Source organism: Lissotriton vulgaris, chromosome 10, assembly GCF_964263255.1.
Source record: "Lissotriton vulgaris chromosome 10, aLisVul1.2, whole genome shotgun sequence".
In the NCBI taxonomy this organism is placed as follows: Eukaryota; Metazoa; Chordata; class Amphibia; order Caudata; family Salamandridae; genus Lissotriton; species Lissotriton vulgaris.
The window spans coordinates 506,268,834-506,413,012 of NC_141698.1; the positions used below are offsets into that span (position 1 = coordinate 506,268,834).

The following is a 144,179-nucleotide window of genomic DNA, read 5'->3' on the forward strand; positions in this document are numbered from 1 at the left end:
TACTTACCTTAAAAACGATATTTTTGATGACTATATTCTGTCCATTCGATATTTTGTCCATCCTATATTTTGAAGTCGATATTTTGTCCATTCGATATTTTGTAGTCGATATTTTGTCTGTTTACCGGGCCTCGTACTGACATGATCCGGGAAAACAGCGATGGATGGAGCCTCCAATCGCTGGAGTCCCGGAGAAATCGGGAATGCCAATCCGCTACTTGATTGAGTTTCCCGGGAAGGTATTCCGCCACCACGGAGATCTTGCGATCCAGGCAGAAGTGCCAGAATTCCTTCGCAATGTGCACCAGCATCCGGGACTTCGTCCCGCCTAATCGATTGATGTATCGCACCGCGGAGACATTGTCCATCCGAAGGAGGATACAACAATTGCTCTTCAGCGGCGAGATAGATCTGATGGCAAAGGACCCTGCCAGAAGCTCTAGACAATTGATGTGAAGTGATAGTTCGTCTGCAGACCAACGTCCTCCTGTGGCAAACTCGCCGCAGCGAGCGCCCCAGCCCCACTGGCTGGCATCGGATTCCACCACCACATCCGGGGCTGTGCCGAAAATAGCTCGGCCGTTCCAAGCCGACATGTGGTCCAACCACCACTGAAGCTCCTCCCTGGACTCGGAGGAGAGAGGGATCAAATGATCGTAGTGAAAGTTTCTCTGTAGGTAGAAGATCTTGAGCCTCTGCAGGGCTCTGTAATGCAAAGGTCCGGGAAAAATGGCCTGAATCGACGAGGCCAGAAGGCCCACAATCCGTGCCAAAACCCTCAAAGAAATCTTCTCTTTGGCCAGGGTAGCTGTGATCTCTCTCTTGATCGACCTGATCTTCGGCAGAGGAAGGAGAAGCTGGGCCGAGACTGAGTTTATCAGGAAGCCTAGGAATTCCATCTGCCGATCCGGTATCAGCACCGATTTCTTGGTGTTGATCACGAATCCCAGATTCTGCAATAAAGACGTCGTCCACTCCAAATGCGTGAGAAGGAGGGACCGGTCCTGAGCTAGGATCAGCATATCGTCTAGATAGACAATCAACCGAACTCCAATCTCCCGGAGGCGGGAGACCACTGGCTTGAGTAGTTTGGTGAACACCCAAGGGGCCGAGGACAGTCCGAAAGGAAGCACCTCCTAACGAAACCAACGCCCTTTCCAGGGGAACTGCAAAAACTTTTGATGTGATGGGCAGACTGGGACCGTCAAGTAGGCATCTTTAAGGTCCAGTCTGACCATCCAGTCGTTCTCCAAGAGAAGGTCTCGCAAAAGATGGATGCCCTCCATCTTGAAATGTCGATACGTGACAAAGGGGTTGAAATCGATCAAATTTAACACGAGGCGCTGACCGCCTCCTTTCTTTTGAACAAGAAAGACGTTGCTGCAGAAGCCTCCCGGAAGGAAGGGTCCTACAGCAATGGCCTGTTTTGTCAAAAGCTCGTCTAGTTCTGAGTCTATAAAACTCTGTTCGAGATGGGAAAAAAGGAGAGGACGGGGGGAGGGCTGAATGGGGCAAGACACCATCTCTATCTCGTAACCCTGGACGGTCCGAAGGACCCACACATCTGAAGTAAGAGCTGCCCAATTCTTGACAAAATGGCGTAATCTTCCCCCTAACGGAAGTAAAGGAAGAGAGAGACTTACCAGAAGATTGGTTATCGAAGTTCTTGTAGCCTCGATTGATTCCTTTGTTATAGCGGCCCCTGAAGCCGCGTGAACGGGACGGGTAAAATCCGGCTTGATCCGGTTCTTGCATGTACCCTCTTCCCCGTCTAGGGGCGTAGCCTCTTTGAGGACTGGGATTTGAGTAGCGGCCGGACGAGCGTCCTCTGCCACGCCCGGCCCTACCAGAGACCTGCAGAACACGTTTCAGCGATGCCTGAGACTTGTCCAAAGAAGCAAAAGTGTTCACAAATTTTGCAATATCTTTAACGAAATTGTCCCCAAACAACTGTCCTTCCGCCAAAGGACCCGGCTCCGAGGAAGCGAATTCCACCAGTTGGGGGTCGATCCGGAGAAGGACGGACTTCCGCCGTTCCGAGGCAAGGGCGCAATTCGCGTTGCCCAGCATACAAATGGCCCTCTGAGCCCAACCCGCCAGAACCTCGGGGTGTATGGCGGCACCAGTCTCTTGCGCCTGCAGGGCCAATTCCAGGATCTTGGCCAACGGGCCCGAAAGGTCGAGGACCTTATCTTGGCACGCTCTGAGCGCGCGATCAATCCCTTTCTTCGGATCCTTTTTATACTTTTTAAGAAAAGTGGTCATGGAAGGATCTATGTCGGGTGGGAGAGCCACTTTGTGGGGCAAATCAGGGCGCGGGCATTCAGATTTCAGGCGGGCACGAACCTCTTTGTCGAATCCCTTGCGGAGATGAGTCTCCAGATAGTCGCCACCGCAGGAGGGGGAACCCAGTCGGAAGATCTGGGGTGGACAATGTCCGTTGGATCAAATAAAAAGGGAGTGGGAATGACCGGTGAAGTGTGCTTACGCTTTTTAGTGCGTTTGCGCGGGGCAGCATCCGAAGAATCGGTATCGGTGCCAGTATCCGTCGTGGTGATAACCAGGGGGGAATTGGGGGGAGGGGTAACAGGCTTGTCTTGGGATCGAGACTCCTGGGACTTATAAAGTTTGTCGTAAGACTGGGCATACGGCCAGGAAAGGTCAAGAGCCGCCTTGTTCGGGGGAGGGGGGTGAAGGGGATCTTTTCCCAGAGCGGGTATCGGCTTACCCGGGACCAGAAGGTCCAACTTCTTGGCCAAAGGGGAGAGGGCCGAGGAGAGGTCTTTATCCAATTTGGCATCGAGTTTTTTGTCTATGATCTCCTCCATGGAGTCCCCTTCATAGAATTCTTGCTGTCCCTGATAACCATACGCAGCATCCTCCTCTTCGCAGTACTCAGCGTCTGCCATCGCAATCAGGAATCCAAAATTCCAACTCTAATCCCCAGCGGGAAGCAGAGACCAGCCCAAGCAAGGGCGTCGAGGGTGGGGGGTGCCAGGCGCAGGAGCCGGAAATACCAAGGAAAAGACAAGAGCAAGGTCTAGTCCCACTCTAGGACTAACGGAGGAAAAGGGTATGTCGCCTGGACCAATATAAGCTGCCCAAAAGCACGGAATGCGCCCACGGCTCCTGGCCCAAGCTGCGTCGATCCCCACTTCAGCCGGGGGCAGAGCGTCGATCTGGCACCTTCGAGAACTGCGCGTGACAACACGGCGTGCGCGGGCTCCACGAGACGTGCGTAAGGCCTCAACGGCTCCTACGTACGCTCGTCCCCGAGGGGGGGCTAACCCCTCACTAGTGCAGCTAGCCGAAGCGTGGGCCGCGGGCAGCGACGACAGGGAGTCGGAGGAATGATAGGACGGGCCTAGGTGCGCAACACGCGCCACCACGGGGAAGCGGGGAATGGAGCGAAGCTCCGGCCCCAATCTAAGAGCAAAGCGGACAATGTATGAATAAACAGTGCCAAGAGAGCGTGAAGCGATCAATCAAGCCATGCAATATACATGAATAATAAGAAACAATAGTCAATGGCATCAACCAATATAAAAGGCATAAAGCACAAGAAATAGAGCAAACATGAAAGGAAAGAGCACTTATCTGGGCTGCGGAGCAGCAAAGAAAGAGGAGGCCGGAGTAGTGTCTCCAGGATTTATAGACATGATACCTTTGTGATTGGTTGTTGTAAGAGAGGCGTGGTTCAAAGCCTCATGAGAAATTTTATTTTTTACATGTGTACTTTCATTTTCATTGGCTGCTGTTGTTGCAGTAAATAAATGAGAAAGCATAATCAGAAGCCTCCGGTCCTGCCATAGAATTAATTTTACTGCATTCTATAGTAGTTGATGGCAGGCTGCTACCCCAAACACTGCACTACTTTACTGGCTCTTGTAGATCAGTTAACCCATGCATCAAATTAGTAACCATGTGTTGATCACTCCTCTATTCTGAGCGGTGTGATAAACACCGGTTAGAGTACATCTGTTTACAGTGCCTCTAAATCGTAGAAGTGTGGTATGAAGCGCTATAAAAAAAAAGCCATTATTATCAATGGGTGTTTTGCCAGTTCATTAAAAAAAACTCTCGTGACTCTAGCCACAGCTGTACTTTCATTGCTTTTTCGTGAAAAATGGGCGTTTGATTAATCTATTTTGAATTAAATCCCGTTGCAAGACATATATCCATAAACATCTTCCCCACGCCTTCCCTGCCCCCCTATTGCACTTGTTTTCTAAAGTGTATATGGATGTTCACAGTAGACTTTTGATGAACATGTGATTAATGCAGCGTGTAGCGTATTGCGGAGAATATTTATATGTGATTCTTACGTGTTTTTTTAAATAGGAAGGAAGAAAATATAACCTCCAACCTAGCCCAGGAGGGTAAGTCTTGCAGAACGGCTCCTTTGTGGTACCCTAACTTTGGTCTCGCATTCTACGTCATCGTAGGCAACTCCTTCCCGTCATCCTTGGTCACTTCTGAGGACTCAACCTCACCCCCCAGGATGCGCAATAGACTGGGGGGGGAGGGGGGGAGCCACCTGTACCAGTAAGGCTTAGGTTTTAAAGAGTTTACAAAGCACTCATCAAAAGTGAACCCCAAGGACCCACATCCGAAACCCCCTCCCCCGTTAATCTCTTTAATGAATGGTGTCGAGGAGGGCCCCTTCTGCCCCCAACACCCCGTCTCTCAGGTTGTATGTAATTTTAAAAACACAAAGAGCTGGAGAGGCGCAATTACAGATCGCGCAACACCCATCCATCCCCGCAGCCAGCCGAGCGAGCGTGCGCGCCCGGAGCGCAAGGGAAAGGGACGCGTCCGTCTCGGGGAAGGTGTGACCTTTTATTGTCGCTTTCGCTGTGCGCAGACGACGAGTGTGTGACAGAAGTTGGCTGTCAAACGACTTATCGAAGATAAAGTCAGAAAAGTGGGGGGAAGAATGCTAATTTTTGCTATTTTCAGAGAGCAGCGATGAAAGCCACGGAACGGGTCTTGTTTGTTTTCTCCTGGCAGGGGTGGAGCTCTTCCGCCCCCTCTGTCCCTGAAATGGTTCGCTGTCGTCCGACACGTTCACCTCCTCCCCCGCCAGGGATGGAGAGCTCCTGAGTGCATTTTTTAAAATTTTAAAACCGAGGAGGAGGAGGTGTGGGAGGGAAAGGGCGAACCTCGTGTGTGTTTTTAAGTTCCAGGGAGCGCTCTTTATTTTCTTTCCACACCCTCCGCCTGTGACCTCACCCTGCAGCAGGAGAGGGCGGGGGAGGGACGGGAGTGGTGCGAGAGAGAGGACTCGGTCTGAAAACAACACTCAGCTCCAGCAGCGCGAAGAGGACGCCCGCTCCAAGCCCCGGCCCGTCACGGCAGCCCCGGGACCCCCCCAGCACAGACTGGACACCAGGGACCCCCGGTAGGTTTGTCAGCTGCAGGCGCGCCTGGCACCGGGACAAGCGATGCCAACTGTTGCTGACCCCCTCCCTCATAGCAGGGAAGGATGGCACGGCCTCCAGTGATTGTCTGCCACCAGCCCCGCGCGGCTCCGGGATATTGTGCAATGTTTACAACCCTGCTCCCGTCTAGACGGAGTGTGAGGGCTTAAAAGGTGGCAAGGCGGTTTCCTCGTGGAGTGAAAAAAAGCTGTTATTTTTACTCTCACCTGGTGGAAGAAAGCAGTGTTTTTTAACTCGCACCTGGCAATTATTCATGTTTAAAAGGAACCCACTGCCACATCCTAGTGTATAAATTGTGAATGGACAGAGTCATCACTTTCCGTCCAGGGGTATTCGGAACTGGCTGGCACGCGAGTTTAAACCCGATTCGTAGGAAGGAACCTCCTTTTAGGAATTTTATTTGAAGGCGTTGTGCTAGTTTTTACAATTTCTGCTTTGGGCCAGGACCTTTTTTTTTGCATTAGGCAACTTTGATCCCTGTTTTCAAAATCTTATTATCGTAGATAACCGTGCGCCAGCCTTTAAACTTTGTGGTTTTTGGGCAGGAGCCAGCGGCCAGAGTTTATTTAAGAGGACCTTGTGCCTTTTTATGCCGAGTTGATTTGGAGCGGGCCTTTGCAAAATGAAACACGGGCTTTTTGTGCGGAATACTCAATATTTTGAGGTTGCTAGAGGGAGTATTTGTTGCTTTGTTCGCGTTTTTCACAGTTTTTAGGATTTCCCCACCATTTCTCTGCTTACAAAAACATCATCTTCCTCTCATTCGCGTCACGGAGCGCAGAATATCTTCCAGATGTTCCCTCCATTTCTGCAGATGGCAGTGCTCATCTTAGAAAGAATGCTCACGGAAAGTCTTCCGTGGAAAGGACACTACGCCGTTTCTGGTGTTGTTTAGTGAGTTGGGCGAAATATAGATTGCCAGGTAGCGATTCAAAGGTATTGTGCAGGTAAGTGTGCTAGCTTTACACGGGTTGCAAGCCTTTGTTTTCAATCGTTGTGTATGTTTATTGCGCGTTTTTCATTCGTGCGTCACGTTGGACGGAAAAACAGGCGTTATGTGGTTTTTTTTTTAAACATCGCGTGAGTGGAAATTCCATACTTTGGGGAAGGGGCGAGTAGAGTAAAATAGCTACATTCTGAGAAAATAAAATCCCGTCGCCGAAAATGCAAGGCAGCTGTCGGTGTTTCCACTTGAAAAAAAATTCTTGGCGAGATGTACCTCACCTACTAAGAAATAATAAAATAAAAAACAAAAACGCGCATCCAGATGTTCGTGTTTTATTTTTACGTCTGCAGAAAGCATTTACTTTGAAAACTTCAGCCTCGCTTTAATACAGTCAACGTTCTTCCGCAGCTGTATGGACGAAGCAGTTTTGTTTGACATGTGAATATTTGTGGGGCGTGTGTGGTTCGAGTTTCTTTGCGCGATTTTAGTTAACTCAGAGGCGTCTGGTGGAGCTGCTGCAGTCTGCGTTTCCTTGGCCAGTTTGCCCCCTAGTGGAGAGAAGTATTTTTGCATGCGCTTCTCACCTGTCACATCTGGTGCTTGCTTTCATCTCATTCTTAATTTACTGTGCACTGAATTAAGGGGGTCTGTCACGCGAATGCACGCGCCTTAATCTTGGTTCTAGATTAGAGAAATGACGGAATTCACAAGTGTATTTTGTGGGAAACATCTATTATCAAACATTCCAAATGTGATGTGCGCCGCATATAATATTTGCAACAAATGCGTAAATGTTTAAGGTCAGTGCATGGTGTGATATTTTTGAGGAAGGCATGCAGTTATTTGAAAAATTCGAAGAATGTGTTCATTTTACGTTTCCCATCAATTTTAGGAATTTAGAAGCCCGGCTGAGTTACCACGACCAACTTCTTTCTGAGCGTCTGGTTATACTCCGGAAACACACTTTCTAATGAAAGTTCGCGGGGTCGCACAGCGGTTTATTTTTGTAAATGTATTTATTTAGAAGGCTTCTGTAGCCTTGGAGCCCTCTGGGTATTTCGGAGCGCTGAAGATGGTTACAAAATATACGTAGGTTGCAAACTCAGTCCGACATTGTGGCATGTTTTGCTACAGTAACTGTTTTTGGGGATCTTTCTTATTGATCAAAACTGTTTTTTTTAAAAAAAAATGTGTAAAGTTTGGAAAACGAGGGTGAGGCTTTTGCAATTGTCTTTTTTTCCAGACTTAAAACTTCAAAAGCAAAGGTGGATCCCAAATAAAGAAAGGGGTTCAATGAATTTCATGCCACATTTATCGTTTTGCATTAAACAATACACGTTTAAGGGCATTTTGCACCTTAGATTATTACTCTCACCAGTCAAGACATAGATGTGCTTTCCCCATTCCACAATAAATGAACACCATTTCGTGTCGACAGATCTTTAAAATGCTATCTCGTATTTGTTGACAGTGCACAAGATATTCTTGTGCCAAGAGATTGATAAGCCGGGTGACTCCTGCCCTGGGAAAGCCGCTGGCAGCTTCCGACTGATTAAAATGGGCAGGACCGCCATTCTGACACTGGGGTTTTGCGGGCGAGCTGCAGACTCGAGAGGGCTGCTTTCATAGCCCAGTGTGGGTGGCCAGGACCTAGGCATGGAAGTCCCCACCCCCCATCCTAGTCTAGGCCTGATGCTTTGAGGCTGCTGTAGCAGTTCTGCCAGCCCTGCACAGTCAGCTTACAACATCAGAGTCAGTGGTGAATGTTATGCTATACAAATACCTAGTAACAGAACACAACAGTCTCTGCACATTCAACAAGTGGTTTCCCTATTTAAAAAGTCCTAAAGCTAATCAGAATGGGTCCTTTAGTATGAGCGGCTCACATGCATCCCTCATTTAGCAGGGTTTCGGGCTTTTCCAAGCTCTAGAGAATGTGATTTTCAACCATGCATATTCAGAGGCCATGATCTGGTTGGATGTACACTTAAATACATTATTCAAGCCAGGGGGAGTTTGTACTAAGCACACAGAGCCCGTTTCCTGACATGATGTTGGCTGTACCGCAAGGGGTGGTACACGTTGCACACTCAGTCTAAAATAATCAATGACTAGTAAATTGCACATGTTTGCTAACCACATGAATTTACATTTTCTGGAGTGTATACACATGGAAAACCTCTTCTCCAATGCACGTGGGCATAACAAAGCATTATTTCAATTTATATTGGTTCCAGAAGTTAAATGCAGAGAACTCCTGCTACCTGTGGAGTGAGCAGGATTTTCCCTGATTCTTGTCTTGGAAGCGCTTGGTGGCGGCAAAGGGAGTGCTGACTAGCTTTTACGTTCTATGCGGTTTTGGATCAAAGTGCCGTCAAGGTTTTATGGGGTCATAGTCACTTCCACTCAACAAAGGCCAACATACTAGGCAAATTTGTACACAAAATGTACCTCCTTATTGTGGCGTAACCAAAAGTTCAGAGAATACTTGAAAACCACAAGCAACAGATCCCCTCCTCCTCAATAGGTGATTAAGGCAATCATGTCAAGGGGGCTGCGGCTCTCTTTAATAGCCAGCACTGACAATTGTAGTCCAGCGGGGGTATCTTTCGGATCACCTACAATTAATATTCTGGTGTCTTTCAAAATCAAATATATGATAATTTCCCACAATGTGAAACATCTGTAATGGGTTCCATATGGTACTTTGAAAAGCTGTTCATTCAGGAATTCACAGATCCTAAAGTTCTGGATCACATAAAATTGAAGTGATAGCCCCCATGACCATGGCCCTGTGCAAGAATGTGACATCAGCACAAATACAACTCATATTTATCAGCGGGCCAAAAAAATACATGTCTTAGGAGACTTTGATGTTATACAGAGTAGTCCTCTTCTGGTGCCAGGTTCTCTTTGGTGATATTTTGCCTCTATGCTTAATGTAGAGACATCCGTCATGTCGTGTGTCACAATATTGTCGTCGAAATATCAACCTGTAAAAATATTGTACCCGTTATATCAACAGCTAAAAATAAGGAAATATAGACTTACTGTTCTTAACTGCAGATCTACTTACCTTGACAATATGTTGGTAGTCAATGTCATGCATATATTAAACTTGCTAGCCTATATTTCACCCGCGATATAGTGATATAATACCAGCCAAATCTAGTGAAATGCATGTTTATATCAAGATAAAATGTCAAAAGATCAACTTGAGACATAGTGCAAGGATCAATTGAAGAAAAATAATCTTGAACCACGTTTTTCGGCAAGCAGATCTCCTTCTCAAGAAATATGTCAAGAACACATCTTGTTTTCCCACATACACAGTATATCCATCTGAAACTTTCCTCGCTATCCATATCAGAAGAGGAACAGAGGGAGGTTGCGTCCTTGTTTGAGAGGAATCTGATATCCGGGAGGTGGAATGAAGGTTTAGGGGCAGATTTACTAGCAAGCCATGGATCATAACAAAGCAAGACAGCTTGTTGTGCTGCGTTCAATGACGGAGAGGGTAGGAATGTGCCATAGCTACTAAGATATGGATTGTTCTTGCCCACTCTGGTCACTGGTGCACTGAGTGCAGCAAAGCACCAATGCCAGCACCACGGTGCAAGGGTGCCTGGGTTACAGCCAGGATTGTTTTAGTGCAGGAAGGTCCACTTTCCCAAGTAAATAAACAAAGCTTTTTTACAGAGTCAAGTAAAAATGTAAAATCCAGGGAAACTGCAGTCAAGAGATGTCTGACAGTTTGGCAGGTATAGTGGAACTGTGCATGGCTCTAAAACCACCGGTTTATGCCTGTATTACTCTGCCCTTGTGTTTGATTTGGGATGATTAGTAGAAATGGTGCTGGCACTGCTTCACCTCTCCAGTGATGCAGGAAGGCAACTCAAGCCTGCCTCAAGCTGTGGGTGGTGCACAAGAGCATACATGTCAATATGTGGACAACCATTTCTAGACCAGGGTGAAGCAGGACACATGCCCTCGTTTACAACTAGTCCTGCCAGCGGTGCCCCGACTGTTCTTTACTAACAGGACAGGAATGGTGTGGTTGATTGTAGAAGGAGTAAGAAAAGCCTACTGGTTAGAACCATCAAGCCCAGAGCATGGCTGAAGCAGTATTTCTTGAAGAGCTGTGTGCCACGGGCACAGGTCTGGTCCAAGTGGTCTCCTACAGCGTTTCATGCTTGGTGGTAAGTAATGTCTGGAACAAGTGTAGTATAGTGCAGGGGAGTAACAGAGGTCCTTGCAGCCCTTGCGGTATGGGGGGCTCCAACACCATTCACCTCAAAGGGGGACCATTTGGGCTGGCCAGCTGCAAACAAATAAAACACCCAGAACCAGCAGGGCAGTTAGGGAATGGGTAATGGGGGCCCCCTCCTGAGGTTTTGTTATGCCACTGGTATAGGGAACCTGTGGCATCTGCAGAGTAACACTGTTTAAGGATTGGTCTCAACATCTCTGTGCTGGTGCAACCGAGAGCTTTGATTTTGGAGGTAAATAAGTGTTAATAATCTCCACAGAGCTCTGTTGTGGGATAGGTGATGTTACAATGCAGGCTATTACAACGCCTGCTGTTACAACGCGGTTTTTACATCGCATACCACTACAACGCATAGTGCTTTTAAGCGCTGGATAGTGATTTATTTAATTTACTATTCCAACTCCAGTCCCCGTGGATAGTAGGGAAGGTGTTGGATAGTAAATTAAATATATTCCCTATCCTAGAGCGCCCCCCAGCGCAATGCGTTGTAATGGTTGCGTTGTAATGGTAGTGCGTTGTAATAAATGCATTGTAAGTGATGTTTCCCCTGTTGTGGGATGCAGTTGTCTTTGCACCCTTGGCACAGAGAGGAACTCTCACCAACCAGAACATGTGTGACACAGAGTGTGGGGTAGCGGTACTCTAGGGCCTTAGCCAGCACACAAATATCACATCTGCTTTGTGTCAGGGCTTTATCAAGCACCCTCGTAATAGATAGTTTATCTGCATCATGGTTTCTACATATCCTAAACTTTCATTTTTAATGCAATAACACAAATGTAGTGTTTTATAAACATAAATTTGATTTTGATTCATGAGGTTTAGAGATTCACTGAAGTGTTGACTTTATCAAAGATCCTAATTTCCTAAAGGAAAGAAGCAAAAAACCTCAAGGCATACAGCTGGTATGTGCATTTGAGTTTTACCAGGTCTATTTTCACAGCTTGTTAAAGTTCTTTTCTCTGTTTGGATTAGTTTAGCAGCAGTAAATCGCTTAGAGTTGTTGCTACTGCGAATATTTAAAGCACTTTATTGTCTCAAATAGATGTCAGTATTTCTCACAGAGGTCTACTGCAGTATTAGGGGATTCTTCTGCTAATGTCCCATGCTCTCTAGGAGTAGAGGTTTGCATCTGCTTCTCTCACAGCCCTGAGAGGCGTCCATCCCACATATGTTCAACAATCAGAGTCAAAACGCTTTCTTTTCATTTTAAGTACTATCTACAACTTCATAGAACTACTTGACAGTGAGCATCTCTATTTAGCAAAGTATTTGGTGTGGCATGATGGGTGCATGTTGTGACTTTTCTTGGGCAGTTTTTTCAATGTCTCCTCACGAGGTGGCCAGTTATTTCTTTGTACATAATTTACACTCTTAGAGGTTAGGGGGTATCATTGTGAAAAAAAGAAAAAATCACCTCCTTGCAACTGTGTCCCATGTTGTTTATCCTCCGCCGAATAGGAAGCCTCCAGACTCCCCAAAACCAATCACATTGCTGCAATGTAGCGCTGTGATTGGTTTGAGGGCCGCGGTTCGGTGCTCAGACAGGACTGGGGGCCTGGGCATGTTGTCCATGCAGGCGGCAAGCCTGCATGGAAAACATGAGAAAGTGCGCATGACTGTTTGGCCGGCACGAGAGGGCAGAATACAACTATGGGAGTATGCCCAAATGACCCCCCTATACCTGGGCATAAAACATCAAAGATGAGCACGAGAGGGCAGGTCAAAGCATCATGCGCACTTTAGTGTGCCGACCATTCCACCCCTGCTCGGTCAGCAGAGTAGCCCCGCCCTCATGCTGACGCAGCAGGGAATAATAAAATGATAATAACATCATATTATTATCATTTCATTTTTTCTTTCTTTTACTGCTGCACAGCAGCAGTCGGGCGACACTCCTCGCTTTAGCAGAGGAGCCGCCCCTGACCTCATGGGGTTCATCCAGTGCTTCACTTGTGTTGGTGGTCGCAGGTGTGGGGTGTCGCACTCATATTTGGGGATCAGGACTTATTTTCCATTATCAAATTTGAACCCTGAGTAAAAAAGAGAAAAGCACAACGGAAAGATTGAAGAAGACGAGGGAAAGAAAGGAAAATAGAGAAAAAAGGCAAAAGCAGGGACTAAAAAAATACGCATGAGTTAGCTGAAGAAACAGGCTGTCGTATGGTGGTGGAAGAAAGGGACAAGAGGTGGAATCGAAGTTAAACAGTCTTGGTATGCAGAAACCATGCCATTCAGCAAACCGGGAGTAGGGCTTCCCCCCAAAAAAGAAAATCAATTAGACCATTGTTTTAATCTTAACATTAAACAGTGTGTTGATCATACGGACTCTACTCCAGGGGCATGTGGTCCAGTGGCGGGCAGTTGGTTGTGAATCCCAGGCGCCAAAGGTCTGATTGAAGATTCCCCACTTGGCTAAGTTGTGTCACATTGAGCAGACCCCTTCATCTCCGCATGACCCTGATCCTGTAATAGTGGGTTATTTTAGAAACAGACTATATTTATGTATTAAGTCATGTATACAAAGCTAGACATTAACAATTTTGATAACCTGAACCGTGTATCGATTCTACCCGTTAGGTGGAGCTTCTACAAGCTTCTGAGTAGGTAACTGCCCCTACATGTTTACATATAGTGTGCAATCAGCCTGTTTTTTCGTAATGAAGGTTTTTAATGGTGCAGTCTCCTGGTCACAAGGCGATCTAACCAGAACAGGCATTCAAAACCCAATAAATCTGCCCTTAGTAAGCGTACATTATTTTGCGCAAACATGCATTGTGAAAAATAAATGATCAAAAATATGAACAACTATAAAAATGAAAGAGAAGCCTACCAGCCCAGATACACCAGCACTGGCACTGAAGTGCACTAATTTTCAGGCCAATGTGGACATGTGATCATACAAAATGCCATCATTCACAGTGCAAGACAGCCAACGGATGCAGTGCTTCTTGTATGCTGTTGTGAGTGTGAGCAAAATGTGCATGACACTTGGACAAACTAATATATGAAGGTGGGTGACCAAAATCACCTATATATATATGTTTGTATGTTTAGGCAACCTGCTTTTTCAGGTTGAGCCTGGGCAGCACATGCGCTGCACTGCGGAGCATGCTGTGTTCAGGTAGGGACTTGTAGATCCGCCCATCTCCCACCCATCTTTTTAGTTGGCTCCTGTTACTGTCCTTTCTAAATCGTTGCTTTTCATTCATAAATAGGCTTAGTAGTCCCTCCTTCCTACCGCCTTATCTGCATTTGTAACCTCCCATGAGGACTTGTGTTGTTACACGGTCTACTTTATCTAGTCTGTGAGAACTATTATCTTCAGTGATTTGCCCCTATCCCGCTCACTACGTGCTTTCTTACAAGCAGCACGCCACCCGATTTTATTTTAATTAGTAATGGCGTTACTCTTTAACTAAAGCGGCCGCGCTACTTTATTTATTTAATTTGGCAGTGTGATCCACTTTAGCGTCAGCACTGCAAAACTTTTTTTAAACTGAAAACCCCCATACCATGCTTGTACTTAAATAGTGACTGTGCTCCTTTCTTTAGACTCTGCTCGCCTTATTCCGGTTACAGGGAGCCGCGTCAAAAGAAAGGGACATAGACACCATTAAAGTGAAAGCTTAGCATGGGGTGCTTTTACCCCCCAAAAAACATTTGTTTATGAACACTTTTTTTGGTGGTAAAAGTGCCCTATAATGTGCTTTCACTTTAATGGTGACCATGGCCCTTTCTTTAGAAGCGGTTCGTTGTAACCTGAATACGGTGAGCAGCGTCTAAAGAAAGGGGCGTGGCCACTATGAAAGTTGTCTCGCATTTGCGAGAGTTTGAGCTATCTACATTAAAACTGATAATGCCTTTTATATATGTGTTCATCTTGAAAACACATAAATAAAAGGCATTGTTATTAACATTGCAAATGCTTGTCTATGTGGTGACCCTGGATTTTTTCGCCTCTTTCTGGTCCCTCTATTTTTGCTGGCTTTAGAACTCTGTGTACTTTACCCCTGCTAACCAGTGGCACCGTCCTGTGCTTCCCTTTAAATATGGTTGAATTGGCATACTCCTAATTGATTTATTTTTAGCATATGGTACATGGTGTACCCAGGGCCTGGAAGTTAATTGCCACCTGTGGACTGCAGCGCCCATTGTACAATGCTAGTGCAAACATTAGCTATATGCCTACCCTGTGTAGCTTGACTGTGCAGTTTAAAAACTTCAATACAAACTGTCAGCATGCAACTTTTTGACAGGTCAAACTTGCTCTTTTAAATATTAATTAGTCACCCATACAAAGGCCTTGGAGCTCACGAGATAAGTTGTGTGGTATTTAAAAGTGGGGCATGTAGAAATTTAATGCTAACATCCTCCAAGTGGCTGGCACCAAAAGCTATTTTCACTGTTGCTGTCCTAGCTGTCCCATGTAGAAAACCAGAGTGCAAATTCAAATACTAATACTGTTTCTCAGTAATAGGACTAACTGGAAAAATAATTAAACAACCATTCTTATTAGTTATTACAAATACAGTTCAGTGATGAAGTCTTATTTTTAATAAATATTAAGAAAAAGTAGCATTTTGAAAGAAACCTTTTCCCTGCCTGAAGTTCCTAGAGGCTAATTTGAATTTGCTCTCCAACTTCTCTCAGCAAGGGAATAGCTTCTGAATAGGTGTGAAAATAGGTGTGAAGTATTTCCGAGGAACTACACAATAGTTCGCTGTTAGTAACAAGGCGACCTGAATGGGCGGGAATGACGCCTTCTAGCTCAGCAAAGGGTGCGCGCTGCAAGCATCCTTTTTGAGATTACAGTGTCAAATCCAGCATGAGTTTCAAATCCTGCTTGACTGCTCTGTTAGGTTTACACATGACACTTTGCAGCACACTTTAAACAAAGGAAACAGGATGCCAATACAATTCTTTTGAACCCACTGTCTGGTTACTGAAAAATCCTGCTTTTGTCCTACCTGACTACTGTTTCTTGGTTTATTGGGGGTAAATTGGTCACTTCAAACTAAATGTTGGTTTTAGATGCATTAGGACATTAGGATTACCATAGTACACTCCCCACAAACACCAACAGCCCTCAAAGCACAGTCTTAGTGGGACCAGAGACTTTTGCCATCTTGAAAATGTCTGAAGTGGGGCACACGGCAGGCCTCCTTTTCAATCTACATTGATAAAGCAAGCTATAAGAGACCTTTCTTGCGACTGCCCAGCTGACCAGTGGCAACTGAACCACCACTGGGCCATGATGTTAGTCTTTGCTTGACACTCTTTGCATTTCTAAGTGCCTTTCCTGAGGACCTGTGGGATTTAGAAGTGCACTCCTGTAGTGGATTGTGACTTTAAGGGCTAAAGTTATTGGCATTTGCAAAGCGCACAGTTTTCTATTGGTATGGCATGGGAGTAGTTTGGGGTTACAATTGTAGACTGAATTCTGATTCTGCTTGTGCTAGTAATTTTCAAGTATTACATTCTGGGCCTTTTCTCAGTTTGTTGGCTATGTCGTGTCATTGACCTGTGGAGTATTGATTTTCAACACTATGTGTGACCAAAGAAGGTATTTTTATTAGTTTATTTAAATACTTATAAGCATATTTTTAAATTATTTACACTGCACCAATCAACTAACATACATGATTTGAGTAGAGCAACCCTCACTGACATACATTATTTGACTAGAACAACCTTCACTTCTGTTTACTTCTCATAGTGTATACAAATATTTTCCTAGTGGACAATATAAGGTCAAGAAAGTTGTCAGTTGGAAACAGAAATCTTTGTTACTGATCATACAGTGTAATCTTGTATTAATCTATTTACATTAAAACTGTGGATTTTACACTTTTACTATCATTTTTTGCTAATTTCTATCTTCTCGTTTTCTAGTTTATGCCCTGACTGAACTCCTCTCTCCAGATGATTTGGGGCAAATCAGACAGTTACAGTTTCTAAAGCAAACCTTTTCTGTGGGAAGCAAAGATGTTAACAACGTTATGCTATCCCTGTTTTCTGTGAGTCCTGTCGAGTTCATGGGGAAAACTCACTCCCACCTATGATGAGATCATTTGTTTTTAAATCAGCCTCTTGCATGAAAGTGAGTCGACTCCGCAAATTACTATTGCAGAATTTGCCGATGGTCACCAGTGGGACTACTGCACAAACGCGTCTCTTTAGCTTGTGTTTTATAGTTTGTGTCTGTGATCAGTTACTGTTTGTTAAAATGTGGAATTCTTGAGTTGTTAAAGAAAACTGTTTAAAAGGAATACATATAGTTGCCCATAATAGAACATGTCAATGTGTAGTGACCAACTCTTAAAAATTGAGGATTTTTAGCCAAATGAGTTGAATGTGCAGTTTCAAATGTGTATGCAGTTTAGCAGACATGAAATACAATATGGCATACTGTACATGTAAATCTCAAAGCACTGCTCTGCTACTGAATTGTGCTGCACAACTTTCTAGGAGAGTAATTGTCATCTGTCCTCCCATGATCATGGCTATTACCCCTTAAATCAATTAGAACTGCACCAACCATGTTCAAAATTAGGAAAGAGCTGAGCCCACACCTCTTTAAAGAACACTGTATTACCACACAGTAACAGTCCATTTTATCTCTCAGAAGTCAAACACCTCTCCGATAACTCATTGATTGCATCATTGCCTTTGACAACACTGTGCTGTTTTTCTATTAGATATGTGCCATAACAATTTTACCAAACACACAAAAGGTTATGACAGGAAGGCTTGCGATAAATTTAAGCCCTGGCATTGTTCTTTTTGACATCATGCCACCTCAGTTTGGATCCAGCCCTAAGCAATTCAGTTTTGACCCTGCTCCAATAAGACTAGTACAGCTCGACCTGTGTCGGTCAGAAATGGCCTACGTCACCTTCACTGGCTCCCAATCAAACAACGGGCCCAATTCAAGGCTCTCAGCATGGTTTTCAAGTCCCTGATGGGGACTGGAACGGAAGACCTAAAAAAGCGCATTCAATGGTATGTCCCCGGGAGAACACTGCGCCCAATGGAAGCAAAGCGGGTGGCCGTTACTAGGGCGAGAGATGCCAACTGGGGTGAAAAGAGCTTTGTTCTTAGAGCCACCAATGTCTGGAATGACCTTCCGTTTTATCAAAGGTCTGCCACGGAATACCTTTCATTTAGGAAAGGTCTGAAGACATGGTTGTTTTCAGCTTAGTCGCAGCCTGGGCTCAGGTTGGAGGGTTGACAGTGCTCAGCGCCAGGACACCCTTGGGTAACAGTGCGCTTATAAACCTATATAACATAACATAACAAAACCTGCCGGGCCAGGTCTTCCTTGAAACGGAACACCAGCTGCCCAAGACCAGTTTGGGCCTTGACTGGGCCTCTCCAGTCCAGTGTAGCTTGATTTAAGATACAATTACCCCCTATATACATTGAACAGTATTTTCAATGCTTTTTGGCCTGTCTTTATATATAGGTGATTTGATTCTTCAAATGCATTTGGTAATTGAGCATACATATAATTGATTTAGTCTGAGACCCTGAGTACAAGAAGAAGGAGCTCATTCAATTAAAGCTCATATACTTATAGTGTTTCAGTTAAGTAGCTTACAGCAGGGGGAAAATAAAGCTTTCCTACCTGCATGCCACCCCAGGAGTGACATGCCATTGGCCGTTAGTCTTCTGTGTCCTCCACCATTTCCTACTACACATATGTTTCGGACTCAACTTGTTGGTGGTCAGAATGTAGTAATCTTTGTCTCCTCTTTAGTGACTTCCCAGTGTGGATTTATAATTCATTATGAACCGACCAAGTTATGTTTGACTAAACCATATGCTAACCACCTTTGATGCAGTCCTGTTGCAAAATGGTGACCACTATTCTTTGTCTCCTTGAACCTGGACTAAGGCACTGTGAAATGTTTGAAAACAGAATTTTAGCGTTCATGCTTGCATTGACCCCCTGCACATGGTGTCCGATGACGCCATTTTTCCACACTTGGTTTGGGTCATGGATTTGTAATACATCTACGATGACCAATCATAGATTCCTTTCATGTGTTAAATGAAAAAGTATCATTATCTGCAAGTTGATGTTTTTGGTTTGTAATTTCCATATGTGTTTCCATATGTGATCAAAACTAATTATAAGAGAAATAGCGGCAAGTGACCTTGACACGTACCGCTGTTGCTTTACAGTCATAGTGCCTTTCACTAAATGGTCAGTGTGAATCATGTGTACTGCTGCCAATTCAAAGTAATAGGATTTGGGTGCATGTAATCCAATGGTACGGTAATGTATTACAGAACCAATTTTCGATGATATGCTCCAGTGACTGACCAATGGGAGTCATTGTGTCTACGGTGAACCACAAGATCTGAGCGTGGCATCTTGGAACACTGAAGCTTGTCATTCCTCACATGTTTCAAATAGTTTGAATATTATCCTGACCTTTCTTCTCGTGGATTTTTGATTGCACATTAAGAAGACAAGGCCAGTCTGTTCATCAGATGTTTGTGTATAACAAACACAAGACAGTACATTCTTTTATTGTGAACCCATCAAGGGTCATATGCTTTTCGCAACACATTTTCCTCTCATAGTTCTCCTGGGGTTCATGATATCATTGCATGAACATGTTTTCACATTTGATGATAGTGCAATAGTTTGTTTTCAGGATTGACGTGGAGTATTTGGTTTACCTTCTGTTGATAAGTTGGTGTGATTTTTGTTTTTTATATTCAGACTTAAGCCTGATACCTTTTAGTGAATGTTTCTGCCAGGTGCTTACTCTAATGAAGGGTGGTGCAAAGTTAGCATGGGCCATTGACCCTGTACACTGGACATGGTGTGAAATGGTTCACCTGCCCCCTTGCTTTCTTTGGAGCTCCCACTAAAAATGGACAAACTATTTGTACTTCTTTGTTTTGTTTTATTGTTATATCCTTTAGCTTTCAATATCATGTTGATGTCTAAATGTGTGCTTTGTCTTCACTGCAGTAAATTCACATATTTTTTGTCATTTTAATTATTTTAGTCTGGTGTTAGCCAAGACCTTTTGATTGAACTAAAATTATACGTATCATATACTTACTTGTAGGGGCTCTCGACCAGACCTCTCCATCCTCTGGTCTGTTATTGTGCCATTCACATTTTTCTTCTGCCCACCACAGCTTGCATTGGGTGGCCGCTGGCTACCTTCACTGTGAGTCATGGAATCCTGCTCTTCAACAAGAAGCGCACCACATACAAAACAGTACCCTTCAGTGCCAAGGACTACTATGGCAATGTGTGCTTTTCAAGACCCAACATAGTTTTGCTTTTAGCCAGTGTTTTTGTTTTGATTGAGGAGGACCCAGCAGCTTCCCTAACAACAAAGGTGTGCAAAAAGAGCAATAAAACAATCATTGACAAAGCCAAAAGTCTGACAGCGTTCGCCTGCCCTACTTTTCCATTGCTTTTTTTTTTCTTTGAGACTAAGGGGGCAATTCACAGAGCCATTTATGAGCATATGAAGTAGAGCTACAGGAGTGCAAGATCACATACTCCTAAATGATTTTGTGAATTGGGCCCACAGAGAAATCCACTAACTACTATGTTGTGGTCAACAACATGTTCGAAATGTATTTTCTTATATGTGTGACATACTGGAACAGCAATGTGAATTTATCGTAGTTGTATGGCTGTAGATGTTACATTAGGTGGTTTTCTGCTTGCCCTGCACAGTGCAACATTGTTGTTCCTTTGAATTAAGTTCATTGTTGTGGTTATCAGTGAATGAATGAATGGAATGCTGCTGGTAGAGCACACAACCGCTCCAAGGAGTGTCACTGTACGTATTGGCCTACTACAGTGTGCAGTCGGACCTGCTCCTGTTTAAAAAGCCCAGTTTTCAGCTTTTTCTTGAACAGTGAATTAGCATCCACTACGCCTAGCTCATGAGGGAGCTTGTTCCATGCAGTTGGACCAAGATATCAGTTGGAGTTTAATTGTATTCATGTATTTGATGATTGGTGCAATAAATAATACAATATTTGATTATTTGTACTAGTATATTATATATACAATTTATTTTAGTATCATATTTTTATTGGTAGCCAGAAATTAATATCAACTCAACACAACTCAATACAACATTTCTATCTCCAACATCTACACTAGAAATATGGCAGCGTAACATTAGCCTTCCCACGCTTACAGCACCTCACCTGGTCTAGACAGGTGCACGGTTTGAGGTGTAAATAAGAATCGAAAAGTGATTGCAAGTGTTTGTGAATCTCTGTATAGTTACAACACCATGGGCGTTCGCTTCATTTACATTGACACTCCCCTCACACTCTTTTGGGAACACTCATTACTCTTCCATTAGGTATCACTTCCAATTGCTGCCAAATATGCAAACACTGCAGAAGTTCTGCCCTCGCAAATCAGGTCAAATGTTTTTATGGAAAGTTTCAGACATAGTCAAATATATTCAAGGTGGAAAACTGTGCAAATCAGCCCCTGTGCATCTCATGCTCCTTCATCTGGGACCATAGCTGCACGTCATCCTATCTGGACCTTTCATGGCAGAAATATAAATATCACATTTCTATAACTCACGAAGAGAAATCTGAAAGAGGATCCTCCACCGGTGCGGTGTCCGCTGCTGATGGATCCACCTATTGCAACCATCATGAAAGAGACCAGTGTTGAAACCTACTTTTTTCTAAATATGCCACTGTATTAAAAGGGTAAGCTATCCAAGCATATGTTTATTTTTATCGCGGCTTGGCATATTGACCACCCTTTCAGTAAAATCCAGCCAGGTTTTCGGGATATGCACAATAGGTTGGAATCGACAGATTGCCATGCGTCTCCCAGTACTGCTACCTGCTTGTTCCTCCGGCAGCCCTGAAGTTTCGCCTTTTGCTTTGCTCCAAGAGACCTTTGTTCCTGTAAATTCACTTCCTTCTCCTCCAGAGGAGCTAGTGCTCCTAGGCTTCCATTCATGATCCTGACTTACTAGAGGAAGATGCCTGGAGTTAAAGGCATAGTTTATCTGAAAGAACAATTCATAGGCATGCTGGGGCAAAGAGGAAAGCTTGTGTTCATTCAATGATTGTCTAAGGATCAAAGATAGCCGAGAAAGTGGTATGAAGGTGGGACCGCCAATAGGGGTGGGGCTGTTGATATTTCTGTTCTTGTTTTTGTTAGCTGCAAATGGCCAATGCTTCAGGAGACTCTCCCTTATGAAACTGGAAATATTTGTATTGTATTGTAGTGTAATTGCATTTATATAGCTCTTACTACCCCTGATCAGGCGTCAAAGCACTTTTTGGGCGAGTAGTACACTACTCATAATATAACAATCCAAAAAGACTCACAGCATGGCAACATCATGGATTTCTCTGTAATCAAAATGAGTAACTTTTATCTGTCTTGGCAATGCTTTGATCCTGAAGAAGCAGTTCTTACTCTATCTCCATTAACCCCTTGCATGCTGATGACGGCCGGGAGCCGTCCTGGCACACAGTGCTCGTGTGATGATGGCTCCCGGCCGTCATGACCGCACCCGCGATCGGAATGTGCAGCACAGGCGCAGAATCGCAGCAGCATGCAAGGGGTTAAATGGCTGTAAACAAATTAGGTGTGCCCTCTTACCACTCTGCACCTTCACCAGAAACATACAGTCAAAGTCACTTTCCCATTCCTCTAATAAACTCAAAATGTAACTCATTACACTGTGATTCATGATGTTGTTCCAAAAAATTTTTGTTGAGTCATCTGAGTCTATTACATTAATTTGCGAAAATGCAAATACATGTTTTACATTTAGTATATGAGTCCAAATCATTATAATTTTAAAAAACGCGTATGGAAGGATTAGTCAAAGGATTAAATAGTGCCTTGTAATTCACGAACCACTTTCAGGCATCATTAGCTTACCTGTCCAACCAAACTTCTGTCAGGCATCTTTGTATTGCAGATTGGGTGAATGTCGCTGTCCAGGTCCCCAGCCAGGAAGGTTTTTCAGGTATCTTTAGATTATTTAAAAAAAAAAAAACCTGTGTCAAAGAAGTTCATTTATGCGGGGGATGGTGAAGTATTTAATTTTAGACAGAGCCACTGGAATTGTGCAGCAGGGGAGAGCCAAATTATGCGTCAGAGTTGAGTACATTATGTGGCAAGAAAAGACAAATTATGCATCGTAATGCTGTACAAGTTGTGGTAGTATTACTTTATTTTTTTGTAATTTTTACACTTGTTAATACTGTCTGGTAAATACTTGTACGTCAATAGTATCAGTTTGACTGCCAAATATAGCAATAAGCACCAGAAAGACGACCAGTCAACTTTTCCAAAGAGCCTTCCATTGTGCGGTAATACGTGTCTCAGCGTTTTAGTTACATCTGATCTGTTTGAGCTAGAAACACCATTTTTTTGTTATAATGTGCAGATTAGTCAGCAGATGACAGATATGTCGTGAATGCGGCAAATTTATGCAAAGAAAAGCTGGAGCTTCACAATTGTATAATTCCAGTGGCCCTGATTTATGCAATCCATAGTCCAAAATTAAAGGTTTTGGGGAGTTTTGACTTCCTTTCAAATCACACAATAGTCAATAATATTACAGAACTATTTCAAAGAGTCTGTCCATATGTGCATATCAGGCTGCCCAAGACATATCCGTGTATTAGGAGTGGCTCATTGACCCAATGAACTGTGAAATCAGGTTAGATTGCCAGAATGACTGAAAATAAGCAGATCAGCTAAAATTGACCTCAATTGTAAGAAAATTGTGGGTATTCTTCTTCATTGTGGATATCTTGGGAATGTGAGTGAACTTTACTATTCGGTGAGTCTGTGAGCCTGGCACCAGTATATGTATTGTCATGCTATGTGTGTGCAAATACACCTTACTAATCCATATACCATGCCTTCCTTGAATGGCAGAGTTTGGTAGTAGAGGATTGAAGCAACCAATCAAGTGACAGAATGGATTTTCTTGGAATTGGTGACTCCAAATTAGGTGTCCTGTTCCATGCCTCCAATCATGGGAACAAAGTTGATTGCTGAGCTGCAGTATGATAGGAAAAACCTCGTGCTTCAGTATCTTTGTACATTCCCATCTTGGGATTTGATTTACAGCCCTGTGGCTCTTGTGGCTTTCGACCGTGTCCTTCAGATTGCTGTCCCAGCACCACAAACATGATTTATGATGGACTAAAACAACAGCAGGAATGTCAACTGCAAAGGGGGCAATGCCTGGATTACCCAGTGTTCTCAGTTAAAGAAAATTGAGGTATATTTAATTGCTATTTTTTGTATGTAGGGGAGGTTGGTGTTTAAGTCGACATTAAAGATACTGTTCACCATACAAATAAAAGACAAATTTAGGATGATGCTGCATGTAGAACTGTCCTTCTGTTTCTAGACAGTTTTGCTCAGTCCAATGCATTTCTCAGTTTTATTTTCATCATGGAAATGCGTGTTTTTTCTGGTTTCCCAAGTTGTGTGTCTTGGGACTTCATTTAGGACTCAAGTGAGTCCAGATTGGACCACTTGGTTCAGTTATTTTTTTCTTCCTGCGTATTTGGTGAAATTTGAGATCACATTGCTATAAAATGTATGTACCACATTCCTTTGCAGACAGTGCATTTATCGGTCTGAGAGGCAAAGGCCCTATTTATTGATTTGCATTTGTGAATGTGGTGGGGGACATGGGTGGTTAGGGGTGAGGACTTCTGAAATTTCTTTCATTTGATGGGACGAGATGTGTGAAAGATATTTGGGCACTCCCTCTTTTAGGATCAGCAGTTTTTGATGTAATGTTATGCACTCATGCAATCTCACAGCATAGTTGAAAGTAAAAAAAAAAAAAAAAACACGCAATGACACGGGCAACGGTTTCTGCGTCATAGTGTTTTACATCTTTTTTTGCTTCCAGCCATGCTGCACAGCAGCTGTCTTTCTGTACATCCTGGCCCAAAACATTGACAAAGCCAAATAGCTTTACCTATGTGGCTTGATCAATGTCTTATTTTAAGGCATGTTGTACAGCATAGCAGCATGGTTGAAAGTAAAAGAAAAAAGCAATATGACACGGCCAGCGTTGACACCTCATAACACTTTTTTTTACTTTCAGCCTTGCTGTATAGTAGTCGCACTGCTGTACAACATGGCTAGAAAAACATTGACGAAACCAAAAAAATCTATTGGCTTTGTTTATGTTTGTTGCGTTGGCAAACATACAAGTGCAGTATACAAGTGCAGTTAAGGTCAAGTAAGTATCTTCTGAGCGATTGCAAAAATTCTTTCCCCACACCACCTGAAAAGGTTTACTCCTGCTATTGTCAGGGGATACGTTTCCAACCTTTCCCAGTGTTGGAAGAGATTGTAGAGGAGTTGGTGAATTCTTTTAAACGGTTGTATAACAGAGGCATGCATGGTTGAACCATGCTTGCCTCTACCATGGATCCCCAACAACAAATGTGTCTAAACAAAGCATTCCTTTACCACACATGCGTTTACCACACAATTTTATGGTAAAGTAATGTTTGGTAAAAAGATGTGTGGTAAAATTCATGCACCTTTCCATCCGCCCTTAGTCCTAAAATCCTGGCCCCTGCCCTAAAACCCGACCTCCCTAGCCCAAAAAACGACCCCAACTCTAACACCTTAAATATCCTGACTCCCTCTGCCCTGGAAACAGCCCCCCTACCTTGCAAACTGCCCCTTCCCTCTGCCCTAAGCCCTAAAACACTGCCCACCCACTTAAAACCTACCAGAAACCCCCCTGCCCTGAGCCCTTGAAACTGCCTCCCTGCCCTGGAAACTATTCCTTCCGCCCCCTGTCCTGAGCCCTAAAACTCTTCCCCCTACACTTAAAACCTACCCACTAAGCCCATGGGCGTCCGCAGGGGAGGGCAAGGGGGGGTACTAGCCCCCCCCCCCCCCTGAATCACTGATCCGTCACTATTGACAGCCCCCACAGTGGTGTTTGTCTGCAGGGCCGAGTTAAAGGCAGAGTGGAGCTGCAGGGGCCCTATGAAGGGGTCAAAACAACCATCAAAGCTTCATTAGCAAAAGGTCTTTAAAAGACCTGTGAAGTACTCGGGTGCGGCTGTGTGTGCACCCGGGAAGATGTCTCATCCCGGGCTGCCACACACAATGGAAGCTCTGTTATAGAGGGTTTGTACTATTAGAAGTTTCCCCCACTTCTCCACAATCCTCGCTCACTTCTCCACAATCTTCTCCCACAGCTCCACACTCGTTGCCCCATCTACTCTTTATTGAATTAGGAGCACGGTTTGAACTTTAAAATTAGAAATAGTGCAGCAAAAGGGATTGATAATGTTTTAGAATACTGTTCATGTCATTAGCAATGCTGTTCCCTATGAGCATCCATCCCCCATTCCATACTAACAAAGGCAGAAGACCCGCACCGAATTACACAATTCGCTCAGAGATGCAATGGGTGTGTCTGCCTGTTTTTTGCACCATAAGCACTAGTATTACAGAAGGGTCTGCAATGAGATAGATTAAAGAGTTTACGCCTTGAGCTCCAAAGGGGCAGTCCCTCATGTTCATTGCAGCATCACGTGTAGCACCAGGACCACTGTCTGTACTCACTGTCGCCTGACATGATTCCCTTTTTTTCTTTTCTGAATCATGTACCAACTGCAGCTCAGTGTTGGTATCAGATCAATGATTTGCGATTGCCATTGCATTTGAAAACCACTGATACATGTCATTGTAAATTGCAATTTGAAGACAGCACCCTTTTCACTGCCCCATCCAAATTCCAATATGGAGTAAGATGCAGAACCCCTTTTGTCAATCATGAAGGTTATATACAACTCTAAAAAGGGGGTTTGCAGTAGCAACCACTGTGATGCTGCAAATTGTAAGCTTTATGACCACAAAATCCTTTTGTATATGCGGGCCCTAGTTATTTAGATAAAGCAGGAAGTGCAGTGAAAGGAATGACGCTACAAATGAGTAGTGCCTTTAATGCTCTGGAAATGCTAGGATCTCCAATCTACCTCTCTACCTCACTCTACCTCTCTCTCTACCTCTACCTCTACCTCTCTATCTCTCTCTACCTCTCTCTCTCTACTTCTACCTCTCTACATCTACCTCTCTCTCTACCTCTCTACCTCTCTATCTCTATATCTCTTGCTCTACCTCTCTATCTCTTGCTCTACCTCTCTCTCTCTCTCTCTCTCTCTCTCTCTCTCTACCTCTCTCTCTCTACCGCTCTCTCTCTACTTCTCTCGCTCTACCTCGCTCTCTCTACCTCACTCTACCTCTCTCTCTCTCTACCTCTACATCTCTCTCTACCTCTCTCTCTCTCTCTACCTCTAGCTCTCTACATCTACCTCTCTCTCTACCTCTCTATCTCTAGCTCTCGCTCTACCTCTCTACCTCTCTTTCTACCTCTCTCTCTACCTCTCTCTCTCTACTTCTCTCTCTCTACTTCTCTCTCTCTACCTCTCTCTCTCTACCTCTCTCTCTCTCTCTACCTCCCTACCTCTCTACCCCTCTCCCTCTCTACCATCTCTGTCTACCTCTCTTTCTCTACCTCTCTTTCTCAATCTCTCTTCCTACCTCTCTACCTACCTCTCTACCTACCTCTCTACCTCTCTCTACCTCTCTCTACCTCTCTCTACCTCTACCTCTCTCTCTACCTCTACCTCTCTCTCTACCTCTCTCTCTACCTCTCTCTCTACCTCTACCTCTGCCTCGCTCTACCTACCTCTACCTCTCTCTACCTACCTCTACCTCTCTACCTCTCTCTCTCTACCTCTCTCTTTCTACCACTCTCCCTCTACCTCTCTCTCTCTCTACCTCTCTCTACCTCTCTACACCTCTCCACCTCTCAACCAGTTGAATTCCGGGAAGCCCAAACCATCAGTATTTCAAATCTGTGCATGAAACGTGGGTAGGATGAGCCATGCAGCTCAGAAAGGGATATTCTTTTTACATAATTTGTATTTAATAGAATTAGGAAGCAGGAGAACAGTCTCACATTTGAGATAAGTATTCATATACACTGGTGACAGCATTGAATGGGCTTTAAAACCATTCAAAGATGGCTTCAGCATCTAATAGGGATGTGGTGGACTAAGTGGCAGCAGCCGGTGCCCTATAGCGCTGCTTGTCCTTTAAAAAAAAAACCTGCATTGACATAGCCAATAGGTCTCCCCTTTGGGACCTTATAAGTGTTTAGTTGTCCAGTACAATAACATCAAGTGTTGCATGGCTAAATACTTATAAGGTTCCAAAGGCGACTCCTATTGGCTATGCGATTGCTCGTTTGTTTTTTCCTCTGTTTCATTGTAGTTACCAGGTCATTTGCTGTGGAGCCTCACACGATTTTTCTCCCCCCCCCCCCCCCCCCATGGGTTTCTTTGTATATTTAAGCACTCTGTCTTATTAGATTTTTTATTTATTTATTTAATACTTGTGCTCCATCATGTCGGAAGATGGTGATGAAGTAAAAATGTTGCCCCCCCAGGAAAAATTTCTGTGGACGCCCTTGACCAAGCCCCAAAACCAGCCCCTTGCCTTAGAAGCTAACGCCCCTGCCCTAACTTAACTCGTCGCATCCCCCTCCTTGCACAGGTCCTCCTAGACAGCTGGAACGCTGACTGCCTTAACCTTGCATAAGTTTGGCTCAGCCATATGCGAGGTTAAGGCAAGCGTTGTTCAGATGTGGAGTAATGGAACGCGTGGTTGCAGCCGCGTTGCAAAGTCTGTTTCCCCTTTTAAACTTGTAAGATTATGTGTCTGAACAATCTTGCAGGTTTGTTTAGCCCCGGAACAGCCGCTTCCCACCTACTTTCAGCAAAATGAGAGCCATATTAGAATCCAAACATGAATAATCAAGATGGCTATTATCAGAGCTGTGAGATTGTAATATCTCTGTCATAACTTGGCACTGCTTTGCAACAAAAGCGACAAGTGTTTTTTTTTAAACTGGAGAAGTATTTTTCTGAAGTCTACCTTGAAGAAATGTTATAAAATTCCACACCCCCAGATCGATTCCTAGAAGCATATCAAATTAAGCAGCACTGCAGGCACTTAACATTACTAAAGCAGAACATTTAACCCATCTCTACAAAAAACTCGCTCGTGCTAATTTTATACAGTTTACCAAAACAAATAATTTTATTGAACAGATGCAAGGCACTTCTTTTGATTGTGAATTTCTCTTGTCCGAAGAACCAGGTACAGTGTCTTTGTTGAGAGCCAGGTGAAATTATTGTAGCGCACATGCGTGTAGATGTCAAATTCCCACTTAGTGAACAATGTAGGATTGTGGGGCAACGTGCAACACAATCCTCACAACACCCACATATTTGCCAATACCTGTTTCTCTCATTGTGATATTTTATTTTTAAAACTGAGTGGGGCCTATGTTTTTTAACAGCTCTCTGAAATGTTCTTTCAAACTGGGCCGTAGGCAATTTTTCTATTCCTCTTTTTGTGGTTATCTTTATTCTTTGTGGCGAGATGGAGCAAGTTGAGGTCAGAAGAAATGTCAAAATTCCCGAATGAGTGATTACTATGGTTCTGAATATTTTCCTCATAGTAAGGCACGCTTGATTCAAAGGAGATTCGTTTCTGAATGACCCTACAGAGGAGGTCTTGGTTAAATATTATGCATTTATGAACATTTATATTAATTGAGCTTCCGGAATTAGAGAAAGACAGCCAGAATATTTAACTGGCCTTAGGGTACATTCGTTTTTTTGTGTGTAAAACTTATTAACTTGAGGTTGGTCAGCCAGCTCAAGCTTGAGTTAAATGAACTTGAACAGGTTTGTGCATGTGACCATGTTTCTGTGAATTAATGTAATGCCAGAGAGAGTATCAGAATGTGAAATGCTCGTCATGCCCCTTCCTGCTTGCTACATTGCTATGGTGTGTATCTTGAAACCAGCCGATTGGGTCCTAGATGACGATGTTCCGCCATATGGGTGGGCTGATAGGACTTCTTTACAGATGATGGTCCTTCACCGTTAGTTGTTACAGTGGTGTGTGATACCTCCTTGTGGCTATCCCCTTTCTTCTTTTCATTCTCTAGACCTTCAAGTTTTCTTGTTGTTACAGAAACCAGCCGAAGACCAAGTATATCTGCACTCTACTCTACTCTACATACATTAACCCTGTAATCAAAGCAGACCACCAAGGAAGGCATTGTCCATACCCCTACTCGTCTGCCTTGACAGTTGGCCTTTGCTCGCCAACGCAGTGGCAGCTGGCATAGATTGGGCGTGAGAGGGCGAAGGGCAGGGGGAGAGGGGTAAAGAAAAAAAACGTACCTCCTTGCTGCGTCTCGCCGCTCTTTCCACCATCGTCTCCGGAACAGGAACAGAGCACCCACGAAGCAACCAGTCTACACTGAGCCAATCACAACACTCCAATGCAGTGTAGTGATTGGTCTGAGCGCCGAACAGGGACTGGGGGCCTGGACATGTTCTCCACCCAGGCTGTAATGCGGCCTGCGTGGAGAACATGCAAAGTGCGCATGCCTGTTTCATTCACACTTAAAAAGTGCAAACCACTCTTCCCCTCCCCTGCTCTGTCAGCAGAGCAGCTCCGCCCTGCCCGCAAAGCTGCTGCAACAAGGAGAAAATAAAATGATAATAACTTTGAGTTGTCATTTTATTTTTCCTTTATTTATACTGCTTAAAAGCAGTGGGGCAACACTCCTCCGCCATAGCAGGGGTGCCGCCACTGTGCCAATGGCTGCCAAACTTAAACCTGCCAAATGGAATGTGCCATTGTATTCCTAGGCGGGATAGTGGATATGTATGGTGGTGGTCTTTAGCACTCCAATTTTATTGATGCTTTTCAAGTTTATAAATACAAGGCATAAAATACAAATAACTTGATTATTCCTTTTGGGGAAAAAGGTTCTCATACAGTGCAATGTTCTTGTTTTTAACTTAATTGTTAAATCACAGCCTGTTGTATTAATTACAGTTTTTTTATGCACATTTCTGCTTTTGAAATGCCCATTAATCCCAAAACTTTGTCTTGCTACATCAGGACTCCTTAGTTATTAATGTTAATTTTTCACTCAAGGCGGGCGCTGCTCATTTGGCAGAAGTTGCTGCTTTTTAGTGAGTAGCTGCCATAAGTCCATAACTTATCCAATTTGCCATCATATCTCATCATTTTCATATGAGTTTCCTCTGTCACACACCACTCATCCACATCTTTTGTACAGCTATCCACCCTGGAAGCCCATGGGCCCATCCAGGGAACACCAAATCATCTGTGGGCCAGTAGAAGCGAGAAATGAATAAACCTCTGCTCAATCTTATTTTTAGTCTTGCTAGCCCCGATTCCTAACAGCAGAGTGTGGTGTAGTTTGCGATTCTGGCTGGATCTCCTGGTGGTAAATTCTGCTACCCGTGTGTGTAGTAGATGTGTATAGACAGACATGTCTACTTCAGATGGAATTATATAGCGTCTATCTGCTGACAATTTGGGCAGTCTGTGGCTTTGTTGGATGTATCCTGTGTACCATGGTTGTGTGACATATGTCATGTGTATGAAGTTGAATTGTATTAAGAGGAATCTGGCATTATTAGTTGCCATTTGTATTAATATGATGGCTTATTCCTATTGTTTATCTTGTTAATCATCTCCATAGTCTGTTTCATTCTGGCCTTTAGTGGGGTTTTCTATAATCCTTCTCTGAGCACCAGATACAGCCTTATTTCCTTGGTCTGTGTGCAGATCCAGCGTATTTGAACTGCTTAGGGTTCAGTAATTGTCGCGCACAGTTTCACGGCTGTGTTTCATATTGCTAATAGTGTATAAACTGTCCCACCTTTAAGTGGACATTCTCAAAGGTGTGCTGCCATTTTATATAAGTCATCTGCCTCCATAGAGCCTTTCTCTCAAGTGCTCCAGTAGTTAAACAGATTCCAACAATTAGTGCCATGTGATTAATTTGAAATCCTCTGGATAATAATGCCCTTTTTACAGCACTGTGGACCAGAGCTCATCTGGAGTGGGTGATCTAGACTTGAAAGGAAACTGAACCCCACCACTAAATCTATATCACAAAGTTGTTTCCATCAGAAGACAAGCTTGGTTTGCAGTTTAACCATCAGACATGTGATCCCTTCAATTTCCACAATGATATGTCTACTGTAAGGAATTGCAAAAGCGGTTTTGGTGAGATTTCTGTATGTATGTATGTATTATATATTCAGTTTGATTAAAGAGGTTACATTGTATTTTAAAGACCTATTAGGTTCCTATATAAACCCATGACAATTTACTTTCAACTGAATATTGTTGTATTGTGTTTTTTTACAAGTGTCATTCATATGCTAAACGATATCAATGAAAATGTGTTAATAATCATACTCAATGTAATACCTATAAAATGCTATCCATCGCATTCAGACTTTTTCCTAAGCTAATGTTATTGCATTTGAAATGCAAGCCATGCTTGGAGGTAGTGTCTTTGGCTGTTTGTCCATGGCTCAAACTATTGTAATTTATAATTGGACTTTCCTCAGCTTGAAAGGTACAGGTGATATCAGTTAAAAACCTTGGTGCTGCACCCTACGATTAGGAAAGAGGCAACTGACTTTAAGAAATGGCTGGAAAAGAAGGTTTCTGACTCTAAATATGGCATCTGGCATTTATAAGTTGCTGATGCAGGATCCAGGGGAAAGCAGCAACGACATTCAGATGTTCTGGGGAAAAGAGCTTGGCAGGCAGCTGAGTTGAAAAGGCGGAAGAAGTTTTAGTGAGTGTCTCCGAAAGATAGCGGGTGCTCAAAATGTGATTTTGTTGGTATTAAGCCTCTATTGCGACACTTATGTAACATGCAAATGTGTTATTTGCTTGATGAATACCATGTGAAGAGAGGGGTACACGTCTTTGAGACAGTTCTAAAATTGTGGGCTTCTGAGAAGAACTATTGTTGGCATTTGAAGGACAACAGAATTCATCTTGATGGGACTTTTTGTAAAGGTTAGCATGCCTTGTTCAACCAGAGATAAAAATAGTCATCATCATCATTTGATCTTTATTTCGACATTTTTTCAGTCATAAAAGATTACAGTTAAAACATATAAAACCAGAGGACATAAAATTAACATGTCATAAAATCAGATTATCAATCAGGATATGCAATATAAAATTAATCACACAGCTGCTTTTGCCAGGAAAGCAGAATATTGCCATGTTTCGGGGCGAAGATTTGATGACCTACAAGGAACAATTGGCTACACAGTACTTGGTACTTATTGGCTGCAGATAAAACCGCAGCCTTATAGGAATATAAACGGATATGAGTAACTTTGAGTATCTACCTGAGATAGTTGCAGACTGTACGGATAATCTCCTCGGGAATTAGCCAATTCTGATGGATCCCGGTTGAGAAAAGTAGGGATATCATTGGCAGAGCAGATGATATTGACTTACCTGGAGGAGAGTGGTGTGCTGACAGTGTAAGGGAGAGTGCAGTGCTGTGAACAGCATCTTGATTCACTTATTGGTTTGGCAGAAATTTAAAGGGAGTTGAAATGTTTCTGTTGAGTGGAATTCGATGCAAAGTATTAAAGCCTGACAATTAGTTGCTGTTTTGCCGTATTAACCCTCTCTCAGCTTTGTGCCTAACTGAAGTTACAAATCTTCATGTTACCCTGAAGTCTCTGTCTGCTAGCCTAGCATTAAAGTCAAACACATTTCAGCAGATTCATACTGAATACTGGTTTTGAACTTCAGCAAATTTTAGTGAAAGTTGAAAATGTCTTCCATTTTAGGCATGTAAACAATGCCCCCTCGTGGGCAGTGTTTTGAGTTAGTTTCCTACAAGAAACAAGAAATACACAGCAAACTAATAGGATTAAATGCCTTCTGGATCAGTGATAGAATAGAATAGGAGGGCGAGCACAGGGAGGCTGGCTGAGGTTGAAGGTCTCAAGATTTAACCTTCCACAGGAGCACACTTCTTCGTGGGCTAACTCATCACCTAGTTTAATCAGGTTGTGCTATACAAAATATCAGTAATATAACAAGCCTTTTCTTTATTGCGAGCTCTGATATGGATGAATGGGTGTCCTTCCTAATGGGGCTGGCTGTTAGTTTCATTGCAATTAATGTACTTTTTTAAAATGATGTTCATGCCCTCGTAATGCATTAGCCTCTCTTTCCATCAATTTGATTTCTGTTTTTTTGCTTCACTACCTGGTCTTTACTCCTTACCCCTTTTTTTTGCGCAGTCAGCATTTTCCCCCTAGGCCTCTATGATGTGTGTGCCTGAGTCCTGAGTGTTCTTCTAAAATGTTTTGTTCTTGATGGGTAGGCAGTGGACTGAAAAGGGGATAATACTCGTGTTGCCTGGGTCGTGTTAAATTCAAAGTCGATCTTTTTTATTTTCAACCTTGTTGTTGCTGTTCTTTAGGTTTTTTTTATTTCGACTTGTTCTATCCTACATTGAAAACTAAAGTAAACAGTCCGTGAAATTGACATTTCTTTATCGATCTTGCTCCTTTGCAAAGGTTTTCGAAACACACCCTAAGGTCCTGGTGTCTTGTGTCTTACAAATAAAAACACACTGATTCCTCACTGAGAAACGTGTTGATCAATTTACAGAAGTTCTGCTTGAAGTCCAGGCTTAGTACTGTGGTTTCACACTGGATTATCGTTGATGCAGGAAGGACCTTATTCTGCTAGCACACAGTGATTTTTCAATGCCTGTTTTCTCTGACGTAAGGGGGCCTGGCCTCTCCAGAAGAGTTGGTTCCACTTTTTTTGCACCTGAGTTAGCATTCTGTGTGGTTTTGATGATTCATACCTCCAATTGTAAGCTTTCCAAATAACTCATTCCAGCCTAGATGACTAAACATGTTTCTATATTTATTCAGTAAACAGCTGTTCGGAGCACTGGTTTCTAAACTGATTTGATCTACATACATGTCCCTTTCTTCATATGTTTCTGCCATTCATCTGGCATTATATTTAAAGGCGATGGGCATTCGTGTTAAAACAGGGTAGTAACCTGGCCACAAGCCATATTGGATTTTACTCCCATCATGTGTCCTTAGAATATTCTAACAATAAATAATGCAATATAGAACATAGGAGAACTGTTCCCAAAACTCGATACTGTTAGGAGGGTTGGAAAGCTGGTGACTTATAACTGAAGATTCGTGGATGTCTCAGATTGAGTGTAACTTTGGATTTATGTGAACATCTGCAAAATGAGTGCCGGTCCTCGACCGATATTTGTGCTTGAGTCGAGGGTCCTGGTGCCAGGCTGCCATGTATTTCCCTGTACATATTAGCTAGCCCACAGGCTGATACAGCTGTTTCTTATTTCTTGGTATATTTTGATGCAGCAGAACAGGCCTCACTTTAGCAGGAACCTACCATTTGTGCCCATCCCTGCTGAGGTCCCAAGATACTGGGTGTAATCTTTCCGTTTTCTGGCTATCATATGTCTACTGTCCCTTGATTTATGTAGCATAACTCTATTTTCCTTAAACATCACATTACACGGTGGACAACACTATCTTTATAAAAGTCTGTGTCTAATTTTCTTATTACAATTGAGTTGTGACATCTTTAGATGCATGTAATAAAAAAAAAATTAAGTAGTTGCTTAATTTTACAATTGCGTTGTGATATTACAATGACTGTTGCCAGACGCAGCAGCAAGGTGAAAGACAGGTCAATGAGCTTCAATTCAAAGAATGAAAACGAGAACTGGCTTTTCTTTGATCTGATCTGTTTTTCTAAATGAATGGTGATCAGTAGCAAGGAGGTATTTGTGGCAGCATGTTTGTTTTCACACTACAGGGCCATTACAGGAAATACGTGATCTTGCTACATGTCCAGAGCTACAGCATGTTTTTAAACCTGACTTACATTAAACTGATTCTAACATCGTTTTGCAACTAATTACGATCTGCTTTTTGGTGTGTTTAATTTTGCACTATAGATTCAACTTTTATCATCTTGTTAGCAACTATCATATTTCTATAAAATGAAAAATCAAACCACCACGGATTTAAAAGGATAGTGGGAAGGGTGGTGTATTTATTACACGGAATAATGTACCCCCACCGTACATTACAGAGATATTGCAAGCCACCTCTGACTTATTTTACCTTATTACGGAGTGCTGCCTTTGACCTAGTTCAACTATATGGTCATGAAACTCCTTGGTGACTTGCACTATCCTTATGATGTAAGGCAGGACACACTTTATCCTATATATCTTCTCCATCAGTCATTTTGTGAAGGTTCACTTCCTTATGCTTCTCTGCTTCACATTCCAACTTCTTTAGTTCTCTGACTTGATGTCTCCTCTCCTCACTTTTGCCTGGGCACACAAGGGACTAGTTTATTTTGGAGAGCTTGGCGATGAGCCGACAGTTGAGTTGTTTCTCAGATATGTAATGCTCTGGATGCAAATCAGTTGACTTCTCCCCTCTCTGTCATGGTCCCTTTTCTCATTATGCAAGTGTGTAGCAGATGGCAGTCATGTGATTGCAGACGTGCTCATGTAGGGGTCGAATCCTGTACTTATGCAGTGCTGTAGTTCTGCCGTAGGGACCAGTGTACATGGAAAGAATCATGTACAGGGGACTCCCTGCAGGTTCAGGAGCCTCTACAAAGTTATTCTGCTTGAGAAAGGCCCTAACATGTTTAGAGCCCACCAAGCAAGAAAGTACAAAATATATTAAATTGGTAAAAGTTGAATGAACCTTGGTAAGAGTAGAGAAGGAGAGGCTGTTCAATACAGGTCACACTGTCTATACATCCTATATTTGCTAAGAAGCCAAGACAGCCAGAGTCAACCTGGACATTAATAGGATACAAAACATATTTTGATTAAAAAGATCCTCAAAAAGGGTACAGCAATTGCATGAAAGTATGTACACCTTAGACAATTTGCACTTGAAATTGTGAATCTTTATAACCCATGTTGTCTAAAGTGTGAATGATTATGTTTGTAATGTACATAATCTCCCAGCTATACTCCGGCAGGGTGTGGGCTAGAACCTGTCATTACAGGCTGGACTGATGGCACACACCCATTGGAAGCCAACCGTCTTCGCTCTGGCCCTTCTGTTTATAAGGTAGTCCATTCTAAAACAAACTTGACTGACAAGTTGTGCCTGTACCAGCAACACATATGACATGTGATGCAACCTTGTTTAATAGAAGCGGCTTCCACATTACAGCAATCCTTTGTTTAATACAGTATTGGTTTATCACAAGTCTATCTGCCTACGTTAAATGAAAACAGGGTGTGCGCGATGAAATGACGCCAATTGTGGCTGAGGAAGTATAGTTCTGTAATTAGTCATCTGGAATGGGAGCAGTTTCTTAAACATAACCACTCATTGCCAGAGTGTCACAAAAGCTATTCTAAAATAAGCATTAAGAACCATCAATCCGTCGCAGGTTTGTTGGGTATTAAACTCTGCTTGCTTTCCGTGCGGCGAGATGATGACTTGGGATGGGTGTCCAATGCACTGAAATTCAGTCCCTGATTGTCAGAGAACCTTCTTCTTCTTACTCGTATAATGTAGTTGGAAGTGGACTGCAATTGGTAACTTCACTACGCTTTTGTCTATCAATCAAGAGTAGTCCACTAGCGCATGGAGCAACTTCATCTGTGTGTTACCGTTTACTTACCAAAGTCTTGCCCTTTTGGGAACACCCCGATCCTTTATTTACGTGAATTAGGATCCAGTCTTTTCATCTGCCATTTTACTTATCTTTAATGAGAGTAACTATAGGTGAGATGGATTGACATGGTCAGAAGTAAGATATTAGTTGGTGCCAACCAGTTGGTTTCCATCATTTCACCCCTACTCTCAAGATAAACCTTCATGTAGCCTCAGTAGCTCTAAGTGTTAATGCTGCGTGCAATCATTTAAACTGGAATAAGAATGACAGGACTTATTACAAATGCTTTCAATTTGAAATAAATATAGAAATGTGGCAAAAACTAATGTGGGAGAAAAGTGTTTGGTGGCCAAAAGGGTTTTGCAAATCAGACACGAATTTGAATACATCCGCGTTAGGAGAATCCTGGGCCAATTGATTTTATCTTTTAGGGAACGTTTGTAATACACTTTTGGAAATCCAATGGGAGCTAAAGAGGGCTATTGCTTAAAGAAGATTTTGCACCAGAGGTTCAAGGATCAGTTTTAGATTTGGAGACAAAACTTGGAATCTTCGTAACCTGAACTGCAAGTTAATCCTCAGGGCACAAGTGTCTCTAATGGGAACAGGTCTTTCTACTTGTTTATCTTTTTTTTGATCAGTCTCTTCAATGGTGGTTGCCCATTAACTCACTAATTATCACACCTCTAGTCGCAGGTGTTCCTAAGCAGATCACTGGATTCCCTTTCATTATTTCGATCTACTGGTGTGAGGATGGTTTCCATGTTCCACAACATTATATGATTCATATGTCTATAATGTGGTGGGGGGGTTGTAGCTAGAGTTCTTGAACGCTTTGGTTGGTTTCAAATAAAACAGATGGGCCATTCTTAGAGCTAATTCAGGATTTACAATTGAGCCTGCCTGCCAAAATAGATCCCAGACATCTCCATATTGGGGAGCATCCAGAATAAGGTATAAACATGCCTCTTTGAGACTGCAGGAAAGCAAAATCGTAGAGCTGTGATGTCTTACATCAGTGGCATAGCAAGGGGCAATCCACCCCTGGCAGCATGAGTTTTGGGGGTGGCGCCCCCCCTTGCTCTTACCTGCAGCTGTGCAGGGCGGCCATCGTGGCACTTGCCAGCACAGCCCCCCCACTTTTCATGCAGCCGCCGGGCGGCAAACCCAGTGACCGCCCAGTGGCACAACAGCTACCTACACCACTGTCTTACATAATGCATGACCTCCTGTGGAGTTTGTCAAGATCCTTTTAAACAGCATGCTAATGTCGTCTACACAATCCCTTTGCCACAGATCTCAAATTATTATGTTTCCACTGGAGCATCACGAGTCCAATCTTCTGGGTGCATTCAGGGTTATGGCGTTTACAATTAGTGGCTATTGAAAAATATGCTCTTATTTTCTATTCTCATTTAAAAGAAAACAAATTAGTCAGAGGTTCACACTCCCTTATAATTCAAAGATAGACACACTTCATCTTCATGTTTATTTCCAGTTTGTCAAGACTTGCTTTATGCACCTACTGATTGTTAATCAAAGACCAGATTCAAATAATTAAAACAAATGTTTTGAAGAAGCACTACTAGCAACTCATATATGTATGTTTGATATATATATATATATACATTGAAAGTATTTACCAGTGTGACTTAGGGAGGGTCGATTATTAAGTTTTTAAACATTACCCAGCAATGTTTATGCAGTGCTTCGGCAGTGGCCATATGTAAAGCTTGTGTTTACTCTACATCGCGTATTGGGATTTCAATTCTCTTCATTGTCTTACATTTAATGATAAACTTGGTTTGGGGGCATGCAAACAAAACACAAACTAGCCAGCTTTTTGGACCATAAATTATTTTAGTAAGACAGCAAAATCATATTGTGATCTTTGGCATCTGTGATTTGTGTGTATTGTGATGTGTTTGAGGTTATCAAACGACTAGTTTGGGGATGCCATATTCCATTCCAGTTTGCTTTTCTACAAACCACTGAGATCTAAAACCTCTTCCAGTAGGTTCAGTAGAAATGAACTAAGTCTACAACTGTTAGAATGCAATGGGGCTTTAAAGGAATGCCCAGGACTAGAACAAAGTTTTCAAGGCAACACAGAATCATCTCAAAACCTCTGACAGGGAAATTGTAGGTGTTGCAAAATGGTACCAGCATGCATTGGGCGTAGGCACATATCATCCAAATGTAGTGTTACTCATGGGTACTCTTTAAGATTGTTGTATGAAAATTGACAGTGTATAATTAGTGTGAAGTTGGTTTTGGGCAAAGTAAGTTCTCTGGCTAGTATTTGAACTCATTTCTCATATTCATTTTAATTCATCATAGATCTTTGTCAATCCACACGCCACCTTTGGTACGTCTACTATGTACTGACATGAGAACTCAACATTTTGAGAGCCCTATAACAAAAGAGCCTTTCAAATACTATATGTGCAGTGACTGAAACGCAAAGTGGTGGAACGGGATCAGCCTTAGCCCATGGCATTTCAGCAAGCCATCCGTGTAGGTGTGTGAAATGAATTCTCTATTGTTCAAAGGAGCAATTTAATGCCATTGGGTGTTTCTGCTGTCAAACCCCACCTTGCTCCCAGACATCTGTAACACTCTGAGAATGTGACAGTCGCTTGAAGCTTTATGTATGTATTGCTTACATTTCTAGAGGCTTCACTCCAGTTGTGAAAAGGAGGGTGAGCGCTCCCTTATTTTGCTTTCTAATATTGCATATTGGAACTCAAATATCATGGGAAAATCCTAGGTGTTGGTATTATCAACCCTGTGTGTGGTAGAAGCCACAATGGAAAAATCTTACATGATCCCTACGTCTGCTCAAACTTTACGTTTACATCAGGCTGCACTTGTATTTGCATTGTTTATCCAAGATTTCCCACGTGCTGTAAGCAATCTGGCGCAGCATGTGCAGAAGGGCCGTAGTCTGAAGATATGAAAGGACAATAGAACACGGTCACTGTTCAAATAGAAATCACGAAACGTTGAACATATCTGACAGTGGAACAATCTTTCTCAGGTACTGTTTCCGGTCTATAGAACTTCCTCACACCCACACTTAGGACTCATCCAACCCTCCTAGCCTTTATACTACTGATATATACATATATATATATATATATATATATATATATATATATATATATATATATATATATATATATATATATATATATATATATATATATATATATATATATATATATATATATATACATATATATATATATATATATATATATATATATATATATATATATATATATATATATGGTAGAAAAGACATCTTACAGCAAATTTTCTGCTTGAAGAGACGAGGCGAACCCAGTAATGGTGCATAAGTATTTTTATTGTGCTCTACACCATCCCGCCATTACACGTTTTGGCCTGAGATTGAACAAGCCTTATGTTAAGGCGAAACGCGTTGGAACTCTGTGAATAAAACCGCCATCATTTCTGTCAACAAGAGAGTGCGTTTCCTTCTTTTTACCGCAAGGTAAAATATCAGTTTGCACATATATATATATATATATATATATATATATATATATATATATATACATATACATACACATTTGTTTCCAATATTACGTAAACCTGGCTTCTCCAATGAGTAACTTGTGAACTCCTGATTGCTCCCGAGCTACTTTTAAGTAGCTCTCCGATGTGCACCCCAGCCTAATAAATTAGAATTTTTGTATTGGCTCAGTTAATATATGTATACTTAAATTGAAAAGTGTGGTTTCAAGATGAAAATGTGTGTATTTTCAGTACGCTTTTTCAGAAGCTGATGTCTGAAGAAACATGGTGAATTTGCTAAATATATTTAAAACGATATGTGTGATAAAACATGTGGCGTCTGGGACACTTATTACTCATATTATTACCTTGGTGCCAAAGACATTGCAGCTGTGGCTCTTTTAAATTATAATAAATGATGTATTATATTATTTTATTTTTTACATTAGTGTTAGGAACCCTGCCTGATGGGGGTACTTGTGGGCCGTCCTGAAATGCAAGGATTTCCAGAAGAATTCATTCAGGCGATCTGTGCGATGTATCTCTCTCCGAGAGCTCAACTTCGTATTTCTGGACAGCAGACTAGCTTTTTTTCCATTACTAGGGGTACGCGACAGGGGTGTCCTTGTTCACCCCTGCTGTTTGCCCTGTATATAGACCCCTTTCTTTCTAAAATTGAGGCTAATCAGAGTATGGTACCGATAAGAGATGGCAATACGTTGTATAATCTGTTAGCGTATGCAGACGATATAGTAGTCTTAACATCTGACGTTCCATCTGCGTTTAGGGAACTCAAGGAACTAGCAAGGAACTTCGGGCAGTATCGGGCTAAAAGCTTAATGTCTCAAAGACTCTGGCATGTCAATTTCTGATGCCCCAATTGTTCCTGAAGCCACGTATTTAGGGGTGCGTATAACCCCCGCAGTGGACAGTATTCCGTATCTAAATATCCTACCGGTGATAAATGAAGTGAAGACTAAATTAGAGCGACTTGACAGCCTACATTTATCTTTATATGGACGCTGCAGCGTCATTAAAATACTAGTTCTTCTTAAATTTTTATACTTGTTTAGGACCATCCCTCTTTTGTTTTCCCAAAGTTGTTTGAATAAGGCAGATAGGGTTTCCTACAGGTTTTTGTGGGGTTATAGGCGCTCTTGCGGTCAGCTAAATGGATGTGTCTTTCTCGCGATCGAGGGGGCTGGTCAGTTCCCAGTCTCGTCATGTATTATTGGGCAGCAATGTTACAAGTAATGGGCGTGCTGCTATGTGGAGATAAAGCGAATGTACAAATATGTAATCGCCATACTATCTTTGAGATAGGGTTGGGGTCCTCGAACCCAGTTATTATAAGAGAACCCGCTTTAAAGTTTTGATTGCTGCATGTACTATTTGGCGGATGATTAGGAGGAAATTAGCTATTCCAAATATGAATCTGTATACGCCTTTTAAAGCCACTCAAATGTTTCCTAGTATTTTTCAGGATCATGTTATGCATAGTTGGCAAAGTCAGGGCATCTATGGGCTGGGCGATATGGTTGAGAACGGATTAGTTTTACCTTACAGTGATGTTAGGAATAAATTTAAGTTATCTCCACACAACTTTTTTAAGTATTTACAGATTCAAAGCTTTATCCATAAATATTTGAAGAAAACACCTGGTATGCTGGATAAAGTACCAATTATTGAATTGATTAAGAAAAGAAGCAGAATAGGAATGCTGTATCAATACATAGTTTCAACTCTTCCGGATGATCTGACAGTTCAAAGCGCTAAGTGGGAATTGAAACTTGGAAGGGCAGGTATTGATTTAGCTTCGGTGTTAGAACTTGCCAGCCAGGTTATTGTGTCTGGCTCACTTAAGACTCAAAGCTATATTGCAATGTTAGATTTATATTACACGCCCGCTACGATTGCAAAGTGGGGTGCCATAAAGGGCAATGCCTGCGCACGATGTGGGCTGTTGGCAGCCGATATAATACATATGTTTAATTCCTGCCCATCCCTTGGCGGGTTTCTAGAAGATATCGAGCTCTTTATTAATGCTACACTTAAGATTAGATGTGCACTGACCCCGGCACTTGTGATATTTTGAGTTGAGGTTGGTAACAGTCTAGCAGGCAGTAACTCCTTATATAAATCAGCCCTTATATTTATTGCTATGTCACAGGTCCGCCTGTGTATAACATCTCAGTGGCTTTCTCCGGAAGCTCCAACTTTCTTGCAGTGGCGAGCAAGATTGTTAACTATACACCGGCTAGAATTTTCTGTTTTTTCATGTAAAGGGCGGAGGGCCGACAACTGGCAACCAGGATTTGGGCACCGGTGGCGGAATGGGTTGGATAAAGGAATTGCAACTTTCTTGCCGTATTATCATTTTCTATTTCTCTTTTTCTGTTCTGCTTTCCTTATTTTCAGTTTCAATGAATTTTTTGGTGTACCGTTTGCCAATTTTGTTTAATAACTGTGTTTGTTATTCTGTATTAATAACCAATTTTGCTGTGTAAGAAGGAATCTGTATTGCTAAATGTCGGGTCTCAATAAATAAAAAAATAAAAAAATAAAAAAAAGGAACCCTGCCTGATGCACTGAGGTGATCTTTGTTGACAATCTTGCATGGGGTGGGCACAAATGTAAGCATGCCTAATATGGTCACTATTACAACATTAATAGTAGCTCCGGATGATTTTCATTGAACATAAGAAGCTCTTACTACAGAAGAGGTTGGATACCTTTGGTCTAAACTAATATGGATATATTTAACTTCTTGTTACCCCCCTTCAACTTTCCCTCCAATTTGTCTATGCTGTTGTATGGCATCCTCACATGTTCCAAACCTTTTGTTACACTGTGACTCATAATGGCAATCTCCCTCTGCCTCGACCCCTATCTGGTAGAGACGAGGCAGTAAATGTGAACAGATTGTAAACTACTACCAAGAGAACATTGCCTGCTTAATAACACTAGGATAAAGGTACTGGGTGAGAGACTACTCCTAGCTTACATGATTGTAAGCTACTAATCCATTCAGATCATTTTACGGTTGTAACCTACCAAACTGCACAGCTATCTGGTTTGCTGAAGATAGCTGGGCACATTCAGAAAGCTGACCTAGGAATGCATTCTGCCCATTGCTTACCATGGGCTTTGTGGTTTGTAACTCACCTTTTCTGGCTTTCTAGTTGCAGAATTTATTTGCTCCAGGCTGTCCAGCTTGAGTTGTCCCTCCCATTACCCAAACCTTGTTTAGTGTATGCTTCTTCTAACTCAGTTTCTGTAAACAGGCCTTTAAATCTTTTTCTTATCTTGTCACATATGCTGTGCATTCAAAGACAGAGGTCAAATGTCAAGCTTTCTCTTCTGAGGGAGTCTGGTGTTTACTTTACTTTCTCTGAGTTCAAAGTGAAAGAATTTGTGACAGTCCTGCTTAGTAGCCATGTAAGAGGAGAGGATATCAGATATTTTTTTTCTAGCACACAACAAAAAATAGGAACTGTGCTGATGTTTCAGAATATATCAGAATTAGTACAAAGAAAGCACATTTTTTTTTGTAATTCTGAAGTGTGGTGGAAACAAATATTTGAATACGATCAAATCACATCAATACACATCAATACACTAGGTCAGTATTCTCCAAAGTCCACCCTGCAAGGCCGGATCCATGGCAGATTTCTAAGATAACGACTCTGGCATAGAACCGTCCCTCCAGGACAGACTTTAATGGACCCTGCACTAGGTGATGACATTTACACACATTATCGTTTGCGTGCAGTAAACCCATATTTCGGTGTAAATATAATAGTCATTTCAATTGAAAATGTGTTATCTGTAATGGCAGTGTGCTACCACACCATGCATGCTCCACACTACGCTACTCTGCTCCACTCTATGCCCTTCCACTCTATGCCATGCCACTCCATTCTAAGACACTCCAGTCCATGACAAGCCTCTCCACTCTATGTCCCTCCACTCTGAGACACTATATGCCAAGCCGCGTGACTGCATGCCACTCCAATCTATGCACTCACTCCACAACACAACATGCCACTCCATGCACCTCCAATCCACACCACTTTCCCCACTCTACTCTACCCCATTCCATCCAAACTATCCCACTCCACACCACTCCAAAGTATCCCAATCTATCTCACCTCACTTCACTACAATTTACCACAATATATTCCACTCCAATCTACCCCACTCCACTCCACCTAATGTACCTCACTCCAATCTACCCACCCCACTTTACCTAACCCCACTCCAATCTACTCCACCCCACTTTGATTTAGCCCACTCCACTGTATTCCCACTGTAACCCAATCTACCCCACTCCACTGCAATCTATCCACTCCACTCCTATCTAACCCACTCCATTCAACCTAACCCAATCAACCCCACCCACTCCACACCAATCTACCAGACTCCACTCAAATCTACCCCACTCTGCTCCAATCTATCACACTCTACTCCAATGTACTCCAATCTACCCCAATACGTTCCAATCTACCCAACTCCACTCCAGTCTAACCCACTGAATTCTACTCCCCTCCACCCAGTCCAATTTACTCCACTGCATTCCAATTTACCCCACTCCACTGCATACTCCATTCCAATCTATCGAACTCCTCTCCCCTCTAATCTACCCCATCCCTCTCTAATCTACCCCACTCCACCACAATTTCTTCCACTCCAAGATACCACAATCTACCCCACTCCACTCCAATATACCACTCTCCAATCCACCCAATCTCCCCACTTCAATTGATTCTAATCAACCCCATTCACTCTACCCACTCCACTCCACTCTACCCAAATCCATCCAACTTCATTTAATTCCAATCCACGCTACACTCAAATCTACCCAGCTCCACTCTGATCCAACCCACTCCACCCAATCCACACCACTTCACCTCACTCCAATCCACTCCACCCCACTCCACCCCGATCTGCCCAACCACTCACAAAAATGTATTTACAATAATCACATGTAAGGCAGTACTGTGAAATGTTTTACATTTCCATGGGTGTATTTGTAGCTGTAAGTAACTACAATCAGTTGATGTATACTATACTATGAACCTATTGATCTGGCTGGGAACAACACATGTATATATATATATATATATATATATATATATATATATATATATATATAGATATATAGATATATATATATATATATATATATATATATATATATATATATATATATATATATATATATATATATATATATATATATATATATATATATATATATATAAAATCACATCCACCAATCAGTTCGTGGTAGGGCACTCTCTTGCATAGTGGGTGCCGGTGTCAAGGTTGGACTGAACCTCGTTTACTTATTCAAACATCACTTTGGTTTAGAAACACTAATAATGGTAACCAGATATGAAAAACTACATGTCCCAGAATGCCCCATTATGGGCACGACTGGGCCAGGAATATAAAAAGAGAAAGTAAAGATTGACTCACTATACCGCGAGCAAGACCTGTGGTGGGTTGAAACGTGTAGGTGGTAGTGGCAGATGTGGTGAAATTTGCACATATGCAAATAAAAGTCTGAATTGAGTATTTTCCTGGTGTGCGGTGAATCATTTTGGAAAATATATATTTGTGCAGACACATACATTTTGTATTTTTTGTATTGTCAAACCCATATTGATGCACACATGCACATGCATACAACAACTATAACATATCCAGATACACATATTCATTAGTATTGTAATCATGTAGGAAAAAGCCAGCTCTTCTGAAGCTGTAATGATTCTCAGTGTATGTTATATGTGGGGGTAATGAATTCTATAGTTTAGCCGCTTACACAGCGAAAAATGTTCCATCCATTCTGTTTTTCATGTATGTTGGGTTTTGAGACAGGTGGCAGTCTAGATTATGTGTTTCTTTGTTGAATGCATTTTGTGATTTTCTTCCTGATGGAAAGTGGTCCTTTGCCATGTACTGTCTTGTGAATGATGTAAGTGTTCTAAAAAGTGATGGGTGGAATGCTTGAATTAATTTAAGCCACTGGTAATTACTCTGGGCTATATCTGAGTCCATCCTTTTTGGGCCCACATATTAGACCCAGCTATACTCAAAGCAACTCTGATCTTCCTCCAATAGACCAACCTCAACTGCCAAGCCAGGTCCTCTCTGTATCTGAACACAAACATTCGAAGACCAATTACAGCCTAGTTGGGGCTCATCAGTCGGGTGCAGCCTGGTTCCAGCGGCAAAAGGATCATGGGACCCATGTCTGGGCATACCCGTTGCACTTAGGGCATGGCACTGAAGTATACAAAAAAAGGTTCTGTTTTTCATTGAAGCTAAAGGTGAACCATGATAAAAACCATTGACGCATTCTAATTTTGATAGGACAAGAATGCCTGTGGTTTGTACATTGTTGGGGAATCCTAGGTTCTAAAAGATGCGTCAGTGTTTTCATGGTAAGAAAACCTACATTGAATAGCTTATTCTCTTGGACATTCATGGACAGCTTGAAGTAGTTTCGGAATTCCAAGGTTTCTTATATCCAGAAAGTATTCTTTTTTGCGACTTGGTGTGAATCCATTCACTAGTCTTAGAGCTATTAGAGGTTAAAAAATATTAATATCTCAGGCACAGATGATCCGCTGGTCCACCCGCAGAGGATCCAGTGTGGAAATGTCCTGATTGTCTGGCTGAAGATTGAAAGAAAAGTTGCTGACACCATTTTGTTTCTTGCATTGGCCAGATGCATTGAAAATAAAGACATATGCTGACCCTGTAGAACACATAGAGGGGGGTCCCTGAGGATCCTTATGACCCAATTTTGTTTTGCATCGAAACTTAAAATCCACTGAACCTCCGGATTTCGGGCCGAGATTTTTTTTAAAACATAGAAATTTGTTGATAAAACCAAAGATATGTATAGACACTATCATACATATAAAATGGCTTTTAGACAATACTTTTTTCATTCAATGCTTTTCTGCATAACAAAGAACACAAAATGAGCATTGGCAAGTTCAAATTTTCATCAACCAACGCCATACTAATTGGCTTTTTCAATTCTTTTTTCTCATTCACACTCAATTTAAACCATGGTTTGCATTTGTATGAATCGCTAAAATGATGATTTAAACCTGTTTCAATGAGACAGGCTGCTATTCCTTTGGCTATTTGTAGAAGTGATGTACTACTTTGTAAAGAAATTATTTTACATAGAAAATGATTGTTTGCAACTGTTGTTCTCCAATAAAAATGGAATTCAGGAATTTAAATGTATTAGTACATGGTCACTCACTAGGACATCTTGACGTTGATTAATAGATGTGGATTTTCATCCCACCTAATGAAAATCATATAGACCTTAGAAAGATGAAAAGCTTAGTGAAAACATTAGTAATTGTGCCTGTGACTACACAGTCAAATTCAGATCCCGGAGCTGATGCATTAGTCCACTATGCGACCAGACCCAGCAGCCTTACTTAGTGAACAATCCAGGGACAGTAACTGTTCCACTTATATCCAACTCCGTTTCAACTGTGATATCAGGCACAATGACAAAACATGTATTTGTAAATCGCACGCTTACTGAGAAGGTTAACTTGAGACTGAATAACTGGTTTATTGTTCTCCTAGTGAATGGTATGCATGTTATCGACCCAGGTAGGATGAAAGGCTGATTGGACCTGCCACGATTTGAGCCTATGGTCATGAGTTCAAACAAATACTGCCAGTGGATGCATTAGCACACTGAGCCACCGGACCATGCTAATGTAAGAGCATGATGGAAACCTTAATATAGACACAATAGGATTATCCAAAATCAGAATTAGGGAATAAGATGTTAAACTGTAGGATAAGCTTCCACTTACTCTGCTGCCACTGTCACTGTGATTATAATCAGCAGGTTATGATTGTGCGAATATGGTAGCCCTAATACTTGCAATTTATTATTCCCACTCTCCATTCTGGTTTGAAAATATAATATACTGTCTTTTGGCACAGCTCTTGGCTGCTCAGCAGAAAGGATGACTTGGTTCAGTGACTGCTCCCATTGCTTCAGATTGTTGTTTATAGGTGATGATCTAATGCATGAGAACCCAGGGATCAACCTGGACTGAATGACTGATGCTCATAATGCAGCAGCACTAAGTCGTGCTGAGGTGATCTTCAAAGGGCGGATGGGTCTGCACAGCTTTACTCAACACCGCAGCAGCCACACCTTGTCATTAGCATCATTTCACTGCATCTCTACTGCTGAAAGTGACTATTAATGGCGTGAACATAATGATGTATACAGAATGCATGGTTTCTTAGTTCATCTTCCAGTGGTGTTACTAAACTTGATGGGTCCCTCTATAAAGTACATGGAGGCCCTCCCCCAGTGCTTAATTTGAGCCAGTGGTTTCCGGTGCTCAGCACCGGACTTAATTGTCAGCACTGGCGCTAGTGACAGCCTGCCACAAGGTGGTGCTGTTTGGCTAATTTAGAGATGACCACAACAACAGCTAATTATTGATGCAAAATACTTTAAAAATTACTATTACCTGCTGCCCAAGCCATTCTTATATCTTTGTGGGGCTGAAATAGACGTAATTGTCGCACTTTTAGGAGTATGATGTAAGTAGTTGTGTTGTTACTATCATTTCAGTATGGCAGGGGCAATGTGTGGTGCAAACTGCAGTGGCCTCCTTACAAGAACCCTTGCACTGCTCCCCCCAGACCCAGTCTGTGCGAAAAGGAAAAAAACATGTAAACAGAGACCTATCTAAACATGCTTACTTCATGATCTCATCTTTGCAGATATCATAAAATGGTCAGCCAGCTGGCACTATGAGATTTGGTTTCCCGTCTGAGACGGGAAACAAAGATAATATTTTCTGATTTTAGAAAAATATTTTTTTTAGTTTTTGTTTTGAATTGTTTGAACAATTCTGGATTGTTATTCGGCAATGATGGGATATGCCAGGGGACTTAAGTGTGATTTGCATCAAATTTTTTATGAATATTGTTGGTTTCTTCACATTCATTCTTATTTCAAGCTCTTTGAAAAACTGAAAAGCTGTAAACCTGTGAAATATAGGAGCATATGAATATATTATGGCCGGCCTTTGGCATGGGCAAGCTGGGCCATGGCTCAGGGTGCCAACATTTAGAGCGGCACACAAGATTGTCTGCATTAAAGTACTGCAAATAACAGTCTCCCTCCACTTCGGGCCAGCAATTCAGTTTAAACTTATTCTAAATATGTTTATGTCTGGCCTCGAGACAGCTTTAATGATTTTGCCAGCCTCCTGTTTTCTCCAAATATTAAGAATAAAAATATCTATATTCATAGAAGAGCATTGGTCTTTCCTTGGTCAGAGTTCATTCACATTTTCTTCCTCCTTCCACAACATACACCATGGGACGCCCACTTCATCGACTGTCTTGCTACACTGCGAGAGATGACACTTTGCTCTTACACATCTGCACATCTGCTTAGGAAATAGTTCACTTCAGTGTTGGGTCTAGTAGGCCAATCTCTGCATTCAGTTCTGCTTACTTTTCATGTTTCCGTTTAATTTAATTTTCCAATGGGTCATTGTTTACTTTTTTGCAAACATATGCATGTCACCTTTTATATGTGTAGTTTTTATTCCTTTTTTTACCATTTTTCTTTTAATGTACATTGCAGATGTCTGCAAAAAAGAAATTAATAAATAAAGAAAACCCACTCACAACATTAATGTTATAAATCACTCTAACCTCAAGCCAGTTCTCAAGTCACAGCCCGATCCCTCTGTCCTCACTCCACATCTGAAGTGCAAGCTCATCAATTGTAGATCAGCTGTGAAACATGCCACAGACATTGCTGATCTCATCCTGGCTCGGGATCTTGACATCCTTATACTTACTGAAACCTGACTAAAGGACTCCTCTGGTCTGATCCTTGATATACTAGTCCCCCCGAACCATAACATCATTATGCTGAACAGAGCTGACAGACCTGGTGGTGGGATTGCACATATATACCAGAATAGTGTCATTGTTAAACAATCCCGCTTTGATGCAGGCTCCATCTGCGAATACCTCTGCATTGACGTCACCAGCAACAGCAGGCCAGTTTGCAAATTGCACATGTTTTACCATCTGACAGGAGTCAACCTCCCCTTCATGGAAGATGTCATGGAAATCATTACCTCAAATGCGGGACATCCTCATCCCCAAATCTTCCTCGGAGACTTCAACCTTCACTGAAATTACTTGAAAGACCCGGCAGTGATCACTCTCAAAACCTTCCTTGTGGACCTCAGCCTATTTCAAATATGTGATAGTCCTACACACCCTAGGCCCGATCCTGGACCTTAATATATCTAAACCAAATGCTATTCAATTGGTTTCGATTGCCCTGTGTGACTGGTCTGATCATCACTAAATCTCCTTCCACATCATCGAACCCTGGTCCAGGAAAAGATCACAAGACAAGATTCCCGAGCTCTGGACATGATCTCTTTGAAACTCAAACATGGATGACCTGATCGACATCAGCAAGAACACCTTGCTGCCTACTACTGACATGTCTGAGGTACAGGACCTCACGGAACACCTTACTGCCTCCTACTGATATGTCCGAGGTACAGGACCTCACAGAACATTACAATAGCTCTATACTGAGTATCCTATACTCCGTTGTCTCCTACAACTGAAAAGACAGTCCTCCAAAGACTCCAAACCTTGGTTCAACGATTGCTTAAATTCAGAGAGACGCAATCTTAGACTTGCTGAACGATCCTAGAGAGGATCTCCATCCCCGAAACTCCTCATGCTCCTGAGAACTAGAAGAAGCTCTTACAACAAACATATCAAGAGGGCAAAATTTTACTTTTTCAGAAGCCAACTAGATAATGCTAGAAACAGACCGAAAAAACTTTTTGAACTGATCAAACTCGTATGCAACTATCTTCCCACTCTTCTGTAATCACAGGCGCCTATGCAGCCAACTTGTGAAGTGTTTGCCTCTTTCTTCCTTGAAAAAACTATTAAGATTGAAAATGATCTATGAGCTCTACAAAGCAAACAACCTATTTTCCTTCACCCAACTAACCCTACTTCCCCTCCTCCACCTCATCCTCTGCCCGCCATTGTTCCGTCATCCAAAACTATCTCCTGCTGGACCCAACCCACCCCACTCCAGCCTCTACCTGACATAGGAGTTCCTCCAAAAATAATGCCTTCTGGAGCCAATTCACTCCCTATGATGAATGCTCTATTCTCAACTTGCTTACTACTCTGAAACCCTCTATCCACTTCAGTGACCATTTTCCCTCAAGCTTCTTCAATGAGATGTAAGGGTCCTTAGTCCCCCTCTCGACCAAAATAGTAAATGCCTCCCTACATCAAGGTATGATTCCTGACTGAAGGCATGGCAGGTTTCGCCCAATCTCAAAAAACCCACAGCTGACCAAGAGGACTTTAATAACTTTCGTCCTATCACTAGCATCCCAACTCTAGCGCAGCTCCTTGAGAAATGGGTTCATATACAACTATGTAACCACATTGATCAATTCCAGCTCTTAGATCAATTCCAATTTGGTTTTTGCCAGGGCCATTGCACTGAAACGGCTATTACTCATTTAGTAGATGATGCCCTAAAAATGATCGATCGGAATGAAACTTGCCTTCTAATCCTCCTTGACACTTATCTTCAGCATTTGATACGGGCAAGCATGATAACCTCCTTGACTTACTAGAACGAAGGATGGGTCTCTCTGGCCAAGTTATAAACTGGTTTGCCTCCTTTCTCAACAATAGAACACAAATATTTAAAGTCAATCACTCCCTTTCCAACTCCCTGCCATACTCTCTTGGGGTTCCTCAGGGATCTTCTCTCTCTCCACCCTCTTCAATGTGTTCATGGAGCCTCTAACGGTTTTACTCAATTCTTCCAACATTCAGTATCGCATATATGCCGCCGATGACACCCAACTTTACCTGAAAATCTCTTTCCCAGACAACATCAATTCGCTGAACGCTACTCTTTTCAAAACTCAACACTGGCTGATTACCCAACATCTTATGCTCAACTCCTCCAAAATGGAATTCCTCCTGATAGCACCATCCAAAAAGACGGCCATCATCACTGTGTACTTGAAACACTTAACTGCTCTCAACTGTCCCCCTCACATTATTGTCTCTGCTAGGTCTTTTGGAATTATACTTGACAAGTCATTGACCATGCAGGACCACATTAGCTCAGCCACCAAAGAGGCCAACTTCCACATGAGTATTCTAAGAAAGATAAAACCCTTCCTCCCCACGGATGACTTCAGGTCTGCTGTTCAAGCTCTAGTAATCTTCAGGCTAGATTATGGTTGTGCAACTCTATATGGGCTACCCAGGTACCAGTTGGCTCCACTCACGGCTACCCTGAATTCAGCTGCAAGGCTCATCACTGGTTCCAGAAGAAATAGCCACATCACGTCGATACTGAAATCCTTAAACTGGCTACCTTTTGAGGCTAAGATTGACCTCAAGATTGCGTGCATGGCGCACAATGTCCTTCACTTTAACACCCCGATGTACCTAGCCCAAAAGCTGGAACTCTCTGGTGGGAGCCGATCTTCTAGGAGTTCCAGCACTCTGCTGCTGAAACCCAAAAACCTCCAAAAAAAGAAAAAAAACTTATAACCCTCTCAACCCCTGCTACAACTCACCAATAACCTCCCTTGTTACCTTCCATCAACAACTTGGGAACCAGCTTGAAGGGGCTGAGCTATGGGTAATTCAGGTAATCTGTGTTTGGAGGTCAGTCACTACTTTCAAGTAACCAACTAGGAACTGACTTGTTAACCCAAAAGGATTGCCCTGCTGTCTCATTTTATTCACTAGCATCAGCGGTGGGGGAAAGGGGGGGCGACATATTTCTTTCTGCAGAAGATGCTATGCGAACAAAGGCCAGCTCTGGACAGAAATATGATTTGAACAGAATTTGATATATGGAGCACATACTATATTGTGTGTATCCAATTATTGTACTAATAAGCGGCCTTGTTCATGTATATTCTTAGAGCACTAGCCACTGCTTTCTGTTTGAAAGTGTTTTATGTCTTTTTTGGGGATCTGTACGATGGGGACCCTCCGACGCTCTACCAGTTACTCTACGCGCCTTGATGAATCTTTGAAAGAGCTTCTGAAGGTTCTTTTTAAAATATTAGGCACTTTTTTTAACCAAATTTTGAGGAAATTTGGTCAGGGGACTTATTGGAAGCAACCTTGTTGATAATGTGAGTAATTTGTTTAGGTAATTCCAATGTATATATTGTTTCTGTCTTAGATTATGGGTAATTTAATGTTATTTGTGTAGATGTAAATTTCTAAATAGTGAGCTTGAGGAGGAAGGATAGTCCTGAACTGCATAGGTGAGAATAATGTTGTAAGCATGTCTCCATCTTACATTAGAATATCAGCATTAGTAGACTGGAAAAGCTGGTGCAGATAATGGATTTTTAATAAATTGCCAATAAACAGCTGAATTTGTCACGCAAAGGCCTTTTAAAAAAAAAACAGGCTTAGTATATTCATATCTTAGGTTTTTTAATTTGTGAAGATGAGATTTGGAGGACATTTGAAATGGATCAGTGATACGTACATATTTTAATAGTTCCTTGATTTTATGGTTTTTGATCCTGTTTTCTGGGTACATTTTAATATGGATGTACTTCTAATGGAGGCCTCCATGGCATCCCTGGGCAAGGACTAGGAGCTGCTGTCACTTTGATTTTGAATATCCTGGTGAAGATACTTGTCATCCCTCTGCAGATTCACTTAGTTATCAATAGACCCCAAGGTTTTTCACAACAATTGGTATTAGTATTGGTCTTGGGTTCACTTATGTCAGGCCAGAGGTTTATGCAAGAATTGTCTGAAATGCAGATTAGTTCTATGAAAAATGCATCAGTCTGACAGAGTTGTGAGGGATCAGTCAGGATTTATTCTACTCATATGCTTTATGGCATTGATGAAAGAAGCCAAAGAATGTGAAGCCCTGAGCAGCTGGATCATTGACTTTCATATGTACAGTAAGACAAGATGTCTACAAAAGGAGAAAAAAGACTTGTGCACTTTAGTGGGCTGCATATATGTCAAGATTATCAATCATAAATGGTGCAGAGTACTGCGTTAATGCTTCCCTTATCACAAGATTCCTATATGTTGGGATTCATATTAGTGTTTCCCAATGTTAATCCAGATGTTCACTGAATCATCTGTGGGCCAAGTAGAATTAGATTCAAAATAGTGTTCCCTGCAACTGTAAATGTATAATAATAATAATAAGAATCCACATTTGTAAAGCGCAAACAATCACCCGTAAGGGTCTCTAGGCGCTGGGGCCATCGGGAAGATTAAGCAAGCTATTGCCCAGAGTCACATGGTGCTGGGCTAACCTGCTGCTGGAGCCGGGGGATCGAACCGTGATCCCCAGATTTCAGCGTCAGTCACCCTGGCCGCAGAGAATGCACCTTAATATTGCTGCATTTGACAGTAAGTGCTACCGATCCATTTGCCCTCTGGCTTCGAAGTAAAGTTCTGTCAACCTACTCTTCTTGTAGTATTTAAATTTTTCTCACTTTAATTCTTAATACTGACAGCAGTACACAATTACATTTTGCAGTTATAGTACGTAAGAGACCATACATCATCTATCTGGTGTTTAGGAGGGTTCTAGAGCTCTTTTATCTGCAACATGTTTAGATCATGCCCTTATGCATCCCTCTCATCCATTCTGGCCCAATAACAATATTGCCTTATAAAATTGTCTGATTCTTGGTTTCACATTATGGCAGGCTTTTCTCTTTGCATAGTCCTGGTTTAGGATTATTTTATCCTCTTCCCAAATGACTTAGTGTTTCTTCTGGGCCATGAAAAGTTCACGTTGACTTTAAAAATATCTCAGCAGTTTGAAAATTATGGCTAGGATATTTACTCCCTTTAACCATGTGGTTTTCACCATGATCTATCTTCTCAATTAAATGGCACTTGCATTTCTCAAAAATAACTCCTTGCAAATGTTTCCATCCATCTTTCTGTCTACTTTGAAACCCAGAATTCTTTTCTCCTCCTGTTCAAGCTCCCTAAATCAGTGATACTTTATTACATGTCATGTTTTTTTCCTGTTAAGCAAAGTTGTTGTGGGAAATGTGGACCAAATAAGTGTCATTTGGATTGCTGATTATTTTTTCAGTTTCTATTACAGATGGAATTGTTCTTCATTGTTGCCATATCAGTTGAAATCTGCTTTGTGTTGCTCTTAGCTGATGGTAAACTATGCTTTAAGATTTGCCTAACAAAAAATTGAAAATCCAGAAGACAAGATAACTGTATAATAAATTTACTGCTTGTGGTATTGACAGATATAATAAATGTACTTCTATTGGCATAGACATATATAATAAATATACTGCTATTAGCGTAAACATATAATCAGATAAATCCATTCTTGAAGAACGTAAAATAAGCCCATTTATTGGAGGTCGCAAAATACTACTCATTAATGTGAGTGAGGCAGGAGCTCTGGGAACTCCTGTAAAGACACGGATAGAGGCCTGTGGGGAGCAGCAGACCTTCACCCCTATTTCACATTCTCTGAAGGCTGTCATTTTTCTGTAAAACATCCCCTGTCACTTAAATGCATTGGGGCTGCTTTGAAAGGTAAATTTGGGACATGCACTGGGTTGACTAGGAATCAATCCGCAGGACCCCCCCTAATGCCAGCAGCAGTGGCCACATGCAGCTAAACAAGCCTTCTGGCCAAGGTGGCAGCTTCCCTTAAGGAATTTAAATGTGCACAACTGGTCAATCTGCAAATGTAAAGGGGGCTCGAAAGAGGTATTGGCTTTAATTGATTGAATCACCTGAAGATTCTTCATGACACAGATTCATTTATTTTGAGTGCTATTGCAAGGGAGTTACCAGCTGAACTGTGAAGTGTGTGCTTTTAAAGGACAGTTATCAACACAAAATTACGCTTTCTACAATCTAGGCATTACTAAAACCCATATTTTGGAAGCATTTTTTTATCTTAAACTTTTTTCACATTTTGAAGCAGCCTATCTAATACTGTATGTAATTACATATATTCACACTTATTTCTGTCACAGACTGGGACCTTCATTCATTCAAAAGATCTTTATTTCGGCATTGCGCCATGCGCCATGAGACTCTCTCGGGACGTGATATGCGCGCAATACAAGTGTCCAGACTAGACTAGACTATTGCGCCATAAAAGAAAACAGTAGTCAAAAGGCATTATGACATTGTAACAGTATAAATTCATCGTGAAGGAAGCAATTATAGCAGAATTAACGACACATAAGGGTTAACAGGTTACATAGGTATCAGCCGTCGTTTAAAAGAAATTAAAACTATAAATAGTATCATCTGACATTTAAGAACATATAAAAAGACGCGTTGTACCAAGAGCTAAGAATACAGGGCTCGTTCGATCAATAGCCTGCTCTTAAACCACATAGCAGCCAAGAATTTTAACACAGCAAATACAGTCACTCCAGTAGTGTCAGTCTTTAAAATTCTGAATGCCTGCATGCATCTTCGAAGGCCCAGGTTTTTACATAGGGGAACCAACCAGTAGTTCCTAGCCTTAGAATAACCGGGACAAAATAATAGGACATGAAACTCATTTTCAGTGGCAAAATTACAGGCTAGACAGTTGGACGGGGTAGAGAGTGACCACTTGCAAGTGAAGGCTCGGAGCGGCAAAACACTGTCTCCACTGCACGTATAATTTTTTTTACAGTAGAGGATAGATGTTATCTGAAAATTCCTCCTAGAGATAAGAATCTCAAACGAAAAGAAAAGAGGCTGTTCTGGAACCAGTATGAGGGTTGCTTTGTGAAGGGGTCAGAGTATCTGCACAAAGGACATTCGTGAGCTATGTCCGTGAAAGTTTAGTACACCCCTGTTCTGGATTGTACCAAAGCTCTGGAAGTTTTAACCTTATAAATTCTTTCTTTATATAAGCACCTTGTTGCACTATAAACATACACAAGTCACTATTCCCTACTACACCAATCAGGATTCAATTATGTGGCTCTCTGGCTTCAAACACAGTTCTTTGCAGTGCATTAACGCACACAAGTACTTTAATCCACGTTAGTGGATTTCCCACTGATTAACTTAACTTGTATGTATTTTCCATACATGCTACACATTATTTTATATGTATTTACCTGAAGGGAAAAGACCGAAAAAGTTGCACAATATTATGTTTTTTAGCCACACCTTTGACCCCAACCCCCTTTGCGCACAGCATCACAGTTCCCATACTTGTTTAAATGCTCTTCGACCACTGGCCGGCAACCACCTTTGTCAGGATGGAAGCCGTCCTTCTGGGAGAGCTTCCTCTTTGTCACTGTGTTGCAACATTCTTTCAGGTCTCGATACCTGATCTATGTGCCACGTAATGTGTTTTCTCTAAAAGGCAGTTCCGATTTGTACATTGTAACTAAAATGCCTAATTCATCTAGCACTGCAGTGGCTTTTTGAACTCTTCTTGTGCCTACTTGAAGATTACATAATTGGTGTATTGTATAGCCAGGAAGTCTGTGGAATTTGTGGAAGATTGTATTTAGTTTGGCCACCTTAACATGTATCAGGTCCCTATCATCAGATAAGATGTGCTCATCTAGTTATGACAAGTACCAGCGTAGAGGGCAATTCAGCAAAGCTCCCTTCCTAAAACAGAAAACAATCTGAGAGTATTCAGTGCTGAAATGGAGGCGTGGGCACCATTCCATTACTGGCCAGCACTCTTTATTGGAGGCGTGAGGTCAGAGTGGCATTGCTGTACTCACATATATGTGGTTGTGGTGTCTGGTTCCTTCTGTTATTATGTTGGAGGATAGACTGTTGGCTTAACTGACTACGCTAGCTGCTGGGAGGACTCGACCATAATAGGGCATGTTTGGAAGGCCGGTGAAGGGTTCATATTGGCACCGCAGGTGCCCTACTTTGGTGCCTCAGAATTGCAGTGTATTGGAGAGTCTGCTTCTGTGTTGCTGTTCTATAACCGCTCCCAGCCATTTCATCTTGTGTTCATTCTCCATGACGTCAGTCCCTGTCCTGCTAGCTTGCCTTACCAACGTCTGTCATTTACCCCATCTCTTGGTCATAAAACAGCTCCATTCAGCCAGTCATGTTCAAATGGCAGGCTCTGCCCCTTCCCCACTTTCAATCACTTGTTACCTCCCTGACACGTCCCATGTAGAATTCTTCACTTTCCATCAAAGAGGGGCCCTATCTTGGCTCTGATATTCCTGCTTTGAACCCTTTGCTTGTTGCCGTTGGTACCTCCATGTGAAGGCTCGCACTAGTCTTTCTCTATCTCACTCCCATGCTCAACCCTGCCTGTCAAGGCCGGATGTTTCTCCGAATGATGCAGAGATGCATTCTAATTCTCTGTCTTCTTCATCTCCTTTTACACTGTTGATTACGGTAGTCTCCAACTCTTCTGCTCTACCACCACCTTCTCCATTCCCTTGACGGGCAAGCAGCCTCATGCTCCCCCCTTGTTTTGGATCTCAGGATGGTAGCACAATGCCAAGATCAATTCTGCACCTCAGTTAGTGCAGTGACTACTTTCCACCAGGGACAGGCACTTTAACACTATCCAGTGACTTTCGAAAAGTGATGTGCGCTGTGTTGCTGTCCCATCTTTTTTGTAATCAATCTTAATGTTTAGTCTCCTTAACTTGGTTATGGTCCCTGAAGGTGCTGAGGGGATCCACTTCTCTAGGTATCTACACCCGTTGTACCTTTAATCCACCAGGCTCTTGTCTGCCGAACATCACCGGACAGGCCTGACTCTATCACACCAACTTCACCTCACTCTTATTGACTCATTGTGGCCTTCTTTCCTCCTGCCCCGCAAGACCATCAGACCCTCCATGATAGTTCTGCAAGGAGTGCTCAAAACCAGTGTGACTCAGGGCAAGCAAGTAATTGTGGCCACCAGGGGCCCTCAGCGCATCCTGCACTAACAAAAAATGATTTTTCTACCAAAGATGCCCTGGATACTTTTTCTGAATCTAGGTTAAAGGTTCAAAATTTAAAGTTAGAAAAGCCAAAAGTTCCAACCAAAATGTGAGAAACATCTAGTTCGAAATTAAATGCAGTCTGTGTAATTGGCAATTTTTTTGAAAACCTGAAGTTCAATTTGTTTTCCAGTATTAAAACAATATAATATGTTGTTTAAGGTGCTCACCCAGGCACGAAGGGACTCTAAACTGAACCACTACTCCGTAACCTTACGCCGACCACATTTACCACTAAATATAGTAAAGGACATTGGCCCTTATGTTTTAAAGGGCTTTTCCCATTCTGTGTCTACGTGTAAACCAGTTAATACAAATAGGCCATTGATCCCAATCCCAATTCTAACCCTCTCACAGCCTCTGTTTATCGAGGTGGGCAGGCTGTTTTATTCTGAAAGAGTCCAAGCAAACCCAAAGTCCCAGATTTTAGGAGAGTTGTGTGAAAAACTGTAATTTGACTGGATTCCTTGGCTCTGTTTCTTTTCTAAAACCATGGCAACCCCATGTGTTGATGAATATCCTGTTTGGCAAGAGGCCAGCCAAGCCTTCAGCTGAGAGCTGTGATAGTACAGCGTGCCCCACAGCTGTATGTCCCCTTGTTGCCTCCTGTGACTGTCCTCATCTTGGGTATGAAAGAATGGGGTGGAGAACGTCTTTTCAAACATGTTGAGAGGATGTTTTGGTTAGTTTTTAAAAATGTAGCTACTTTGCTCGGTTATGGAGGAGATGGCTCGCTTTTTGAAACGGAAGTACTTTAAGAGTTAGTTAAAATAGCACTTCGAATTAGGAAAAGCTTTGTATTCTTTGAGTAAATCAGTTCTTTGATTTCAAGGGTAGATAAAGGCACAACACCCTCCACTGTGGCTCTCGGGTTACCTCAGAGAGCCGCAGCGGGAAGGCCACGTCACGTGAAGCATTGAAGGCACACGGCAGGTGTCGTCACATCCGCGTGCGTGACACTGTTGAAGTGGATGAGTAGGTTTGCAATTGTTCAGTCACTAATATGGAGCTGGCTGTTCCTGGAGAGTTTCCAAGATTGAGGTTGGTGAAACGGAAAAACGAGCATTTTGTTTTTCTTTTTCTCTTGTTCCAAATCTAGGCAGGATGTTGGTAGATGAGTTGAATAGAGCAGGGTAGGGCCAGTGGTCTAAAGCTTGAGGGTAACCCTTCAGAGTGCCCCCAACTCTTCAGGGTGTCCCCCAATCCTTTAAGCCCCCCCCAAGAAGGCTAAAGTCAATGGATATCTCTGAGATATGGGAGACTAAAAAGGCCACCTTATCACATTTTGCAGGGGGGGGCATCATTTTGCATTACTCCACTGGTAAAGGCTTGACGTGCAAATCCGTTTCATGACTGCCTCGCAAAGTGACAGGCTTTGGGACCACTGGAATGCAGGTTGCAATACACCAAAGGGACGCTGTGAGTGGGCAATGGCTTTCGGGATCGCATTAACACTTTGTGACTCCTTTCCATTGAGAAGGAGGAGAAAGAGACATGAGAGGGGAGCCACCTGATTCCATTTGAATAGGAATGCCGGGGCGTGTTAATCAAGTTTTGGCGTCACCGTTGCGCCACATACGCAAGGGTGACTTCAAACCTAGATGAAATTTATCAAGCCACACAAGGCACGGAATGTGCTGCTTTATGCCTTATAATTAAGGCTCCTTGTTTTCCGTTTTTACTGATTTTTACAGATAAATACAGAAAGAAAACCATTCATTTTCTTGTCTGTATTTATTTTTAAATGTGGATAAAAACGGAAATGGGGGGGCTTTTTGAGTGATTTTAAATACACTTTGCCATGACTGCCAGGCCACTAACTGTGTGGCTTGATAGGTAATCGGGTTAAAAAAAAAAGAATTTTAGTAAAGAGACTTAAACAGCAGTACATATGCATAAGGCTGGTACTGAAATGTGCATATTTCCATACACGTGCATTGATTTATCTTCTGTTGGTGTTCATTTCACTGAAACCTGGCAGGCATTCAAGCATGGCTGCATATTTATTGGTTAAATAAATGTGGAAATATTCCATTTTCATCTTTACTTTTTTCACAAACCCATAATAAATATTGATAAATACAGATAAAGATGACAAAAAATATATATGGATAAATTCAGACAGAAATGTCAAAAAATAAATACCATAAAACCCGGAGCCCTACTTATAATTTACTTTTCTTGCCACATAATTTATTCAACCCTGCTGCATAATTTGGTCCGTCATTGTCACATTATTCTGGTTCCCGTGCTTATAATAAAGAAAACTTACCTTTACAAGTATAAAACAGATTTGATTACAGAAGATGCAGCAGAAACCTATTCTGTTGATAAACATTGACAATGTCAATAATATGGATTTCTGTGTAGTGAAAAGCTTTTCTGTGTTCATACAGCTAAATACATAAGCGGACGCGGGGGATAAGAGGGAGAGAGGGACGATAAAGAAAATATAGGGAGGGTGTATGAGGAGAGGAATAATGGTACTGAAGCACAGGGATGATAGAGTAGGGGCTACAAGATGAGGGGGGGGTAACCTAGTTGCAGCCTTGGTAGATTTATAAGGGGGTTCAGAAAGGCAAATGTTACATGAGTGGCGCAGAAGAGGGCTTCCACAGCTTCAAAGAGACAAAATGCAGGTGAAGTTGGTAAGGGGTTTTGGGTTCCTTGACAGAGAGAAATGGTGTAGGAGAAAAGACATTTCTGCCAGGTTGGGATGGGGGGTCCCCGAGTGCCATTCTTGAGGGATGGAAAGGTAGACAGTGACATCTTAAGGAGTATGGGGGCCCTGGGCCAAACCTATTTTCAGGGTCCCTATTCATAAAGGTTTACATTTATGATTCAATTTCAGGTCTTTCATGCCCTCTTTGGCCAGGTCACTGGCAGTGCACAGGCGCATTCCTCCAAAATCTAAATGTTTTGCGACTAATATTTAGGGATTTTGGTGTGTGTTTTCAATACTGCAACACAGCAGCAACTCACTAATGTTGCTGCAAATAATCTCTGTGACGCCCTCCCGTTTCTTATATTTTAGGTCCTAGTGTGATCTAAAATAAACTATTTTTATAGATTTTGCATGAAACATATACTTTTTTCTGCAAAATGTCTGTAATAGACTCTCACACATGGCTCAGCTCAAAAATATATTAAGAGAAAACGGTATTTAAAATAATCTGTTTATGAATAATTCAAGTTCATCAGTGCAAGACTCTCTGCAGAACAGAGCTGGATGTATCGGGCCCTGAAAGGCTAGGGCCTTGGGCCAGAGCCCACTTTGCCTATGTCTTACAAGGTCTCAGCAGGCAGATGGTGAGAACCTGGGCTCCCCTGCTCCTGAGTCATTCCTATTTAGGGTAAGGTGAGTATGTCTAGGGAGAAGTCACAATAAATAAAAAAACAAATGCTATGAAGATAGAAAAACAGGGTGCAACTTTCTGTTGACATGCATTGTTCATTGCTGGTTTCAACATGACACTAACTGTGGAATGCTGATCTATGGTTTCTCCCATTGGACTGAGGTCAGTATCAGTGAAACTGACGACTTGAGGTTCACCTTTCTACCTTGTACTGCCATCGTGCTCAATTACACGTACTCCTTTTGGAATAATTGCCTCTTGCTGGTGGACCCAACAAGGCTGCACACTTATGTTCATGTCCTAGGCCAGCGGTTCTTAACCTTTTGACTTCTTTGGACTCCCACTGAACCACAACCACAAGCTGCAGACCTCAGCCTAAATAATTTCTATAATTTGAACCTGAAAACAATTCACAAAAATATAGAAATAAGAATATACATTAAACAAATACAGCACTAAGAGGATCTTTTGAGGTTAAGCTGTAAATGAATACCCAATAAATAACTAGATAAATACACAACCTATTAACTATTTAATTTAATTCCCAAACAAAAATTATATAAAAACCGAAATTTTAATTTCATTGGGACGGTTTGAACTTTTTAAAATGAGCTTTTATTTCTAAATGACGAAGATATATGCTAGATTCTTGTCTATCACTTTGAGCCAGATTTATCAAAGTGTCACCCAATGCAGATCAGTAGCCAAAAATTCTGTGCTGCTTTCTGTTAGATGGAGGGAGCAGGAGAGTGCCATATCTGCAGAGATATGGCATTCTTCTCCCCTTGCCCTAGTGCTGGTGCAGAATTGGGCTGCAGTACGCCACACACATACCTTTGCACGTAGTGAAAGGTTGTGTGTGTGTGTGTGTGTGAGTCTCCCATAGGTTTTGTACTGGAAGGGTTCCCATCTAATACAAAATACTTTAGCTAGACAAGTTTTAAAACTTTCTTACTTTGTATGTGTGCAGTACAGTGCAGCACACATGCAAAGTCAGAAAAGAAAATAGAAATTGAAAGTTTCTCTTTTTAACGTCTGCTTTAAAAAGGCGTTCATTTTTTACGCAAAATCCTGTCTCTGTTTTTTGGTAGATAGGATGTTCTTTTTTTTTGGCACGTATTAATGCTTCAGCTGGGACGACCTATCATCCATACTGGATTTGGTTTGCTGTACTTGTGCTGTTCCCGAAAATCCACTTAAGGATACAAACTTAATTCTTAGCCTCCAATTTCAGATGCCTTTCTATTTTCAGAGTGTTTTGAAATTTTCGATTTTGCTTATTTTGTATATACTCTATTAATCTGCTAATATTATTTAATTTTCTAAGCAATTGTGGACCACAGATTAAGAACTGCTGTCCTAGTGTGCGTTGAGGTGCAGATTAAAAAGGCCAAGTGAGAAGTAGCTGCATAGACACCTTGTAGCGAGCTATTGGGTTGTGCTTCATCCATCCCATACAGTGTTGAAGATGCGTTAAGTAAATGCAATGTTACCTTCTGTGAGGTACCCCTGCAGGGTTTGTGACATGGGTGGTGTATAAAGCCTACTCTTTGCCTCACTTTTTGGGGTTCTTTACAGGCGCTGCCTGTTCCATGATTCTCCCAAAGATGACTTAAGGCTGCAGGGAAGGACTACTACCACAGCTCATCCTCATTCATTCTATGTCACTGGATAGGCAATGTCTACCATTACACCAGGATCTGAGAGGCAATATCTAGTCTGTGCCTGCTGTATACAGCTCTGTGCTCCCCTAAATATCCTGTCTCAGATTTCGCCCAAACTATTAATTTAACTGCACTCCAGACGCTTCTTGAAAGATGGCTTCAGTGGTATAGCTAGAGCTTTGGCCACCCTGGGAGATCCCTGAGTTTGCCGCCCAGTGGTACCCAGGCCAGGTAAGAGCAGGGGTGGAGGTCACAAATGACAACGAGCAAGGGGGTGGGAAGGCAACAGACAATGAGGGAGAATACAATTAAAAAAAAGAAAACTTAGCTTGTGCTCACCGCCACTCCCTAGCTGCGCCACTGGATGGCTTCCTGCTTTACACTTCTCCCTCCAGCCTTGTCACCTAGAAAGCACTTGTAATTGCCTAACTGATCTAATGTCTGTGTATAACAAACATTTGTAAGGCCAATAGGTGCCGCCTATGCAAGAGCTTGTGGCTTTGGCACTGTGTTTTAGCCATGTTGTACACTATTGTGGCTGCTGTTCAGCATGGCTACAAGGTAGGGGCCTAGAGTAGAGTGGCATGGAGTGGAGTGGATTGGTGTAGAGTGGAGTAGAATGGCAGAGAGTGTCCTGGAATGGCCTACATTGTTGTAGAGTGGTGTAGAGGGTCGGGGACTAGCATGGAGTGGAGTGTTGTGAAATGGCTTAGAGTGTCATGGAGTGGTGTAGAGGGTCTTGGACTAGCATAGAGTGGAGTGGCTTAGAGTGGAGTGGCTTAGAGTGAAGTGGAGTGGCGTAGAGGTGAGTGGCGTTGAGGTGAGTGGAGTAGAGTTGAGGGACATAGAGGTGAGGGACGTAGAGTTGAGTAGAGAGTCACAGTATAGATGGAGTAGTGTGCTGTAGAGTGCCATGGAGTGGAGGGTTGTAGAGTGGAAGGAGGAAGAGTGGAGAAGAGTGTTGTTGAGTGGAGTGGTAGAATAGTGTAGAGCAGTGTAGAGTGGCAAACGCAAAGTGTCGTAGAGTGGAGTCTTGTAGAGTGGAGTGGAGTGTCGTAGAGTGGTGTGGCATAGAGTGGGGTGGAATGGAGGGTTGTAGGGTGGAGTGTCATGGAGTGGAGTAGAACATCACAGAGTGGAGTAGAGTGTCATGGAGTCAAGGGAGTAGAGTGTATGGGTGTAGAGTGTTGTGGTTTAGAGTGGAGTAAAATAGAGTCAAGTGGAGTGGCGTAGAGTGGCGTGGAGTGGAGTATCATAGAGTGGAGAAGAGTGTCATCAGCCTCATACACATTCATTTAAGTCCTTGCCTGCATAAAGACAATATCTATATGTCATTTTACTTTCTTTATTTGTTTCCCTATCATTTGTAGACACAACCCTTTGGAAAACGTTTGAGCTGTTTAGTTGGCACTGCATCCATTTCTAGTCGAGGTTTTATGAATGTCAAGACACTTGGCAAGCACGACTTTGTGGATTTTGGAAAAGAATATTGCGTTAGCTTCAAGCTGTAAATTCCCATGCGCCTGCCAGATTATTTGACCTCTGTCAAAATAAATGAATTTATCATATGCTAGGAAATTCTTTATTCGTGTGTATGAAAATGTTCCATGAAACAGATACTCCGACTTTTAAAAAAAAGCAAAAAGATCATGAACTGCAATTTCAGCACAAGACAACCTCTTCCATTCTCACACGCTCCCACAAATACAATGCAGGGAGATCACTTAAGTTTAACAGCTGCTACCCACTCTGTTGCAACTTACAACCCTTCTGGGTTACTTTGCACCCTTGTTATAACTGATATAACTTTTGATTGTTTTAAAGTTAGTATTCTTTTGGATTACCATATTAAATATTGGAGCAATAAAGATTGCTTAGTGTCTTGTCATGGAGAAACCAAAACTAGGGGATATCACTTCCTGTCATGTAGTTGTATTAAAGGACACGTGAGGGGACTTTCGCTAAATATACATTTATGTCAGTGCTGCAACTGGAATTCGTCGACTGGATTATTTATTTTTCTGACCAATAATTGTTTTGAATCAGTACCCTGCTTTTATATTTCTACCGATTCCAGCGGAGATGCGTTTCATGCTTGTTATATTCCTTTACTTGTCAAAAATGTACTCAAAAGAAGACTTTAGCCACAAGCCCAATCGGGTGGTACAATGTGTGTGAGACGAAGAGGCATGAAAGAGCATTCTTCATTTCTTCTAAAAGTGAATGCATACAAATTTGCTTTTATACCGGTTTGGAAGAGAATTAAAAACTGTGGGGCAGATTTATGTTAACTGGCGTATCCCGAGGGATGCGCCAGTTAACGTGCGCCACAGTGCGCCACAGCTACGCCACCCATGGTGCGCCGCATTTATAATGCGGCGCACCATGGTGCAAAAACGGCACAGATGCGTGACGCATCTGTGCCGGAAATGTAGCGCATTGCTGGAGTTGCGTCGCAAGCGCGACGCAGCTCCAGCAAGGCTCGGGGGTGCCCCATTCTACTAATGCTGCATCAAGACCTACGCCTGCTTCAAGCAGGCGCAGGGTTTTGACGCAGCATTGCCCTGAAAGTGACTGAGTGAAATCTCATAGATTTCACTCAGCCACTTTCAGGAGGCGTTCCTGCGCAGGAACGCCCCCCCCCCCCAGCGCAGGTACGCCTCCTTATGGCGCAGTGCTTGACAACGTGACGCATCTCCTAGATGCGTCACGTTCTAAATAGGGCGCATTGTTTGCGCCGCAATTGCGTCAAATAAAGTGACGCAATTGCGGCGCAAAGAGGCGCAACACCCTCATAAATCTGCCCCTGTAACACCACTAAAGCAAGGTAACCGGAAGGGCCAAGTGGCAGGCCATCAAGGCAACGAGCATAAGACGTCATTGGTTAAACTTAGATCTCAGGTTTTGAAATCAATTAAAATTGTGGATTTTGTACGCAACCTATTTGTCTAGGCAAAATGAGGGAATGCTTTCTAATGGTTGATTTTCCATATCTTTGTGAAGCAGACAGCACTATGCAAATCAATATGCCTCCGTGTTTTTGAGGCGTATATACATTTGTTAAATTATTGATTGAATATTAAACGCATCCGTTTTTTTACAATATTTTGCTCAATTTGTTTTGCAGATCCAACTTTATCATAGTCTGATTTGCATACTAGCAAGATGTTGATTATTTTGGCGTTCATCATCGTCTTTCATCTAACAGCTGCAGTGCTGCTGTTCATCTCCACGATTCAAAATGTGAGTTCAGATTACACCTGTGCATGCGCATACATTTTTGCCTAAATCCGAATGATCATATTGTTGTAAAAGGTTGTGTGAAAATATCAAAGTGTAAAATTTTATTTTTGAAGTTACTTGACATTTTGCAGGTTTGGTTTCTGATTCCGCTGCATTCCTTGAAGTTTTACATTCCTTTGCTATGCTACTTGCTCCACCTCAGTTGTGACAGTTGTTCAGCATATTCAAACGTGTCAAGTAATATCTGCGTGTTCTGAAGCTGTTATACCATGATGTTTATATGTTTTTAACAAACAATGGGCACACTTGTTTTACAGGTATGGTGGATCGGAAAAGATTTTACAACAGATATCTGGCAAGCCTGTCTAAATATCTCAACAACCACCAATTGTACAGAAATTGGAAACAACATTTCGCGTAAGTATCAATGGTGAAGTCATTCGTTTATAACCTGATAAGATAGTTCTCAACTTAATACTGCATTCAAGGTGTTTGACATAATAATTTTGGTTGTCCACTGAGAGCAGCACCAATGTGTATTATTAGCATAAGTCTGTCTCCAAAAAATAGTATTTCATAGTTTTATTATTTATATAGTCCTTGCTATAACTCTTCTAAGTCCCAACACTCTTTGTGGGTGATTGAATAACAGACTACGCTGTAACTATCATTTATATGGTGCTTTGTAGCCTTGATAAGGTCAGAGACTGTTTCAGATTTTCATCTGGTTAATTGGTGCCATTCGGGTGTATAGTTGAAAGGTTTTGGGACAATTTTGGCCAATATGGGAAAGGTTTGGGGCATTAGAAATAGTTGTGCATCAGACTTCATAGCGCATGAGAGTTGTAGAGAATCTAAGAATGGACACATTGGTTCAAGCAGTTACTTACCATTTTTGTACATAGATTAGAGTATTAACAGAGGTTGTTGATAGCATATGTGGGGCCCACAGGTTAACGCACTGTATTAGGACTAGGCCTGGGCAGAGTTAGTTGAGTTTCATGGTGACCAAAAAGCTCTGCCACGCTACGCGGAGTTCCGCAAGCTGTGAACTACATTAGGTCGAGCTGTTCGCAATGATTTTTATTGCCAGGTGTTTGTCCTGCACTGGAAAATCAGTGCGAACGTCACCATCTGATGCGAAAAAGGGCTTTGCGTCTTTCTGCCGCTTGAGTTGATGTTCTACTCGAGCAGCAGCTTCCTCAACACGAACAGAAGGTTTCTCAACGTGAGCAGTAGCAGCCATTCCCGACCGACCACATTGGGAAATCTCGCTGGGACATGGTCTAGCGTTGGATTTTCCTCGCTTGTCCTCGCCAACTTTAAGTGCGTGAGTGGGGAAAAACTCCCCTCCACAAACTCCTTGTGCTCCATGGAGTGTGAAACTCAGCAAACTCCATGAACGGAGTGGAGTTCACCGCCCAGGTCTAATTGGGATCAGAGAGGTGGCTAGAAAGAAACAAGAATACTACATACAAATAATGACACCATGCGCTTAAACCACAAACAATTGGAGTACAATTAGATAGAAAGTTGATCTGAGTAACAAGGAGTGGTGAATGTGTCACTGGCCTCACTGTTAGTCTGCTGGAGTTTAACATTTGAATCACCTAATCCCAGGCCCCAAACCGGAGATCTTATAGAATCTTCTTAAAGTCGATTCCTATGTGAAGGAAATACTATGTTTTTGTTGATTTTCTGAAGTTTAGGTTTTTTGCTGATTATCCTTAATTTCTTGGTGAGGTGTTCCGTAGTTTGCAGGTTTGTACCGAGAAGGAGATTCTACCTGTACAGATTCTTCTGAAAGAAGGGATGATTAGGACCAGTGACATTTATGCCTGATCTAAGGTTCCTCCTATGGATATAGAATTGGAATTTGGATGGTAAAGTCAGAACGGGGCTAGGGGCAAAGCAAAACGGAAGCAGATTCTTCTTGCAACAGGTGGCCAGTTGAAACCCTCGTGGTCAGCAATGATGTGGTCTATCTTTGGTTTAGGTAAGAACTTCTCAGGAGGTATTATTCTGGTTTTGTCAAAATTTGCTTTTCAGGCCCAATGTGAAGTCCTTTATAGTACGTTAGTTGTACCAGTGTTTGTCGTGGCCAGGATAGAAGTAGAGTCTGTAATTAGGTCCAGTTAGTCAAGCTCATTCAAAGACCAAGTATAGATTTAATTGAATCACATGTTGGAGATTGCTGAGAAGTCAACTTACTAGGAGAGTCGGAGATGCATGCTGAGTAGCAATTATAGAGGGCCATGAGCATGTAGGAGTGACAGTAAATGTGAATGTTAAGATAGTATAGTTTCACATTGTTACAGGTTCAGAAAGGAAAGTTAGTTAGTGTTGCCCACAGCTGTTCTGTTTCTTATGTGATGGAGCTCACAAAAACACCACCAAACATTCTCCTCCCCCACAAACACAGTCTCTCCCCAAGATATAAGTATCTGCTACAAAAGGAGATGCATTCACTATTTGCCAAAAGGGCTGTAGAACCAGTGCCACCACAACAACGCGGCTAAGGCGTTTATTCACTCCACTTTCTCATCCCAAAAAAGGACAGGTCCCTAAGGTCCATCCTTAACCTTAGGCCACTCAATAAGTACATCCTGTCACAGCACTTCCACTTGGTGACATGCCAGGTTGTCACTCCTCTTCTACAACAAGGTGACTTCATGCCCACCCTCGATCTGAAGGCCACCTACTTTCAAATACCCATCCCTTCTGTGCATCGTAGATTCCTATGGTTTGTGGTTAGTGAAAAGGATTATCAGTTCAAAGGTTTGCCCATTGGGATAACCACAGCCCTCAGGGTGTTTACAAAGTGTCTTTCAGTGGTAACCACACACCTCAGAGTAATAGCAGCAAACAGAGGACTATTCTCTCTTTCTCCCAGCCTGCACAGCAACAAACAGAGGACTACTGGCTTGATCTGAACTATTTGGCGGCCATTTTAGTCTAGTTTCTAGTTTTTATTGGATTATAGTATTTTAGACTAGTAGAACAGAATGCCGGCCTATGCCCGTAGTATTATACTTCTACTTATAGTTTTATCATTTGTTTAGGGCAGATTACTACCTCATATATGAAAGAATGTCTGCCTATTATTGTATTATTGCAGTATTGCTCTCCTAGCCTATTCTGAATTTTTGTATTACACAGACTGCTACCTCATATATGAAAGAGTGTTTGCCATCATTGCATTAGTACATTCCTAGCTTTATTTTAAACATTTGTATTGCACAGATTACTACCTTAAATATGACAGAGTGTTTGCATACCATTGCAGTACTATACCTATATCGGTATTTTGAACACCTGTAACGCACAGATTATTACCTCATATATTAGGATTCCTCACTAGTGCCACTTTTACCTGTATTTTGAACATTTGTAAATGCACAGATTGCTACCTCATACTATTTGGGTTGACAACCAATGTCACCTTCCATTATTGAGTTTTGACTCATGTAAATTGTTGTATCTGGATCCTTCCTCTATATTCTATCAATATTATACGTGCACTTGTTTTCTGCACTACTCTGCACATTTCCGTAACCTACTCCCTTTCCTACCTCTCTCTCATGTAATGCACAAACTGCTACCTCACACTTAATATACACCTAATGTAACCTACTCCTATTCCTACTTTCTCTCTCCTGTTAGGCACAGACCACTACCTCATACTTAATACACTTCTAATGTATCCTGCACTATTGCACAGCTACACAACCTGCCTTCATTTTCACTCTTCTCTCTAAGGCACAGACTACTATCCCATATATCTCTGGTTGCACACGTAACTTGATACGTGCATCTGTACCCTTTCCCAGGATTTTACTTCACTTGGGTACTTTGTATTACTTATATACTTGCTCTACTTTGTAATTTCGTAGGTATTTGCTATACTTTAATATCGTATGTATTTGCTATATTGCACGCTCGCTTATCCTGGTTATGCTGATTGATCACTAGTGCCACTCGTGTACTCTATAATTTATTGTATGTATATGTTTCTCTGCACTTTCTTACATTTGGGCTATGCTGAGTGATATCTAGTATTATTCTTGCACTGTGTAACCTACTGTATGTATTTGTTTCTACTGCACATGTTTACCACTATACTGCATTCCCCCATTCCCTCCTAAACCATCATCGCAACATGGACCCTATCGGCAATCACACATATAAAATCAACTACCCACCGGCACTCACCAAAAAAGCCGCTAAACGCTTTAAGCACAACTTCCTTAGGTCACACCCTGAAACACCCTTTGCTGACACCTACTTCTCACCGGTCAATGGATCCCTGAACACTGATATCATATTCCATACCGCACGCAGAGCTCAATGGAAAAAATCGTTCCTCACCCTACTCCTCCACCAGGAAATCCGCTCACAGCCTAACTCTCTCCATCACACCATCCCAACTCTTTCCAGGCAGAGCCACCATCACCATTTACAATAACGGGATTGTCCTAGCTCAATCCACAGACAGGAACCTGGAACTGCTAGACAACCTGTTCCCCATCCTCAAAGAGCACCTCTCCCATTCGAGGTCCAACACTCACATCCCCTCCAGTCCCACCATTCATGACCTCACAGCCACATACTCCACTATCAGGGACACATCTACCACCCCTGATCGCCCATCTCCCACCCACAACCCCTCTATCCCAGTTCAGCACCTAGCAGTTGTAACACACGCCTCAAACTCAGACACAGATCGCGCTCTCCCAGTCTCCACTCACCCCCCCACCGCCCCTACCAACCCCCAGACCCCCATACATACCATCAACATTCCTCTCACACCTACAGCGGGCATCATTACTCCGCTCACCCCTAACAGCACAGCTCTCACACACAACGCACCTAACATAGTCCAGCACCAGAACAACACACACTGCGACAAATCCCCCCCTTCACCCCCCCCCCATTCTCAGTCCCCACTACCCTCTAACCAATCACACAAAGCACACCTCCCCTCTTAATTCGACCCCCCCTCCCCACAACAGGACCATACCCTATCCCTTTCCCCCCCTACTCTCAGCCCCCACTACCCTTCCTGCTCCCCCACCACGACTATCAGTCCCCCAGCAGACACCCTGAACCCCTCGCCTACCACCAATGCCCTCACTCATACCGCCAACCTCCTCCCTACCTCATCCACACACAACGCACCTAACATAGTCCAGCACCAGAACAACATGCACTGCGACAAATCCCCCCTTCATCCCCCCATTCTCAGTCCCCACTACCCTCTAACCAATCACGCAAAGCACACCTCCTCTCCTAATTTGACTACCCCTCCCCACAACAGGACCATACCCTATCCCATTTCCCCTCCTACTCTCAGCCCCCATTACCCTTCCTGCCCTCCCACCACGACTATCAGGCTCCCAGCAGACACCCTGACCCCCTCGCCTACCACCAAGGCCCCCACTCATACCGCCAACCTCCCCCCTACCTCATCCACACCCCTCCCGCCCGAAACATCTCCCCTCCCTAACACCTTCCCGGACACCAACACAACGCATACGTCCTCGAACAACAGCCAATGCTCCCACCTGCACACGAATTCCCTGGTCAGCCATTCACCTCTGACTGCAGGCCCCACCTCCACCACATACCCCACGATGGACATCATCATGGCCACCCTCACTCAGATCAAAGAAGACATACACAACATCAAGGAACTACTCGCCACCCACCCCATACACCCAGCACCCACCTCCCCTCCCAACTTGTCTCCTACCCCCCCAGCTGACCCCCTCACTCATCACGCCCCAAACCGGGCGACAGTCACTGCCCATAGGCGCAGCAATTGCCCTCGTCCCCCTCGCCGTCCATACAACCCCCCCTCACACAACTACACCTCCCCGCCCAACGGGTCCCACACATCTCCGACTAACTCTCTCACTCAACTTTCCCCCAACCTGACCTCACTCCCAGCTAGCAATCGCAACAACCGCCCTCGTCGCACCCACAATTATACTTCTGACCGCGACACTCTCACCCTTCTCCGCTCCTACGACCCAGCCCCCCAAAATAACATAACCACCCCACACCTCAACATTCCCACGATACACTCAAATCCCCTTAGACCCCCCACACTAAACAGCAGACTCTCCATCCCCAATAACCTTAGAAAAGTCCCTCTTTCTCTAGAACCATCCACCACCCTCAACACGCCTCGTCTCAAATGCACTCTCCTCAACTGTAGATCGGCCTCAAAACACTCTGCCGCTATTGCTGATCTCCTCTTATCAACGGACCTTGACCTAATCATCCTGACCGAAACATGGCTAACTGAATCCTCGACACCTATAATAGACATTCTGGTTCCTCCCAATTACCACATTATCAGGCTAGACAGAGCAGGCAAATTAGGTGGTGGAATCGCATGCATCTACAGGAACAACCTCTCTGTTCAGAAAGTCAATTCTACCTCCGTACCATCCCCAACAACCTGGGAATACATCTGCCTTGACATTATCAGTGAGGGCAAACCGATATGTTCTCTTCACAGCATCTACCACCCACCCAGGGACAATTCCACCTTTTCCCAACAAATCATGGATTTGATCTCAACCAATTCAGGACGGCAGCTCACCCAAATATACCTTGGTGACTTCAACCTACACTGGAACGATTGCAAGGACGCGGTGGTAAATAGTCTTAAAAACTTCCTTGATGCCCTCAACCTCACCCAAATATGCAACAGCCCGACCCACAAGAAAGGATCTATCCTCGACCTGGTCATCTCCAAAGAGGAATCTATTCAACTCGACTCCATCCAACCCTGTGACTGGTCAGATCATCATACTGTCACATTCTTTATCAATGAAAAAGTTAAAGTTAACCCGGCTCAAGTATCCAAGCCTAAAGTCTGGAAAAGAGACTTGAAAAAACTCTCAACCCAAGCTCTCTGCCCCCTAACAGGTGCAATGTCTTACTGCCACCGACAGGCGATGCGGATGTTCAAACACTGACTGATCATTATCTCAACGCTATGACCTCTATAATTAATGAGGCTGCACCTTTGCAGCTAAAAAGAGCCTCTACTAAAATTTCCAATCCATGGTACGACGGGAGACTCAATGAAGATAGACGAGACATGCGAATGGCAGAGCGTACCTGGAGATCAAATCCCTCGGCAACGCACCTAAAAGATCTGAAGAGAAAGAGAAACGACTACTTCAGGAAAATAAAACGCTCAAAAGCAGACTTCTTCAGCCTCCAGCTCGACCAAGCAAAAAACCGTCCGAGAAAACTGTTTGAGCTAATCAGATCACAATCCAAGGATCAACCCCAACCACTCATCACTGCGCGTGAGGCACCAACCTGTGAAGACTTCGCTGCTTTCTTTTCTAAAAAAAACGACAACATAAAGTGCGATCTCCTCATTGACGCAAGCCTCTACTCCAAACCACAGTGCCTAGCAGCCACTGAACCTAAAAACAAGCATTGGAAATGCAATAGGTCTCGCATTAGGAAAGTTTGAGCGATTGTTATTGTAAATGACACTTTTTTATTTATGTGTTGGTTTTGAAAATAGCAAAATTAATAGCTTTGTCAGTTACAATGTCAATAGTTTTAACTTTCGCAAATGTGACACCTATAGCATTTGTAATGCAATGTGTGTTGTATTTACGCGACTTAGATGTATTGATATTACAAATAACAATGGCTTTTATTTTTGTGGATGTGGTGGTGGATGTGGCGGTGGATGTGGCGGTGGATGTGGTGGTGGATGTGGTGGTGGATGTGGTGGTGGATGTGGTGGTGATAGTGGATGTGGTGGTGGTGGATGTGGTGGTGGATGTGGTGGTGGTGGATGCGGTGGTGGTGGTGGTGGATGGGGTGATGGATGTAGTGGTGGTGGGTGTGGTGATGGATGTAGTGGTGGTGGGTGTGGTGGATCTGGTGGCGGTGGATGTGGCGGTGGATGTGGTGGTGATGGTGGATGTGGTGGTGGTGGATGTGGTGGTGGAGGTGGTGGTGGTGGATGCGGTGGTGGTGGTGGTGGATGGGGTGATGGATGTAGTGGTGGTGGGTGTGGTGATGGATGTAGTGGTGGTGGGTGTGGTGGATCTGGTGGCGGTGGATGTGGCGGTGGATGTGGCGGTGGATGTGGCGGTGGATGTGGCAGTGGATGTGATGGTGGTGGTGGTGGTGGATGGGGTGGTGGATGTTATGTGACAGTAGCGGGGGTGGGGGGTGAACGCTGTGGTAGAGATGCTACTGCCTCCGGGAGTTGTGATAAGGCTGCCAGCTGCAAGGCGTTGGTACAGGCTCCAACCTGGCAGTGACAAGGCGCCCCCATAAGTGGCACACAGATAGCCTTGTAATCATGACTTAAAAATAACCCTTTTCCATACACATTATTATAAATACTACAATTACCTGCATCCAACAGCACAGTCAAACACTGCCATCAGGAGCACTATATGGCGTAAGAACACACTAGTCAAATAACCTTTTTCTTAAGCTCATCCTGCAGGTGTAGGCTTCTAATAACAGCAGTGCACAGGCTTACACCTCACACTGTCAGTTGTAGTGGGCTCCGATCTAAAGTAGAGTTCCCGATTTCCTGAAAACCGGCGCTGGTACATCACAATGGAGGTTACCCACCAAAGGAATGAAGTTTCATATTCAAGCAGGAGAAATGAGCCTAATTTAAATTGTTCAATATTCCTTCTGGTAGACTCGATAAAAGACCCGGAGAGCCACGGAACATGTATGACTGGGGTGTATTGTTTTTCCAAGTAATACATGACTTGGTGTCTCTGAATGTGAGGGAGAGAGTGGGGAGGAGAGTAGGAGGAGGAGGGGGGAGGAGAGCAGGGGCCTGGAGTGCGGCTGAGGGAAGTGACGAAATGCGAAATGCGAAATGCAACAACATTATTCTCTCCCAATGCTGGCTATCTAGACATGACATAATTCAATGCCCCGTTCAAACTTTTACAGAGCATGAGTGGTAACAGAGGACAATTGCACTGAAGGTATGCGCTGAAGGACAACGGTATGTGTTCCATGAGGTTTATTGGTCCTATGCATTTCAGCTAGTCAGTCCTCCCTCTAATCACCCTGTTTTGTGGTGAAGCGAGCGCTCTAAGCCCTATGTATAATCATTATGCACTGTGAAGGTGTCAGCATTTTCAATCACACTTGTTCCTTGGTAATTGTAGTTCCTTAAACCCTCTGTACACAGTGTGTTGTGTGAGATGTTGTACACAGGGTGGGTTTTGGAGTTTTGACTATCACCACATTTGCACCGTGCTTATTCCTGCAACATCTTGGTAAGCCCTTAATCAAATGGAAGCAAAGCTAATAGGTCATTTGAAAATTACCTCTTTGTCAGTGATCTTGCGTGTTAAGCTTCTGGTGTCTCTGAATGTGAGGGAGAGAGTGGGGAGGAGAGTAGGAGGAGGAGGGGGGAGGAGAGCAGGGGCCTGGAGTGCGGCTGAGGGAAGTGACGAAATGCGACACAGCAGGCAGGGGAGGGGGCGGAGCGGGGGTGTGGGAGGAGTGCGCCTGAGGGGGCTGAGGGAAGTGACGAAATGCGAAATGCGAAATGCAACAACATTATTCTCCCCCAATGCTGGCTATCTAGACATGACATAATTCAATGCCCCGTTCAAACTTTTACAGAGCATGAGTGGTAACAGAGGACAATTGCACTGAAGGTATGCGCTGAAGGACAACGGTATGTGTTCCAGGAGGTTAATTGGTCTTATGCATTTCAGCTAGTCAGTCCTCCCTCTAATCACCCTGTTTTGTGGTGAAGCGAGCGCTCTAAGCCCTATGTATAATCATTATGCACTGTGAAGGTGTCAGCATTTTCAATCACACTTGTTCCTTGGTAATTGTAGTTCCTTAAACCCTCTGTACACAGTGTGTTGTGTGAGATGGTGTTGGTAAGCCCTTAATCAAATGGAAGCAAAGCTAATAGGTCATTTGAAAATTACCTCTTTGTCAGTGATCTTGCGTGTTAAGCTTCTGGTGTCTCTGAATGTGAGGGAGAGAGTGGGGAGGAGAGTAGGAGGAGGAAGGGGGAGGAGAGCAGGGGCCTGGAGTGCGGCTGAGGGAAGTGACGAAATGCGACAAGGCAGGCAGGGGAGGGGGCGGAGCGGGGGTGTGGGAGGAGTGCGCCTGAGGGAAAATCCAGGGTGGGTTTTGGAGTTTTGACTATCACCACATTTGCACCGTGCTTATTCCTGCAACATCTTGGTAAGCCCTTAATCAAATGGAAGCAAAGCTAATAGGTCATTTGAAAATTACCTCTTTGTCAGTGATCTTGCGTGTTAAGCTTCTGGTGTCTCTGAATGTGAGGGAGAGAGTGGGGAGGAGAGTAGGAGGAGGAGGGGGGAGGAGAGCAGGGGCCTGGAGTGCGGCTGAGGGAAGTGACGAAATGCGACACGGCAGGCAGGGGAGGGGGCGGAGCGGGGGTGTGGGAGGAGTGCGCCTGAGGGAAAATCCAGGGTGGGTTTTGGAGTTTTGACTATCACCACATTTGCACCGTGCTTATTCCTGCAACATCTTGGTAAGCCCTTAATCAAATGGAAGCAAAGCTAATAGGTCATTTGAAAATTACCTCTTTGTCAGTGATCTTGCGTGTTAAGCTTCTGGTGTCTCTGAATGTGAGGGAGAGAGTGGGGAGGAGAGTAGGAGGAGGAGGGGGGAGGAGAGCAGGGGCCTGGAGTGCGGCTGAGGGAAGTCACGAAATGCGACACGGCAGGCAGGGGAGGGGGCGGAGCGGGGGTGTGGGAGGAGTGCGCCTGAGGGAAAATCCATGCAAGGCAGGCGGCTGGGGGCATGTGCACACGCTTTCAAGCTCAATGCGCATGCGCATTGAGCTTGAATTTCACGGGCACTGCAAGGAATCGCCACGATTCCTTGCAAGTTAGTTAAAGAGTGTTTAAGCCCCCATAGTCTCGCAAGCTCGATGCGCATGCGCATCGACAGGCGAGACCTAACAATGCCACATGGTCAACCTTTGGCACATACTCAGAAGAAGAAATTGGAAAACTGCTCAGCACCCTGAAACCATCCAATCACCTCACGGACCCCCTCCCTGCTGCAGCAGTAAAATACTTCACCCCCGTGCTTATCCCTCTCTGTACTAAAATTATCAACAGCTCTCTCCAACAAGGAAGCATACCTGACTCACTAAAAGTTGGTCAGGTCACACCTCTCCTAAAGAAACCTACAGCCGACCCTTCTGATCTCAACAATTACCGTCCCATTACCAATATTCCCACTCTCGCCAAACTGTTGGAAAAATGCGCACAACTACAATTGACTAAACACATTGAACAATTCGAGCTCCTCAACCCGCACCAGCCAGGCTTCCGAGCAGGGCACAGTACAGAAACGGCTATGACTCACATAATTGACGACGCGCTTCAAATGCTAGACCAAAATGACACCTGCCTCCTCATCCTCCTTGATCTCTCTTCGGCATTTGATACTGTTAAACATGAGAATCTACTAGAGCTTCTAAACACAAGAATGGGCTTATCTGGAACTGTTCTCAAGTGGTTCACCTCCTTTCTTCACAACAGGGCGCAGAAATTCAAGAGCAACAACCTGATGTCCTCGCCAATACCCCTAACACTAGGTGTCCCCCAAGGATCCTCTCTTTCCCCAACCCTGTTCAACCTAGTCATGGAACCGCTCACTACCTTGCTACAAGCATCCAATGTACACTTCCACATGTACGCAAATGACACCCAACTTTATCTCAAATTGCAGTCCCCCAAGGACATCTTGCTCCTGAATTCAACGATCAGAAGCACCCAATCCTGGCTGGCCGATAATCATCTCAAACTCAATGCCCTGAAAACAGAGTTCCTTCTGATCTCACCTCCAGCGAAGGTCTCCACCACTCAAATTTGGCTTAAAGACCTAACTGCACTCAATGTCCAACCCACCATCGTGGACTCAGCTAAATCCCTAGGCATAACACTTGACACCAATCTGAACATGCAGCAACATATCAGCAAGGCAACAAAGGGAGCAAACTTCCAGATCAACACTCTGAGGAAACTTAAACCTTACCTCCCAGCCAAAGACTTCCAAACCGCAGTACAAGCTCTAGTCATCCCCCGAATTGAATACGGCAGCATCGCCCTCTGCGGACTCCCCCTAACTACAACCGCACCCCTAAGAGCTTCTCTAAACGCTGCAGCGAGACTCATCACTGGGTCAAAAAAACACTCCCATATTACCCCTGACTTGAAAGCCCTGAACTGGCTGCCATTTGAAGCTAGAATACATCTGAAAATCGCCTGCATGACACACAAGGTGGTACATCTAAACTCACCAGGATACCTCGCTCAGAAACTGACAATCTCGGGAGGAGCTAGAAACACCAGAGGCACAAACAATCCTCTGCTGAAACCTCGAAGATTCCGGAAGGAAAAAACATATAAGCCCTCCTTCTCGGGAATGGTGCCTAGGATCTGGAACTCTCTCCCGGCCGAAACCAGGCTTATCTCTTCCACCACACTCTTTAAAAAGGAAGTAAAAGCTATCCTCATGGCTAAATACACCTGAACCACTATCTTGATCACTGTTAGTACTCTGCACCGATCTATACTACATGTTTGACCCTTTTGCTTATTTGTATTAACTGTTTATTACTCACAGGTTGGCTCTGTAACCGCATATTTGTACTTCTCTGTACTCATGTTGGGCTTAGCTGCCACCAATTTGTACTTATTGACCTATTGTTTTATCTTTTTAACCATGCTCCCACATGTACTTCTCTTTGTAAAGCGCTCTGATATCTGCAAGGATCTTGTCCGCGCTATATAAAACTTTCAAAATAAAATAAAATAAATAAATAAGGAGTGGCATCCATTTCGTCCCTTACCTGGATGACTGGCTGATCAAGAGCCCTACACAGCAGTAATGACCAGCTCTCACTCAGGTCATCATACATCTCTCCACAGCCTATGCTTCTCTACAACCAAAGCCCACCTCTAGACCCTCCAAGTACAGCCATTCCCCAGGGCCATGCTCTAATTTCTAGTAGATAAGTTTACCTCAACCCAGTTAGGGTACAAGTATACCAAACACTAATACCTCTTTTTGAGCCAGATTGCCAGGTAAAGGTCAAAAAGGTTATGTGCTTACTTGGCATGATTGCATTCTGCATCGCCATAGTTCCTCCCTCCAGGTTACAAATGTGTCAGTCTCAGCAATGCCTAGCAGCACAATGGTCACTAGCAGAGGGTCTTCGTGAGGATCTAGTGTTGATCTGGGGCCGTACTCATCGCTCTCTGCAGTGATGTGATGGAATGCCAATAACCTGTTGCAGGTACGTCCCTTTCTCTACCCTCTTCCACAAGAGACCTACACCACGGAAGTTTTACTCGCCAGCTGGGAAGCGCACCTGCACAATCACTATCCAAGGTGTGTGTACTCCTGCTCAACAGGGTCCCCAACATCCACCACCTGGAGATTCCAGCTATCCAGTTGGCCCTCAAGGCATACCTTCTGCTCATTCAATACAAAGTAGTCCGATTCCACACAGACAACACGGCTGCCATGTTTTACCTATAGAAACTGGGACACTCACTCACTCCATTTGTCTGCTTTAGCCCAAAACATTTGGCAGTGGGCGATACATCAGTAACCAAGTGATGTACAAAGTTCCCCAAGCAATAATATTTCTATGGCTGAGTCGTCTCTCTCTCTCTGAATGGATATGTGAAAAATCGTCAGTGAATCAAGGGAATCCCTTGTCGGAACTTAGGATGCCTCACACAACTAATTAGCTTGACGACTATTGTCATCCTGCCAGATGGTTGTCTTGTCTCATCATCGGCCTCCTGCTCCAACGTCAGGCCGGCGCTGCAATGCCTGACGGGTAGCACTAGGTGCTACACTTTTGTGGAGTTCTTTTGTTCCTGGCCGTCGGTTGAGTGCGTGTGAGGGGCCTAAGGGGTGAGGTAGTGAGCGTGAAGGAGTGTTTTAAAAAAGGTTAGTATAGTCCACTAAGACAACTTTATTCATGTGGCTAACTGCCTTGTTAAAATGGTGAAGAGAGGGGTACCGAAACACAAAAACAAGGTAGTTTGGCTTCGTTCGACCCTCGCCTATAGTCTGGTCAACATGTTTCATGCCCTTTAGGCAATTCTTCAGGACCTAATTGTGCTCATAAACTCATGGTGTGCCCGATCCGGGATAGAAAGTGTGTGAAATACAACCTGTGGGGTCAATAACCAAGGCAGGTAGGTATCCTGCATGGAATTCAGCCCTTGAAGGAAAATAAACAAGTAATTATTCTCCACAGACACATATATTCTGTGCTATGCAGGTCAATGCTGTATATAAAAAGGAAAGACCCTTAACCCAAGCGTGGATTGTCGCCCAGTGGGGTCATGTGAATGAACCGTGAGAGAGAGACACGATAGGTGCCAGATATCTTATCATGCTTATATAAAAACAAGTGTATCCACATTATGTGACCAACCAATATCCTGCTACTGGTTCGTATGTCAGGTTCAATAATTTGGTTGTGCAAGGAATGAGGGGCCATGTGCGCCATCAGAAACGGGAGTCCGGGAGGAAAGGGATCCCAAGTATATAATGTGAGAGGTTGGGATCTTACCCTCAGTCCCTGGTAGTGGTCCCCACAGACTGTTCTTGTGGGGCCTAAGCTTCTAGGTAAATACCTGGAAGGATAGGGGAAAAGGAGAGGAGGACAGGGTTAACTTGCCCCGGTCCTGGGGAAAGAGAGGGCGGAAAGGAGCCGACCAACAGCCCGTCTGTGGTCTCGCCCCGCCACCCGTCGGTGCCCGTGAGACATACCACTTGGGTCAGGCAGCGGCGGAAGAGGAGACACCGCGGGCACCAATCGGGCCCCATACCTCACCACAGTGGACCCCCTGGGATGTATCACGATTCATCCCACTGGTGGTGGTACCCCCGAAGTGTCGCAGGCACAGCAGCAGCTTGATCAATGAATTGATCCCAATGAGGCACCGCGGCGGCCAATGACCCGAAGGCACCATGGGGTGCCTGCCACAAGGTGCAGGGTTTTACACATACCCCCATTTCTTCATGAGACCCTGTATTACAGCCGGTTTATGGTCGTAACACAAGCTCCCAAAGAGAAATGTGACTATCTGACCGAAAAGTTTTCGGTAGCTTTGTAATCAGGCAGTCGGAACCGCCAACCGGATATCGATCGGAGGTAACTCCGACCGACATCGTAATAAGACCCTTATTGTTGTTTAAGTAAAAATCCATTGTACCTTGACAAGAACCATTGTTGTTTTTCATATATTGTTACCGCCCCATGTTCAGCTCTATGGCTTTAACCCTTGTTCTTTATACACACATACAAATAAGAATGGTTCACAAATTCTCCAAGAGTATGAAACTATATTCAAATAGCCCAATCAGGCAAGAGGTGTGGCAAGTGCTATATAAATACCTGTATAGTATAATAAAATACTAACAAAACCGGAAGTTGCTCAAATCTAATGTGCAGATATGCCGTGTGCAAAATATCAGGATGCAGGTTTTCATAGGAGGGAATTTTTTAACTAGGGCCACAGAATCTGGATACCATGAACATAATAACTTGGCAGAAAGTGACTTGTGGAACATGACACTTATGATGTCTTGAGAAGTACTTTACATGGCAACTTGGAATTAAGCTTCGTATAGTACTCTTGGTCAGTATCTAAGCAGTCATCCACAAAACCATGGTGACCAACTCGTCTGACAAAATACTGTATTGATTAATATTTTGTATCTGGTATTCTTCATGAATCAAATCCTTCATCATATTAACCCCTTCGCTGCTCATGACGAGCTCAGCTCGTCATGCAGTACACTGGTCGTGTGCTCATGACGAGCTGAGCTCGTCATGACAATGCGATCCTGCATTCCTTAGCACACAGCGGGAAAATGCACCGCATGCATGTGGTTAAGGGCTGTATTTTTGATGTTTTACCAGTGTGAATGATTACACCTTTTAATTTCAGTTCAGCCTGAATCATCTCTTATGGTATAGGTTGGCCCAGCCCTATATGGTTTCCACCACTCTGAATACCTTAGTCAATTTACAAGCCCAGTCTAGTGCTGCACGATAGAGCAGAAAGAAATAGTGCTTTTGTAAACCGTGAATGTTGATTTCAATGGTGTCACCGAGACTAAGACATAAGGCCTGATTTAGAATTTGATGGACGGGTTACTCCGTCACAAATGCGAAGGATATCCAGTCTGCCTTATTACAAGTGCCATAGGATATAATGGACTCGTAATACGGCCGATAGAATATCTGTCTCGTTTGTGATGGAGTTACCTGGTCCGCCAAACTCTAATTCAGGCCCTAAGTTTCTCATACACAAAGTAGTCTATGCGAGGATCTTCTTTGATAAATGTTGTCTTTTAAAATTACCTGCTAGCCGCCATTTAAATGTGCACTTTATTTTCCCTCTCCTTATGGTTGTAATTTTTAATATTTATCTATGATTACCATAGTTTGACAGCTATTCAAATTTTAACCATTGACCAATAGGAGTAAGGTGTAATATTGTAGATTCATTAGCGTACCCAATGTTGATGGAAAGGAATGAGATGTTGAGTTTTTGAGAAGGATACCTCTAGTTCAGTCCTGAGTAGAAGTGTGAAGCAGTCTTATTTGGGGTTCTGCAATAAGTGAATTATTTCTATCAGGAACTTCGCCTGCCTTGGACATTCACGACATTTATTTAAATACACCTCCTTGCAATAGGTTCACCTGCCACAGAGTTGATTATTTTTCCTAATGTTCTAATCGTTGTGTTTTGAATACAGAAATATTTTATTTCTTTAGTTTCTTGACAACTACTTGTGTACAACAAGACCTCTTTTTCTATTTAGACACTGTGTTTTGCCAGTTGCTATGACTGTTGGCTAGGAACCTATAGCCTGTACTACCTAGAGTGAATGAATTTTCCACACCCATGCCATCAGCCTTGCTTTGAAGGTTCAAACCTGATTGATTGGCTTCTGGTTTTGAACTTTGACCCTTATTACGACTTGCCTCTTAAAACTGATGGAGCTGGTCACAAGAGATACAGGGCTCAGAAGAAATACTTGCCAGATCCCAACAGATTTGGTGTTTTGAACCCAGATATTTCAACTGCTAAAAGCAGCTGAAATGGCTTGGTAAAATTCTTGGCAAAAACATGCCAGCATCCTCCCGCCTGTCTAGCCCCCAAAATGTTGTAATGTGAAGCAATTCCACGCCCTTGAGTTACTGACACATACAGTATTTCTAATTCCACTGAGGTTGGGAAGAAATACACATGCCATGTTCTTGTCAATTCATAGATTGGGCATCTGTGTCTTCCACGATCTTTGGAAGCAAGAGTTTTCTTGATAAACTATACTAAGTTTAAACTACACTTTCTCATCAAATCAAAAGCATTCTGCTCTCTATTGGCGTCTATAAAGCTAAACAACGCATTTTATGACATCCCAATACAATTGTAGATGTCTATCTACATTTGACCACAGACATCTGTGTTTAGAAATCGTCATCTGGGGCAGATCTTTGTGTATGTCTAATTTATGGTCTCTAAATTCAAGGCCTAGGAAAGCCTTATTTTATGACTGAAACTGTGAGAAATGTGTTGTATGAACTAGCTGTAATTTTTGACAAGAGGGGTTAAGATGATGAGAACTATTCACAAATGCTGTTTGGAGTACGTAAAGAAGTACTTTGTACTAATCTTACATACTCTTAGGTGCCATTATGAATTGGCACACAACATCTAAAGTGGTATTAAAATGGAACTATTCGGTTAATATTCATACATAATAAGTACAAATAGAGAGGACTCTGCTCTCTTTAACGTTTTACTAATAGGGAGGTGGACGTTTTGAGGCTTATACAAGAGTGCTACTTTATTATTACTTTCTGTACTCATGAATGCTTTTATAAATCTACCTCGATATATTTATTACTTTACATTAGTCCACTGGAATTATGCCCCTAGAGAGAACCAAATTATGTGGCAGGGTTGATTAAATTATGCAACAAGAAAAGGTAATTTATGCGGTGTAATGTGGCACATTTTGTGACAGTATTACTTCCTATTTTGTCATTTTCACCCATGTTCACCTCATTAGAATCGCTCAGGAAGCTATTGAAAGTAACCAGTCAATCCTAGCGAAGTGTCTTCCACTGCACAGTAACGCATGTTGCTGCATTTTTGTACCTTTTGGTCTGTTTGAGCTAGAAATGCCTTTTTTGTAAAATTCTGCTAATTATGCAGCAGATGATGGATGCAGCAAATCCATAACTATTTGAAAAACGCCACAGCAGCGTAGTCGTATAATTCCAGTGGCTGTGCTTTTAATGAACTTTTTATTGTATATTTGGCAGCAAAAATATATATTGATTACAGGTGTATACATTTTGGTTTCAGCGATTGTTCTGAGCATTTTTTTGGTTTAAGTTTGCTTTTCTGCTCATAATTGTTAAATCACTAGATATTGCTTTGTCCTGCCACAGTGAGAAGATCACCACAAAAGCCTAACTAGCAGACATTGTCAATGTAGCCTACATGTTTGTAGAACAGGTGGTTTAATGTTTCGTGTTTGTACAGTAAATTATCTTTGCTTGTAGTTACCTACATTCTTTGCACAGGGTGTGTCCACTTTGGTTTTTGTTGACATGTTCAGAGAAGGGCTGGCCTCTTTGGAACACTTAAAGCAGGCCAGTGCTGCAAGACTACAACACAATTAGTCACATGTAGGTGGGCATGTGACTGACTCCCTCCCAGCCCTGCAGCCCTTTCAGAGATAGGCTTATTCTGAACTGCCTTTGCTTCCTACTCCTATTGCTCTATAGACTACACATTTCTGCTTCTAATGAGATGTTGCAGGAACAATGAACAATGAAATTAAAGGTAATGTTGGTGACTTTAAGAATGCGTATTTCTTTGACTCCACAGATTTTCAAGCCCTTCAGACAATTCAAGCCACCATGATCATGTCTACTACCCTATGCTGCATTGGCCTTTTTTCGTTCGTCCTTCAACTGTTTCGCCTAAAGCAAGGAGAGAGGTTTATTTTCACCTCCATTGTCCAGCTGTTGTCATGTGAGTAACCCTGTTGCTGTTAAACGGTTGCACTGTACCCGACGCGAAACAATTTAGAATTCATAGTTGTTAAAAAATGTATTTGGTAAATGAGAAAGTGCTGCATTACAGCAGAGAAATATTAACACCTACATTAAGTAAGGGTACATTTTATTTACTTTCACGCAAAGCCCCATTCGATTAAATTGATACAATTTCCAAAATAATGCTTTGTATTATAGTTGTTTGACCTTTTGTTGTCAAGGTAACTGTAAAGAACACTGCATCAAAAGAAAAGGCATCGGGTTGAAATAATGAGTTAAAAACATAGCGAAAATCAGCTAGAATAAAAAATCCCCAAGACATATTACGCTTCATATTGTATTTTGTTACTGCCAACATGGGAACTTAGAGAACGATGGAAGTTTCTAAATCTTCTGCAAGCGTAAAAAACAAGGAAATCTGCCAGGGAGAAAGCAGGTCCCTCCACAGAAGGTGCTAGTAACTGTACGCTTGATGATATTGACCATTTGATTGAAGAAGTTAAATCAATGCTAATTACACAGGTAACTCTTACTAGTGGCAGATCAGATTTGACAAAGGTACCATATATGTTCAAGAGAAACAAACTTCCACCCAACCGTGCTATTTCCTCCTCTGATAGCTCATGTACTACTATGACGAGAATCCAGAGAGCCTCCGTAACCCTGGGGTTGTCGGAACAAATAGGAACTATAACCAGAAAGACCTTGGGCCCGAAATCATCTGCTGTGCCCTGGCATTCACTCAGTCCTGAAGTTAATATCCTTTCTAACATCCCTTGTTCTAACAGGTTTGCCCCCTGGCAACAATTGAGACGATTCCTTGTTCTCCGACTCAATATTTGGCTCCATCTCAAGTTCAAACTATAAGGGAAACTAGTAGAGAGTGTGCATATGTTGTACAGCTGCCCATATCGAGTCCTGACCATGCATCACTCCATCAAAAATTGGACAATTTAAAGGCATTATTAGTCTCTCTTTCTACACAAATTTGAAATATACAGAGTAACCAATGTTGCTTCAAATGCACATTCAGTAAGAGACTTGAGAGATGCAGTGGTAATTCTGGACACAAACCAATTACGAGAGAGCTACTTCCATATCTTCCTCATTTACCGCATCAAGCACAGTCCACAGTGCTTCAAACCAGCCTGGGACGCTTGATTCCCCCTACAAAAGCTTTATCTTTGCAGCCAATTGTATCTGTCCCAATAACACAGGTAACTTTACCATTAGTTCACTCATACAGTTCTCGACTCCCCTTGCTCTATACACTGGCGAACATCCTATTAACCTCTACTCTGGGATAAGAGACCCCCTAGATAGTAGGAACCAACATCATCACTACTCACCAATCCAGAGTTTCCCTTATTGACCTGTTGTTCAGGACAACTCCAGAAGAACACTTCATATGACACTTTATATGAAGAAAATACTTAAGAAACCAACAAGTTAATTAACTAGTTAATTAAGTTATGCACCGGCTCAGAATCAAACGTAAGGTCCATAGTCCGATCTGGCATTGAACACACTAAGTGACACAGCACTGAATCCTCAACTTCTGACTATATTTCTGTATTAATGAAAGACGAAACACTGGTTGAAAGCCTCATAAAATTTTAATTGCACATGACCCATCTTGTGGGACCAGTCAAAGGCAAAGTTAGGTTGAAATTATCACCTCCTGCTAACCGTTTTGCTTGTGGCAGCAGTTAGAGCCCCCGTGACTCACGTTCTTAAGAGCCCTGTACGGATGCTCAATCAGAGGCATCCAATCGGAACCCAATTGAATGATTAATCGACCCGGCTGATCCCATTCCAATGGACAAACGTGTTGTTTCTGTCATTGAGACTTACAAATGTTTATCTAGGGCGAATGGGCATTAAGGAGTCTAGGAACAGCTTTACGGGGAGTCTACTGATAATTCTTAGAATCACACCTCTCCCACAGTATCACAATCTCCTGTAGTCCTATATCTAAGGGAAGACTCAGATCCTGCTCTGCGATCAAGTTTTTCAATGATTTCATAGAATTTGGATGGTGTTAAACTCAAACTAGTAGATTCAGAATGATTATCTTATATTGCTAATTATGTTATCTGTATGCTTTAGGCGATTTGGTCTACAATCACTGTGTGTTTTGATGGCTTTTCAACCTACAGCGTAGAAGCTCAACCCCTGGGAAACATGGGCGAGCTAGTGGAGGGCTGCTCACATTGATAAATAACGATTGCCATTGTACTCACACAGCCCTGATGATTGATTCATCTGGCATATTTGGGTTTCACTTAAATGTCCCTCAGGACTGAAACTGGTACTAATAAATGTATGCATTAGATCAGTCTCAGCTGGCAGCAAGTCACCTGTGCTAACGCTCTTGGATGAGCTAATTGAAACTAATCAATAGGACGCTAAGATAATAGTGGCAGGAGATTTTAACATGCTTTTTAAACCGTCACCTTATATTAAAGAGTTTTAAAAAAATGGAGGGCGAGCAGGGGAATATTCCCCAGCTAGATGGGAAGCAACATCATAACTTCTCCCGTACTGCTCTCCAATTGACTTCTTTAAGTGTGGGCTGGAGTATTAGAGCTTGTAATGGACGGACTCATTCAGACTCCCTTAGAGTGCCCACATTTAAGCGAGGTTTCTATGCAAGTGTTATTGATTATTTTAGATGTTAGGCTTTAGTCACTGCTGGAGGACATGGACGTTGATATCTGCACTCACAGTGATCATAATTCTTTACTTCTGATTCAGCGTAAGTGGTATAAATACTTTGAGGTTTAACTTTCAAATCAGTATTTACTCATTTGTCCCTCTAACTGTACTGGGCCCCCTACAGCTAGACAAATCAAAGCATCACCCTTACCACATAGACAAATGGTCCTCTGATGGCTCTTTCTCTACCTATTGAAGGGGTGGGAATTAGGATGTCCCAAAAAATTCAATGTTAGCCACCCAAGGAGGACCATTAATTGGTGACTTGCTCGCAAGTTTGAAATGAGGTTCAAATACACTACTCTCAGGACCATACTGTAAAAATAAAGTATTGGAATGGGGCGACCCCATCTCCTAAAGAAATGTAGTCCAACTAGAATGATACACACTAGAATCTCTGCTACTGCAACACAGAATAAAAAAAGCAGAACTTGATATTATGAAAGGATTTGCTGATTGTTCTTATAACACATTTAGATCAAAAGAGTAATTTAGCTCAGTTTCAAATAAAGAACATCAGGACACAATAATAGACTCAGGCAATTTAGCTAGTTTAGTTATTGTATTAATGCTCCCAAATTGATACAGATAAGCAATGTCTTAAGCATCTGAGTCACAAATATTGAAGCATGTAGTACAATACTACACATTTAGTCAGAGGTTCAAATCTAAAGAGGATGGTTTAAAACAAATATCAGATAAGTGGCTATAGATTCCTACCACCATTAAAGGCTGAAGGTTAGTTTGATTCTCTTTAACAGCATCTAAAGATTTAAAACAAAGAAGTAAAAGAAATCCATTTTAAAGTCCTCTCAGGGTGAGTCCATGAGCAAGGGCGAAAAGAGGAAGCAAAAACAAATCAATTAGTTCAGCAAAGAAGCCACATTAGCAAAAGCTAGTCCAAGATAGAAATTTAAAATATGATTCCCTAAGGAAGAGATTAAAATGTGTGTGTTGCATCAAAAAGGAAAAAAGGTATAGCCTTGAGTGGAAGTGTGTCCCAAAAAAGGAAAATTAATAGAATTGTGTTAAGTTTGTGTGTCTCTCCTGTTTCTCTTTTGGGGTTTCTTCCTTTATAGTCCTTATGACACCTTAATGACTTGGTGTCATTCCACTGGTCAATCTATTTTATGATTAGTTTATGTATGTAATCACCTAATACATTTTAGTTACTCCTGCATTCTTTCTAAAGTACTTCATGTGAACACTTTGGCTTTCTGGGCCTCACAGTTTTTTCAGTGATAAGAAATATACAATGTAACAAACTATGGCATTGGGTTGATTTTCCCACTGAGCCATCTCATGGTGAACTTTAAAAGAATGTCCTTTGTATGTTATGTTAGTATGAATTTGTAGAGCGCACGTTCACCCTGGAGTTTCTTGGCGCTGTGTACCGCTGGGGAACCCGTCCTGGCTTTCCCTGTGAGATGGTCCTTTTTTGGGCATCCCAGAGGTGAAGGCAGGCATCCCCGGCAGCGAGGGGGCCGTTGTGGAGATTAAGCAAGCTATTGCCCAGAGTTGCAGCATGGGACCCATGGTTAGAGAGGCACCGAGGCGAGATTTATCAAGCCCGCTGACATTGGTTCCGTACCCTGCCGCGTCGGGAATTGAACCCTGGTCCCGGGCCGGCCTCTGCTTCTGGGTCTGCCGCCTCTAACCGGTGAGCCACACTTCTCCACATGTAAGAGAAAACATACACAGAACAAATAATGCACCATCTGCAGAAATACCAATGAATTATTATGCTTGCTAAGGGAAAATTAAGTAAGAACACGTTTAAAGCTTAAATGCATACATCAGCTTTAAATGGATGACACTTAATTGAAATCAAATATAATGCATTGAATCATCATTTCATAATAAGACAAGAAGAATAAATGATTAACCAACTATTGCACAAAATTGACTTAGGTTAGCTATGACCTACCGCCCAAAGTTTCAACATCAAGCAATATAACCATTATAACTATCTAGCAATGTATTGTCTCATTTTCTAACCCTTTCAAGCACACTTTTATGGTGCTGTTACTACATTTGTTTCTATTGGTGTATCGCTTCATTCATTTCGTACTTTGAAAAGTTTTTATGTCCAAATCGGTAACACTGTCATGTAAAATGGTTTTGAAATGTTAGCGCTATCGCTTCTATCCCACTCTGGGAAAGCGCTGGAAAGGGCTAATAGTGTCAGTGGTCAGTGGTACCCGAACCACTGTTAGCTAATAATCATCGGAGAGTCACCTGGCCATATGTAATGTCCAACCCAAAATTGTATAAGAACTTTTTTTTCCCCCATGCTGCAAGCCATTTTCTACAACAAAACTTACCATAAGCAGCCTACTCCAGTGAAGGAGGTTAAATGGTTCAATCTTGATTGTAAAATGGCTAACAAAAGATTAAGAACAGCTGCTAAAAGCGATCTACAGATTGTTAGAAGAGGTTAGGGGGAACTACAAGTTCTTTTTACTTAAGATCACTCCATTCCTCAAGCCTTTTCTGGACATCATTACACCACCATTAGCCAAAAGCCTATATGTGTCTGGCATATGGGTTGGGTCCTGTGTTGGGTCCTGAGACCAAAGAACACACTCTGTTCTTTTGACCGGAATATCTTGGTTCTTGACGTAAATGGATACGTCCTGTATGTCTGAATAGTGAGGTTACCTGACACCTTATCGCCTATAGAATCTTGAAAAGCTTTACTTCAATCATGATTGTCTTTGCTGTTAGCCGTTATTTGGCAAATTTATGGCATAGACGAGAAACTATTCTTTCTGCTATGGAAAGCTGACCATTGGGAGTGTACACTATGATATCCATGTATTACCGGGTTAGAAAGCTGGAATCTTGCGAATATTCTGTACTTCCCATATCAATTTGGCACTGCACTGTCGGATTGTCACACCTATTGCACTTTATGATACTGAACATTAGGGAACTATCCGAAAGATGGAATGTTTTAATAAATATCATACGAGTTAACATTGACTCTTTCCCTCTTTTTAACATGACATTTTATTCTGGTACTGTTTTTTTAGGTCTCGTCCTAGCGATACCCTGTGCAGCAGTGTTCGCACAGCCAGAGTCCTTTTGTACGAGTTTTCAAAATGGACCTGGAAATTTCACACACTCATGCTTGTTCATTTCCTATGGTTCATTTTGATTGGGCTTTGCGTGTGTGTTGTTTTTTAACAGAACACACAATAGGCCATAGGCGGTCGTGTAGCTCCGCCCATGGCATATTGGTGTCTGTTACACGCACCAAAGCCCATATGCTTTCAATTATCGTGCCCAGACACAGGCGCGATAATTGAAAACATATGCTTCACAGTGGTGCGCGCACCACTCGGGGCGTTTTACTTTTAGTGCTGCTTGTGTATTTTTATTGGCCTGCCAAGAGTGTTGTCATTGATTTGACTGAAAATGCCTCCCATACCTTTAAGGTGAGCTCCCCGCGCCTATTTAATTATAGCTGGGGTATTTCCAGTGTGAAGTGCCAAAAACACTCAAAAGCAGGGAAAAGTGAGATGATTTATTAGACTCATAAAAATGCATACTTTGTTATTCCAGTCATCTTCCTTCTGAGGCTTGTTAGAGAGCAGGTCCCTGGCAGCTCCCGCTGAGGAGAGCGCTTTGGGGGGGGCGGGGGCTCGCTGCCATCACCAAGCGCATCTGGAGGGACCGGCCAGGCTCCCTGAAACACATTAATAACAATTCACCTGAGCAGGGGGCCTTTATTCTCGTAATAAGATTGTGTTTGAACAAGGCCCAATGCCCCGGAGGCCTATTCGCTCACTTGAACGAGGCTTTAGCGTGAGAGAAACGCATCGCTGCCAGTGAAAGCGATGGCCGTCTCTGGGAGGCCCTTGTGAAGGCAAGCCTTCCAGCAGAGGCGTTACGAAGGGGGAGGTTGGGGGTGGGGGGCGGGAGATCCGCACAGTCCTCCAGGGGATATAGAGGACTCAGGGGACCATCATCCCATTCTGCAGTGGTGGGCAGACATGTTGCATCACTGCCTACCAGCAGGGGGGGGGGGTAACACAGCCACCTGAGGTGCAGGGGTGGGGAATACAGCCCACTGGGGGCGCCCAGCCCTTCAGAGGGCCCCTTTTTCAGACAAAGGCCAATTAATATCCATATGTTATAGGGGACTCAGGAGACCCTCATCCCATTCTGCAGGGGTGGGCAGTCATGTTGCATCACTGCCTACCAGCCCCTACAGCGCATTGGTGGGGGTACAGCCCACTAGGGGGCGCCCAGCCCTTCAGAGGACCCCTATTCAGATAAAGACCCATTAATATCCATAAGATATAGGGCACTCTAGGGACCCTCGTCCAATTCTGCATAGGGTGGGCAGTCATGTTACATTACACCACTGCCTGCCAGTACATGACTGCAGCCTGCAGCTGAGTAAGACACATGACCTCATATATCACTACACAGCCCACATCTGAGGGTATAATGACTGTTAATGACCCTCTACCACCTTAGGCTCAGGCATACCGTGGCGAAGAGGGACTTTATCAACTTATATAGCCAAAGCAAGGAGGACTATGATTCCTATATATGAAAAGACCTGATACAGACAGGAGACTCCTGACTTTTTAAAGCCAAAAATGACTTAATTTTACCAGTCTCTCACCCGCCTAAACTCTCTTCAGCATGCCAACTGGGACAATACATTTCCCCAATTTTTCCCCAAAGCCTCCCACTTTACTATTTTTAATGCGGACATGTCTGGTAATGCTATTAGAACACTCCACTCATTGAGGATAGAATGTTCAAGACTAAACAGGGACAAACAGAAAGGCAATATTGTAGTATTGGACTAGAAGGCCTATATGTCACTCCATTGTCTTCAGTTGAGCTTCCAGTAGTACAGTGTTATAATCGCCATTATTTCCCCCGCCCCCCAAATTCACTATTCTTTATCTGATTATGTAGAACTATAACTTATTTCTGGCACTGCGCATCATTTGTACTGAAGATGGCGATGCACCATTTTGCTTCCACTTTACTGCCTGGTTTCAAGGTTACTAGAGTTAATTAGAAACCAAAACACAAGAACTTATTTGAGATTGAGTGTAAAGCAACTTAAAAGCGAGGACTCCAATTCAATGTGTAAGATAAAACATCAGTGAACAACTAACACACAATGGCTAATATCTTGGGTGCTCTGGAGTAGGCTCCCTTCAACCCAAAAAAAATATATATATATGTATGCCTTGGCTTTCCCCTTGTCATGCACAGCCATGGCCTCCCTCTACACCCTCAGTCACACAGTCAAGGTGTTTGCCTTCTCTTTCTTTAGGTTCAGGTTGGTGGTGGTGGACACACATTTTTCCGGGATCTGAATCTCTCCACTCCTAACCTCCCTGCATCATCCTCCTGCGCGGGCTTCCCGCTGGTACATTCAAGCAGGGAACCTGTTGTGCCCCCTGGGACTTGTAGTATACAAACCCCTCCCCTTCTAGTAAGCCGATGGCGAACAGAGAATGAAAATACTACAAGTCCCGAAGATTCATGCGCGACCAGGACGCCATTTTAACCCAAGCCGGGCTGTTGCCCGACCACCATCACAAATAAATAAATAAACAAGGGAACAGCAGGTTAGTTGGGGAAAATCACATATGTGCCAATAGACTCAATTCAGGGGAAGACTCGGTTTATAAAGCAAATAAATGCGTTGTTTTGCTTATCTCCACCCTGTAATTGCCTCTGCTTCAATATGTCAATTGGAGAAATACATTCTCTTGATTACTTTTAACATCTCCCGCTTTCTAAAATGTTAGTATGTATGAAAATCTTCCGCCTGTAATTCTCCCTCAAATCGTTGTGTCCCACTACACCGGGTCATCCTGCATGTTAAGACTTCCAATTATAAGTAAAATTAGATCATTTTTGTTTTCTCTCCCTACTAGTACAGCACTCTCTCTGATATAATGGGGGATTCAATTCTAACGATTTTTAAAAACTCTATCCTCCTCTAAGATGTTTCCAAATATTGGCAAGTATGATGCTCTCAATTGTTTCTGTTACTGGGATTACTTTCAGTCGCTCCTGGGCTCCTGCACAAACAATACCGTACCTTTGGTTGCACTTCTCTTACAGGTCCATCCATGCTTGTTGCCTGGGGTGTCGGATATGGAGTGGCCAATTTCGTGGCATGGGTCGGTCCGGTGTGCTTCTTTTCGGGTGCCTGCTGCAGGCCCACGGCAGAAGGGTGGCTTTTGCGGTTGTGCTTCTTCGGGCTGTCTGGGGGGTAGGGTCTAGTCCGCCGATGGCTCGCGTGGTTCTAGTTGTGTATTCAGTGGCGGTGTGGAGGGTTTCCTTCACCCTGTTGGCTCTGCGACGTGTGGGCATGTTCTGTGGTCGCCTTTTGCTGGGCTTGCTTACTTCACTTTCTGGTGTGGCTTCTGGATAAGTTGTGGTGTGTCCCTTTCGTTGGACTTGTGGGATTGACACTTTCCGGTCGCTCTTGGCCAGGGTGTGAGAAGTTGGCCTGGTATATGATGCTCACTAGTTCTAGTGATCACCCTGTACCATGCCAAGCAACCCTTATGATGATTGGTTGTAAGTCCAGTTATCCTAATGGTAACGTGGACAAAGCAGTCTTAGGCTAAACTCTGAAAGGCATGTGAAGCCAGCTGTATTACCGCACACAATCCCCTTGAATACCAAATGAAAGGACACCACACAGATATATATTGAAAATATATTTATTAACTACAAATATCCCCTGAACTCTTTATGAGCACAGAAGCACAAGCGTTAAACAAAAAACAGTTTAAAATACACAAAAGTTGCACAATATGGATGAGCCCTAGGGGCCACCTAAACCATATACTAAGAAAGTGGTATAAGAGATACCAATCGAAAAGGAAACAGGCCTAGGGCCTTGGGAATCGCTGGAGCTGATCGGGACTAGCAGTGACTAAGTCGGGAAAGGCCCGCGGGATTCGGGTGCAGTGTTTAAAGTGCACGCACTCACCAATGCAATGTCTATGGTGCGCAAAAGTTATAAAGTTAGTTAGTTAGGAACCTTCCGAGTGACCTAGAAAGCTGAAACTTAAGACACAGGCCCTAGAGATGTGTACCAGTGTGGGAACACCGGTGTTGCTGAGTTACCTCACCCACAGGAAGCGGGTGCATAGGGTCGAAGTAGTGTCGGGTATCGTCACGCTGGTCGATGGTGCTTGGAGCTGAGGATGCTGCAGGCGGCTCGATGTGAAGAGTTCAGGTGGATCCAAGGGTGGATCTGAAGTTGTGAAGACCTGAAAGCAGAGGAGACAATGTTCAAAGTCACTAGCCAGTGACTACCGTGGAACAAGATTGGAACCAGGCGATGTCGGGTGCAAACAGGCGTTGAGGTGTAGCTTCTCTCTGCAGCCACGTGGACACGAAGAGGTCAAGGACGTCCAGGAGTCAATCACGAGCTGTCCCACACAAGCTTCTCACTGTTGGCGGTGTTGGCAACTTGATTGGAGCAAACAGGCCTTGGTTAATGCAAGCCACCCAGGAATCAAAAAAGGATTATCACTCGGGCCAGCAAGGTCAGAGCGGGTGCTCCCTTTTACAGGAGCGAGGGCCAGTCTGGAGCAACCAGACCTGCAGTGTAGTTTGAAGATTTCGTCACCAAGATGGCCGCTGACCACGAGGCAAGTGGCCGGGATGGCGCGTCAAGTGGCACAATGCAAAAGGGCCCCACGCAGATAGTGGAGATGCTGGGGGGCTGATCTTCGGTGCAAGGGCTGCTCGGTGGTGGGGCTTCTCAGTCCCCAAAGCACAACGTCGAGGACGCCTCAGATGCTGCGCAGTCAGCTTCTTGGGGGTCTTTCAAGAGGTCCGGTCCCACGTCTCTCGGTGCCTCCACGGGTCGCTTCTTTGCAGGGACTGTGGCTCGGGTTGTGAGAAATCTGGGAGTCTGGGTCTTGTCAGGCTCTGGGCTCGGGCTCTGGCGGGAGGCAGCGGCAAAGCAGACGTCGAGTTGCTGGATGGTGTCTGTGTTCACAGGGTGGCCACTCCTAGGCCACAAGGGAGATGCTCTTCAGTCTTCTGTGCAGCAGAATGTCGAAGTCCAGTCGTCTTCTTAGTTTAAAGTTGATTCAGGATGATCTGAGGTGCAATGGCACTGCTCCCACTCTTATTCCCAATCTGAGGGGTGGATCACCTGCTAGGTCCCTCCTCTGGGTGGGACCAGGAAGGGGGGCGCTTACACCCCCTTTCCTTTGTCCAGCTCCTCGCCAGGCCTGAGTCTGGAAAGTCCCAGGACCAGTTTGGACTGGCTTATGCACGGGGACACCTTGTGTGCCCCGGGCATGTCTCAATCTATTCAGCCCTGTCCTACCCAATACACAAAATCCTGTCCGGGGTGGTGCTCGCACCTCCCAAGGCAGGAAACCCTTTGTCCAAGCCTCCCTCGCTGGAAGGACTCCCAGCAGCAGGAGGTCAGACTTGTGTCTGTGGTGGCAGCGTCCATTTTGTGATGCTGAGGCTCTGGTTAACTTTAACCGGGGTTGAGGCTACGCACATGTCGTGTCCCTCTAGAAGGGTGGAATGCTATCCCCGTCGACAGAACTGTCGAGGGGATAGTATTCCAAATCGTATGACACCTTACTCGACATGTTTTGATAAAGCCAAACCAAAGTTAGCATATAACCGCGAGGATTATAATGCACTTAAGAGTATATGGTATGGCAATATCCTGGAACAGCTAAGGGAGTGGTTCCCGACAGCTGCAGACAGGCTCAGCTCATGCTAGAGCACCATCTCACATATTTCCAAGCACTCTGCCTCCAGGATTGATGAGGCCTTCCATAGGAGTGGCTGATAGGAACATATGTGTCCAGTTAAGGTTAGATATAGGGATACTATATCTAAGTAGGAGGTGATTACACCAACTTACCCCAGCTGAGTGATCAGCCAGTTGTGTCAAATATGGAGGCCAGGCCAGGGGTGGCACAATACATGCTGCAGCCCCTGGTAGGCCTTGGATGCACCTATGCCCTGGGTACCTAGGGTACACTGTTACAGGGGCCAATAAGGTGAACCAGTTCCAATTCGTAATGCACCTAGAGAGCATTGGCAGTAATTTAGAGAGAGAACAACAGGCTGTGGGTCTGATTAGCAGGCCCACAGCCATATTAAGTCATAAACCAGTGAAGCAAAAAGCAAAAATTTGGGGTGACCATAGGATAGCAGACCCTACTCTCCTACACAGGGTTCTTGCCTTTGCGTGGCAGACCTTGGGTAATTTTTGAAGAATTTCTCCATGACAATTTATTCTTTCTGGTTTTATGACAACTGAATCTTGGAACAAATAAAATTGCTCAGTGATTTAAGCCATTGCTGGTGCAACTGTGTCTGACCAGCAAACCAGCTCTGCCTTTCACCATAACTAGAAGCCAGGATACCTTCGCGGGTGATAGTGCGTATTACAAATACACATACCAAGGCAGATACATTTATATCTTTCTCATGGAGAAATTCTCTAGAATCACTTGTATTTTGCCGTGCAGGGGTGGGAGTTCTGCCCGGGGGTGACTGACTGGAGGGTGTTGGTCTCGCAGGTTTGGTGGGTGGGACATACACGTGGCTGTCCAGGGGTTACCCCAGAGGTGGGCTGCACACACCGAGTAGGCAGTGGTTGCAGAGCATGTTCGCATGTTGTGGAGCTGGCAGTGTGGGGAAGACTTTTTCCCTTGCCGTTGAGTGCGTGGGTAGAGTTGTGCGAGATTTGTCGGTGGACTGGACTTTCCCTTTTGGATTGTTTGGGGTGGTGCAACCGTAGAGAGGTTGCTTTTTTTGCGGTGGGTGTGCGTCCTGGTGGGTGGGCGTTTGGGTGGGGGTGCACCGGGCCGTTTCATAGTGCCGTGGGGTTGGCTGTGCCACATCTGATGTTTCGGACGGTGGGTTTGGAGGGACTTGTGAGAGGGGTGCGATTGAGGGTATAGGTATAATCCAAAGTAAAAACAACAAAATAGCCCTGGGGGTATTCGCATCTTTCCCTAACCATGCCCATACCGCTTTCACAGGGCACAAACACCACCTGCCGTCAGTGCACGCTTTCACCGGGCAAAACACCACCAGCCGTCAGTGCACGTTTTCACCAGGCACACACCACCAGATGTCTGTGCACGCTTTCACAAGGCACACACATACCACCAGCCATCTGTGCACACTTTCACCAGGCACACACCACCAGCTGTCAGTGCATGCTTTCACCAGGCACACAAACCACCAGCCGTCAGTGCACACTTCAATAAGGCACACACACCACCAGCCATCAGTGCACAATTTCCACAGGCCCACACACCACCAGCCATCAGTGCACACATCAATTGTTAACGCATCCACAATTAACTATTGAAGCAATCGCAGTATGGCGCACTTTACTTTTAAACATATTCATCTAAAGTGCAGCATGGCACCATTGCTACAAAAATAAATACACATTTTTTTGGCCTACAATTTATAGACTTTTGTTGCAGTTGGTGTTGCAATATCTAGCAATGCCAATAGCTCAAACTTAATCATCCGAGACCTATTACATTGTAAATACTTGTTTTATTTAAGAAAGGATGCTATTGCACTTTTTATGCTTTTATAACTAAAGTTTAGCTATCATTTTTCATTCTGCAGTCATTGCACTCCTGAACGTTGCACTACCGGATTTTACAATTGTATGTACTTTTAATGGCTGAATATATTAACCACTCCAGATTGAGCTGTGTTTTGCTTTTATTACGACTGTTTATGAATGCATCGATGCCATATTGTTTTAAATATGAATGTGTATTTGTGATTTTTTACTTTGTTACGCTTTGATGGTTTTCTGAACCGAATAAAGTATATTTGGCTGATTGCTTTACTGTGCTTCCATCTCACCATTAAAAGTCCATCAGAATCATAACCACACATGCCCAGATTATTGAGAGCAGCATTTGTGGCATGCAGGTTTAAAAAGTGGCTTTTGAGTGAAGGCAAGCATTACTTAATCTTCATAAAAAGGGAGCTGCGTTGTACTGCCACGATATAGTTTTAAATCATATGAAGTGACTACATTGAAACCTTCTATTACCCCCAGGTCCCTCCTGTCCTCGTCCCCTTCATTAATAACAAGTGAGATCTACTATCTCTCAGACAGAAAAAAGAAAGTAGGAATGCTGGTACGCCCCTCCCTCTCCCTATAGGGAGTACATAAGGGTACAGTACCCAGCATGCCTCCTGTTCTTTTTTCTGTCTGTCGACAGTTTTCTGTTTGTAGGTCCAGGAGCGGATGGGCTCCTGGGGTCTCACCTGGGGCTTGGCTTCGGGTGGGGGCTGGTTCTTCCGGGCTGACTTCTCCTGCCGGGCTTGAGGAGTCTCCTGTGACGCTGTCTGCCGCCTCTGTCCCTGCTCGTGGGAGTCTTGGTCTGTTCCGGCGGGGTGAGGCTCTGGAATGGAGGCAGTGTCGGGCCGCGTCTCTGTGCTGCCGGGCTGTGCGAGACGCGGCCATTATCGTCTGAGGATCCGGGAGGTGCGGCGGCTCCGTGGTTGCTGGGGCGCTTCCTTCCGGCCATTGCCTGACTTCCTGGTTTTTGGAAGCGGAAGTCAGGCGTTTGAGGTTCCCGGCTGCGGGCGGTGTGAGGCTTGTTTGCCGGTTCCTGGAGTAAGTACCGCATAGCGGTTTTGGGGCATTTAAATTGTCTGGGTGTTCTTTGTTCCCTGCATTTCGTCCTTGTTCTTGGGGATAACGGTCGCTGTGCTGATTTGTGCTGCTGCAGGCGTTTGGTTGCTGTTTCTCCTGCTGCTGCCTGGGCTCCTCATTTTCTTGCTGGTTTTCCTGCCTGCTGGTCTGTCCTGCTTGCTGGGGCTTTCTCAGATGGGGAAACATTCCCGAAAGCGCAAGCATGTCGAGGAGTCCTCCACTTCCTCGACTTCCTCCTCCTCCCCTTCTCCTGATCCCCGGCGCTCCAGGCGTCGTTCGAGGGGTGATGCGAAGTTGAAGGCTCTCATCCAGGAGTCCTTGCTGGAGATGGGTGGTTCCAGGCCTGGGGGTTCTAAGAATAAGTCCAGGTCGCGGGCTAGAGGTGTGCCCCCTCCTTCTCCCTCCTCTCCTTCGTCCTCTGGGTCTGAGGATGGTGGTTTGGACGCTGATCTGGTAAAGGGCAAGTATGTTGACAAGGACATGTTGCCGGATTTGCTGAGCCATGTCAAGGAAAATATGGGATTTCCGGCGGATAGTGTGCCTGGTTCGTCGGGAGGTTCTCTCCTTCGCCAGTTCCAGTATTCTGCTCCTACGGTTATGCCGGTGCATCCTAGTGTGCGGGAGGTTTTGGATCGGGAGTGGAAGGATCCCGATCGCATTCTGATGCCCCGCTTCATGGCGAAGCTGTATCCTCTTCAGGATATGGCGAAGGACTTGCCGGACTCGGTCCCTGTGGATTCTGTGGTGGCCAGTCTGGTTGGTCGCACTTCCTTGGCCGAAGATGCTGTGGTGCGTGACCCTGTGGATAAGAGGGTTGACGCCTCTCTTCGTAAGGTTTATTCTGGCTCCCATTTGGCCCTGAGGGCGGGTATTTATGGGACCTATGTGGCACAGTCTCTTCTGTCTGACTTGCAGAATTTATTTGATTCTATGGATAATACCACTGACTGCGCTGATATTCTGGCTCACATCGAGCGTCAGGTTGAGTTTTTGTCTGACATTTCCTTTGACGTGGTTCGGGCCTCCGCTCTGTCTGGGGGTGCTTGTATAGCGGCTCGTCGGAATGTGGTCCTCAAGGATTGGAAGACCGATTCTGCCCAGAAGTCTGCTGCCCTGCGTCTGCCGTTTCAGGGTTCCATGTTGTTTGGTGCAGAGTTGGAGGGGAAGCTTCATCGTCTTTTTAAGGAGAAGAAACATTCCTCTTCTTTCAAGATGCCCGCGGCTGCTCCTGCCTTTTCTAAGCCGAAGCCTTTTTTTAGGCCCTCTTCTCGCAGACAGTTTTCCAGAGCTCGTGGCCGTTTTCAGCCTGGTCGGGGTCGGGACATGAAGGCAAAGTCCCCTCCTGCGAAGCCTCGTTCCTGACTATCTGGGGTCCGAGGTCGGACCATTGGTAGGTGGTCGGCTTCGGTTGTTTCTTCCGGCCTGGATGTCCTCCTGTTCAGACTTGTGGGTCCTGGACGTGATCCGCTTGGGGTATCGTGTGGAGTTCTCCAGCCTGCCTCCGGACTCTGGGGTCCGTCCGACTCCTTGGCCATCCTGCCCGTCCAAACGGGCGGAACTTTCTCGGGGGATTCAGTCACTGTTGGACAAAGGGGCGATTCAGGTGGTGCCTCCGGGGGAGTGGGGTCAGGGGTTTTACTCCATCATTTTCCTGGTGCCCAAGGTGACGGGAGGGTTTCGCCTTGTTCTGGATCTCAAGGCCCTGAACAAGTTTGTGTTGCGGATTCCGTTCAAAATGGAGACTCTTCAGAGGGTGATTCCCCTGGTTCTGCAGGGTCATTACATGTGCTCTCTGGACCTCCAGGATGCCTATTATCACGTCCCTGTCCATCCTCTCTCCAGTCCCTTCCTGCGCTTTTGCCTTCGGGGGGTCCATTACCAGTTTGTGGTTCTCCCGTTTGGCCTGAGGTCGGCTCCCAGGGTGTTTACGAAGGTGGTTGCTCCCTTGGTAGCTTTCTTGCATCTCCAAGGGATGATGGTTTACCCGTATCTGGACGACTGGCTCCTGCATTCCCCCTCAGCGGAGCAGTTGTTGTCGGATCAGCGGGTAGTGTGTGCTGCTTTGAGGGACCATGGGTTCCTGTTGAATCTCCCCAAGTGCCGGCTCCCCCCTACTCAGGACTTGCAGTTCATTGGGGCCCGTTTCCGCACAGATCTGAATCGGGTGTTCCTGCCGGTGGATCGAGCTGTGACCCTGTGTTCTCTGGCTCATCGGTTTCTTGTGGGGAGGTCGTTTCAGGTCCGCCTGTGGTTGCGTCTTCTGGGGTTGATGGCCGCCACTGTGTTCACGGTTCCATGGGCGCGTTTCCATCTTCGTCCTCTGTGGTCCTACCTGCTGTCTCGGTGGGATCCCTTGTCGGGGGATTTGTCCCTTCTTGTTCCTGTGTCTCTCCGTATCCTTCCTGCCCTGCGTTGGTGGTCTCTGTCTTCCAGTCTGGACAAGGGCTTGCCTCTGCAGTCTCCTCCTCCGGTGGTACTTACGACGGATGCCAGCGCTCTGGGTTGGGGTGCGACTTTGGGGTCGGACTGCCTTCAGGGTCGTTGGTCCCTTCTGGAATGTCGTCAGTCTTCGAACTGGCGGGAGTTGTCGGCTGTGTGTCGAGCTGTCAGGGGGTTTCGACTTCTTCTGGTGGGCTGCCATGTGTTGGTTCGGTCGGACAATTCAGTGACGGTGTCCTACCTAAATCACCAGGGCGGTATCCGTTCTCGGTCCCTGAACGCGGTGGTGTCCCCGTTGTTTTGCTGGGCGGAGTGCCATCTTCTGTCCCTGGTGGCTGTACATGTTCGGGGGGTGGACAATGGGGTGGCGGATGCCCTCAGTCGTTTTTTTCCTGCATCCCTGGAGTTGGCGTTGACACCGGTGGCCTTTCGTCTGGTGTGCGTGAGGTTTGGTCAGCCCTTTCTGGACCTCTTTGCTTCCCGGCTCAATGCGCAGCTTCCCCGCTTCTTCTCCCGGATTCCTCAGGAGGGTTCTTGGGGGGTGGATGCTCTGTCCCTTCCATGGCCGTCTCGCCTGCTGTACGCCTTTCCTCCTCTGGTTCTGATATCTCGCTTTCTGTCCCGCCTGTTGCGGGAGGATCGAGAGGTGGTGGTGGTGGTGCCCTTCTGGCCCCGCAGGACTTGGTTCCCCACGCTGATGCTGTTGGCTGTTCAGGGTCCATGGTTCTTCCCCTTCCTTCCGTCTCCCTTGCGGTCGTCTCCGATGTTGCCCCTCCGGCGGCTTCGGCTGTCGGTTTGGTGGTTGAGAGGCAAGGGTGGAGGCGTAGGGGTCTCCCGGAGCATTTAGCCTTGGCTATTCAGCAATCTCGGAAGCCTTCTACCCTGCAATCCTATGGTAGGCATTGGGGCAACTTTGAGCGTTGGTGTCTTGGCCTGGCTTTGTCTCCCTTGGTTTGTCCTTTGCCGGATGTTCTCCAGTTCCTTTGGGATGGGTTCGAGAAGCGTTTGTCCGTTTCTACTTTGCGGGCTCAGTGGGCTGCTATCAGGGCTTTTCGGGCTCCTTGGGGGAACCTGCCAGATGTGGATGGTCTGGTTTCCTGGCTGTTGCGTAGTTTTTCTAACTCACGCTCTGTGGTGCGTCCGTCTTTTCCTCTCTGGGATCTTCCCTTGGTTTTGAGGGTACTGGTTGCTGCTCCCTTTGAACCTTTGGAAGAGGTGGATATCAAGTTTGTCACGCTGAAGGTTGTTTTTTTGGTGGCTATCACTTCTGCTCGTCGCCTGGGGGAGCTGGGTGCCTTGATGGCTCGAGAACCCTTTCTGTCCTTTTCTGCTGACGGGGTGGTCCTTCGTTTGGATTCCTCTTTCGTCCCTAAGGTTTCCTCACAATTTCATCGCTCTCAGGAGCTGGTCCTCCCTGCTTTGCTTTCGGCTCCGGTGGACGGGGACGACCTCCCTTGGTCCTTGCTGGATGTTTGCCGGGCTTTGCGGGTTTATTTGGATCGGACCCGGGATTTCCGGCTTTCTGACTCCCTGTTTGTTTCTTTTGGTGCTGTCTCCAGGGGTGGTCGGGCTTCTACTTCTTCCATTGGGCGTTGGTTGAAGCAGGTTATTGTTCTGGCCTATTCCCTTTCTGGTTCCCCTCCCCCGGCTGGGGTTCAGGGGCGTTCTACTAGGGGTATGGCTGCTTCCTGGGCAGAGGTTCGTGGGGTGTCCCTTTCGGAAATTTGTAGGGCCGCTACTTGGGCTTCTGCTAATACCTTTGTTAGGCATTACCGTATCCAGAATGTTCTGGGGGATGACACTAACTTTGGTTTGGGGGTTCTTCGGGCTGTGTGTTCCTGATCCCCTTGTTTTCTTTTGTGCTGTGCTGTTGTTTTCAATAAATTGCTGGGTTTTGCTGTTCTGCTGGGTCCTGGTGGTTTTTTGTTTGATGATGGCCGGTTGCTGCTTGGGTATTCTCACTTGTTATTAATGAAGGGGACGAGGACAGGAGGGACCTGGGGGTAATGTCCTATTACTTACCGGTAATCTTCATTACTCCGGGTCCCGTTGTCCTCGTCCCCTTCATTACATCCCTCCCTCCCTCCCGGGCTTTCCGGCCCTCATCTTGGGCTTGGTGGTTCAGGAGGCATGCTGGGTACTGTACCCTTATGTACTCCCTATAGGGAGAGGGAGGGGCGTACCAGCATTCCTACTTTCTTTTTTCTGTCTGAGAGATAGTAGATCTCACTTGTTATTAATGAAGGGGACGAGGACAACGGGACCCGGAGTAATGAAGATTACCGGTAAGTAATAGGACAATAAGCACAGTTTTCACTGGTGTAAACCGAAGTTAGAGGACACCCAGAGTCCTCATCTGACAATAAAAAAGTAATTGTTTTTCCAAGACATCTGAAAGTCAAGCAATCTCAACATAAGCAGAAAGCGGCAATTACGGCGGACTGGCACTGGAACAATTGGCCATGTTCCCTGAGAACTGACTGATTGTCCACTCCGTTGTTTTGTTTGCTAATTGTCAAAGCCACAGATGATGTTTTCAGTATTAGAGGCTATTCTAAAATAATAGTAGTTTATGAAGCAGCACAAATCCTACTAGCAATACACATGCTTGACATGCCGGCAAATTCAAGAATTGAAAATGTATAGTTAAAAATATGGATATAAATAGGAGACACATAGGGCATTTGTGCCAATCGAGTAGTAAACCAGCAGGAAACATAGATATTTAGTTCTGTGGAAGCTAGACACCCTACAACTGTGCAACCACCTCACATTTTGTTGGGTCTGGGGTTTCCTATAACGTAAAGTGATGCTAAATTCTACATTTTAAAAGTGGATTTATATAACAATGTGAACAAGAAAGCGGTGTTCTTAGCCTCATCCCCTTCATGTCTCTGCTTCTCTCCCTCTCCCTTTGAGATGAGCTGAAGTCTGCTTATCAATGCCAACTCAAACTTGATCCATGCTTGGTGTTCATGTCTGGTTGGAAATCAAACTCCTTGTTAATAAGCTAGACTAGCGGTTATTAAACTTGAGTCTGTTGCTCACGGTGTCTGGTAATGTTTAGAAAATAAGTAATATTGGCAAATCAATAAAGTATATAGACATGAAAAAAGAAAATGCAAAATCGAAACTTTTTAAACGCTGTGAATGAATTTGAAACTGGAGACTTAAAAGGTACGGGGCTTATTTACAAGCCCATGCGGTGCTGGTGCATCACTTTTTTACATATTAAACGTGAGGCACCTGTGGTGCAAGGGCTTGCAAATAAGCCCCTAAGTCACTAGCTTTAGCTTTGTTTGTCTGAGCAGTACAAGAAAGGCAAACAGAATTGAGGGGCAGATTTACTAACGACTTGCATAGTCCTTGCATGATGCAAGGCATCTCAAGGCAACATTATTCCTTAATGAGATTAATAAAGCCATTTATGGGGTCATTTGTGCTGCCTTGCATGACTTTGTAAAGAAGTATAACACAATGCATTCCCATGCATCCACCCATGGAATTTGATGGAATCCCAGAATTACTAAAGACTGTAAACCTGGATTGCTCCAGCATGGTGTGCCTACCACAGAGAGGTGAAGAGAAATATCTTTATTTCTCCTCGTTTCTTCCCCATTTTATGTGTGATGCATTCTGCATCATGAATAGAAAGAGGAAAATGCCTCTTAGGATCCTTTGTGTGCAGGAGCATATTCCTTCCTGTGCAAAAACAATTCTGCCTGTAACACAAGGAGTTTTACAACAAGGGTGCCTGTGTTGGTGCTAGGCAGCACACTGCACCAGCACTAGCAGAGAGCAGAAGTTCGCCATATCGTAGTAGATATAGCACATTTCTGCTCTATCCCTTTCACAGAGAGCAAGCAGCAAGTTGCCTTTCTGCTTTACATAATATATTAGTAAATCTGCCCCCGAGTATAGATGATTACAGAAATGAGAGAATGCACTAGGAGCAAAAATTGCAAAGTGATATGCTACTTCTAGCAAATCACTTAACCTTTTAAAAACAAAAAAAGAACAAAAGTTCCAACCTTCCCACTAAAATTAAAAAATATAGATTTTTAGTTTTTTTTGTTTTGAATTAAATTAATTTCATATTTGTACATCTGTTAAACTTATACTTGTTTCTGTATTTGTGTGTATGGCTTGGAGGTCCAAGTTGTAGAAATTGCTTAGACTGGGGACCACAGCTTCCAGTAGTGATTCATGGTGGATCCACAGAAGTCATACAATTAAGAACCACTGACCTACAGTGAGACAAACACATGAAACATGTAACAGAGAGCCAGATTGTATCACAAAGTCAAGCAGTTTTAAATACCTTTGTATAAGGTACTCTGAAAATGCAGCTTTGAAGGCCCAGAGGGTTTCACACTTTTGTTACCATAATAGAACCAGGGCGTGACAAGCATCCTTGGCACTTTGCCATGAGCTTCTTAATGTTTCTGCAGCACAAAACTGAACTCACTTCTTTCATCCAATTATAAACACCTCTTCGAAACTTCCCTTGGAATGAAGATCCATCACTGTTGAGTCTTAGACCTGTGAGAAAATCTTACTTATTTCCATTCGAGTGACCTTATTCAGACCCCCCAAGGATATTGTGGCATAGATGTGCACGGTTTGTGGCACAAAAATAGTTTTTTCGTGCCATTATTGCAGCACTTTATTTACTTGTACTCATTCCTTTACAGCCTTAAATCAATGGAAATTGATTAGCAGAGTATTCCACTTTGAAAGAGTCATGTTTAAAGTGTCTGAGAGTGTTTGTTATCTATACAGGAAGGAGGAATCTTGCTGAACTCAATGAGCCAAATCAACAAACAAATCAGGATTACACACATTCCCAAAATGCACAACTCAACACAAAGCACAAATACATTTTCAATTACGGCAGTGGAATCTGGGGTAACAAAGAAGCAACTGGCTTCCAACAGTTAAGATTTGGTCTGCATCTGCCATTAAGAAAGCCGACCAGGCAGCGGTATGCAACATGTGGTTGATTCAATATATCATTACCATGCCAGACCTTGGCAGTTGTGTAACTTAGGTGTTGTGGGTCATGTATTGAACTGAATGGACAGTTTACATTTTCATTGAGGCAGGCACTACTGTGACGGTCACTTATTGTCCCGAACCCAGGCTGTGCCCTTCAGAATGAGGAGCACGATACCTTCGTCCTCCGCTGTGCAGTGTGACGTGCAGGAGTCTTCCAATCTGAAGCCACCATGCCAGTGTGACAATTGGGATGTCTGTCATACAGTGTCCTCCAGAGTCTAATATGCCAACCACACCTCAACCTTCTGCCAGCAGTATGTCTGTCCCCATTCTTGATGTGTTCTCCTGTGTAATGCCTAGGAACTTGAACCCCCTGTCACTGGATACTAAATCTAAGACCAAAGCTCTACTTTCACCACCATCTCAAAGTAAACCTTCTTCAAAATGCAGACTGACTCGTCAGTTTGAAAAGGGAAGCCAATGCTCCTTATGGGTGATACCTCCCTTGACAGCAGCAAGGGCAAGGGTTACATTCAAGTAGCAAGCCAATCTGTTAAAAGCACATGCCACCCTATTGGGTCCCTGTTATGCACATTACACATTCCAAGAGTTTTTTAAAAGCTCACTACTGAACTGAAGATGATTGGTCAATGCACTGAAGGGAAAATGAAATACATATATCTAAACAGGATAAGAAGATCATGAAAGTCCCATATGTCACAGGGGACGACCTGTAAAGAAAAAAATACAATATAAAAATATGGGGGTGGGGGGAATTCAAAATGGCAAGATAGCAACAGTGCAAGCTCGGTATAAGCTTGCTTAAATGTAAAAGGTGTTATCGTTCAATGAATAGACAAAAGTAGGATAAAATCTGATACTAAGTGGAAGCGATTTACACAGAGGAAGAGAGGCTGCAAAAAAGCCCCTGGTATAATTTCACAAGACAAAATGTGGGCCCATTCGGACAGAGCGGCCCCTTGCTCCCTGTCACTCTTAAATCCCTTTGATCTACAGCTAGAAATTTTGAGTAGAGAGATGTTTCTGGTAGATCAGGTAACATCGCTTGAAATTAATCCTGTGCCTACCAAAAAAGAAGTGAATGAAAAAGAGAGTGGTCATGATGTGACCAGATTTATTGTTTTCTGAACCAAAAAGGGTCTGCAGAGTGGAACAGAGCCATTGCTGGGGAATAACGAGATGTAAGGAAGTGATAGCATTGCCCATGCCAAGAACAAGGACTTTGACAGCGAAGCATAGCTGGGAATCGGATTAATCTTTCTTACCAAATGCAGTAACATGGTTGAAAGGCACAGGGCGAGACTGGCTTGCTGAATTTATATCTGGAAGCTCATTAAAGAATGAAGAGTAAAGATTTAACCTGCAAGAGAATGTGAGACAGTGAAATTCAATGTGGTCGAGGAAGAAAGCCAGGGAAAGATCAAAGAAACTGAAGAGAAAAAAAAGATGAAATGAAATGAAACTTCAATTTAGAGGGGTTGGGCATAAGGATGTTAGAAGACTTCAGGCCTCATGTCTGCCATAATACAAGTGTTGTAGGCTACAATGCAGTTGTAAGAAGAAGTGAGATAAGCTTCTTATGCCAACTAGGAAGCCTTTACTCTTGCTGTTCTTTGGGCTGTCGTTCTGTGCAAACCTTTGACAAAGCTCTTCTGTCGCCTTTGGATCGAACTGCTAGAAGGCAGTATAATCTGGGGCATACTCATCTAAAGTGAATTCTTGCTGCGAAAGCAAGTGGAGCTTTGAAGTCCTTCAGGAGTCTTGAACTCTTTGAACAGTCATAAAGAGTATGTCTTGGAGGACTACAGTGGTTAAGGCTTGCACTCGAGGCGCTTAAATGTGTACAATAGGCAACAAGAATGCTAGATCAGCGTGAACACAGAAATATAAGCAAAATATGTTACTTACACATCTTGCCATTTCTTTAATTAGCATGGTTACACTTTATGTAGTGCAGGCCAAGGGCTACGTCTTCAACATCTCTGCATAATTTGAGCAAACAAACCTGAAACATTTATCAGCTTCGCCATAAAAGACCTCCCTCCTCCTTTGTAACTTTTTACTCCTGAAAATTGATACGTTCAAATAGTTCTCGCTTCATAATTTTTAAATCCATTTAGAACGAATGCGACAAATGATTTTATGTACAATCCTGCCATCTACTTGCTATTAAAAGTAGAGTTTTATTCTCAGGGTGGGCGGAGCTCTTGTGGTTTCACTACATGGAATTATTCCACATAGTTACAGAAAAACTCGGTCAGATTCAGCGGAACTCTGCCAACAAGCAGAAAATATGCAGCTCAAGCTGCAATGTAGCGCCGGCACTGCATGCAGGGCTGAAAATCAGCACAAACAGCACAATGCGTTGAGCAAGAGCAAGCGGCCATTCAAGTTGATTTTCTGGTGCCCGAGTAGAAAATCTACTAGAGTGGCAGCAAATCTATGCAAAGGGCAGCCCTCAGACTGTGACCGTTCGTGAATGCCAGTAACCACCCACCAAATCTCGCATGCGGTTGTCAGCTCGCATATTCTGGAGCCTTGCAGGAGAAAAATTCCAATACACGGTAATTGGCCGAATTCGGACAAAACTCTGCGTTAAAGGATAACGTAGAGTGGCCAAAATTCCAACAATTCCAGTAGTGGAACAGAATATTTTGCACACCCTAAGTAATTGAGTCGTCCAGTCTGGTATGTACTGCAGTTGGATTGCTTTGACACATGTGAAAGGACTGCATGCACTTCTAGTATTTTGGTTCAAGCCAAGGCTGCAGGTCTGTGAGTTGACTTCTTTAGTTTATCTAATTACTACCAACATACTATCAATGTCTCCCACTAACCTGTACCTGATTTAGAGTTTGATCTTAATGGAAAATCCTCCAATTTATGCATGAAGTGCAAGATCCGGAGAAACAATTTTGGGCTGTGTTTCCTTCACAACTTGACTTCCTCCAGAAATGAGAGGAATTCCTGTTCCCAGCCCACTCTAAATGAATATGCACCCGATATTTTCCTCTAAGCAGTAGCATTTTGCTCTTGTTTTGTTGGCGCAGCCTATGTGGCATTGTGTCCCTATAATAGAGCATTTACAATGGCACAGGAAAAACCATTTGGAGACATAGACTGATATGGCATGGTGGTAAGCGAGGCCTGTAAGACTATTGCTAGGGATTCTGCAGCGTATATATACTAAGAAGCACAAGTAAACACAGGAGGGTACAGAGTTGAATTGTTGTCTGTCTGTTGAGCAACAGCCAGGATCCGCATTTTCTTGAAATGTGGCATGTGTCCATTTGCTTAGTTATTATACTTTGCCATTACCTTATCGCATTTGCTGGGCGGTTACAGCACAGTTTAAAATGTATGATTTGCATGTAAAACACCTTCTCTTGATATTATGGGGCGTATTCACAAAGAAATGGTGCAGCGCTGATAGCAATTTAGCACTGCTGTGCTGCGCCATTTCAGAAACACAGGAATGCATCATATTCACAACTCATCCATTCAGTGCAACAGCACTAAAAAAAGCTGCCTAACGCCAACGAAGACACTCTTGTGCCATGGTGAAAGGGTGCCTCCGTTGGCACACAGCTGTTAATTTTCACAGGCGCAGGGGGTCTGCGTTGCAGGGATGATTCCCTGCAACTCAGACACACTTGCACCTTGGTGCAAGGGTGTCTGTGTTGCAGGGATGATTGTTTGTGAGTAGGAAGAGACAACTTCCTGCACATAAACAATCATTAAAGGTAATTTGCTCCTTCTATGTGTGCTGTAAAATGCTGCACACTTAGAAAGCACAAAAAAGTGGAGAAATAAAAGTATTTCTACTCATTGTGCCACTCTAATGCCTGCTTTGCAAGGGCGTTAGTTTTTGGCTCTGCCTCCGATTTACACATCTTTGTAAATCTGGGGAAACATCAAAAAGCAATGGGCGTTGCGGTGCAACGCCCACAGCAACACTGATTGCCCGCCCCTTTGCCAGCATGGAGGGGTATGATATTTACAAAACAGTGTTAAGCCACTAAAATATGGTGCAGCACATTGCACCACCAGAGCGTCATAATAAGGGACACTCCAGTGGTGCAATCCCCTTGTAAATATGCCCCTATGTTTGAAACAAAGGTCATTGAAGTTCATTCCCAAACTAGTGGCACAACAGACCTTGCATTGCAAATGATTACTATTATTTTTAATGTACAGCTGTTACCCCTTCAGTACCTCAGATTCCTGACGAAATCTCAGCTGGACAATTTATAAGTTGCAAGTTATTGTAACTGCAAGTTAAAGGTCCAGCTTTTCAAGACTTGGAGGAGGGTTCCACAAATCAAATACTGTAGAAAGGCCATTAAAGGCTCGCTGTCTCCCTGAGAATGGTGCTCCCTCTATATTGACCCACCTTGCTTCTATTTAGGAGACACAATACTGAATTGAAATATTTAACAGTTGTCAATCATTTGGTAAAACAGAGTTTTCAGCCAACTACTTTAGGTTTCAAGCTGTGTAACCAAAGTAAATATTTATGTTGGGATTTGGCACTACCGATTTTCTGTTAATTTCCAAGTAACTTGCTTTGTGCTCAATGGGGGGAAGTCTTCTGCTCCCAGCAACAAGTGTCCACTGTTTGTGAGAACAAGAATAATGTTCGACTCCAATTGTCACATTAATAGGTGTGCCCAGATCCTACATATGGCCTGCTTGGGTCTATTAATGCAGGTTCAATCCGCTATTCTACCCCTCCCAATCCATATCCACATGATCCAGGTATCCACAACACTGTTGACTTACATTGATGCACAAGGTTGACAGTGTTTTAAGAGTTTCCCCACTGCTGGCCTTTTCCTGAAGATGATACCTCCATAAACAGGCTGGCGGTGGGGAAACAAAGTGGGCCCTACAGGGCACCCCGTTTCCCCTGTGCATGGGGATGCATGCATGGGGGGCAAGTGTTGTGCCTCCTCTGTGTATGTACCCCTATTTCTGCATGGCAGGGACTGCACAGTCCATGCCTTTCAGGCACGGCCTTTGAAGCTCCCATTGCAGTGCCTTTCCTGTAGGCACTGCCGTGAGACTGCCTCGTTGTCCGCCCGCCAGACCATGAGAATACTTGTAAACGGGCGAGCGGCTTTGGCGGTGTTGAAGCAGGATGGTGGCATGGCAGCCCACTCTTACACTGCCAAAGTTGTAATCAGGTCATTAGTCGAGAGTCACATTTCCCTCCTGAATTATGCAATTTTCAGTGACTGAACACACTTACGATCTCTAAGGATAGGAAAAGTGGTACATGTTGGTTCTTACATTCCTAAACAGATTTATTCACAGAGTTTTCTGTTAATTTATCTACTTCTCTGAGTGGCGGGTTAGTTTTGCCGCGCAGGAATATCCTAGATGTTTGTGGACTCCCGAAACCTACACAGTTCTGGGAATTCACAAAACATTTTCTGACGCCCATCTCGTCCAGAAAATAGTTAGATATTTACACCTGTGAAAGGCCAAGTAAATCCTTTTCCAGGATGGGAAGCTAAAAGGAATACTTGCCCAAATTGTTGAGGATGGAGAGGAAGAGGTGTCTCCATTGGGAAACATAGTTTGTGGTGTGTGATTCTTTTTGGTTAAGCACACCATCACAGCCTATGTGTTTTCCTTATCGCTATTCCGCGTGCTGCCACCCTAATGTATGTGTTCCATGTTGCCCTCTCTCTTGTGTGCTTCTCCCTTGGCCCTGGCATTGCCGTGACCCACATTTGCTCCTTCTTCAACCCACTTTGCTCTTGTGTGCTTCTCTCCCGCACTCCTGCTTTTCTCTATATCATATGCTTCTCCTAATGTCCCTGTGTTGCTCCCAGCCTCAAGTGCTACTTTCAAGTCCACCCCCACCCACTACTCTGTTGCCCCCAAACCCGTCAGTCAATTATTTTTATTTTGCATTTTCATGTTAAAAGAATTCGTACTTTTTTGAAATAACGGAACTCTGTGACATCTGGTGTCTGTGTTCGGTAAATAAAAAATCATAGCAAATGACTCCCATGTCATTCTCGTGGACCTCGCATGCGTCATGACTAATGCACACGTATACGTCATCACACATGCACTCATCAGTAGAATGACATGACTACGAGTAGCAGCTTTTTTCTTGATGTTTCACAGCATGGGAAAAAAGCATTTTGCTTATTCCCGGACACTGTAAGTCATCGCCAAAAGGAATTGGCAAAGCCAAAATGTCCCAAAGACGCAAACTATTGATTTTGCCAACGCTTATTAAATCAATAGAAATGATAACTGCCTGATTCTTTGTCAGGTACCACAAAGTCTAAAAAAGGGGTTGAGATTTTGGAAGAGCAGTCTAATGGGCCACACATTTACAATGGTTTCTGTGACATAACAACATCTTGAAAGGTGTAATAAAATTAGCAATGATAGTTGCATTGTCTCCTGTTTCAATTAATTAACTTCTGTGTTTTTATTTTTTGTTTCAGCTCTTTGTGTTCTAATTGGAGCAGCAATTTATACAGCCAAGCATGATGATTTCCATGACAATATGAATTACTCAGGGGGCCTTAAAGAAGGGACCTATGGATACTCCTTCATTTTAGCCTGGGTTGCATTTTCTTTTACCCTAATCAGCAGCATCATGTACTTAATACTAAGGAAACGTAAATAAACAGCAGCAGCTATTTCTAGAACTACTGGACACAACCAAAAATTCCAATAACCATTTTGTATATAATCATTTTTATGTGGTTTTGTAGTCAAGGAATTGTTTTTTTTTAAAAAGAGGAACCGTACTGTGTTCTTGCCATCGATTGTAAAGGTGACATAATATTTACTACAAGCATACTAGGAACAAGTATGAAAAAGCCCAACCTTCCTATATGATGTTTTACAACTTGAAATAGATTTATTTGATAGTATTTTCTTTTTAGAATTAGATTCTAACAACCCCCAATTGTTGGATACATGTGAAACATGAATGATAGCTAGCCCAGTTGTAACGTAGGGAATTATTTGTGTATGTTTACAGCACCAGCTCCCCCACCCAGATGTGTGAAAGCCATAACTAGAAATGTGTATCTTGCTTTTCATGTTATAATAGCGTGTGGTCAAGATCATCCGACTCCTTTTGCTGTAAAACATGTTTGGAAAACAGTAAAAATGTTCTTTTTGTACAAGTGTGTGTTCGTTTTTTTTATAGTTCATCCTATAGGGAGTTTTAATAGTCATATGTTCGGCAGGCCAATTATTACTTTTGTTAATATTACAAATAAATCACTGAATAGTTTTGCAACTAAGTAAGAGTGAATTACTTACCTCTGACTATCCTCTTGTCAGTATTTATGGATCCAGCTTCATCAATATGGTGTCAAAATTCTTTCCAGTAAGCCTCTTTTTGGAGCCCTCCATACCATGTCCAAAGCTAATGGCAAGAAAAAGCAATCTGAGCTGGTGCCTGGGTACTGGTACTTTCTGTTTCAGGGGAGGTATAGTGCATCACCCTAAAACTGAAACCACTTCTTTGAAGAAAACAAGCTGTAATGTTCAAAGCCCCCACTGTAGTTGACAGGAGTGTGCTCAGTTTATGGATGTACAAGACTAAAAGATGCAATCCAGTTGTCGCGAGTAATGTTTCCTTGTGTAGTGTTTTTGTTTCTCATTCTCCTCTTACTTCTAGCTGCTTCTCAAAATCTTCCTTAAACTGTCTTATTTCTTTCCCACCAGAGTAACAATTACAATTCCTCTTCACACATTCTTGTCTTAGCTTCCGACCCTGCTCCCAGACAGAATTTTAGTAATCCCTGCTCCCCACACTTCCATTTCGGTAGACCTTATCATCCCTAGCCCACCCTTGATTGCCAGACAAACTTTCTCCTTCCTTAAGCATAACTGGAGTGCTACTGTATGTGCTACGAACGTGCATCAGAGAGGCAGGATTAATCGATACTTTAAAATCAGTATCAATGATTTGCAGACTCTATTCTTCAGCTCATATAATTTGCATCACATTCATTGAGCTTTAAAAGAATGATTTCCATCTCTGTTGTGCATCCAATTTACCACCATGAAAATATTTACCATACATCATTTTCACTGAGGACATGGCGTACGTTCTGAAGCTGCTCCTGGCATGAAAGTCAATTGTTGGAGTTTTTCCACATTTGCGCCATCGTGCAGAAGGCATTCCATGGCTGGACCATATATTCCTCTTCCACCAAGGGCTTCGATTTGACTTTTCAGCCAGCAAACAATACAAGTGTGTGCAAACAAAGAACACTGCCAAAGTCACATGGTAAAGTAATAAACATCCATGTTCAGATGTTCTACTCATAATGCTCAACCAGATAAGTCCAAAACACAAGTTTCCAGTGGTTGAATGATCCAAAAGGAGTAAAGGTGCAACATGGAAACATAATTTGTTATTTGTTGTGCAGGGAAAACTTCAATGTAGACAAAGAGGTGTAATGTGTGTAAGAAAAATATGTCCTTTAACCGGTGAGATGTCACATGAGAAGACAATGTTAAATTTCTATGTTAATGTTGGTTGTAGAGGGTGCTCAATTCTTCTCCAGATTGTTCAACACTGAAATTTCTCTGTCACAGAGCAGGGATCCCCAGAACCTTTTTTCACCAACCTGACATGGCAACACCCTGTGATATAAATGGTACTGCTGATCCAGGCGCCTCTATTCCATGCCACTCAGCAGACTTGAGGAATGTGAGGAAACCTGTGCGTGCTATAAGAATCTGCAAATGGAACACAATATCCATCAGAACAGACATTACCAAAGTACAACAATTCGAATTGATAACATTCTCGTTGGTCTTTATTTTTTTGATGATTTCCCCAGCAATTGCTTAAAAATATGGAGGAAGGGAGCTTGGATAACGTGACCAAAAAGATGTTATCTGAAGATATTAGGCCACATATGTTTCAATCTGAGTCTCTGCTTCAGCAGCATTTGTAATAGTAACAGAGAACCTGAGAGGTTAGCACCAATTCAGTTTCTAGCCAGATAAGCAGCCTAGTGAGGGCTTGTCAATAACGCCAAGTTTAGTATCTAACTGGAGCGACATTAGCAGAGGTCATCTTCTACATGGGGGGTGATGTGATTAGTTCTAGCAGTCATGTACCACACCAACCACTACCTGCATAAGTAAGTTTTACATAGGATGCATGTGGATGGGGCGGTGGGGTGGATGTGGCCTAATGGCTAGTGCTGCTAACCTTGGAACTGGAGAACCAGTTTCAAATCTTGCAGATGGATTAGCACAGCTACTCTTAATACCATGAATGTTATTTAGCCACATTTATTTTCACTGTCGTGGCAAACATACATATATATTCACTGAAAAAACACAGGTTTCAGGGACGTTATAGTTAGGGATTAGCATTTAAAAAACCTTTGACATTGATTGAGAAAACCATAGGTTTCAGGGATGTTATAGTTAGGCTGACATTTCACTGGAGAAATTCGGCTGATATAGAGCAAACTATAACACACGACCCCACAATGCACTGCTGATGACGTCATATTTATATCACTCTTTGACATGGTCACTGACATCACTGATGACATCTCAAATGACATCACTGATGACATCATCCAGTGACTATGACTGTTTCTAAAAAGTTGACGAATGTTATATATATATATGCCATAGTGTATTGAAGAATGAGTGGGAGTTTGGGTGTCTGTAAGGTTTTTAAATGCTAATCCCTAACTATAACGTCCCTGAAACCTGTGTTTTTTAAATGAATATATACAATGAAACAACATAAATTTTACAGAGACCAACAGGACTATAACCTGGGTCAAATCTTTACGTTTGGTAAAGGATTTGACCATTTGAGAGCATCAAACCAGAAAGAGGGAAGCAATGCAGTAGTGCCACGAAAAATAGCGCCTGTGGAAGAAACATAATTGAGAAGTTCTACGATTGAATTACCGAATAATCAGACATTAAACAATGCCCCTGTGGTAAAGGAGGTTGGAGTGGACCCACAACCTGGAGTAAAATCCAAAATTTTAAAGGAATTCGACCTAATGGCAATAGCACGTCAAGGTCAAAATCAAAGAAGTCCAGGACCCCAAGGGAACAAAGGACGTGGTCAAATCGCCAGAGGAAGAAAAGGTTGAGGTGCAAAAAAACAAGGGAACTTGGATTTGTACGTGGGAATGACAACACGAGGAAAATCTGCAACCAAATGATGGAGGAACTTACAGTGGTAAATGTATCTGATATTTTACTGACTGATACTCAAATTAATGTTTTGTCCCTTGGTTTGACCTTTTGTCCTAGTAAGAAATTTGATTACACTATGGGTAGAATTGATATGTTTCACTTCACTAGAAAACTAAAGCTTAAGAAGTGGTATGAATACAAACAAACTGCACAGGTTCCATCTATTGGGGATCATACGAACTTAACAATTGCTGACTTAGGTACTTTACAATTACTACATGAATAAGGGATGAGGAAGCTGGAAGCTATAATCTCATGGACATAGCTGCTGAGGAGCAATTAATTGTTGATCATTGTAGTGGAAGTGGTTTTAAACCTCAGTCTATATTTTTGCCCCAAGTCCATTGTGATGCCATTGATATTTTCAAAAAAGGTGTAAAGGAATGTTTTAGAAAGTTGAGTCAAAGTAAGAAAAGAAACAATTACAATCTCACTTCTGAACCAAATGAGGCAATACAGAAGTTGAAAAATAACACCTCCATAGTAATAAAGAGATCTGACAAAGGTGGAAACATAGTGGTGTGACCATTAACAATGTATCTTGAGGAAGGGCTGAGACAGTTAGGAGATGAAGAAAATTATGGCGTTACAACTAGGGGATGTTATGAAGAAAGTAATGAGCAATTCAAAAAATGTTTGAAAAGATGGAAAAGTGAGCTATTGATTTCCAAAGATGAGTTCAAATTTTTGTATTGTGAACACCCCAAACTACCTGTTTTATATTTGCTGCCAAAGCTTCATAAAAACAGTGCAAAACCACTGGGGCGACCTATAGTTTCGTCTGTAGGTAGTCTTTATGAAATGACATCTAAATATATTGACTATTTTTTAAGACCCTATGTCTAATCCCCACCCTCATATGTGCGCGATACAGGTCATTTCCTTAAATTAATTGAAAATATCATGTGGGAGGATGGAATGCTGTTGATAACAATGGATGTCAATAGCTTATACACATGTATACCCCATTCATTAGGCATAGAGGCCAGTCAACACTTTCTACAAATGAGAAAGTTGTCTTACTTCAAACATATGGACATGTTGCTGGACATGATGCAGGCATGTTTGAGCAACAGCTTTTTCCTGTTTATCCATGTGATTACCCCCAAACCCAGGGGACGGCAATGGGAACCTGCTTCGCCCCCAGTTACGCAGGTTTATATCTGGGCTTGTGGTAGGAGCAGGTGGCGAGTAAGATTAATGCCTTTTCCCAAAATGTTGTCCTCTGGGCCAGATACATCGATGATGTTTTCTGTGTTTGGCGAGGCTCTGAATCCAAAGCCTTGGAATTCATTCAGACTCTGAATAACAACGAGTTAAATCTCAAATTCACGAGTACCATTGATGACAAAAGAATTGAATTCCTAGATGTAGAGCTATCAGTGAAAAATGAAAAACTGGAAAGCAGGCTGTTCAGAAAGAAAATATCAGGTAACAGCCTGCTGCACTCTGATAGCTGTCACCCAAGAAACCTGGTGAACAGCATCCCTTATGGGGAGCTATTACTTGCAAAAAGAAATTGTAGCACAGAAACAGGTTTCATTGAGGAAATGCAAAATATGACTATTCGTTTTAAAAACAGAGGGTATTCTGAAAAGATCATAAATAAGGCATGTGATAACATCCAACTAATAGACAGGAAAGATCTGTTGGTGGATAAAGATGAGGACATAAAATCAAACAGCCTTGCACGTTTCATCACAACGTGTAGTAATCAGGCCTGGGAGGTAAGACGTTGTTTAAAGAAATTTTGTAATGTCCTAAGAACTGACAGTACCCTAAAAGAATACGTAGGTGAAAATTTCAAAATCACCTATAGAAAATGCACCGCTCTAGGAGACATGTTATGTAGCAGTGATTTAAGGGATGCAAGTGAGAAACAAATGGTAAAAGGATTCTTTACCTGTAGGGCATGCAAAGCATGTAAGAACAGCACAAACATGAAACAAATTGAATTATGTGTACAACAAAAACCGTTTGTGCTAGATAAACATCTAACCTGTAAATCAGATTTTTGTATATATGCCCTAGTTTGTCCTTGCCCCCAATTTACATTGAAAGCACCATACATCAGGTGAAAAAGCGTGTTCTCGATCATAGAAGAGCCATCGTGAATGAGGATAGGCAATATCCAATAGCGAGGCATTTCAAAGATGTACATGATAAAAATGGGGAACTGTTGAAATACTGTGCATTGGACAGGATTCCAAAGATGGAAAGAGGAGGGAACCGCTTAAAAGAATTAAGATGCTGAGAATCCAAAATGATTATTAAGTATGAGGCAATGTATCCCCTTGGGTTGAACAAGGATGAGGAACTGTCAGTTCATTTGGGATGATTAGATGCACTGTTGAAAAAAGTAGAGTAGCCTGCTAGTTGTTTGTATATATTTTAATAGATGAATATTGATCAATTGTGTGTTTTTATCATAGGAGATGGAGACACCATCATCAAAATATGGGGTCAATAGTGAGAAGCCAGTGTTACATGAGTACTACTATATAAAGTGCTCACATGGGCAGAATTGTAAATAACGTAAATATTGCAATATGAAGAAAATATGAAATATTGTCTTGAAACTTTGGACATATTATTATTGTTTGCCCACTGGGGCGGAACTGTTTATTGTTGTAAAAAACATAAAAACATAAAGAAAATTACATCAATTGTATTTAGATTGAAGATAAGGGTAATATACCCAAATGAGTTAAATTAAGTTTGTTTATAAAGTTCTAATCCAAGAAAACTGTAACTAGAGCAATGGCATTATGAACTTAAGCAACACTCCAAAATGGCTGCCATTTTTACTTAGCCTAAGATGTGGTGTAGTAGTCCTATTTCGATGCTTATGTTATTGAGACATTTTTTCACTCTTTCTTTATGTGTATATATATACTACTTTATTGTAAACAAACTAAATTGACCCGTGATAAAGGAGCTTGGCTCCGAAACACTTTAGGCAAGGATTTGCCGAATAACTGAAATAAATATAAACTTTCCACGCACTACGGAGTTGAGCTCGGTTCTTTTGGTTTGTGTAAATCCGAAGATTGGAGCAATATATATATATATATATATTACCTACTGGCGTGTCGCCAGTAGGTAGATATAGTTAGGATTTTTTCCCTATGGGATTTTTGAAAATTCTATGTCTAATAACTTTGGCGTTTGTGGACGGAATCGGCTGAAATTTTCAGGAAAATGGCACATTTTGTTTCTGAGCAGCCCCTGAAAATGGGGGGGGTTTCCTCAAGGGGGGGCCGAGAAAAAAGGGGGGTCCCAAAACGCGTTTTCCCCATGTTAATTTCCATAGGGCGGTTGGCCTCACTTTTAGCTCGAACGGCTGAATGGATTTGCATGAAACTTGGCAAAATTGTAGGGACTGTTAGCCCGATGTGCCTTTGCTAGGTCTCAATATATGTGCTCCAGTGGATTTTGAGAAATTAACGTTCAAAACAAGATATATATCTGTAACAGCGCTCCGGGCTGCGCTCCGGTCCGCTTACTTTTCGCGAAACGGAACTTTGCGATGCGAAGCTGATTGGCTCTCCGGTGTCTGTCAACATTCTAAACAGTCCGGAGCGGCCGCCATCTTATCTCTCGGTAGGATCGAGAGAGAAGAAGAGGTGAAAAACGAAGGGGGAATTTAATGAAAGGGGGCAAGGTATACCCCTCTTGACCCCCTAGGAATGTTGTTGGGGTTATTAAAGGGTCCCGTGGGGAAAATAAAAAAAAAATATTTTTCACGGTAGAAGCGCTTCCCGGGCCGCGAACTGGGCCGCAAACTGGTAGCAAAACGGGAATTCGCCATTTTGTGCTTCGTTTTAATTAAATTACTAGGTATAAGGGGGTGCGGGAGACGTATCCTAATCCCTTATGTTTTCTGAGGGTGGCTGAGGAGGCTCATATATGTTGATATATGTCTTCCAGCGGCTGTGCGTGCGCCATCTTGTCTCTCTGTAGGATCGAGAGAGAAGAAGAGGTGAAAAACGAAGGGGGAATTTAATGAAAGGGGGCAAGGTATTCCCCTCTTGACCCCCTAGGAATGATGTTGGGGTTATTAAAGGGTCCTGTGGGGAAAAAAAAATTGATTTTTCACGGTAGAAGCGCTTCCCGGGCCGCAAACTGGTAGCGAAACGGGAATTCGCCATTTTGTGTTTCGTTTTAATTAAATTACTAGGTATAAGGGGGTGCGGGAGACGTATCCTGATCCCTTATGTTTTCTGAGGGTGGCTGAGGAGGCTCATATATGTTGATACATGTCTTCCAGCGGCTGTGCGTGAGCTTTTTTTTTTTTTTGCTGCGTGATGTCTGTTAACGTTCGATTCGATGGAAATCAGGAAGTGTTGACCGCCAATTTGTCAGTGCGATAAAATATTTTGTTATAAATGAATCCTTATTGATAAACATTGTCTGCGCCATCTTGCCTTTTTTCCAATGCCACAATTTTGTCGTGCACGGCGGCCATTTTAGATGCCAGGCCGGTCCCAGGCTATCACCTAGCCCTGCGGATGTAGTTTATGGTCCCAGCTGTAGAGAATCCAGACATGCCAACCCTCCCGATTCAGGCGTGAGACTACTGATTTCAGTGCTAGTCTCCCGCCTCCCGATTTCTGCAAGCAAAAACCCGGGGGCATATTACCAACAACTAGCGATAATTTTTGTCTCTAACTTGTTTAGAGACAAAAATTATCGCCGCACATCGGCGATTTTTATCGCAGATAAACCTTGCTATTAGCAAGGTTTATCGCAAATGCGATAAAAAACGGCCGCAATGCATGAATATCGCTGAAAAGTCAGCGATATTCATGCATTATCGAGCAAATGCTCTTAGCCATGTTATCCACCTCCCATTAGATAACATGGCTAAGAACTGCTCAGGGCAGGTGTTAGCTTTTGGAGATATTCGCGCTTAGCGCGAATATCTCCAAAAGTTGGTAATAGGAGATAGCAATGTTAGGGACTGTTTCCAGTCGCTAACATCTTGGCACGCCCACTTTGCATGTCATTAGTGATAAATATCACTGACATGCAAAGCGGGGCCCAAGATGGTCGCTATCTCCTTTTAGCTGTCACTAACTGGTGTTAGCGACAGCTTGGTAATAGGGAAATAATTTTATCTCCGCTTTCTTGGCTTTTAAAGCCAAAAAAGCGGAGATAAACCCCTTTGATAATATGCCCCACGATTCCTCGGGGGTTTCAGCTGACAGGGCTTGGTATTGTGTTACGTGCTAATTCTTCCAGGAAACGTCAGAGGGTCGATGCAGGGGCTCTAGAAGGGGTGATAAACCATTTAAGCCTCATGAACAAGCGCATGGTCTTTTAAAGATCTGTGAATTACTCGGGGCGGCGGTGTGTGTGTGCCCTCTTTCAGGAGCGGGCGGGGGGGGGGCACTGCCAGCAACTTGCCAGGCCAGGCAGTGTTCAACACTTGCATCACCCTTTCTTTGCCTGCTATTGCGCTCCATGCTTCGGAAAGGTAAGAAAAAGAACGTGCATTTGAGTTTGAAATGTCCGATCCTGTAGCAGTACACTTGCAAAGCCCACACATGACAATAACCCGATTCAAGGCCCCATTCACCCGATTTTTTAAAAATATATAGCACTCCAACAAAGTAGGATTATAAAACTTTATTAACTTTTAAATATAACGAACGCAACAAAAACTGTAAATACATTTAAACATTCTTTGACAAAAAAAAAGCAACAATGGTCAGAAGCTGTCTTTTGTGCGAATAGTCCCAAGGCAGCACAACGTGCTGAGTTCTGGACGGCACCCAGGTGGTGTCACCTGGGTGCCGCACTGGTTTTTGGTTTCCTACAATGCAGCTCAGAAAAACAGCGTGGGGCGTCCCGGGTGGTGCGGGGGGAGGCTTCGTCAGTAGCGGTCTGTTGTGCGAATAGTCCCAAGGCAGCAGAACGCGCTGAGATGTGGATGGCACCCAGGTGATGTCCAGTAAACTGCCGCACTGGTTTTGGTATCCTACAATGCTGCTCCGAAAATTGGCGTGGGGCGGCCCGGGGGGGGCGTGGGGGAGGCGGCGTGAACGGGCCTCCCCAGGTGGCGGCCATCCAGCTGAGTTGCACCCGCTCTTGCGGCTACAGCGTCTCGCTCACCATGTAGTTGACTTCCGCCCACTCTTGCAGTGCAGCGATAGGCGGCTGCCACAGGACTCTCAAAATGGCGGACGGCTCTTCGGTTTTGTGCCTGGTCCACTAAAATGGCCCTGGGACACCTTGGAACTCGGACGCTTGCCTGCTAGGGCTTGGGCTCCATTCTCGAAAGCGTCCCCTCAGCCGTGAAGATTCTACAAAAGTCTTGGGGCCCTCGACTCCTGCAGGCTTCCGGTGGGGAGCGGCTGCCATGATTGCTCGCGGAATGACCACGACGGAGCCACGAGATGGTGGTGCTCTCATGCTGGCGCCAGCTTCAGTCTGAATCATCCAGAAACAAGGTGGGGCTTTCATCGTTTGGGAAAAAAAAATGTTCTAAACCAATGAAAAGTGTTATTTTTAGGTCATATGACCAAGCCTTCCATCTTTAGGAAACCAAAAGTAAAATGAACCAATGAAAAGTTTTATAAACAAGTCACATGACCTGTTATGCGGCATAGGGCTACAAAAAGCGTAGAAAATCCGTTGGCACGTGAGACGGTGTCAGTAGCGGACCGATGTGCGAATAGGCCGAAGGCAGCACAACGCGCCGAGATCCGGATGGCACCGAGTTAGTGTCCAGCAAGTTGCTGCACTGGTGTGGCTATCCTACAATGCTGCGCCGAAAGTCGGCGTGGGGCGCCCCGTTGGCCTGTGAGGTCGCGTCAGTCAGTGGGGGCTGTGCGTCTCCCCCAAGATGGAGGCTCCTCGGCTGCAGTGGGGCGCCCCTTAGCGTTTCACTCGCCGTCCAACAGAGTTGCGTCCGCACTCGCGGCTACAGTAGGCCGAAGGCAGCACAACGCGCCGAGATCCGGATGGCACCGAGGTGGTGTCCAGCAAGTTGCCGCACTGGTGTGGCCATCCTACAATGCTGCGCCGAAAGACGGCGTGTCCAGCTGAGTTGCGGTCACTCTTGCGGTACAGTGACTCGAACGCGCCGAGATCCGGATGGCACCGAGGTGGTGTCCAGCAAGTTGCCGCACTGGTGTGGCCATCCTACAATGCTGCGCCGAAAGTCGGCGTGGGGCGCCCCGTTGGCTTATGAGGTGATGTCAGTAGTGGACCGATGTGTGAATAGGTCGGAACCAGCACAAGGCGCCAAGATCCGAATGGCAAGTCCTGGATGTTGAGTGCCATAGTTGAGAGTTCTGAGCAGTGCTTGTAAGACTGTCTGAAGCTTATTTGCACCTGCTGCAGCTTCACTATTGCCCTGGTGTGGCCAAAGATCGCACATGACATAGGCGGCCGGCTCCCGAGGTCCGGCGGAACTTTTTTCCTTTTCCTTTTTGCTTCTTGTCCCACAATCCGTTTCACCTGAAGACACAACCAGGTCCCTGAATGTGTGCAGGGGGACGTTATTGATTGAATCAAAATGGCGGCTTCACACAAAGCTGACTCAAGCGTTGCTGTTGATGCTATACAGACATAAATTGGTTTTCAGTTTGTACATTCTTCAGGATTTTTTTTTCCATCCAAGGCTGATTGAGAGTTTGTAGAAAAATGGCTTCAGATTTTCCACATACTACTCTTCAACATTCTTCCTAAATGTAACAATGTGAGACTCACTAGGAGAACGGCTGTTTATCTTTCCTTTCAAAATGCTGCCAACAATATTTTCTGAATGGAAGACACCATCTTGTAGCATAAAGGGCCGAAATGGGTTCTGGTCTGGCCGATGGTTGGTGGAGACATTTTGACTATATCTTGCACCTGCCCGGCTTCGCCCAAAATGGCGCCGGTATAAATGGGACTCGTAACTCCTTGTTGTGTACTGGTTGAAAAACCTTGATATCACGAGATATGAATGCAGTTTTGATGCTCATGGCGGGCGGGGACGAGAATTGATTGAATATTTTGACATCCCTATTGATATTAAGTTCTGATGTGTTATTGATTACTGTAGTATTGAAAGTTCGAATTAACGTCACCCATGGTACTTGCCCGCAAATGTATATCTAGATGATTTTTTTGTAAGTGGCCCTGTCGTAATTTAATTACAAAATGTACGTCCACCGATTCTGCAACTGTTAGACACCTTAGTTCTTGCAACCTAATGGCCCGCTCGTTACGTTCCTCTATAATGTAAATGTCTCCTCATCATATACGATTTCAGTTTGCTCCGTGGCCGGCCCACGTGGTTATAGGCCCGTATTTGTATACTGACATTTTCACAATAAAGGTTTTTAAAACAAAACATGGTAGTAGTATTTACATTGGTAAAGTTTTTACTTTTAGTCACTGTTTTCGAATCAGTAAAAGGCAAGTGAAATAAAGCAGTCCAATTACATGACGGATAAAAGGTATAATACGTAGGAACGCAGTAAAGATAAATGGTCAAGGGCAGTTGTGTTTTCCACTCCTGCAACATAAAGTGATCGATAAGAATCTGATAATCAGGCGTATCGGCGACTAAGACAGCAGGCCGAGTCTCTTTTACTCAACGGCCCCGTCATGGAACGAAGAAACGCCCTTTTTCTCGAAAAAGGAATATATTTTACTTGCAGGACAGTTGTAAATTTTCCGGGAAAGTACATTAGCCTGGAATATTATAACATATATGTTTAAAAAAAAAAAGTTCGAAATCAATAAAAAGCGTATTTTTTAGGTCATATGACCAAGCTTTTCATTATTAAACTTATGCCATTTGAGAATGGCAGTGACATCGAAGCAACTCAGGGACCAAAACCATTAACGTACTTTCACGTATGAAAATCTTACTTGGGGAGGGGGCAGGAGCGAACCGCCCCCTCCCAGTCCGCGCCACCACACCGTTTGTTGAAAATCTGAAGCCATCGTTCTACAAACTCAACCAACCTTGGATGGAAAAATCTAGAAAAATGTACAAACTGAAAACCAGTTTTGGTCTGAATAGCATCAGTAGCAACGCTTGCTATCAGAGTGCATGAGTTTCATGCTCGATCGATTGAGCTAGCCGGATCGGGCAATAAAAAGTATAAAATAGTTATGTAAATAGTTATTTAATAAAATGTTTTACCCTGTTTCTTTGCTGGTGTGTTGTATATATTTTTAATATTTGCATAGGGTTTGTCGTTATTTTGGGCGTGGTGGGTGACGGAGTCGAGCTGTCTTGCAGCCCTCATGGTGTGGAGCTCAGTTCATCTCACTATTTTCGTATTTCTCATGAAGGGTTGTTCCTAATATTTCTATTTTAGCGAGGTCAAAAAGAGATCCAATTAGTGGTCTACTGATTTTGCTCGATTAATTTTATTTTTTTACACGATTTTTCACTATCTGCAAAGACTAAACAGAGTATTGCGACTTTGTGCTTGTTTGTAAATAGAGAATGAACCAAAGAGAATCAATTGTAAAACAGTAAATGCTTGGATAACAATCAATCAAATGGAGAGACAAGCAGGCACGACGGATTACAACGGGGGTAAAGGCCTGCGTTAACTACTCTTCACTATCTGCAAAGAGAGAGTACTACTAAGAGAAAAGAGGGGAGAGGGGGGGGGCAGCGTTCAAAGCACATCAGCGTGCATAAACACGAAAAAGTTTTTACCTATCACGTACTTGACATTTGACAGCTTTTGATATTTGCTATTGAAAAACCATTGAAATTTACAGAAAAAACCATAGGTTTTAGGCCATATATAGTTAGGAATTTGCATTTACAAAACCTTGAAAATTCACTGAAAAAACCATTGGTTATAGACCATATATAGTTAGGGATTAGCCTTTTAAAAACCTTATTTTACTCGCATAAAACCATTGAAATTCCATATATAGTTAGATGCGCTAACTATATATCGCGCACCCGCAATCCACTGCTGATGATGTCACATATTACATCATTCATGACATGGTTAGTGACATCACTGATGACATCACTGATGACATCTCAAATGACATCACTGATAAAATCACTGATAACATCTCATTTGACATGACTGATCACATCACTGATGATATCATTCATGTGATAATACCATGAACCTCTTCAGACTCTAATATAACCTTAGATACAATCAGTGTAAACAGACAGTCACAGACTGTCACTCATCCATGGAGTTACTCACACACCTAGTCAGTTATGCAAAAAATCAATCACACCTCCATTTTCTCAACTATACAGTTATACACACCTTACTTATTCAAACATATACTAACACATATTTACTCTCTTATACAATCCCTGATACATGTTCACAATGATCCATACAGCCACTCACACATTCACTGGCTCTTATGCACAGTTATTTATATATGTCAACTCTCACATGTACTGTGTTTTACATATGTACTTACTTTGACATGTAGCACTGAGATATCCATTCACTCACTAATACACTCATGCACAGTCAACCGCCCATACAGCTGTTTCCACATGCACTTTTGAACCCATACATATAGTGAATCAACTACTCACACATCTATGTACAGAGTCACACACCTCCCAGCCACCCATACACACACACTCAGTTTCCCATACAAATACTTGGACAACCAATGAATAACCCATACAGTTACTCATATAGCTACTGATCAACATATGCAGCAGTTTGTAGAACAACAGATATAATGATGCACAAATTAAGACAGTTTAGTCACTAACCCATGCACTCAGTGAGACACATTTAATCACTCACTCATACAGTCAGTCATGCACCTACTAAATCCTTCATCCAGACACTTATACATCCACTCATTCTTCAATATGTAAGACATATTTTAACTTTACAGAAACATACAGTCACTGGATGTTGTCATCAGTGATGTCATCAGTGATGTCATTTGAGATGTCATCAGTGATGTCATCAGTGATGTCACTAACCATGTAATGAATGATGTAATATGTGACATCATCAGCAGTGGATTGCGGGTGCGCGATATATAGTTAGCGCATCTAACTATATATGGAATTTCAATGGTTTTATGCGAGTAAAATAAGGTTTTTAAAAGGCTAATCCCTAACTATATATGGTCTATAACCAATGGTTTTTTCAGTGAATATATATATATATATATATATATATATATATATATATATATATATATATATATATATATATATATATATATATATATATATATATATATATATATATATATATGTATATATATGTATATATATATATATATTCACTGAAAAAACCATAGGTTATAGACCATATATAGTTAGGGATTAGCATTTAAAAAACCTTATTTTATTTGCACAAAACCATTGAAATTCCATATATAGTTAGTTGCACTAACTATATATCGCGGACCCGCAATCCACTGCTAATGATGTCACATATTACATCATTCATGACATGGTCAGTGACATCACTGATGACATCACTGATGACATCTCAAATGACATCACTGATGACATCACTGATGACATCTCAAATGACATCACTGATGCCATCACTGACATCTCATTTGACATTACTGATTACATCACTGATGATATCATTTATGTGATAATACATCTTCAGACTCTAATATAACCTTTGATACACTCAGTGTAAACAGGCACTCACAGACTGTCACACATCCATGGAGTTACTCACACACCTATTCAGTCATGCAAAGAATCAATCACATCTCCATTTCCTTAACTATACAGTTATACACACCTTACTTATTCAAACATATACTAACACATATTTACTCTCTTATACAATCCTTGATACAAGTTCACAATGATTCATACAGCCACTCTCACATTCACTGACTCTTATGTTCAGTTATTTATATATGTCAACTCTCACATGGAGTGTGTTTTACATATGTACTTACTTTGACATGTAGAACTGAGATATCCATTCACTCACCAATATACTCATGCACACAGTCAACTGTCCATACAGCTGTTTCTACATGCACTTTTGAACCCATACACCTAGGGAATCAACCGCTCACACATCTATGCACAGAGTTATACACCTCCCAGCCACCCACACACACACTCAGTCTCCCATACAAATACTTGGGCAACCATTCAATAACCCATATAGTTACTGATATAGCTACTGATTTAAACATGCAGCAGTTTACAGAAGAACATAAATATTGATTGCCAATTTAAGACACTTTAATCACTAACCCATGCACTCAGTGAGACACATTTAATCATTCTCTCATACAGTCAGTCATGCACCTACTAAATCCTTCATCCAGACACTTATACATCCACTCATTCTTCAATATGTAAGACATATTTTAACTTTACAGAAACATACAGTCACTGGGTGTTGTCATCAGTGATGTCATCAGTGATGTCATTTGAGATGTCATCAGTGATGTCATCAGTGATGTCACTGACCATGTCATGAATGATGTAATATGTGACATCATTAGCAGTGGATTGCGGGTCCGCGATATATAGTTAGTGCAACTAACTATATATGGAATTTCAATGGTTTTGTGCAAATAAAATAAGGTTTTTTAAATGCTAATCCCTAACTATATATGGTCTATAACCTATGGTTTTTTCAGTGAATTTTCAAGGTTTTGTAAATGCAAATTCCTAACTATATATGGTCTATAACCTATGGTTTTTTCTGTGAATTTCATTGGTTTTTTAAAAGCTAATATCTATAGCTGTAAAATATATTCTTTATTAAGTGACGTATCACGTAGCCCGTGAGACGCCTCATGATGCATCGCATAACCGTGACGTATCGTCTCTGCAGCGCAAACCAAACCCAAAACGTAAGCGCGCCAGAACACGCTTACAGATATATATATATTTTTTTAACCTTAATTAGACAAAATCCACACGTGCACATATCACAAACGTTCAAAAAACACAATATGTCGGACTCCCGTTACGCTGCCAGTTAGCTGCCCGGTTAACGTACCAGGAAGCACCTTTACCGCGAAAAATCGCAAATTTTTTTTTTCACCCCCCATGGAACTTTAATAGCCCCCTCATCAATCCTAGGGGTTCAGGAGGGGTCTGCCTTACCCCTTTCATTCATTTACACCTTTTTTTTTTCCACCTCTTGTCTCTCGATCCCACAGAGAGACAAGATGGCGGCCGCTCCAGACTGTTTACAATGATAACAGCCAATCAGCTTCTCCTCAGACTATCGTTACACTGCCGATTAGCTTCCCGGTAGCTGCCCGGTTAGCTGCCCAGTTCGCGTACCAAGACGCGTCTCTACGGCGAAAAAATCGGATTTTTTTGTTTGTTTTTTTTGGGCCCCACGTGGCTTTATAATATCCCCCTCATAAATCCTAGGGGGTCAGAAGGGGTCTACCTTGCCCTCTTTCCTTCATTTCCCCCTTTGTTTTGGCCTCCTCTTGTCTCTCGATCCTACCGAGAGACAAGATGGCAGCCGCTCCGGACTGTTTACAATATTGACAGCCAATCAGCTACTCCTCAGACTCCCGTTACACTGCCGGTTAGCTTCCCGGTTAGCTGCCCGGTTAGCTGCCCGGTTCGCGTACCAAGACGCGTCTCTACGGTGAAAAAAACGAATTTTTTTTTTTTTTTGGGTTACACTGCCGGTTAGCTTCCCGGTTAGCTGCCCGGTTCGCGAACCAAGACGCGTCTTTACGGCGAAAAAATCGGATTTTTTTTTTTTTTTGGGTTACACTAACGGTTAGCTTCCCGGTTAGCTGCCCGGTTAGCTGCCCGGTTCGCGAACCAAGACGCGTCTCTACGGCGAAAAAATCGGATTTTTTTTTTTTTGGGTTACACTGACGGTTAGCTTCCCGGTTAGCTGCCCGGTTAGCTGCCCGGTTCGCGAACCAAGACGCGTCTCTACGGCGAAAAAATCGGATTTTATTATTTTTTTTTTTTTGGGTTACACTGACGGTTAGCTTCCCGGTTAGCTGCCCGGTTAGCTGCCCGGTTCGCGAACCAAGACGCGTCTCTACGGCGAAAAAATCGGATTTTTTCTTTTTTTTTTTTGGGCCCAGCGTGGCTCTATAATATCCCCCTCATCAATCCTAGGGGGTCAGAAGGGGTCTACCTTGCCCCCTTTCCTTCATTTCCCCCTTTGTTTTGGCCTCCTCTTGTCTCTCGATCCTACCGAGAGACAAGATGGCGGCCGCACCGGACTGTTTAGAATGTTGACAGACACCGGAGAGCCAATCAGCTTCGCTTCGCAAAGTTCCGATACGCGAAAAGTTCGCGAACCGGATCGCTGCCCGGAGCGCTGTTACAGATATATATCTTGATTTAAACGTTAATTTCTCAAAATCCACTGAAGCACATATATTGAGACCTAGCAAAGGCACATCGGGCTAACAGTCCCTACAATTTTGCCAAGTTTCGTGGAAATCCATTCAGCCGTTCGGGCTAAAAGTGAGTCCAACCGCCCTATGGAAATTAACATGGGAAAAACGCGTTTTGGGACCCCCCTTTTTTCTCGGCCCCCCCTTGACGAACCCCCCCCAAATTTTCAGGAGCTGCTCAGAAACAAAATGTGCCATTTTCCTGAAAATTTCAGCCGATTCCGTCCACAAACGCCAAAGTTATTAGACATAGAATTTTCAAAAGTCCCATAGGAAAAAAATCCTAACTATATATACCTACTGGCTATCGCCAGTAGGTAATATATATATATATTCAAACAAAGAGTTTAGCCCTCAGTGGAAGAAGCCACAAGAATGGTAAAATTTGGATCCATTTCTTTAAGGAGCAGCTGCAACAGGAGACGCAGGGAGAACAGTCACCATCTGTTCGTGTACAGCCAGACTGGTTTTGGGAATCTATCCCTTCTTCAATGGTCACTACAAGACCCAGAAGGCCATTTCATCTGACCACGCCCTTGAAGGCAGGCTTTAATATCACGAGTGCATACTGCATCATCATTGCCAAGCAGGAGCCATTGAAGAAGGGATAGACTCCCGAAACCGGTCTGGCTGTACACGAACAGATGGTGACTGTTCTCTCTGCGTCTCCTGTTGCAGCTGCTCCTTAAAGAAATGGATCCAAACTTTACCATTCTTGTGGCTTCTTCCACTGAGGGCTAAACTCTTTGTTTGAATATTTTGCGGCTGAGCCCAGTCGCGGAAGCAAAGCCTGCCGCTTGCTGCGGACCCGTGATTGCGCCCAACGGTGCGATCAGTACACGGGGGAGTGGTGTCCAGAAGCAGCTGACCACAGACAAGAGGACACCCAGAGCCACATGCTCACCAGCCCACATGGGTTTTAATTGTACTTTTATTAACTGCCACAATGATGAACTCACACGAGGTAAATGGTGTATGCACTACAAGACCCAGAAGGCCATTTCATCTGACCACGCCCTTGAAGGCAGGCTTTAATATCACGAGTGCATACTGCATCATCATTGCCAAGCAGGAGCCATTGAAGAAGGGATAGACTCCCGAAACCGGTCTGGCTTCACACAAACAGATGGTGACTGTTCCGTCTGCGTCTCCTGTTGCAGCTGCTCCTTAAAGAAATGGATCCAAATTTTACCATTCTTGTGGCTTCTTCCACTGAGGGCTAAACTCTTTGTTTGAATATTTTGCGGCTGAGCCCAGTCGCGGAAGCAAAGCCTGCCGCTTGCTGCGGACCCGTGATTGCGCCCAACGGTGCGATCAGTACACGGGGGAGTGGTGTCCAAAAGCAGCTGACCACAGACAAGAGGACACCCAGAGCCACATGCTCACCAGCCCACATGGGTTTTAATTGTACTTTTATTAACTGCCACCATGATGAACTCACACGAGGTAAATGGTGTATGCACTACAAGACCCAGAAGGCCATTTCATCTGACCAAGCCCTTGAAGGCAGGCTTTAATATCACGAGTGCATACTGCATCATCATTGCCAAGCAGGAGCCATTGAAGAAGGGATAGACTCCCGAAACCGGTCTGGCTGTACACGAACAGATGGTGACTGTTCTCCCTGCGTCTCCTGTTGCAGCTGCTCCTTAAAGAAATGGATCCAAATTTCACCATTCTTGTGGCTTCTTCCACTGAGGGCTCAACTCTTTGTTTGAATATTTTGCGGCTGAGCCCAGTCGCGGAAGCAAAGCCTGCCGCTTGCTGCGGACCCGTGATTGCGCCCAACGGTGCGATCAGTACACGGGGGAGTGGTGTCCAGAAGCAGCTGACCACAGACAAGAGGACACCCAGAGCCACATGCTCACCAGCCCACATGGGTATTAATCATACATTTATTAACTGCCACAATGATGAACTCACACGAGGTAAATGGTGTATGCACTACAAGACCCAGAAGGCCATTTCATCTGACCACGCCCTTGAAGGCAGGCCTTAATATCACGAGTGCATACTGCATCATCATTGCCAAGCAGGAGCCATTGAAGAAGGGATAGACTCCCGAAACCGGTCTGGCTGTACACGAACAGATGGTGACTGTTCTCTCTGCGTCTCCTGTTGCAGCTGCTCCTTAAAGAAATGGATCCAAATTTTACCATTCTTGTGGCTTCTTCCACTGAGGGCTAAACTCTTTGTTTGAATATTTTGCGGCTGAGCCCAGTCGCGGAAGCAAAGCCTGCCGCTTGCTGCGGACCCGTGATTGCGTCCAACGGTGCGATCAGTACACAGGGGAGTGGTGTCCAGAAGCAGCTGACCACAGACAAGAGGACACCCAGAGCCACATGCTCACCAGCCCACATGGGTTTTAATTGTACTTTTATTAACTGCCACAATGATGAACTCACACGAGGTAAATGGTGTATGCACTACAAGACCCAGAAGACCATTTCATCCTACCACGCCCTTGAAGGCAGGCTTTAATATCACGAGTGCATACTGCATCATCATTGCCAAGCAGGAGCCATTGAAGAAGGGATAGACTCCCGAAACCGGTCTGGCTTCACACGAACATATGGTGACTGTTCTCTCTGCATCTCCTGTTGCAGCTGCTCCTTAAAGAAATGGATCCAAATTTGACCATTCTTGTGGCTTCTTCCACTGAGGGCTAAACTCTTTGTTTGAAAATTTTGCGGCTGAGCCCAGTCGCGGAAGCAAAGCCTGCCGCTTGCTGCGGACCCGTGATTGCGCCCAACGGTGCAATCAGTACGCGGGGGAGTGGTGTCCAGAAGCAGCTGACCACAGACAAGAGGACACCCAGAGCCACATGCTCACCAGCCCACATGGGTTTTAATTGTACTTTTATTAACTGCCACAATGATGAACTCACACGAGGTAAATGGTGTATGCACTACAAGACCCAGAAGCCATTTCATCTGACCACGCCCTTGAAGGCAGGCTTTAATATCACGAGTGCATACTGCATCATCATTGCCAAGCAGGAGCCATTGAAGAAGGGATAGACTCCCGAAACCGGTCTGGCTGTACACGAACAGATGGTGACTGTTCTCCCTGCGTCTCCTGTTGCAGCTGCTCCTTAAAGAAATGGATCCAAATTTTACCATTCTTGTGGCTTCTTCCACTGAGGGCTAAACGCTTTGTTTGAATATTTTGCGGCTGAGCCCAGTCGCGGAAGCAAAGCCTGCCGCTTGCTGCGGACCCGTGATTGCGCCCAACGGTGCGATCAGTACACGGGGGAGTGGTGTCCAGAAGCAGCTGACCACAGACAAGAGGACACCCAGAGCCACATGCTCACCACCCCACATGGGTTTTAATTGTACTTTTATTAACTGCCACAATGATGAACTCACACGAGGTAAATGGTGTATGCACTACAAGACCCAGAAGGCCATTTCATCTGACCACACCCTTGAAGGCAGGCTTTAATATCACGAGTGCATACTGCATCATCATTGCCAAGCAGGAGCCATTGAAGAAGGGATAGACTCCCGAAACCGGTCTGGCTGTACACAGATGGTGACTGTTCTCTCTGCATCTCCTGTTGCAGCTGCTCCTTAAGGAAATGGATCCAAATTTTACCATTCTTGTGGCTTCTTCCACTGAGGGCTAAACTCTTTGTTTGAATATTTTGCGGCTGAGCCCAGTCGCGGAAGCAAACCCTGCCGCTTGCTGCGGACCCGTGATTGCGCCCAACGGTGCGATCAGTACACGGGGGAGTGGTGTCCAGAAGCAGCTGACCACAGACAAGAGGACACCCAGAGCCACATGCTCACCAGCCCACATGGGTTTTAATTGTACTTTTATTAACTGCCACAATGATGAACTCACACGAGGTAAATGGTGTATGCACTACAAGACCCAGAAGGCCATTTCATCTGACCACGCCCTTGAAGGCAGGCTTTATTATCACGAGTGCATACTGCATCATCATTGCCAAGCAGGAGCCATTGAAGAAGGGATAGACTCCCGAAACCGGTCTGGCTGTACACGAACAGATGGTGACTGTTCTCTCTGCGTCTCCTGTTGCAGCTGCTCCTTAAAGAAATGGATCCAAATTTTACTATTCTTGTGGCTTCTTCCACTGAGGGCTAAACTCTTTGTTTGAATATTTTGCGGCTGAGCCCAGTCGCGGAAGCAAAGCCTGCCGCTTGCTGCGGACCCGTGATTGCGCCCAACGGTGCGATCAGTACACGGGGGAGTGGTGTCCAGAAGCAGCTGACCACAGACAAGAGGACACCCAGAGCCACATGCTCACCAGCCCACATGGGTTTTAATTGTACTTTTATTAACTGCCACAATGATGAACTCACACGAGGTAAATGGTGTATGCACTACAAGACCCAGAAGGCCATTTCATCTGACCACGCCCTTGAAGGCAGGCTTTAATATCACGAGTGCATACTGCATCATCATTGCCAAGCAGGAGCCATTGAAGAAGGGATAGACTCCCGAAACCGGTCTGGCTGTACACGAACAGATGGTGACTGTTCTCTTTGCGTCTCCTGTTGCAGCTGCTCCTTAAAGAAATGGATCCAAACTTTACCATTCTTGTGGCTTCTTCCACTGTGGGCTAAACTCTTTGTTTGAATATTTTGCGGCTGAACCCAGTCGCGGAAGCAAAGCCTGCCGCTTGCTGCGGACCCGTGATTGCGCCCAAGGGTGCGATCAGTACACGGGGGAGTGGTGGCCAGAAGCAGCTGACCACAGACAAGAGGACACCCAGAGCCACATGCTCACCAGCCCACATGGGTTTTAATTGTACTTTTATTTACTGCCACAATGATGAACTCACACGAGGTAAATGGTGTATGCACTACAAGACCCAGAAGGCCATTTCATCTGACCACGCCCTTGAAGGCAGGCTTTAATATCACGAGTGCATACTGCATCATCATTGCCAAGCAGGAGCCATTGAAGAAGGGATAGACTCCCGAAACCGGTCTGGCTGTACACGAACAGATGGTGACTGTTCTCTCTGCATCTCCTGTTGCAGCTGCTCCTTAAAGAAATGGATCCAAATTTTACCATTCTTGTGGCTTCTTCCACTGAGGGCTAAACTCTTTGTTTGAATATTTTGCGGCTGAGCCCAGTCGCGGAAGCAAAGCCTGCTGCTTGCTGCGGACCCGTGATTGCGCCCAACGGTGCGATCAGTACACGGGGGAGTGGTGTTCAGAAGCAGCTGACCACAGACAAGAGGACACCCAGAGCCACATGCTCACCAGCCCACATGGGTTTTAATTGTACTTTTATTAACTGCCACAATGATGAACTCACACGAGTTAAATGGTGTATGCACTACAAGACCCAGAAGGCCATTTCATCTGACCACGCCCTTGAAGGCAGGCTTTAATATCACGAGTGCATACTGCATCATCATTGCCAAGCAGGAGCCATTGAAGAAGGGATAGACTCCCGAAACCGGTCTGGCTGTACACGAACAGATGGTGACTGTTCTCCCCGCGTCTCCTGTTGCAGCTGCTCCTTAAAGAAATGGATCCAAATTTTACCATTCTTGTGGCTTCTTCCACTGAGGGCTAAACGCTTTGTTTGAATATTTTGCGGCTGAGCCCAGTCGCGGAAGCAAAGCCTGCCGCTTGCTGCGGACCCGTGATTGCGCCCAACGGTGCGATCAGTACACGGGGGAGTGGTGTCCAGAAGCAGCTGACCACAGACAAGAGGACACCCAGAGCCACATGCTCACCAGCCCACATGGGTTTTAATTGTACTTTTATTAACTGCCACAATGATGAACTCACACGAGGTAAATAGTGTATGCACTACAAGACCCAGAAGGCCATTTCATCTGACCACGCCCTTGAAGGCAGGCTTTAATATCACGAGTGCATACTGCATCATCATTGCCAAGCAGGAGCCATTGAAGAAGGGATAGACTCCCGAAACCGGTCTGGCTGTACACGAACAGATGGTGACTGTTCTCTCTGCATCTCCTGTTGCAGCTGCTCCTTAAGGAAATGGATCCAAATTTTACCATTCTTGCGGCTTCTTCCACTGAGGGCTAAACTCTTTGTTTGAATATTTTGCGGCTGAGCCCAGTCGCGGAAGCAAAGCCTGCCGCTTGCTGCGGACCCGTGATTGCGCCCAACGGTGCGATCAGTACACGGGGGAGTGGTGTCCAGAAGCAGCTGACCACAGACAAGAGGACACCCAGAGCCACATGCTCACCAGCCCACATTGGTTTTAATTGTACTTTTATTAACTGCCACAATGATGAACTCACACGAGGTAAATGGTGTATGCACTACAAGACCCAGAAGGCCATTTCATCTGACCACGCCCTTGAAGGCAGGCTTTAATATCACGAGTGCATACTGCATCATCATTGCCAAGCAGGAGCCATTGAAGAAGGGATAGACTCCCGAAACAGGTCTGGCTGTACACGAACAGATGGTGACTGTTCTCTCTGCGTCTCCTGTTGCAGCTGCTCCTTAAAGAAATGGATCCAAACTTTACCATTCTTGTGGCTTCTTCCACTGTGGGCTAAACTCTTTGTTTGAATATTTTGCGGCTGAGCCCAGTCGCGGAAGCAAAGCCTGCCGCTTGCTGCGGACCCATGATTGCGCCCAAGGGTGCGATCAGTACACGGGGGAGTGGTGTCCAGAAGCAGCTGACCACAGACAAGAGGACACCCAGAGCCACATGCTCACCAGCCCACATGGGTTTTAATTGGACTTTTATTTACTGCCACAATGAGGAACTCACACGAGGTAAATGGTGTATGCACTACAAGACCCAGAAGGCCATTTCATCTGACCACGCCCTTGAAGGCAGGCTTTAATATCACGAGTGCATACTGCATCATCATTGCCAAGCAGGAGCCATTGAAGAAGGGATAGACTCCTGAAACCGGTCTGGCTGTACACGAACAGATGGTGACTGTTCTCTCTGCGTCTCCTGTTGCAGCTGCTCCTTAAAGAAATGGATCCAAATTTTACCATTCTTGTGGCTTCTTCCACTGAGGGCTAAACTCTTTGTTTGAATATTTTGCGGCTGAGCCCAGTCGCGGAAGCAAAGCCTGCCGCTTGCTGCGGACCCGTTATTGCGCCCAACGGTGCGATCAGTACACGGGGGAGTGGTGTTCAGAAGCAGCTGACCACAGACAAGAGGACACCCAGAGCCACATGCTCACCAGCCCACATGGGTTTTAATTGTACTTTTATTAACTGCCACAATAATGAACTCACATGAGTTAAATGGTGTATGCACTACAAGACCCAGAAGGCCATTTCATCTGACCACGCCCTTGAAGGCAGGCTTTAATATCACAAGTGCATACTGCATCATCATTGCCAAGCAGGAGCCATTGAAGAAGGGATAGACTCCTGAAACCGGTCTGGCTGTACACGAACAGATGGTGACTGTTCTCCCTGCGTCTCCTGTTGCAGCTGCTCCTTAAAGAAATGGATCCAAACTTTACCATTCTTGTGGCTTCTTCCACTGTGGGCTAAACTCTTTGTTTGAATATTTTGCGGCTGAGCCCAGTCGCGGAAGCAAAGCCTGCCGCTTGCTGCGGACCCGTGGTTGCGCCCAAGGGTGCGATCAGTACACGGGGGAGTGGTGTCCAGAAGCAGCTGACCACAGACAAGAGGACACCCAGAGCCACATGCTCACCAGCCCACATGGGTTTTAATTGTACTTTTATTTACTGCCACAATGATGAAATCACACGAGGTAAATGGTGTATGCACTACAAGACCCAGAAGGCCATTTCATCTGACCACGCCCTTGAAGGCAGGCTTTAATATCACGAGTGCATGCTGCATCATCATTGCCAAGCAGGAGCCATTGAAGAAGGGATAGACTCCCGAAACCGGTCTGGCTGTACACGAACAGATGGTGACTGTTCTCTCTGCGTCTCCTGTTGCAGCTGCTCCTTAAAGAAATGGATCCAAATTTTACCATTCTTGTGGCTTCTTCCACTGAGGGCTAAACTCTTTGTTTGAATATTTTGCGGCTGAGCCCAGTCGCGGAAGCAAAGCCTGCCGCTTGCTGCGGACCCGTGATTGCGCCCAACGGTGCGATCAGTACACGAGGGAGTGGTGTTCAGAAGCAGCTGACCACAGTCAAGAGGACACCCAGAGCCACATGCTCACCAGCCCACATGGGTTTTAATTGTACTTTTATTAACTGCCACAATGATGAACTCACACGAGTTAAATGGTGTATGCACTACAAGACCCAGAAGGCCATTTCATCTGACCACGCCCTTGAAGGCAGGCTTTAATATCACAAGTGCATACTGCATCATCATTGCCAAGCAGGAGCCATTGAAGAAGGGATAGACTCCCGAAACCGGTCTGGATGTACACGAACAGATGGTGACTGTTCTCCCTGCGTCTCCTGTTGCAGCTGCTCCTTAAAGAAATGGATCCAAATTTTACCATTCTTGTGGCTTCTTCCACTGAGGGCTAAACGCTTTGTTTGAATATTTTGCGGCTGAGCCCAGTCGCGGAAGCAAAGCCTGCCGCTTGCTGCGGACCCGTGATTGCGCCCAACGGTGCGATCAGTACACGGGGGAGTGGTGTCCAGAAGCAGCTGACCACAGACAAGAGGACACCCAGAGCCACATGCTCACCACCCCACATGGGTTTTAATTGTACTTTTATTAACTGCCACAATGATGAACTCACACGAGGTAAATGGTGTATGCACTACAAGACCCAGAAGGCCATTTCATCTGACCACGCCCTTGAAGGCAGGCTTTAATATCACGAGTGCATACTGCATCATCATTGCCAAGCAGGAGCCATTGAAGAAGGGATAGACTCCCGAAACCGGTCTGGCTGTACACAGATGGTGACTGTTCTCTCTGCATCTCCTGTTGCAGCTGCTCCTTAAGGAAATGGATCCAAATTTTACCATTCTTGTGGCTTCTTCCACTGAGGGCTAAACTCTTTGTTTGAATATTTTGCGGCTGAGCCCAGTCGCGGAAGCAAAGCCTGCCGCTTGCTGCGGACCCGTGATTGCGCCCAACGGTGCGATCAGTACACGGGGGAGTGGTGTCCAGAAGCAGCTGACCACAGACAAGAGGACACCCAGAGCCACATGCTCACCAGCCCACATGGGTTTTAATTGTACTTTTATTTACTGCCACAATGATGAACTCACACGAGGTAAATGGTGTATGCACTACAAGACCCAGAAGGCCATTTCATCTGACCACGCCCTTGAAGGCAGGCTTTAATATCACGAGTGCATACTGCATCATCATTGCCAAGCAGGAGCCATTGAAGAAGGGATAGACTCCCGAAACCGGTCTGGCTGTACACGAACAGATGGTGACTGTTCTCTCTGCATCTCCTGTTGCAGCTGCTCCTTAAGGAAATGGATCCAAATTTTACCATTCTTGTGGCTTCTTCCACTGAGGGCTAAACTCTTTGTTTGAATATTTTGCGGCTGAGCCCAGTCGCGGAAGCAAAGCCTGCCGCTTGCTGCGGACCCGTGATTGCGCCCAACGGTGCGATCAGTACACGGGGGAGTGGTGTCCAGAAGCAGCTGACCACAGACAAGAGGACACCCAGAGCCACATGCTCACCAGCCCACATGGGTTTTAATTGTACTTTTATTAACTGCCACAATGATGAACTCAGACGAGGTAAATGGTGTATGCACTACAAGACCCAGAAGGCCATTTCATCTGACAACGCCCTTGAAGGCAGGCTTTAATATCACGAGTGCATACTGCATCATCATTGCCAAGCAGGAGCCATTGAAGAAGGGATAGACTCCCGAAACCGGTCTGGTTGTACACGAACAGATGGTGACTGTTCTCTCTGCGTCTCCTGTTGCAGCTGCTCCTTAAAGAAATGGATCCAAATTTCACCATTCTTGTGGCTTCTTCCACTGAGGGCTAAACTCTTTGTTTGAATATTTTGCGGCTGAGCCCAGTCGCGGAAGCAAAGCCTACCGCTTGCTGCAGACCCGTGATTGCGCCCAACGGTGCGATCAGTACACGGGGGAGTGGTGTCCGGAAGCAGCTGACCACAGACATGAGGAGACCCAGAGCCACATGCTCACCAGCCCACATGGGTTTTAATTGTACTTTTATTAACTGCCACCATGATGAACTCACACAAGGTAAATGGTGTATGCACTACAAGACCCAGAAGGCCATTTCATCTGACCACGCCCTTGAAGGCAGGCTTTAATATCACGAGTGCATACTGCATCATCATTGCCAAGCAGGAGCCATTGGAGAAGGGATAGACTCCCGAAACCGGTCTGGCTGTACACGAACAGATGGTGACTGTTCTCTCTGCGTCTCCTGTTGCAGCTGCTCCTTAAAGAAATGGATCCAAATTTTACCATTCTTGTGGCTTCTTCCACTGAGGGCTAAACTCTTTGTTTGAATATTTTTCGG

The 144,179-nt window shown here is 43.8% G+C and overlaps 1 protein-coding gene across 1 annotated transcript; it reads left to right on the forward strand.

Annotated features, from left to right (window-relative positions):
- The first annotated feature begins 5,034 nt into the window (after positions 1 to 5,034).
- EMP2 (epithelial membrane protein 2) lies at positions 5,035 to 116,364 on the forward strand. Its single transcript, XM_086941362.1, has 5 exons — positions 5,035 to 5,401; positions 68,089 to 68,204; positions 68,522 to 68,621; positions 87,170 to 87,316; positions 115,672 to 116,364. Exons 2-5 carry the CDS (start codon positions 68,127 to 68,129, stop codon positions 115,854 to 115,856), a joined length of 510 nt encoding a protein of 169 aa, XP_086797488.1. The 5' UTR covers positions 5,035 to 5,401; positions 68,089 to 68,126; the 3' UTR covers positions 115,857 to 116,364.
- Positions 116,365 to 144,179: the final 27,815 nt, after the last annotated feature.

Excerpts from the sequence above, each read along its gene's own strand:
- EMP2 (XM_086941362.1), top strand. The coding sequence starts at position 68,127 with ATGTTGATTATTTTGGCGTTCATCATCGTCTTTCATCTAACAGCTGCA. Across the intron at positions 68,205-68,521 it reads TCATCTCCACGATTCAAAAT|GTATGGTGGATCGGAAAAGA; the intron begins GTGAGTTCAGAT and ends CTTGTTTTACAG. Across the intron at positions 87,317-115,671 it reads CATTGTCCAGCTGTTGTCAT|CTCTTTGTGTTCTAATTGGA; the intron begins GTGAGTAACCCT and ends TTTTTGTTTCAG.